This window comes from Heteronotia binoei, chromosome 9, assembly GCF_032191835.1.
Source record: "Heteronotia binoei isolate CCM8104 ecotype False Entrance Well chromosome 9, APGP_CSIRO_Hbin_v1, whole genome shotgun sequence".
In the NCBI taxonomy this organism is placed as follows: Eukaryota; Metazoa; Chordata; class Lepidosauria; order Squamata; family Gekkonidae; genus Heteronotia; species Heteronotia binoei.
Genome location: NC_083231.1, coordinates 81,334,675 through 81,478,853, shown reverse-complemented (window position 1 = coordinate 81,478,853; position 144,179 = coordinate 81,334,675). Strand labels below are relative to the sequence as shown.

General features: G+C 40.4%; 1 protein-coding gene across 1 annotated transcript; it reads left to right on the top strand.

The window, feature by feature from the left end:
- The first annotated feature begins 29,148 nt into the window (after positions 1 to 29,148).
- On the top strand, positions 29,149 to 137,555 carry LOC132577246 (bifunctional heparan sulfate N-deacetylase/N-sulfotransferase 3). Its single transcript, XM_060246865.1, has 14 exons — positions 29,149 to 29,259; positions 48,065 to 49,190; positions 86,354 to 86,441; positions 92,094 to 92,248; positions 97,512 to 97,697; positions 99,301 to 99,429; positions 126,143 to 126,325; positions 127,434 to 127,530; positions 128,548 to 128,671; positions 130,874 to 131,048; positions 131,925 to 132,095; positions 132,888 to 132,997; positions 135,198 to 135,300; positions 136,728 to 137,555. The coding sequence occupies exons 2-14, from the start codon at positions 48,195 to 48,197 to the stop codon at positions 136,845 to 136,847; spliced, it is 2,637 nt and encodes an 878-aa protein (XP_060102848.1). The 5' UTR covers positions 29,149 to 29,259; positions 48,065 to 48,194; the 3' UTR covers positions 136,848 to 137,555.
- Positions 137,556 to 144,179: the final 6,624 nt, after the last annotated feature.

Genomic DNA, 144,179 nt, shown 5'->3' with positions numbered 1-144,179 from the left:
ATATAGCATCTGCTACATGTGTATTTTATACCTGCTTTGCTGTGATTGTTCCTAAATTTTAGATCTAAAGGAATGCCTTGTCTTGAATATGAAGCTTAGATGAAGCTTTCAGCAAAAATGAGGTCCTGATATTCCAGAAATGTTCATTTAGCTGTGTGTCTTGGAATTTAACAGCTGTGTGTTTGAGAACTGAATTTGGATTTGTGTCCTCAAGTAGAATCCTATTTTTCAGTCGCTGAAACAGAAGATGTCTGCCTGGGAAAAGAAAAGTGTGATTGGATCACATTTTGAACTTTACCAGTTGGATCTTTTGGTTAGCCTGTCTATCCATGCTGTATTTGTTCTGTGTATTATTATTGTATTTTGTATGATTCTTGAATAAGAATTTTTACATTCTATTTGCAGCGCTGTTTAGTCAATATAAGACAGTCTTTGGACATATTTGCATGGAGGCACTGCCTTTTTCTCTTAACTTCCAGATGTGGCCTGGAGATCTCACACTTTTACAACAGATCTCCAGCTGGAAGAGGTCAGCTCCCCTGGAGAAAATGGCTGCTTTGAAGGGTGGACTCTATGAAGGGTGGACTCTATGGCATTGTGCCATGCTGAGGCCCCTCCCGTCCCCAAACCCTGCCCTGTCTCAGATCCAACCCCCAAAATCTCCAGGTGTTCTCCAACACAGACCTGGAAACCCTAGATATAGTATATTGTTGGACATACATAATTATATCCTCAATAGTTGTACTATTTATCTGTGCTGTTATATTTTGGTGGATCAGCTTGTTAGTACAGGAGATGCACTGCTAAGAACTTCTGTAAAGAACTTTTTAACTTGCTCATTAATGATCTGGAGTTGGGAGTAAGCAGTAAAGTGGCTAAGTTTACAGAAGACACCAGAGTGGTGAAAACCAGAGTGGATTGTGAGGCACTCCAAAGGGATCTGTAGAGGCTGGGTGAGTGGGCGTCAACATGGCAGATGAGGTTCAGTGTGGACAAGTGCAAAGTAATGCACATTGGGGCCAAAAATCCTAGCTATAAATACAAGTTGATAGGGTGTGAACTGGCAGAGACTGACCAAGACTGATCTTGGGGTCGTGGTAGATAACTCATTGAAAATGTCAAGACAGTGTGCAATTGCAATAAAAAAGGCCAACACATGCTGGGGATTTTTAGAAAGAGAATTGAAAACAAATCAGCCAGTATCATAATGCCCCTGTATAAATTGATGGTGCGGCCTAATTTGGAGTACTGCATACAGTTCTGGTCACCACACATAAAATATATATATATAGCATTGGAGAAAGTGCAGAAAAGGGCAGCTAGAATGATTAAAAGGTTGGAACACTTTCCCTATGAAGAAAGGTTAAAACGCTTAGGGCTCTTTAGCTTGGAGAAATGTCGACTGCGGGTGACATGATAGAGGTTTACAAGATTATTCATGGGATAGAGAAGGCAGAGAAAGAAGTACTTTTCTCCCTTTCTCACAATACAAGAACTCTTGGGTATTCAATAAAATTGCTGAGCAGTAGGGTTAGAACAGGTAAAAGGAAGTACTTCTTCACCCAAAGGGTGATTAATATGTGGAATTTACAGCCACAGGAGGTGGTGGTGGCTACAAGCATAGACAGCTTCAAGAGGGGAATGGATAAGCATATGGAGCAGAGGTCCATCAGTGGCTATTAGCCACAGCTTATTGTTGGAACTCACTGTCTGGGGCAGTGATGCTCTGGTGCTTGCGGGGGGGGGGGATACAGTGGAAGGGATTCTAGCCCCACTGGTGGACCTCTTGATAGCACTTGGGGTTTTTGGCCACTGTGTGACACAGAGTGTTGGACTGGATGGGCCATTGGCCTGATCCAACATGTCTTCTCTTATGTTCTCTTAAAGCTTCCTAAGGTACTTGATCTTAATTGAAGGGGCAAGTAGAACTCTTAAATTCAGTGAATTCAGATGTTGTAATATTGAATATTGAATTCAATTAATTCAGATGTTGTGATATTGGAAGTCAGGTTATAACTAGGCCTGAGATATATTTATCCGTACTTGAAAGTTTACATATTCATCATGAACTGAATGTGTGTTCTTTCATAGATCATCTGGAAAGAAAGCACGGTCTCCTTACAAAACAGTATCTGGATCATACAGAGTTAAAGCTGGTTATGCTGGTCAGGAAAATATGATTTAGGTGCAAGGCTGGAAACTACTGAAAATACTGCCACTCTTCTATTGGCTTTAATAAGATACTATTAGTTTATGAAGATTCTTTCCCAGGATTCTTATGCAGCATAAGTTTTATTGCCTAGCAGCTTTAATAAGACTTTATTGTCTTGTAAGAACACTTTTCTCATTTCTTTCATTGATAATACACATCTGCAAGTATGAGTCCACATTATTTTTCATGTCATTCACAATTAAAGTTAAAATCAGAAAAGAAGGATGGCAACTGAAAATGGGTTTGAATTTGGGATGATTTAAATATTGCATGAGAAATAATGGCAGTGTATTGTGGTGTTTTTATTCACATATAATTGAGAACGTTTAACAGCTAAGTGGGGGAGGGGACAAAGATACATGCCACCTGTGTATCAATTCATTTTGTACACTGGTAAAATGCTACCTGTTGAGAGTGTGAAGAAAAGAGAGATAAAGGATAAGGAATGCCAACAAACCCATAATCTGATTTAAGACGAAATTGTTTGAGAAAAACCACTAGGTCAGATTGCCAGCTGCTTATTAGCCACTCTCAGTTGAAAAATTTAGACCTTACAGTATAATGGGTTGAATGTAAAGAATAACAAAAGGAGTTTCACTTGTTGAATGGATCTCTTCCACCATTGTCTGAAGCCTCTGTGCCATTTGAAATACTGCTTCTCAGGACTGGAGAATTCTTAGGACCAGCATGGACTATAGCACACGAACTCTAGCTTGGGGACAATCTGCAAAAATCAAAGACCCCTTCCCTCTTTCCTCTTGCATAAGGGCATCTTTGAGTCCAGTACATGGTACAGTTGCAAAGAGGGCTCACTCTACTTCCCTGAGCAGCAGGAATTCACACTGATGGTCTTTTTACAGGGACATTTTTTTTTAAAAAAATAATGAGAGATACACTGTTAGGTCTTACAGTGTCCTGGTAGTATCTATTTAAATGCAAAACATTGAAAACACTTAGAATTGGATCCAATCAGCTCTTTGTCTGGCTACACTAAGGAACATGGAACCTGCATAAACAAAAGCCTTTTAGGAAGGGGGCTGTAGAAAGAAAGAGAATTGAGAGAGACTGAGCTTAAAAACTGGCTAGAGACAACCTTAGACTCCTAAAACAAGCAGCACAACTGTTAAGCTTCCAAAGAGCAAGTATACAAATTCTGACAGTCCTGTCCCCAGGGCTGCACCCTGTATTAGTTAAGTGCAGAAACATCCAGCTCTGAAGGTCTGAAAAAACCTTGAGAATCAACCCCTAAATGTAGGGAAAGCTCAGAACAACCTTTCACTTATTTGCCTGAATACTTGGGAATTCCTCATTAGATCTTGCATACTCTCCTAAAGATCTTGAATCCTATACTTTCGTTGTGAACTCTATAGATGGCCTTAATCCTAATGCAGGAAGCCTTTCTGGCAATCCCACTGAGCCATTATCAATTTTATTAGAAGTACCTAAGACTGTTGACCGCCTAAAACTGGAGTACACTTCTCCTTGTGTCTTGAGCACTTTATGTGCCAGCAATAATCCTAAACAAGTGTACTCAGAATCGTATGCAGTTCTACCACAGAGTTATACTACTACAGCATCCTACTCAATGAGGTTGACTCCAAGGGAAGTGTATGCTGTTAGACTAATCCTATCCTATCAGATGCACTGAGCATAACATCAGTTGGCAGATGTGCCAAGCATAACATCAGTTGGCATACACTGGCATAATTAGAGAAGTGAAGTTCAAAACTGGGGTTCAAAAGAATGAAAAAGGTTTAGTCTGTGACATTTCTATGCAATGTTCAACTGTATACAAAATAGTCATAATAATCCCTTTGGAATTAATTATATATGGTTTTATGTGTTGCATGTTTTAAATGGGGATCCCTACAGAATTCTATATGTCTTTGCTTATTACTTGCCAGACTGAGGTATATTAACAGCTCCTCTGCATTTCACAACAGGTTACAACTCCTACTTCATCAATGCTGAAAGTACATTCTAGTCTTATATACATTTGTTTTTATATGTATGTTGAAATATGTGATCAGAGCCACTAGTACAGATATTTTTAAGAAGAGGATTGTACAGATTCATGAAGAATAGCTCTATCAGCAATTATTGGCTTTGACAGCTAGAAAGAACCTCTATGTTTAGAGGTAGTATACCTCTGAATACCATAAAATGTAGTTTCTATGTTTTGCAGAAGCAGCTAGTTTCCCACAGTTGGAAACAGAATACTGGACTAGATGAGCATTTGGCCTGACACAGCAGGGCTCTACTTATCTTCTTATATTTAAGGACCCTTACAGCTGAAGGCATGCTGTGTGAACAAAGAAGCATTTACAAAGGGTAGGCTCGCCATGGTGCTACTCAACATCAATCAACAAAAGCTTGAGCTACCGGTGCAAGATCATTACCTAGACAGATACACCAGCAGGAATATTTGAGATGAAGGTGGTCCTTCTTACAAGTTTAATAATTTGTACCCCCGAATTAATGATAGAAATAATAAAGCGGCTGCAAGGCCATAGACTCAAAGTGTGGAAATTGTGACCCGCTGTTTTTAAGAGTTTTCTTTCATTTGCCTTAGATCTTTATAAATAATGTGAATAACAGAAATGGCTTTATAAATTGTTTTTCTGCCTTGATTTGATCTGACCAGCAGTAGATCTGCAATTCCACAGGGAGTAATGTCTCATTGTCCTTTGCTCCTTCCTAGACAAAGAAGTACGATGTTTTAATTCAATATGATCCTGCTGTGGATAGTTCAGTGGAAAAAGCTAATTTTCAGTTCCAAATTAACTGCTCCTATAAAGCTCTTATAAATATTATGCAGCTTTCATTTTAACACAGCCAGAGAACCAATCATAGTCTATTTCCAGTGAGAATAAAAGGAATGTATAAGTGTCACTTCATGTCACTGTTCAGATTCCTATGACAAACTCATTTCTCATAGCTGATTTATGTATTTTTCATCTGTATAATTAGTTATTTGGATACATGCATAATAACCCAAATAAGATGTGCAGTCTCAAAGAAATGAAAGCTGTGATGAAACTAATGGTTACATGGTCATGACACCTGAAATGAATACCAATGGAAATCTTCAGTTCCTACCATATTATGGTAAGGGGGAGGGGTTCATCTTGATGCACAAATAATGTAGGCTCATAATTTTGGTATGTAAAGGTTATGCCAGTGAAAACAAACTCTCATCAAGGAAAAAGGGGGTCCTACATGCAGCAGGGAGTGCCTCTTTTGTTGTTGTTGCTGAAATCCAGTGTTTGGATACCTGGTGGAAAACTCCATGTGTGACAAAGAATGTTGAGCAGAAAATATGTTCTGCTGGCTCAGCTGCACTTTACAGGTCTTTTTCATTGTGTGTGGGGTGGTTATTTTTGTTCTTCTATCTTTGTAAATATTATCTGCAAATTGCTAAGCATTGGGCCTTCGTTTTGACCATGGCCGTGTGGTTTCTCGCTGTGCCAACAGAGTGCATGGCCAGAATCCCACCCAACCCATAACAAAGGGGACTGACATGCCACTCCTGGTGCCCCTTGCTCCAGATCTGCTGCTGCTTGCTGCTCCTTACTGGGTGCTTTAAGGGCCAGCCTGAGATTGCAGCTCCACCCCCCAGCCCCGCCTCCCTTGAAACCCCACTTCACACTTCAGGCAAGACATCCAGTAACTGGACAGGATTTTAAATGATTAATTCCAAAAAAATACTTGAGTCCTCTAAGCAGAACATGTGGAGACAAAAAAGCCAAGTCATTAACATGTTGGAGAGCTGTTACTTTTGCCGTGTAATAACCTCTGTGTAAATAAACTGCAATAACATGCTTAATTTTAAAAATAAGCTTACAGTCCACATTTAGGAGGGCAAGTGCTGTTTCTAAAATTTCTACTCTCTCCAATGCTAAGTTTATGAAAGCTGCTTGTGGTTCTTCCGTTGTGACACTTCACCATCCTTTATTTATGTTGCATAACTCACTGTAATTTGATAGAAGCATATGACATGCCCACTGGTCACAAGGAAGAAAGTCTCTTTGCAGGGGAGGGGGGGAGAGACTACAGGCTTTGAGGATTAAAGTTCTTTCCAACCTCTAAAATATTTCAGTTTCAATGCAGTCTAAAAGTTACATACTAAGAATGCTGAACCAAGCAGAGCAGAACATTCCTATAAGAGCATCTACTGAGCCTCACAGAATTTGCTTGTGTATCAGATTGTGAGTCATTTCATAGTTATTTGAGGCCTGCCACCACACACTCCTCATAAAGCAAATCGAATTGTTAAATTCAAAAAATGCCAAGGTTGGCTAGCATCGTGGCTCAACACAAATAGCAACAAATCCAGATACATCTGGGAACTGTGTGGCTGGTAGTGCAGGCACTAGACTAAATGAAAAGCACTGAGTAAGGATAATGGCTTTCACTTTTTAAATCACGGGAACTGCTAGTTATCTGGGGACTTTTGAGAAAAGTAAAATGATAACATTGGATATTTCTGCAACCTAAAGTGTTGCCATGCCCAGGTAGACATAGTTAATATTTGCTATGATTATTTCTCCTGCCATTTTCAATGTCAGTATATTTTCAAACATGTTGAAATTGATGTATATTGAGACATAAAAAAGATGAATATTCAAAAACAGGTGCATTTCTTTCTTTTTTTAAAATTAATCAGATTTTTATTGACAGATTTTCAGTTTACAGTAAAGAACACTGTAAAATAGGTGCATTTCTTAAGCAATTCCACATCCTGCTTTCAATATAAAGTCCTCAAAGGAGCTTACATGCTTTAAAAATACATTTACAATATATTTGCCCTCCCCAATATTATTAGTCTCCTTTGCTCAGTGATTGGTTTCATCTCTACCATGTAGGTTAAGAGATCTGCATAATGGCAGACAGTGATTGGTTTCATCTCTACCATGTAGGTTAAGAGATCTTCATAATGGCAGACAGACTTAGGCAGACTTAACACCCTTCTTGGACTTTCAATGGACTGAGAAGGATGTAAATCTGCTTAGGGTAGGGTTGCCAAGTCCAATTCAAGAAATATCTGGGGACTTTGGAGGTGGAGCCAGGATACTTTGGGGGTGGAGCCACGATCAAGGCTGTGACAAGCATAATTGAACTCCAAAGGGAGTTCTGGCCTTCACATTTAAAGGGACGGCACACCTTTTCAATGCCTTTCTTCCATAGGAAATAATGAAGCATAGGGGCACCTTCTTTTGGGGCTCATAGAATTGGACTCCCTGGTCCAATCGTTTTGAAACTTGGGGGACATTTTGGGGAGAGGCACTAGATGCTGTACCAAAAATTTGGTGCCTCTACCTCAAAAAACAGCCTCACCCCCAAAGCCCCAGATACCCTCGGATCAAATCTCCATTATTTTCTATAGGAATAAATCTCCATAGGGAATAATAGAGTTCCCAGCAAACATTTCCCTCCTCTCCCCCCGCTTTCTGACGACCCTGAAGTGGGGGGAGGGCCTCCAAACTGGAGGATCCCCTGCCCCCACCTGGGGGTTGGCAACCCTAGCTTAGGGTGGTACTTATAGAATTTGAGAAAGAATGTAAATGCCCTTTATCCCAGTGTAGGAAGCCTTTTACACCATTCTGATGAGCTAAGATCAAATCGATCATAATTAATTAACTTTTGTCTGCCTTAAACAGAAGTACTTCCACCTATGCCTTCAGTGCATTGCAGACCAACAGATTTAAAGAGCAGTCCTAAGCAAATTGACTCACAATCCTATTTTCTTGGCAAACTATTTTTAGGAAGGCACTGTGAGTGTCCTGAGAGGCAAGCAGGGAGGAGCAGACACTGTCCTGCTGTAGATGTTGGAATGACATCTTAGAAGGTGCCCATTGTTATTTACAACCAAATCTCAACATTTACTGAGTGTGACAAAAAGCAAATGGTTTGATCTTTTTTTTAAAAAAACCCTGTTTTGCAATAAGCAAGTAGAAATTGTTGATGCCTTTTACAGTTTCTCAGTTGCATTTATAACTTCCAAATATTGTCTTCTTCTTACACAGGATATATGTCAAATTGCTGATCTTATTCACTTTTGTAGGCAACAAAATTTTACTATGAATGTGCTCTGAATTTTAAAAAATACCAATAGGAAAATACTGTACAAAGACAGCAAAGTTTTTAATATAGTCATAGCACATAATATATTCAATCATGGCACTGAAAATACAAAGAACCATCATTTATTTTAATCTATATAAATAATACAGTATATTGATTATTATTCTTTAATATTCAGTAGCACTAAATAAGGCCAAATTAAGAGTACTAAGCTTGTATTCTACACTTTTCTGTTTCAGTCCAATATCCTCCATAATGACTTAAACCCACTCCATTTATGGTAAGCGTTTCATAGATACAACTGGCTTGGCAAAACCACACATCCAACACTTATTAGTCCTTTGTTACATCCACACATACTGAAAGAATCCCAACCTTGCATGGATCACACTGATAACTCACCCTGGTAATTCACTGTTCTTTCTAAGCTGTGGAGTACTGTGAGCAAAAATTCTACTCTGTGAGCTATTAGCATTGAAGTTATGAGTGAACCTACATTTGACTCAGGAATTTCTGCTTCTAGTTTTGTGGTAGTGGTGATGGGAGTCATGTCGTAGCAACTGGGAAGCCTTCTAAAACCTGCATAGAGGAAAAATGACTTCATTTATGCTGGTTTAGTTGCCACTTGAATTGTAGAAGAAAAGTGCAAGAGTCCAGCAGCATCTAAAAGACTAACAAAATCTGTGGCAGAATATGAGTTTTTGTGAGTCAATGCTCACTTCTTCAGATATACAGTGACTCACAAAAGGTCAAACCCTGCCACAAATTTCGTTAGTCTTTAAGGTGCCACTTGCTCCTTTTTGCTGCTAGAGACAGATTTAACACAGCTACCCATCTTGATCTATCTCATTTGAATAGTACTTTTAAAGTAAAGAGGTGGCCTTTTTCTATTTAATTAAAAACTCAGAAGATGAATGGAGTTTTTGATCTGTTAGCAATATTGAGATGTGTACATGGAAGAGCAGGGGGTGTTAAACTTCTGATATAGTATTCAGGCCATAGGTGGGGAGCACTATTTTTAAAATGTGCCTATATGTGAAAGAAATACTCAATTTAATTTTAAAAAAAACAGTGCACCAATTTGGAAGATTCTAGGCCAGCCTGCTTCCTGATGAGCTAATTTTCTACTCAAAGAGCATTTTTGTTTGGAGAAGGAAGTTCTCCATATGTAGATCTGACAGACTCCTGCACCAGATAGAACCTTGAAGACTGTAGTTATTCCAGACTAATCTAAACTGGTTTTTATTTGGATGCAATTGACACCCTGCCTCCATTACTGTGAGAATGGCAAGGGATCTCACACTGGAGAAGTCGCATGTGTGCATGCAGCAAGGCTTTTGGGGGGGGGGTGTATTAAAATGATTGACACAAGCCAATCAAGGAACCATTGGTCTTCTTCCCAGTAGCTGAGAGTTTTCCAAATGGTCCTGACAGAAAATATTAAAGCAAGGAAGTGTGTGTCTCAGCAAAGCATTTCTACTCTGAGTAGCCGAATTGAGAAAGACTTGATTTGCTTCATTTTATACCCCTGCCCTGACCACCAGCTCTGGATAGGGAAAATACTGTAGAACAGTGTTTCTTCCTCCTCCACCAGGGCTGGTGGGTGACAGATGTGGATACAGGACATGCAAGGGAAGCCCTGGCACTAATCTCTTCCTCCGTCAAAGCCAGGACAGTGTTGACGTGAGATGACTCTGGCTTGAGGCAGCCCTGGCACAGTGGTGGCAGATCCCTCTTCCAGAGGCTGATAACAAAGTGGCAAAGGCAGAAGCTGAGAAGAAGTTTTGGAAGCTGAGGAGATGGTGGCAACCTTGGGGCATTTGGCCACATGAATGAAAGTCAAGTACAGTGAGTCTAAGTCCTTTTCTAAGCCCATCTTGGCGGAGCAGCTGTGGTATAAAGTGGACAGGAGGCAGTGGCAGCATTACCTACTCTGCATCTGGGGTAAAATGACAGAAGGCAAGGGAGGAGGCAGAGGAAGTGAGCTACAGAAGGTGGCGAGCGCCCACGTGTGATCAGCTGGCTGCTCAACTGACCAACCTGCTATGAGGTAACCCAGAGCCTTCACAATCTCCCTATTGTTGCCCTGCACTCAGCCTAAAAGCAGTGTGCTACGGGCTAAAAATTAATGCACTAACTCACACTAATGTAGCTTAGTGGAAACACTGGTCACCATGTACAACTCATGTACTTTGTATGTGCATACAACCATCATATATACAAACTGACTTTTTCAGGGTTATAGTCTGTGTATACTGAAGTTGTACATGCATGCAAAATATGTATATTGCCTTTGTTCAGAAAACATAGTGAGCCTGATTTCTTCATACAGGTAGATGTGACATCTGAAAAAGATTATCATAACAAGGGCATGCTTTTATTCTGTCACCTGACAGAAAATAACTGATGAGACTCCAGTATGCAGATGGAACGGTATCATGTCATAAAACATGACATCAAGAAGTTATTGATCATCAGGATCTTGGTCTGGGTAGCATTTGTTAAAAAATGGTAGTGCTCAAAGAAATACATTTAAGGTGCCGCAATTATGCAATATCTCATTGAAGGGAATTGTCAGATCTGTATAGTTTTAGGCATTGAGTTGAACACTGTTTTGTTCAATATTTTAAAACCTTGCTTCCAGGTTGACAAGTGCTGTTTGCTGTAGATTTGGGTGATCTTGTTTTCTATTTGTTATTGTTGTTGCTTTTGTATATATTGAACTGGTTTCAGATATGTCATTTAGTATTTGGTCTATACATTGCCTTGAGTCCCAAAGCAGATAAACAGTCAATAAAAATTAATTAAATAAATAAAGGCACTACTGATGGATCACATAGTTCAAAGAACTGAACTAAATATCAGCTGAAAAGTGGGGTCATTTTCAGAAAAGGTGAGAGTGAAATTGAGAACATGAGAACTAGTATTTTCTATATTTTTTGGCCTCTTGCCTTTTCTTTTTCTTTTTTTATAACAAAATAATACATAGCACTCTGTGAAGCTTGAGGGCTTAGAGAGGGAAAAGAAATTGGTCCAATAAAAGGTTGGGCTTTTAAAAAAATCAATGTTGAGAAAACAAGACAGGGAAACCAATATTTATTAGATTCCTAAAAATATGTATCAGCTTTATCTTCAAGTTCCCCCAAAGTATCTTGGGTATTCCGTTTCAAACCTTTTTGTGTGTGCGCAAAGTCACCCATCACTCATGAGTTGTCAAAAGCTCATTATTACTAAACAATCAGTTGTATCAAATACTGATTAGAGCAGTTATTATAACTTTGTGCCATCCTGAAGATATAACCACTGCCACGTTATCTGCCAAGTTCCAGGAATAAAAGCCACACTGCGTACTTAGAATGATCAGAATTCAACAACACCCCTTGTTACTTTTTATCTTGTTATTTCTACTTATCCTGTTAATCCTTTACACTACTTTCACTTTTCATGGAATTGTGACCAAACAATTTTTCTTTCAGTACTTTGGTCTTACATATATTCGTTATGTACTCCACCCTTCTCCTGACACAATCAGGACCCATGGTGGGTAACAATAATAAATATAACACAAAGACCCCCAAAATCTATCAAAATAACTAAAACACAAATCATTGAGGCAGAAAAGGAAAACAGATAAGCCACAGCCCACATCTGTAGACCTCAAGCTGTGTCTTATAAACCTTGTCAGTAGGGTTGTCAGGTCTGTGTTCAAAAATACCTGGAGACTTTGGTGGTAGATCTGGGAGAGGGCAGGGTTTTTGGTGGGTGGGAGAGCCTCAACATGCACAATGTCATAGAGTTCAAAGCAACCATTTTCTCCAGGGAAGCTGACTTCTGCCAGCTGGAGATTAGTTGTAAAACCAGGAGATCTCCAGGCCTCACCTCGAGGCTGGCAACCTTATTTGTCAGAAGGCCCAAGGTTTGCCTTATCTTTTCTGTGAAGCTGTTCTACAGAAGCAAGGCAGCAATTCAAAAGGCTTATGCCTGGGCCCTAATGCATATTCCTGAGAGGAAAGTGGCTGCACTTTTTTGCAGATTGCAGTTGCCTCACAGGTTCATACTGGGACAGAGGGTCCTTCAAGTATTTAGGATCTAGGTCATGAAAAGCTTTAAAGGTAAGCATAAAAACGTAAGAAAATATTAGCCCTGCTGAATCAGGCCAATAGTCCATCTAGTCCAGCATCCCATATCACACATGGGGAAAGGCACAACCCAGCACATAAGGTAAAGACTGTGACAAACTTCCCACAAAATTTAAAGCTGTTCATGGCAGTTCATGAATGGATGCATTTCCAGACAAGCTGACTCTGCTCAATCAAATTTTTTGCCAAACTTCAAAGCAACTGGGGGGGATTCTCCAGCTTTAACACCAATAAGTTCCCTATGCATTTGATGTATGTAGCTTGCAGTTTTGAACCTGTGCCTGAGGAAAGGAAAGAAAAGGTCCCCTGTGCAAGCACCAGCCGTTTCCAACTATGGGATGATGTCACATCACGACGTTTTCATGGCAGACTTTTTTACCGGGTGGTTTGCCATTGCCTCCCCCCCAGCAAGCTGGGTACTCATTTTACCGGCTTTGGAAGGATGGAAGGCTGAGTCAACCTCGAGCTGGCTACCTGAAAACCTAGCTTTCACTGGGGATTGAACTCAGATCATGAGCAGAGCTTAGGACTGCAGTACTGCAGCTTTAATACTTTGTGCCATGGGGCTCTTAAACCTGTGCCTGACATTTCCCAAAAAAACTCTTTCCTGGGGGCATCTTCTTGAGGGGGAGGGCATAACTTGGACTCCCAAAGTCCAATCTGCACAAAGCCTCTATACTGTAGAGGAGCATCAGGGGAAGATCCTCTGTGACTTGGAATGTCTCCAGCTTGCACAGGATCTATTCTATACACTTTTGAACCCTCTGAACCCATGCCTATCATTTCCCCAGAAAGCACTGTTGCCAAGAAGCAGTGATTCCAGCAACCCCCACACTTGACTTTGGACTTTAATGAACTGCACAGAGACTGGCACTTCTGCCAGATTAGCTTTTGGGCACGGCCTTCTTTGACTGTCTTGGTGTTGAGCCAAGCACAAGGCACCCTTCACTGGTACTATTATGCAGTGGGCCGCTTTGCCTACAGAAACTGTAAAGACTTCAGACCAGGCTGCACTCTTAGCTACCCAGCCCGTTGCAAACACCTGCAGCCCTGTCTTCATGGAAACAAGAGCAGCAGCAGACCTAGGGAGAGCCATGTTCCTGATATTTCAAAATGGCACACTATTTTCCTGCAGCAGCCATGAAGAAGCTGTATTTTCACCACATATGGCATTCCACAGTTCTTGCATCAGCTTTAATCATGCAGATGTCGGCTGCCCAGTCAGAGACAACAGAAATTATGTGAGACAACCTGCACACAAAGACATCTTCCTGCCTACATTAAAGATCATACCTGTGTCAATAAAGCATCATTGAATTAATCTCTTTGCCTTCCAGTGACCATCAGCCAGATCCTGATATCCATCAATACCCTTCCCAATTCCATTTGTTCCCACATATTCCCCAAGAGGTGTCACTATCACAAACCATTAGGCCCTAAATTGCCAATTCTAGTTTTCTTTATCTAGTGTATGCTTCTACTCAGAAGCACATTAATGACTCTCTGGGTACTATTGTTAAAATTCCTGGGAACCCACCATGGGGACTTGCCTCAGGTCACAAATCTCACTATTTAAGGCAGACCATTCTGCCATTGAGCGGCCCCATGGCATAGAGTGGTAAAGCAGCAGTACTGCAGTACTGTGGTCTGAACTCTCTACTCACAACCTGAGTTCGATTCCAGGGGAAGCTGGATTCAGGTAGCCAGCCCAAGGTTGACTCAGCCTTCCATCCTTCCAAGGTTTATTTATTTATTTATAATGGTTATAGACCAGCGAACAATTCAAGAGTCCTTCCAAGGCTGGTAAAATGAGTACCCAGCTTGCTGGGGGGGGGAGTGTAAAAGACTGGGGAAGGCAATGGCAAACTACCCCGTAAAAAGTCTGCCGTGAAAACGTTGTGAAAGCAACGTCACCCCAAAGTCGGAAACAACTGGTGCTTGCACAGGGGACCTTTCCTTTTCCTTTCCTTCTGCCATTCAGATGTGACTTTTTCCTGACAGAAGGCCTGCATGGTTAACAAACAAAGTAATGGAAGCTGTAAAAGGTAAGAAGGACTCCTTTAAGCGGTGGAAAGCTAGTCCAAGTGAGATTAATAAAAGGGAACACAGGCTGTGGCAAATCAAATGCAAGACTGTGATCAGGCAGGCAAAAAGGAACTATGAGGAGCATATTGCAAAAAAACATAAAGACCAACAATAAAAATTTCTTCAAATATATTAGAAGCAGGAAACCAGCCAGGGAGGCAGTGGGGCCCTTGGATGACCAAGGGGTAAAAGGATTACTGAAGGAGGATAGGGAAATGTCTGAGAAGCTGAATGCATTTTTTGCCTCTGTCTTCACTGTGGAAGATGAGAAGTGTTTGCCCGCTCCAGAACCACTAATTTTGGAAGGGGTGTTGAAAGACCTCAGATTGAGGTGACAAGAGAGGAGGTCCTACAACTGATTGATGAAGTAAAAATTAATAAGTCACCAGGTCTGGATGGCATACATCCAAGAGTTCTGAAAGAACTCAAAGTTGAACTTATGGATCTCCTGACAAAAATATGTAATCTTTCATTGAAATCTGCCTCCTGTTCCTGAGGACTGGAAGTAGCAAATGTCACCCCCATCTTTAAAAAGGATTCCAGAGGAGATCCGGGAAATTACAGGCCAGTCAGTCTGACTTCAATACCGGGAAAGTTGGTAGAAACCATTATCAAAGACAGAATGAGTAGGCACATTGATGAACACAAGTTATTGAGGAATACTCAGCATGGGTTCTGTAAGGGAAGATCTTGCCTCACTAACGTGTTACAGTTCTTTGAACAAACATGTGGACAAAGAGGACCCAATAGATGTTGTTTACCTTGACTTCCAGAAAGCTTTTGATAAAGTTCCTCATCAAAAGCTCCTTAGTAAGCTCGAGAGTCATGGAGTAAAAGGACAAGTCCTCTTGTGGATCAAAAACTGGCTAATTAATACGAAGCAGAGAGTGAGTGTAAATGGGCAGTCTTCGCAGTGGAAGACGGAAGGCAGTGGGGTGCTGCAAGGCTCAGTACTGGATCCCAGGCTATTTAACTTGTTCATTAATGATCTGGAGTTGGGAGTAAGCAGTGAAGTGGTCAAGTTTGCAGATGATACTAAATTGTTCAGGGTTGTGAGAACCAAAGAGGATTGTGAGGCACTCCAAAGGGATCTGTTGAGGTTGGGTGAGTGGGCGTCAACGTGGCAGATGAGGTTCAATGTGGACAAGTGCAAAGTAATGCACATTAGGGCCAAGAATCCCAGCTACAAATACAAGTTGATAGGGTGTGAACCGGCAGAGACTGACCAAGAGAGAGATCTTGGGGCCATGGTAGATAACTCACTGAAAATGTCAAGACAGTGTGCGATTGCAATAAAAAAGGCCAACGCCATGCTGGGAATTATTAGGAAGGGAACTGAAAACAAATCAGCCAGTATCATAATGCCCCTATATAAATCGATGGTGCAGTTTCATTTGGAGTACTATGTGCAATTCTGGTCACCGCACCTCAAAAAGGATATTATAGCATTGGAAAAAGTGCAGAAAAGGGCAACTAGAATGATTAAAAGTTTGGAACACTTTCCCTATGAAGAAAGGTTAAAATGCTTGGGTTCTTTAGCTTGGAGAAACGTCGACTGTGGGGTGACATGATAGAGGCTTACAAGATTATGCATGGGATGGAGAAAGTAGAGAAAGAAGTCCTTTTCTCCCTTTCTCACAATACAAGAACTCGTGAGCATTCAATGAAATTGCTGAGCAGTACAGTTAGAATGGATAAAAGGAAGTATTTCTTTATCCAAAGGGTGATTAACATGTGGAATTTACAGCCACAGGAAGTGGTGGAGGCTACAAGCATAGCCAGCTTCAAGAGGGTATTGGATAAAAATATGGAGCAGAGGTCCATCAGTGGCTATTAGCCACTGTGTGTGTGTATATATATTTATATTGGCCACTGTGTGATACAGAGTGTTGGACTGGATGGGCCATCGGCCTGATCCAACATGGTTTCTCTTATGTTCTTACTTTGTGGGAAGAAGTCATTTCCACTCCTGATTAGTTTGGGTCTTTGTCTATGTGATGCTGGTTATCTCACACACACACTCCTTCACCATTGCTGAACCTCTGCTTCTCATCTGGACAAGTAACATATTACCCACCAGCAATACTTCTGCTAATACAAATGTCCCTATCTTTTCCTAGCTATATTTTTTAGTTCTGAACTGTGTGATGAATGTATAATTTTCCTTCCTGCTTGAGTTTCCTTCAATAAAAAATAATTTACTTTATAAGCAATATCTCTTCATTGACACAAGGGCTTCTGGGAAATACCAACTCTGGTATACATAGGTTATTGACCCCATGCTGATTTTTGCCATCTTGCCTAATTGACTAAAAAAACCCAAATTAACTTTAAAAAGGCATTTTGGCTAATAGCACTTTCCTGGGAACACCTTCTTTGAGGGTGTTGTAGCTTGGACCCTATAAATCCAACCCTCACCAAACTTGGAGGGCTGATAGAGGAAGGTCAGCTGCAGGTCCTCTTTAAATTTGGTGTCTCTAGCATACCTGGGAGTCATTCTACCACATCACAAACCTCATGAATCAAATAGGTTCATTTCACAGCTGAAAGTTCATGACAGTTCATGGTTTGCAAACTGGACATGCCACAAATCATGAACCAAACTGAACTACATTTTTCCAGTTCATGCCTATGCCTACTCATACAGTGGCCAACCAGTTCCTCTGGATAGCCAAAAACAGGACATAGAGGCTGAGGCCTTTGCTTAATGTTGCTTCCTGGCTCTGCAATTCAGAAGTCAAGTGCCTCTGAATGTCGAATTTCCCCTCAGTCAGCATGCTGCAGCCCCAATCAGGATAACCCCCTCTCCTGCAGCTTTTGTAAACATACTGTCATGTTTAGGTGGCTTTGAACCCTTCAATGAAAGCTGCACTCCAGTAATAATGGGGAGTGCTAAGCTATGTAGTGCAGACATCATACTAACTAGCAATACCTCTGTCTTCTCTGAATTATAGTTCTGCATTTCTGAAAGAGTTGTTGTATACCTATATGCGCTGAATTAGAGAAGCAACCCCCCCCCCCCCCAATTTATACAAATAGATACAAGAGAACTACTACTGATGGTTATGACAAAGGAAATGGGAACAAGAAATGTTGTCCAGCTCTGGAAGTGACACTGTTCAGGCAATGCTCTAAAAGTTCTCCAAAATCTCTACAGAGAGTTGACCAGAAGTGTTGTTAATTCGGGGAGCTGGATACAGACCTGCCCCCCAAATTTCCCAGGGGTTCCAGGTACAGGCCTGGTTAACCTACTGATCACAGTTATGTGGATCCACACCTAGAATCATGTTCCTTTCCTAAAGAACTGGTTGGAGGGATTTGGGATTAGGATAAATTAGCTCTTGGCAAGGCAGCCTTTAGCTTCCATCATCACCACTATAAACTTCTTTCCTTTACAGTTTAACATTGTGGTTCTAAAACATTTGCTGTGGGCTGAAATCTGGCATAAAAAACCTTTCCGGAAAGCTAATTTATTTGTTTCTCTGCTGAAAACAAAGTGAGCGTAAGAAGTCTTTTAAATACCCTTTTCATTAATTTCAATTCCTTTCTTAATCATGCTATAACTGAACAAATGGCTTTGGTTTAACAGATTGTTAGCACATGTAAGAGTTCTTTATTTCTGTTCTTTAAATGTGTTTTCTGCTACTCAAGCAGGAAGACATTAACAGTGCAGTCCTAAACACAGCTATACCATTTTAAAGCTCACTGGCTTCAATGAATCTAGAAGGATTTTACATGGTTTAGGATTTCTCTGTTAGTATATGGAAACCTGCTGTTGTCCTTTTGGTGACAAAAAAAAATGAAAAAAGCAAACACCCTTTCTCATTAAACATTTTTCTTCCAAGTTACCCACCTTTTAAGAATTCCCTGGTGCTAAAAACACAGACCAAGCAATGTGCTCCACTGGGCAAGAACTGGTGATTACACCAAGTGTTAATAAAGTCCTAATGGAACCAAATTAGCCCACAACATAACGAAATGGTTAGATCCTAGTAGCTTTTATCCAGGTACAAGTGAGAGGAGGAGCCCCTTTTTACCCCTAAATAGGGGATCATGGGACCCACATAAGACATAAATAAAACCATGTGGTTTGGGATTGCAATGAAGGAGTCAGCTGAGATTACCTCTTCTTTCTGCATGACTGAAAAAGCTGAAAGGGCTCAATGAGGTCTATTGTCACAGAAGCTGCTGCACAAAGTTAAGTACCTACACACCTTTTCTCCATATGGCATTGTTCTCCTAATAACATTTTGTTTTGAACAAATAAACATGGCACTTTTTCCCCCCTGTATAGTACAGTCTGGGTGAGACTTCAACTGGATTCAAACCAGGTTAAATTCACCAGATTTGGGATTTACAGGGCCAAAGGGGGTGTTTTCAGCACCCACAGATTATTTAGAAACTCAGACCCATTAAACATTTAGATTTATTGATTTACATGCCAATGTACATGAAAATGGATAAATATCAATTTCCACATTATTTCTAAGCCATGCCTGATTTCTAAGATGGGCAAGGTGGTTGTATATAAAATAATTGTATTCTGGTGATGGTGTGAGTGCCCTGACTTGGGCAGTCCAGGCTAGCCCAATCTTGTCAGCTCTTGGAAGCTAGATGGGCTCAGTCCCAATTAGTACTTGGTCTTCCATCCAAGGAAGTCTCAGGTTGCTATGCAGAGGCAGGCAATGGCAAACAAACTTTGAATGTCTCTTACTTAAAAAATCTATGGGGGCATCATAAGTTTGCTGTGGCTTGACAATAAAAAGAAAATTGGTATGAGTGTACTTTACACTATATGGCATTAAAATAATGTATTTTGGTCAGTTCTTAGAAGGGAAGAAGAGAACTTTGCAGTACACATCCTGATTGTGACATTCACAGTCATTTGTGACATACACTCAGATCTCCTTGAAGCTGTCCAACTGGACTAGCCCAACAATTTAGCAGCTGCACAGTAGTTGTGATGGTGGAGCTTTATTTCCTTCTGTTTTGTGGCCACTTTTGAACCTGCACAGAAAGTGAAATCGATTCTTCCATAGGAACTGACTGTCCTGGACAACTGAGTCAAATAATTCAATGACACAAGGAGGACTATGACTCCCAGAAGGCTGAGCAAAAATGTGAACATGTGGAAATAACATTCATAAAACATCCTTAGGTGGCTTCCACATGGGAAATGGAATTTGTGGTTTCCCTATTGCAGGTGTAGTTGCAAGAAAGCACAGCAGCAATAGAGCTTCCATGTGGCAAGTTTCCCTGTCCCAATCCTCCCGAAGAGACCACCATGCACCACCCCTTCCCCTAGATTTGAGAGAGAGAGAGAGAGAGAGAGAGAGAGAGAGAGAGAGAGAGAGAGACCATTGTAACTACATGTATAGCAGGTTCTTTCCTAGCTTAAATTAAAAAAAACACAAAAAACCTAAATCTGTAGCCCCTTCCCCTGCAAATATGTGCCTTTCCCTGTATATCTTCACAAGGGAAGGGCTGGAGACTTTTTAAAATGAAAGCTGAGAAACAAAACCTGCAATGATTACCTTTAGAATGATATATTGATATAACAATACTCTAGTGATGATTTTTTAAAGGCCTATGATGGTGTGGGGAGGAAAAGGCTGCTAAGGGAAAATGGCTGCCACACGGACTGGAAAATCCAAATTCTTTCAATCAGCAGCAGCTATCCAGACTTTTCTGAGATCTTTCTCAAAACTTTGGAACAAAAAAGGTTTGAGAAAAATCAGAGAAAAGTTGGGGAAATTCCCCAGATGTGCATGAATGCACCATAATGATGTTGAGCAGCAGGCAAAAAACCTGCTTCCCAAAAACATTGAACTCTGGGCAGAACAACATGAAGCAATGACAAGTCTGCGGGAAGCAGCTGGAATCTCCCATGGGTCTGTGTAAAAATGTGCATGCATTAAATGCTACTGATTACACTGTACTATGTCATTTGAACATCCAGAAACTAATCCTCTGAACAGTCTTGAGCTGAACATGAACAGCCATACTGCCCTATGAAACACTGGCACCCTACTTGCATCTGGCAAGTGCAATGTGATCTGAACCAGCGGTTGCTCAAGCATCTCAAATTCTGAGGACTCTGAAAGAGTCATATAATTATGAAAAATTTCACTTTAATTGTGTGTTATACTTCCTTGTTAATTAATGGCTAAAAGAATTTCTTTCTTTATAAGATGGAAAATCAAAACTTTATTTCCTTTGTGCTCATGAAAGCCACCTACCTGCCTGTAGTGTATCGGCAGCCATACGCGCCATGCGCAAAGGCGACTGGGCTGTCCCAGGCGCCTCCAGCGCGGGGCGCGAAAGCCCCCGCCAATCACCAGCTGTGGCGGGAAGTTTAACAGGTCGGGATTGGCCTGACCTGTCCAGTAGGCTGTACCGGGGATTGTACATAAGCGGGACCCGGCCCGCGTGTTCTCCCTCTTGCAACGTGCTCCCAATAAAGAATGTTGCCCTACTCGTGTCTCCAGACTGAGTACGTTACACTGCCAATCCAACCTCAGCATTTTAAATGGATTAAAATGGTCTCGTAGGGAGGAGAAAAGGAAAAGTGGAACTGAACATCATCCATATATTTTGACCAGTGTAAAATACATTGATGGTACCATTAAATATAAAACCTTGGCCTCATGCATAGTTTTCATACAGTATATTTTATCTCCCTTGTTGATTCATAAGGATTCAAGTTCTTTTAAAATGATTACATATGTATTTTTGTAGAACTACTTTGTAGGAAGATATTAACATGTTTGTACTGCTTATTGAGGCTGTAAGTATCTGATTTATGATAGCTGTAAACTGTTGAGGTGTTTTAAAGAAAAAAATAGGTGCCTTATGTATTCAGATTCATCAAGATAAAATCTCAAAGGTAACATCCCAAAGTAGTGAGTTTTGTAAGTAGATGGCCCAGATTCCTTAATAGAGTGCAGCAGGGACAGGATTTATGTTTTTATAAATTGGAATGTAAAGGTTGAAAATGGTTATAACAAAGAACTATTGCTTGCTTATAAGTCATGAATACTTAATGCAGAATATCAGGAATACCAGTATAAAAGAACAAGAACTTTACAAAACCTCTGTATGAAATAAGCTGGTCTACCTTATGGGAGGCCTTTTTGTGAGGACAGTGTGCAGGAAGAACTGTTCTCTTCAGCAGTTTATGCAAAGAAAACACATATCTGGAAGGTCTGTGAGAAATCTTTCCATTCTTGATGAGACCATAGAGGAGGAGGAGGAAGAAGAAGAAGAAGAAGAAGAAGAAGAAGAAGAAGAAGAAGAAGAAGAAGAAGAAGAAGAAGAAGAAGAAGAAGAAGAAGAAGAAGAAGAAGAAGAAGAAGATGATGATGATGATATTGGATTTATATCCCGCCCTCCACTCCGAAGAGTCTCAGAGCGGCTCACAATCTCCTTTACCTTCCTCCCCCACAACAAACACCCTGTGAGGTGGGTGGGGCTGGAGAGGGCTCTCACAGCAGCTGCCCTTTCAAGGACAACGTCTGCCAGAGCTATGGCTGACCCAAGGCCATGCTAGCAGGTGCAAGTGGAGGAATGGGGAATCAAACCCGGTTCTCCCAGATAAGAGTCTGCACACTTAACCACTACACCAAACTGGCTCTCCAAGAAGCAAACATAGGTAAAGGGACCAAGAAGCAAACATAGGTAAAGAAAAAAAAATTACTCAGAGCCACTTAGACAACAAAATGTCAGATTAACTGCTTTAAGAAATACAGTGGATGAGAAATAAGTAGAAAGAAAGATTTCATTATCTCTCTCCTAATTTGGGTATGTTCCAGTTAGTGCATTATGATGAGAACATGGTGAGAGATGAGGGACAGTTTCTTCAAGATCATGGTGACCTTGCCTTCCATCTGTTACCAAAGTAATTTTCTCATTATTTTGTTGGACTCAGATAGCAAAGCAAATCCTTCTGCTCTGATCCACTATTCTTTCATAGATTCACAGAGTTGGAAGGGAACTCCAGGGTCATCTAGTCCAACCCCCTGCACAGTGCAGGAACTTCACAAATACCCCCCACATCTCCAGTGACCCCCGCTTCAAGCACAGAAGATGGCCAAAACCTCCAGGATCCCTTACCATTTTATTCCCTTACCAAAGTGGTCTGGAGAAAATTGTTGACCAACCCCAAAGTGGCAATCAGCATTTCTCGGATGTATAAGAAAGGTCACAAGAACTAAACACTGATGCAACCCTTCCTGCCCTCCTTCTCATGATCTGCCTAATTCACAGAATCAGCATTGCTGGCAGATGACCATCTAGCCTCTGTTTCAGCCATTTTCTAGATAAAATTTCACTCTGTCTACCAGGGGTGGGGAACGTCAGGCCCAAAGGCCATTTACAGCCCCCGAAATCACTTGGTCTGGCCCTCAGGGATTGCTGGGCTGAGGCGAGCCATGTGGCGGCCTCCCTGAGGCCTAGCTGGCCAGTGAAGATCATGAGGCCCAGCTGCGCTGTGCAGCAGCCTCCCCAAGGCCCAGCTGGCTGGCAGGGGTCACAGGCCCAGCCATGCTTTGTGACAGCCTCCCTGAGGCTTGGCTGGCTGGCCAGGATCGCTGTCACAGTTCAGGTAACTTTCCCCCCTCATTTCTTTATTTCCCTTTCTTTCTATTTCTTCCCCCCATTTCCTTTTTCCTCTTAATTCCCTTTTCTTCATCCCTTTCATTATTTCCCTTTTTTCCCATTTCTTCACCCCATTTCTTTATTTCCCTTTCTTTCCATTTCATCCCCATACTTCTTTATTTCCCTTTATTCCCCCATTTCTTTCTTTCCCTTTCTTCCCCATATTTCTTTATTTCTCTTTCTTCCCCCCTTTCTTTCCCTTTTTCCCTCCATTTCTTTATTTCCCTTTCTCCCCCCTCCCTCTTTCTTTCTCTCTGTGGAGCCTGAGTGGTGGGCATTGTGAAGGACTGCTGCTGGCGTATGTGGATGGCTTTAAAGGTCTGCTGGGGGCAGCTGCAGTTTCTGCATGGAGGGAGGGAGGGCTGGCAGGGGTGGAGGTTGGAGCCAGCTACCACCAGTTCAATTTGCCCTTGATTTTCCCAGATGGTGTGGCCTAATATGCTAATGAGTGTGTGACCTAATATGCTAACATTAGGGGATGTGGTCTAATATGCTAATGAGTTCCTGCTGGGCTTTTTCTAAAAAAAAAAAAGCCCTGGACCTAGGCATTTCCCTAGGGTGGTGGGCTGGGTGTGAGTGTGGGTGTCAAATCAGACTCTCCCAACATGACTTCAAATGGAAAAACAATTATTTGTATTAATTTTGCTGGCCTGGCCCCAAAACCTTTCCCTTGGTGGAGGACTGTTTTTTAAGTTGATAATATGTATGGCCCACGAATGATGTTATAAATATCCAAATGTCCCTTGGAAGAAAAAAGGTTCCCCACCCCTGCCTTATACTAAATGGAAATTATGGCAATCTTACCCTTTTCCCTCCTGCCTTTACAGGATTTTTCATCGTCTTCCTTTCTTACTCAGCAGCACCTATATCTATTTTCTTATTAGTTGGCTGTCCCAACCTATCATGTTATTATATATTTTGATGCTGGGCAGCCCAGAGACTTGAGGGAAGAGACAAAATCACTTATTATATTCTACTCCTATAATGGCACATGAGGTTTCTGAAAGTTCAAATTAAAATATTTCATTTTATTTGGAGGGGAAAAGGTCTGGTGGAATCAGGGGTAGGATGTATGAGGTGAACGAATAATAAAAACTGAGGTAACTTTGTAATCACACTAAATCCAGATAATATGTTGTCAACAAGTAAGTGTTTTTAATAAGGTATTTAAAACTTTGAGAAGTTTTCCTTTTAGTTGCTGCTTTAACGTGCAAGGATAGGATTCTGAGTTTCACTGACATTTCATGTTTAGAAGGCAGAAAGTTACAACCAAGTTCCCAAAATCTTTTTTTATATTCAGACCAGGATCACTGCTCTTTTAAGAGTCATCTCCCTTTTCATTGGGCAGGGATTACTTCTCTTGACTAGAAGCTCTGTCCCTTTTTTTAGCTTGAATGGGAATCTTCGATGATCCTCTCACTCCTTCAACTGTCAGTTCTCAAATTCTGTTTGAACAGCCTGTCACTCAAATGTGAGATATAAACCCTATCCAGAAAATAGCTAAAGCTTGCTTGGGCTTTTGCAGACAGGCCAACAATGCCTAAAAAAAGCAGAATATATTTGTTCACAGGAAGAGGAACACACATGTCCACCAGCCCCTTTGAATTTAGTAGCTACAGTTCTGAGGGCTAGCAACTGTAAAAAGGCAGCTTTCAGTGTCACTATTTTATCAAAGGCCTTTGGAAAAGACATAAATAGTATCACCAACAAAAATAGCCTTGTGGAATAAGCTGGATTTTGATTGTGTGGGATATGGGGCAACAAAACAGAAGTGCTTGGACAGCTCTTTCAAATGTCCAGTGTTCAGGCAATGTTTTAAAGCAAAAATATGCATTAAAATTCCATTCCTTACAAATATATTTTACATTCATATATATATGTACATGCACACACACTTAATTAAATGCTGTTTCCTTAAGCATAACAAAGCTGCCTTACTCTGTTGACTGAGAATAGAATCTCCATTTCTCTTTAATCCTCTCTTCCTGTCATACAATGCATTCCTCCAACCAATTTCAATATTACCAGGGACCTTTCAATCACATTGACATATATTCAAAACAGCTAACTAAAATTAATAGATTCTGAATTTTTACATCACATATTAAATATTTATTAACTCAGAAAACTCCTAGAAACCTAGTGACTTAATATAATGGGAATGGGGGGGGATTTCTCTTTTTCAAAGAGGTTATTTTTTTTATGTAGTGGTCTCAAAGAATGACAGAAAATTCAGAGACTTGCCTACATATGATTATGATTGCTATCCAACTGAGACTTAACTGTTCTTAAGCCCCCTAAAATCAGTCTATTTGGTTGTGGCCATGCATCAGTTCATACGGCGTTTATTGTGAACATGATGCTTTAAGATCTAAAAGCAGAGCATATTCTCACTTTAGTTTTTGTGCTTGGGGCCATGCATCCAAGTTCAAAATAGCTGCCCAACCCATCAAATGTGAAGTGTGTGTACCTGCAGGATGAGGCACCTCTTTTTAAAACAAATAAGCCCAAATCCAGTAGTCATGGCAGGCTGCAGAACCAAGAAATAACTTACTACATTTTTGATGGCTCTAACTTCCAAAGTGAGCTCAATAGCTTTGTTTTTAAACAAAAGATATAAATTGTTTGCACCGCTGATCCTAACAAGACAAAACAAAGTTATACTGGAAGTGCTTACTCTGAGCAACATTTGTCTCTTGCCTTTCAGTGGGACTTAAGTATGAGACACTCAATATGGATTGAGCCCCCAAGGCAGGCAACATGTCTTTGCGCACAAGTATTCATCACCCAAAGCTCAAAGCAGGCTGTGGGAAAAGCAACAAATATTTTTGAAAATGAAGTGTTGAAAATGAAACAAAAACAAGCAAAGAGAAACAGCCAATGTATTTTCCATCTAAAGGCTCATAGATAAGAAAAACTATAAGAGGATGGATGGTCTCAGGCAGTGCTTGTAGGGAACATAACAAAACAAATCTTCAGATAATACAGATATGAAATGAAGTGTAGCGTAATAAAGTGGGGAAAACACAATGTTTAATTTAACAGGATTATACATCTTGACCCACTCTCTTCTCTTGGTCGCTTCTGAACCACCCCTAGAGAATGAACACTTCAGAATGCATTCGCCTCTTGGTTACACAAATGCTACTAAATCAAATTCAAGTGTTATCAGGGTAAACAAAAGAGAGAAAAGTGTTTAGTCCTCTATAATACACTTACTGACCTTAACTCCTATTCATTAGGTGTGGAAATAATGATTGTATGGTGTTGACTGTCCTTCTGATATTTTAGTCACGCTATATATTTTCTTAGGGCTTGAAAAGATTACCTTTTAGGCATGACACTGCTCTTATTCTCCTCTCGTGCAGCACTCTTTCATGTTTTATTCCTGTGACACTTCTGTCACTAATAAGCCAGCACTTTAGGAACAAACTAGCCATGATGGTACAAGATTTGTTAATAGACCTTATTTTTAAATTTAAATAACAGCCATGTGCAGCCTTGCTGTGAAGCTGAGAGGTTTACCTCTTTCCCTGCATGATTTTCTTGATCTGAATTGCTTGCCCCAGGGCTGTTTTCTGCCCTGCGGGGATAAAGAAGAAGAGGAGATTGGATTTATACCCCTGCCCTTCACTTGGAGTCTCAGAGTGGCCCTCCCCACAACAGACACCCTGTGAGAGAACTCTCTGAGAATTGCTCTTGAGAGGAACTGCTCTGAAAGAATTATCACTGACCCAAGGTCATACCAGCATGTGCAGGTGGAGGAGTGGGGAGGGGAATCAAACCCAGTTCACCCAGATTAGAGTTTGTGCACTTAACCACTACACCAAACCAGATCTCAAACTGTATAACCATACAGGTTAACCAAACTATATGACCATACAGGCCCAATGGGGAAATGACTGATGATGTGAAAGTACTGAGAAAGAATAAAACTCTTTTGCACACTATGCAAAGGATCTATTTATAGATCTTTGGTTATTGTGTCAAGGTTGGCCTACAGGAAATACTAGAAATCCTTTGGAGAGACCAGAGAAATCATGGAAGATTTATCAGTGGGCCAAGATACAGAAGTGGATTTTCTGCAGAGTTCTGAGTACCACATGCAAGGTACAAACAACAGGGGAATTCTTTCATGTTCATGTTCTTCTTTAGGAGCTTTTAGAAGCATCAACAGTTATGACACTTTAGGGGATTTTCAATCTTGGCACCTTCCATCTCGCATTTCAGATCTCTGTGTTGCTTGTTACTCTCCCTTCCTCCCCCCTTGCTTTGTTCACTCCTCTTGTTACTAAATTTTAGATTGTAAGGTTCTTGGGCAGACCTTATGATAGCTTGAATAGCACAATGTATATTGAAGTCATTGAAAAAAGGTATAATTAACTAGCTGCTCAAAAAGATGTTTACAGCTAGGCCGAATTCTATGTTTTATTAGGGACATTTACATGCAGGAATCATAATCACAGAAATAATCTATAATCCACATTGCATAGTACCTGGAATAATGTGTTTATACTTGAAATAGACACACAGCAAAATAATCTTCCTAAACCAGAGATGATAGCAACACTTGGGGCTGCCAACTCCAGCTTGGAAAATTCCTGAAGATTTGGTGGTGTTATTTGGGGAGGATGCCCCCCTAACCTGAATAGCCCAGGCTAGCCCAATCACATCACATCTCAGAACCCAAGCTGGGTTGGCCCTGGTTAGTATTTGGATGGAAGACCACCGATTAATACCAGGGTTCTTGCACAGAGGCAGCCAATGGCAAACCTCCTCTGAACGTCTCTATAAACACCTGGGGAGGACATACTTCGGGGAGAGACCTCTGAAATTATAATTTCCCCGTGGGGAGTTGATTTGTGCAGTCTGGAGATTAGATACAATTCGAGAAAACGTCAGGCTTCAGGTGGAAGTTGGCAACCCTGCCTCAGAACGCAGTAAAGTCAGGATTACTATAGAGGGTGCAGCTGGGTAACTTTTGCCCTTAGCCACTTCTAGTTCAGTTTGAGGAAGGAGTGCCGCCGGGCTTGGCAGGCACTCGAGTGGCCCTATCCCCAAACCGACGGTGCCAGCGCGCTGGAGAGCTGGCAGACAATCTGGGAGGTGATCGGCACAGATTTTCGCCTCAGAGTAACTCCAAGCAGCCACTTAAATTCAGAAACTACAGTGTTCTTGGGTAAAGAACCTCTTCAACTAAAACGCCTTTGCAAATGCAATCCAGCCCATCCTTCCCCGCATTTTTATCTTTTTTAAACAAGTATGGATCACCCACGTTTGGTTTCTCCTGCCGATATTTCCAGCCGGCTGCTGGCTCGCTCGTCTCGAGAACAAGCCTCGAAAACAACTCGGAACAAGCCTAATGCGAAATCGGTCCCGGGAGCCCAGCCTCCCGCCGCAGCTCCCATTAGAACACATGGGACGTGGAGCGGGGGAGTTGCTCGGCTGGGCTAGGAGACCGACTACCCACGGTCGGCCAGCCGACTGGCCATCCACCTCCGAGCTGCAGCTAGCCAGGATGGACTTTCCCCGGGCTGGCCCGCCTCCCTAGGAACGCGCTGATTGGCTAGACGAAAAGAAACCTCCGTCCAATGGAGACCCGGGCTTGGCTGGCGGAGCACTCCTCCCCTCCCGCCTCGCCTGTTCTCAAGTGGAAGCAGCGACAGCGGCATCCCGTTCATGCTTCTAGCGGGAATAGGCGAAGGGGCGGGCGGTGTGCGTGGCCTCGCGGTGTCAGCTCTGGGTTGCTTTTTGTCCCCCTCGGGCGGCGAGAGCGGCCGCTGCCAGGCAGAGCGTTTGCCCTCTCCTGCAAGTCACCTGCCGGCTGCCCTGGGGCAGGAAAGCGCGCGGAGCTGAGGCGGGGGAGCAGCTGCTGCCTCCCTCCCGAGAGGCTGTGGCTTGGGCCCCTGCCTGGGCGGGGAGAGCGGACGGCCCTCGCAGGCAGCCAGGGCAGCGGGCGGCAGCGCTCGAGTGGCGCGTGTGAGGGAGAGTGCATGAGGGAGAGTTGCGTGCATGTCTCGGGAGGAGCAGCGGAAGGTCACGGCCAAGTGGAGGAGGCACCATGATCCTGGAGTGCATCTTCAGGTAACTGAAGCCCTCAGGGTGGCTGGGCCGGAGGGTGGCGGGCGTCAGAGCCCCTTCGAGGGAGGAGCCTCAACTTCTGACCCCGGCTTTCCCTCGCCTCTCCCCCCACCCCCCAGTAAAGTTCTACGATGCGATGTTGACTCGGTCGCTTGAGCGACGTTCAATGCCATCTAGAGATCTTTCCGCAGCCTGTTCTTCGAAGTCTGCTCAGCTGTCCGGCAAGCTTGGCTCCCGGATCTCAATAGCTACTTTTTGAAGAGTTACACCCCAGCTGATGGGTTCTAAGGTCTCAGGATCAGTTTTCCGGCTTTAGTTCTTGCTGGTTTGCTGTGGCCTTTTAAAACAACACTCACCTCCCACAACAACCTCCCTGTTTTGTATTGTGTTTTGAAGCTTGTAATTTTTTTTTAAAAATTATTAGCTCAGTTAACATCTGTCTTCCTGGTGTGGTACCCAAGCCAGGCTGAGTCTTAATGACGTTTTCCGTGAGACGTTGTTGCCCTCTAGTGTTTTAAGGTGCAGAGAGCCGCTTTCTGGTTGTGCAGATCAAATAGAAAATGTAGTTAAAGCAGTTAATATTATCTGCATTTTTATTTGCTATGAACGTTTAAAAATTACTCTGAACCCAAGGAATCAGGTAGGCCGCTGCCAGTAAAAAAAAAAAATCTAATACAAGTTGTAAATTAGTGTTTGTTGAGAAGTTTTATGGTAAAAACACTGATAATAGGGAAATGAGAAAATATTCGAGCTTATAGAAATGTAAAATGTGCCAAGGTGATGGCAAACAAACAGATGTGATACTTTTCCACCTAGCATTTCAAAACTCAAATGTTAGCAGACACCCTTATGCTGGAATATATGAAAGATTGAAGAATGGATTCTCACATTTCAGTATCTGAGAATAAGTACTATTGATCTTATGATATTGTTGATGTCTGCATACTACTTTAGAATCATTGGGAACAAAAATGTTATTAAATACAGAACAAAACTAACATTTTTTGAACTAAATAATATGGAAGAAAAAATCACTTCTACATTCACGAAGAATTATATTTAGGTCACTAATAGATGAGGTTATATATAGAATAATGGTTGCAATGTAGTATATTGATGCCTTTCTAACAGCTTAGTTAAATCTTTGAATATAAGCTGGCTTCTTTGCATGCATACTTAAGAGTAAATCCTAAAGATCTTAGTGGTACTTACTTCTGAATAAACATACTTATGTCTGGGGATGCAGTACAAACCTAAGCAGAGTTACCTCCTTCAAACTCTGTTGGCTTAAGTGAATTTAGATTGGATTAACTCTGTTTAGGACTTCAAGGCTAATTTCTTTTCTTTAAGCAAGACCAAGGCCCATTCCTGCTAACTCAGTGTATAAATTCCTAGGATAGCTGGCATGTATGGATAGCTACCATATACAGTGCATCACAAACTGTGGAATTTATCTTCTTTTATCAGTTTTATCTTGGTATTGCATGTAGATAAATATTATCTTGGTATTACATGTACTTTAGTCATATATTCAGGATGGTTTATTAGTCTCCTTAATTCTTTGACAAGTTATAGGTTAGACTAAGGAGATGAGCTAAGATAACAACTGAAAGATACATGCCTGTGAATTAATAAAACATGAATTTTGTTTGGCTGAACATAGCACAGTCAACTAAATTGTTTCCAATCTGAATAGTTCTTGGTTCAGCAGCTACATAATGCGATATAGTTAGAAGACTGGATTAGCTTGATGATGGGCCTTGAGCAGGTTGTCACTACTCAGAAAAACCTGCCTTGCAGGATTGTTGTTTAAACAAACAAAAATATTAACAAACAAGGCATTCTCTCACTACGGTGAGAACTGCCCCAACCCAATAGATGTTCACATCAGCTTGAAAAGAATGTCACTGTGCACCCCAGGTTGCTGGGTATGAGAGGGTCCCTGCACAGCACCCATTTGAACAGGAGGATGTGTGCTGATCAGGTTAAATCATTGTATATTTCTATGCTAGATCAGGATAGATCATTGTATATTTATATGGGTGGTATGGTATAGAAATAATGTTATACTCCCAGGTAAACACTGTTGAGTTCTGTGAAAATTACCTGTTCAGATGTTTTGTAATTGTGGTTATACTTTTCTAAGTAGAAAAATCAAAATAAATAATAAATCTTTATTTTTTTTCAATATTTGTCAGATCATCTAGTGAATGAGTCTTGAATTAAATACATTTTCCATGTTCTTAAAAAGTAGGGCTATGATTTGATTTCTGTGACCAGGGTGGAAAAGTTAAATATATTTTTAAATCTCTCCTGTTGAAATCATCTGGTATTAAAAGTGCTGAGTTCTGCCTAAGTCATACCATTAATTTCTTTGGTATATTTTATCCTGCTGTGTCATTTTTTTAATTGGGAAAATTTTGTTATTACCCCACCACACACCCCAAGTAAATCAACAGTGTATTTTACTGGCTTGGTTTGTGGTGGTCTAACAGAAAGATGTCATCTTGCTTGACGTAATTAAATAATGTTGATTTCAGTGTCCATTAAGTATGAGTCATGACTATTTACTATTAAGTAAATAGTCATAGTATTCTGCATTTTATTCTCCATTTTGTAATTAACTAATTAATTCTATTGTGAAGGTGCACAATTTGCCAGAATGCTTACTATTTATTAGATAAGAAGAAATATGATTATTTCATAGATAACTGAAAAATCTTGTGTCTATAGTATTTTAATGCACAGAGAGTAAAGAGTGCACAGTTTAGGTTGTGACCATCAACAAGCAATGCTTGGTATCTCTGCTACAGAAAAGCTGCTCAATCTGGGCTCCTCCCTCTTTGCACTGGGACATTAAATATATCAGTGGTCCTATAGAAAAGGGAATACACAGTCTGGCAACTTGACCAATTTTCAGCAGTGATAGACAGGAGGAAAGGAAATGGAAGCAAGGCCCATCGTGTGTGGATGAGATGCCACCCCAGGATATTGCCACATCAAACGAGATAAAACCACCTCCAAATTAACTGCATTTTATCATTCCTGTGTGTTGCCTTAGGGATCCTTCTTTATCAAAAGGCAGTGTAGAAATCAAATAGGCTCCATCTAAAGGAAATCCAAGTTGATTAGACTCTACATATAGATACTATACTTGATCTTAGCCAAAAGAAAGGAAAAAATTATGCCCTCATTTTCATTTTAAGGTATCTACTATGTGTATGTGCAATGAATCTCATTGTAGAGATTGTTAAAATGTTCCAAACAGCCAATATAGTGCATAACTTTGCCATCACATTCTCAAACTTACCTCTATAACAGCAAGAGTTCCAAACTTAAAGACGGGACTCTTGGGAATGTAGACATAAGACATTTTTCTTAACTTTTGGTTGATTTGTCTTATAGTGTTATAAAGAAGTCCTCAGTCTTCAAAAAAGTTGAAATCAAACAGTCCTCCTGATTTTTGTAAAATGCTCAAACACACCCTTTAACCATAGTTAAGGGATTGAAAGCTAGCTGCAGGATCTTGTGCTGGATATCTCCAGAGCTTCTCTTTTCCCATGTGAATTCTCTCTTCTCTCATACTCTGTAACCATGACTAATGTTTATACTGGCACTTCTCTTTATGATTTACTATAAGCTGGGGACCTGCAAGGACTCATGAAAAGCATCTCATTTTCCCTTCCCCCACTATTTCCTTTTTCTCTTTCCCAAAATCCCCCATAGTCTCTCCCCCTTTCTTGCATTCATCCCACCTACCAGCCAACCTACCTTTATCTGCCACCGTGTATTCAGGTTTCCCTTCCCTGACATCTCCCAGGAAAAGTCTGGCTGAGTTGCATAGTGCTAGTCAGGAATTCATTTGCATATTAGGCCACACCCCTAACACATATTAGACTACACCCCCTAATGCTAAGCCAGCCAGAATTGTGTTTCTGCTCAAAAAGAGCCCTGGTGCTAGTTGCTGGACTGGGCCATGCCCAGTTGTATGGTAAAGAACCTGCACAGACTTGTGAGGGACACCTCACTTTCCCCTATATACCCTCCCTACACAATTTCCTCTTTTCTTCTTCCTGACAATCCCCATACACCTATCCATACTTTTTTCTCTCCTTCCCACCTATTAGACAACCTACCTTTTATTTGTCCCCTTGTCTTTGGATATATAGATATTTATTTACTTCTTTTATATCCTGCCTTTCTCCACTCTTGGGGCTCAAAACAGCTAACATCATTCTCCTCTCCTCAGCTGTATTCTCACAACAACCCTGTGATTAGGCTGATAACATGTGGCTGGCCTAAGGCCATTCAGTGGTCTTGCATTGCAGAGCAGGGATCTGAACCTGGTTCTCCTAGATCAGAGGTGCTCAAACTGTGGCTCGAGAGCCACACATGGTTCTTTCATACTTTTTGTGTGGCTCTCAAAGATCCCACTGCCCCGTTGGCTGGTGACTTGGAGAATGCATTTAAAGTTAAAGTTTCTTTCTTTCCACCTTTCTCTCCTATTTTCCTTCCTCCCTGTCTTGTGGCTCTCAAACATCTGTCATTTATTCTATGTGGCTCTTACATTAAGCAAGTTTGGCAACCACTGTCCTAGATCCTAGTCTGAAACTCTAACCATTATACCATTCTAGCTGTTGTGAGGTGGCTGCTGTTTAACAGTATCAAGCTCTCAGGCGATGGAGACTCAAGGCTGTATTCATTGAGACAATGTAATACTTTATTGGAAACTCATAGCTGGAAACAAAAGTTGAGGCTAATACCTGGGAATGGGTGTCTCTTAGTCTTATGGAATCTACATCAAAGCAATATCTAAACAAAGACACTATTCTCAAACAACAGGGAGTGAAGGTGCAAACTTTCACATGAGAGCTTCTGCTTATCTCTTTGCCTCTGGGAAGATGCTGGCCAGCGGTGGTATCTATTAACGGTCACATTTCTTTGCTCCTTTTACAACCTAAACAAAGTTAGCACTTCAAACGTCCCCCCTTTGATATGCATGCTAGTTACAATATAACAGTATAACAAAAGGCTGTGGGTTAGTATGGAGAGTCCATTTGGTTAGTATTCTATAATTTCAGTATGATAAAGTTACAGAGCCTGACACAAGCAGCTGCTAGTCCTGGGTCAGTCATACAAGTTGTGTGGTAGCAAGTTGCTTAGTCATTGCCTCTGGGCCTGGCTTGGTTATATCTTTCCACAAAGGTCAAAACAGCCCTAGAAAGGGCCCCTTCCCATCCTTCTGCCTTCCACTGACAGAAACTAAGACTTAAATGCTTACAATACTGTTGTTGTCTTGCAAATGCCAAAGAGGGCATTTGTTTCTTAAAGTTACTGGCATTGCTTTTATGATTGGGAGGGTTAACCCTCCCCCCAGTATTTTTAAATTTATTTTTAAATTTCATCTTTTTCTGCAACCCTGGAGGTTTTTCTCCCCAGGCTTGTAGAAAGATCTGTCATGTCTATTCATGGCTCCAGTCTCTGGATTTATGTATCCACAAATTTTAGCCATGTTGAGATTACATATATTGATTTATTACCAGAATTTGAAGCAGGGTCAATAACACATTTAGTAAGTGTCAGCCATGGTTAAGGCCAGTACCAGTGTGAGAACTAGTTTTTCCCTCGAGAAAAAGTATGGAATTTACAAACTGTTCATGATCACATGAAAATGACTCAAGGCCTGAGAACATTATATTCATTGGAAGGATTATAAATGTCAAGAGTGATTCTGATCTTGAACAATCTAATAAGAACATGCATTTCATTGAAATCATTAAGGCTTGTTGTTACGCAAATATTTTAGGAGTAGAGGTCCACTGGATTGATATAGATTTTATTTATCTTGTTTGTAGCCCACTTTCTCACAGACCCTAAATGGGTTTTAGAGTAAAAAAGAGAGGGGGCGGAATAGAGTTGCCAGCCTCCTGGTCCAGGCAGGGGTTCCCCCATTTTTGCAGGCTCCTTCCCTCTGCTGGCCAGCTGGCATGTCTCTCTCTCTCTCTCGGCTTGACTTCGCGAACGAAGATTTAAGAAGGGTGCAGTAGTCCATGTCTGCTGCAGGCTCACTGGTGGCTGACAAGACCAATGCGGGACAGGCAAGTCCGGCCACAGTGGCTGCAGGGAAAAGTCTGATTTGGGGTTGGTGCTGTACAGTACGATTCTTCCTCAATCTCCTTTTGTCCTCAAGACCAGCTATGCGTGCGTTCTCAAAGGAAGAGACAGCCTGGTGGATGGTGTGCCTTTGCGATCTGAGGCTAGGTCAGACCACTGGTGATGGTTAATGCAACAGGTACCAAGGGATTTCTTCAAGGAGTCCTTGTACCTCTTCTTTGGTGCCCCTCTATTTCGATGGCCGGTGGAAAGTTCGCCATACAGGGCAATCTTGGGAAGGCGGTGGTTTTCCATCCTGGAGATATGCCCTGCCCAGCGCAGCTGCGTCTTCAACAACAATGCCTCGATGCTTGTAACCTCCACCCGCTTGAGGACTTCAGTGTTGGTCACAAAGTCACTCCAGTGGATGTTGAGGATGGTGCGAAGGCAGCGCTGATGAAAGCACTCAAGGAGTCGCAGATGATGACGGTATAATACCCACGATTCGGAGCCGTAGATGAGGGTTGTCATCACAACCGCTTTGTAAACATTGATCTTTGTGCCTTTTTTTCAGATGCTTGTTGCTCCACACTCTTTTATGCAGTCGGCCAAATGCACAGTTTGCCTTTGCCAGTCTATTGTCAATCTCCTTGTCGATCTTGGCGTCTGAGGAGATGATGCACCCCAGGTAGCTGAACTGCTGGATTGTCTTCAAAACTGTTTCACCCACAGTGATGCAAGGAGGGTGATAATCTTCCTGGGGTGCAGGCTGGTGGAGAACTTCTGTCTTCTTCAGACTAACTTCTAGGCCAAATAGCTTGGCAGCCTCTGCAAAGCAGGACATCATATGCTGCAGACCTGATACCGAGTGGGAGACAAGTGCAGCAGCATCAGCAAACAGTAGCTCTCGGATAAGTTTTTCCATTGTCTTGGAGTGGGCCTTTAATCGCCTCAGGTTGAACAGGCTGCCATCGGTGCGATAGCGGATGTAGACTCCATCGTTGTCATCTGAATCTACTGCGGCTCTTTGAAGCATCATGCTAAAGAAGATCGTAAAGAGAGTTGGCGCGAAAACACAGCCTTGCTTTACACCTGTGCCTATTGGGAAGGGCTCCGAGATATTGTTGCAGTGTCTGACTTGCCCTCGCTGGTCTTCATGTAGCTGGATGACCATACTGAGGAACCTTGGGGAACATCCTAAACATTCCAAGATTTGCCACAGGCCGTTCCTGCTAACGGTATCAAAAGCTTTGGTAAGGTCGACAAAAGTCACATATAGACCCTTGTTCTGTTCCCTGCATTTCTCTTGGAGCTGCCTGAGAACAAATACCATGTCTGTGGTGCTCCTGTTAGCTCTGAAGCCACACTGGCTCTCTGGGAGGAGTTCTTCTGCAATGGTGGGCACCAGTCTGTTCAAGAGTATTCTAGCAAGGATTTTGCCTGCGATGGAGAGCAGGGTTATCCCCCAGTAGTTGGAGCAATCTGACTTTTCCCCTTTGTTCTTATGTAGAGTAATGATGATTGCATCGCGAAAGTCCTGTGGTAGTTTGCCTTGTTCCCAGCAGGTGACAAGTACTTTGTGAAGTGTGCTATGTAGTACTATGCCCCCATGCTTCCAGATCTCTGGTGGGATTCCATCAACTCCCGCTGCCTTGCCACTTTTCAGTTGCTTGATGGGTTTAACAGTCTCTTCTAGGGTGGGGATCTCATCCAACTCTGTTTTCACTGGTTGAAGTGGGGTGAGGTGGATTGCTGAATCTTGAACTACACGATTGGCACTGAAGAGAACCTGAAAATACTCCGACCACCAGTTCAGTATGGATGCCTTGTCTGTGAGGAGCACTTGGCCGTCTGCACTACGCAAGGGACTCTGAGCCTGATAAGATGGACCATATACTGCCTTCAGGGCTTCGTAGAACCCTCTTAAATCACCAGTGTCTGCACACCGCTGGGTTCTCTCTGCAAGCTTGGTCCACCACTCGTTCTGAATGTCTCAAAGCTTGCGCTGGAGGTTGCTACATATAGCGTGAAAAGTTGCTTTTTTCCTGGGACAGGAGGGCTGAGCAAGATGTGCTTGGTAGGCAGATCTCTTTTTCGCCAGTAATTCTTGGATCTCTTGATTGTTCTCGTCAAACCAGTCCTTGTTCTTCCTTGTGGAGAACCTGAGGACTTCTTCAGAGGTCAACAGGATGGTAGTTTTTAGGTGTTCCCAGAGTGCTTCTGGAGAAGGATCTGTGAGGCGACTGGGGTCCTCAATTCTTGACTGGAGTTTTGCCTGGAAGGCAGCTTTAACTTCGGCTGACTGAAGGCTGCCAACCTGAAACTTCCTCCGGGGGATACCGCCTCTCCTGGGTGTAGATTTAAAGGGAAGACGGAGATTGCAGCGTACAAGACGATGATCTGTATGACATTCTGCACTGGGCATTACTCGGCTGTGTAAGACATCTCAAAGGTCTCTCTGGTGCACAAGAATGTAGTCAATAAGGTGACAATGCTAGACCGTGGGTGCATCCAGGTTGTCTTCAGACTGTTCTGCTGGAAGATAGTGTTGGTGATGGTGAGCTGATGCTCCGTGCAGAATTCTAGCAGGAGGTGCCCGTTATCATTGCAGTTGCCAATGTCGTGTTTGACAAGTACTCCTTTCCAGGCTTCCGAGTCTTTACCTACTCTGGCACTGAAGTCGCCAAGGATGATCACCTTGTCCTCTGTAGGGGTCTTCCATACGAGGTTACGTACATCAGCATAGAACTTGTTCTTTTCTGCAGGATTTGCTTGAAGGGTTGGGGCATACACACTAAAGAGGGTTGCATGCTGCTTGTTTTGAAGTGGGAGGCGCATAGACATGATGCGATCTGAGTGACCTGTTGGCAGGTTTTCGAGTTTAGAGGCAATGGAGTTCCTGATCATGAAGCCAACGCCAGAAAGGCGGCTCTCAGCCTTTGACTTACCCGACCAGTAGAGGGTATAGCCAGCACCGTGTTCTTGAAGACTACCTTCCTCAGGGAAACGGACCTCACTGAGAGCTGCTATGTCGATATTCAACCTGAGAAGTTCATGGGCAACTAGAGCAGAGCATTGTTCAGGGCGACCACTGTCTACTGTGTCAAGCATGGTTCTGATGTTCCAACACGCAAGCTTTAGTCTTTGCACACTTTATGAGGCAGGTGCATGCCTTTTCTTTGTTGTTATTTTTTGACCACAAGTAAGGATGCCCGTTGACCGCGGCTAGCCAACTGGGGGGGAGGAGACGAGCTTTGTTTAGGCCACCTTTTCTAGGCCCCTCTCCATATGGAGCAAGCAGTGCTGTCCCTAAATAGGGCTGCTTGGTTGTTCAGGGTGCTGCCGAAAAATACTTTCGTCTCCGGGTCAGCATCAGGCGACCAATACCCTGAACCGCCTACATGCAGGATTGGGACTGCGGCTTCCAGTGGCATCTTCCACCTGCTGTTTCGCCCCTTGCCCATCGCTGCAGGACTTGGTATGTTGTGGGTTGTGGATGTGGATACCCTTCAGGCCTGTGCAGAGGAATTTTTAAGTGAACGCAGTGTGCGCAGTACTGGCTCCACCCTTTCACCATGGGGTCATCTGCCATGGCCCAGTAAGCCGGGACACTGGCAGCGAGTCCTCCAGGTGGTAGATGTTACATTAACAAGCTCTGTCTGCCCGGGCTTGATGTTAGAGTTTTCGTTCTCTTGGCTGGCAAGGTTGGTGAGCCCAACCTGCCCATCCGGTTATACCGCCGGACATTCAATCGCACCATGATGTGGCAAACTCTGTGAAAACGGGAGGGGGGGGAACAGCGAGAAGGTGTTGTCACGGATGCAGTAATGTAGGAGAGGCCATTGCAGTGACCATCTGCCAGGCATAGCCAGACAGTGACCACGCAGCATTCACTACACCGGGAAAGGAGAGGTGATGTATTGCGCATGCACTTTCCCTGGGGGGGCAGGATACCCAGAGGTAGCCCCCCCCCCCAAGCTGGCATGTACAGCATGTAGAAAGCCCCACCAACAAATATCCCAAACATGACATAATGACATTACCTGGAAGTGCCCCAAAACTAGAGCACCTGTGGTATGATGACATCACTTCTGGTTGTCATCATTGTACATGTGGAGAAAGCTCCCGGGAAGCCCTGAAGATCCTCCCTGCCCAGAAGCAGGGAGAACCTTACAAGACTAGGAGGAAAAAAGTACCCATTCTGTGTAAGACATCCAATGAGCAATGCAAAATTGAATTACAGTGCTAACAGCAAACTAACCACTGTATGAGCATTGGCTGACTCCCCTGCCCCCACCTACTGCAGGCCCAGGAATGTTGAACAAACTGTCAAAACAGTCTTGCCTCAGAGAGAGACACATCTCCAATGCTTCTCTCTGTCTTCTCTGTCAACCGACCTCAGAAAGGCCTGCTGCTCTATTGTGGCCTCACAAAAGGCATCACAGCCACCGCCAGAAACAGACCTCTATCATCCTATCAGTGGCCCACACAGTCAGTATCCCACACACAGCCTCCGAAGGCCACTGAAATAGCAAGACATTTCCTCAGAGGACATGGCTGTCCAACTTTTACTATCTTTCCTGTCACTCCTTCTTTCCCTCCTCCCCTCAGCCTTGCCCCAGGATAGTTGCCTGAGAAGGAAGATAGAGAAGCGTCACAGGGCTGATGTTCAGATCAAAGGGGGGGAGAGGAAAGAGGAGGAATTATGTAAGCTGCTTTGGTCCCCCCTCCATGTGAAGAAAGACTGTCATTTTCCTATGTAAAGGCTGCAGGGTTGCCAACTCCAGGTTAGGAAATTCCTGGAGATTTAAGTGGTGGGGCCTAGAGAGGGTGGGGTTTGAGGAGGGGTGGGACCTCAGACAGGTATAATGTGATTTCCTCCTGTGAAAACACTGTTGCCAATCTCCAAGTGAGGGCTGGAGATCACTCAGAATTACAACTGCTCTCCAGATAGAGATCAGTTCCCCTTGAGGTGAGGGGGGGGGGGAATGAATGCTTTCACTTGGGTTGGTGGGAAGACAAGGGGTGGGGGGCACTCACCCAGAGGCCTTTAGTGATACCTTTCCAGGTTGGTGGGAAGTAATATAATGGCATCAGCACAATGTCAAGAAGGTAGCTCCCAGCCCTTGCAATCCCCATCTGGGTGCCAGTGCTGGATTAGCAGAAGATACGGCAGAAGTTCAACAGCAATTTAACAGAGTTTTTAAATAGGTTTATGCAAGTTAGATATTCTTTAACTGACAAATTACATCCAGGAATATGGATATCTAGGGTTTAGTCATTTAGATTAGATTGAGTTTCAACTCGTGACCATCCTTAGTCTCTTAGCTCCCAGGTCAAAACTTTTCACCCAGGGGTTGATCTTTTAACATTTTTATTGTCTGGTTTTAGCTGGAAATTTGTTGATAAATTATTTTAAAGTTGTTCAATGTTTTATGCTGGTTTTATACTCCTGACTGGGTTTTTTAATTGTTGCAAACTTTACTGATTTTATTTTTAGCTTGTTTTATTTTGTAACATAGTAATTCTGGAGAGGCAACATCAAACTTCTCTAAACAAAAATAAATTAAGGATGTTGCTTCTCCACTGTGCGCTGGGACACTAACATAGTACCTAGAACCTAAACTTGTTATTTGAAGTTACAGGGCTTCATTTTAAATTGGATTTATTCCTTAAATATTTTTTTAAAAAGTTTTACAATCCTTGCATATACTGCTTCACACTTCCTGAGTAAGTTTGTTAACTAACTTCCCACTCTAGCCTGCAGTTTTGTACAGTTTCCTTACATAAAATGTACCTTTCATTTAGAGGACTTTTAATGTGTTCTGACATAAATGGAGGAGTATATGTTATATTACATTATTTATTTTTAGGCACATGATGCAGTTATCTAGAAATGATAGCATATATTGTATTCAAGCTTAGTCTAAAATCCAGTTAACATCCTCATAAAATCTATTTTTTGTTTGTAGAGGAAAGTGTCCATGAAACTCCCTATCACAACTTTATTTGTTATGCATGTAAAGCTATAAGATAGCATGCTTATTATTATTTTTATTATTTATTATATTTAATTAATTACCCCATCCCGAGTTGCACCAGGCTCTGGGTGATGTGCAACCTATATTTTAAAACAATATGCAGAATAAATACAGCATGTAGATTAATTAAAATTATAAAAGCTCAGATGGCGCCCAGTAGGTTATTTTTCCCAACATCCTGGACTACCAGGGCATCCTTCTGGGAGGTGCGGGGGGGGGGGGCGGGGGAGAGGAAGAAAACGTTCAAAGTATCTGCAAAGCAGTCAGTGTGATTCTGGGAACTGCTGGCAGATTGAGGAAATACAGAGGAAACAATAGTGTTGAACCTCAGTACAAATTCAATTCCGTGTCATAATTTGAGGGCATAAATTGGTGAACCTGGGTATTGATCGCTGTGTTTCCAATATTTGCAGCAAGCATGGTAAGTCCAATCTCTTTTGACAGCAGAACTTCCACCCGTAGTTGCCAGGAGAGCTGCTAACTCTTAAAAGGTACAAATCTGACAAAGGGTGTCCAGAGGCAAAGCTGTGGGTCAAAGGTGAAGTGAAAGTGCCATGGGATGCAGCCTTCTGAAAAGATTAACCATCTGAAATGAACAGCATTATTTGTCTGTTTTTATGCCCCCCTTCTCTCTAACTGAGGAGATACCAGGAGTGAAGCAAAAAAAAAAAAAGATAACTAAAAACATCTGAACTAGGGTTACCAAGCTGGCCTCTTTTTAGAGGACATGCAGTTATTTTGTGTGTGTGTCCATCTTCTTTTTGAGTCTTTTTTAAAAAAACCCTGATGAAATGAAAATGTCTCTTTTGGCTTAGAAAGTTAGGAATATTCCTGGAAAAGAGCAGGAGTCCTGCAATACTCCCGCAAAAATCTACTTTGTGAGCCACTAGCATTAAAGTTGTAAGTTACTGCATAAATTAGTTTGCTCTGGGGCCATTTTTCCTGAGCTAAGACAAAAAAATGTGTGAGCCAAAGACTGAAAAACTGAGTTAGCTCACACTAAATCAGCTTACAGGGAACACTGGAGTCCAGTAGCACCTTAAAGACTCACAAAATTTGTAGCAGGGTGTGAGTCTTAATGACTCCTTACTATAGATATCTGAAGAAGTGAGCAATGACTCAGAGAAATTCTGCATTGGCTCTGACACTCCTGCCCAGGCAGGCATTGTCTGTTCTCATCCCCACCAGTGTTTCCCAGTTTCCCATCTCTTCTTTGTAGCTGAACTGGCCGCCAGTATGTAGTAGGAAGAGATTACATGCTGTTTCAGTGGACAGTCACCATGGCCTTGCTGGCTTTTCCTGCTGCTTCCCGGTGAAGCCCCATCTTCCTTCCCCTCTGTTGCCACCTCCTGTGGGCTGGCGAGTGAGGAGGAGGAGAGGAGCCATGGAGAAGGAGAAGCCATGCCTTAAATGTGGTATTTAAAAGTTAAAGGGGTAGGTGGGGCACCCCTAATTCAAAAGGGGGTGCTGCCCTTTGTGCCCCCCTGTTTACCACTGGTTACAACCCTGCTTAAAGTTGAAATATAGCAAATTGCTTTGACTTAAAAGGCACTAACCAGGCATCTCCAATTTCTTTCATTATATTAAATATTTTAAAGCCTCTTTTCTAGTGGGGAGGAGCAGTCATCCTAGTGGAAAACTTGCCTGATGGTTACCAAAGTCATAGAAAGGGTACACCTATATGTATTGTTGGGTTAAGTATATTAGATAAGACTAGTTGTTCTTACCACATAGCAATTCTTTCTTCTTAGTACATGGGTTGGGGCAAAGGGTGGCAACTGGGGAAATGCTGTCTCAGAGACACCCATTTATTTGTGGGTGTGCCAGGGGGCAGTTCTTTCCCCAATGTTGTTTAATATCTATATGTGCCCCTTGCTTGGATGGTCAAGAGGTATGGGCTGGGTTGCCATCAGTATGCGGATGACACCCAGCTGTATCTATTGGTGGGTGGCTGGTTCGCCTGTGCCCTGGAGAATTTGGACCTGGCACTGCAAGCTGTGGTATCATGGCTCAGGCTGAGTCAGCTAAAGCGGAATCCAACAAAGACAGAGGTTCTCTATCTAAGTCACAGCGGCCTGGGAAGGGTGATTCCTCTGCCAGCCTTCGATGGAGCACCATTGACGCTAGCGTCGAGGGTTAAGAGCTTGGGAGTGCTCCTGGAGTCCTCCTTAACTAAGGAGGCCAAAGTAGCAGCCACTGCCAGAGCTGCTTTTTTTCTATCTTTGGCGAACACGGCAGTTGGTCCCCTACCTTGAGCACAGCGACTTAGCAATGGTGATCCATGCCTTGGTCACCTCAAGAATCTACTGTAATGCTCTCTACATGGGGCTGCCCTAGACTTAGATTTGGAAGCTGCAGCTGGTGCAGAACGCTACAGCCAAGCTACTAATGGGGCTTCCTCGTCAGGAGCACATTCAGCCTGTGCTGAGAGCGCTGCACTGGCTGCCTGTTTTGTACCGAATCCGTTTCAAGGTCTTGGTATTAACTTTCAAAGCCCTATATGGCCTAGGACCTACCTATCTGCGGGACCGCCTTGGCCCACATGTTCCCCAGAGAGCACTGCGATCAAGTTCTCAAAATCTTTTGGCTGTCCCTGGGCTAAAGGAATCTAGGCTCAACTCCAGCAGAGCAAGAGCCTTCTCAGTTGCGGCCCCAATACTTTGGAACACCCTTCCAGAAGACATCAGGGCCCTGCGGGATTTATTGCAGTTCCGCAGGGCCTGCAAGACAGAACTGTTTTGGATGGCATATAACATCTAATGGGAGAGGGCTGCCACCACATCTGGATCCATAGCGCTTTTATTACTAACTGCCCAGGATCTGTGAGCATGAGAAAGAATATATGATCTGCCTGAAGTAGCACTATTGTTATTTATCTAATTGTTTTATTGTTTTAATAGTTTTTGTTTGCTGTCTATTTTATGCTGTTAGCCGCCTTGAGTCTGTATGGAATGGGTGGGATATAAATATAATGTAAATAAATAAATAAATAAGAACATTTAATGTCTGTTCCACGCTACAAGCAGGGCTGGCTCACCCACTAGGCAAACTAGGCGGTTGCCTAGGACACCAGGAAGTAGGGGGCACCGAATTGGGCTCCCCCCCTCCTGGTGCCCATTGCAAACACCTAGTTTGCCTCCCTCCCCACCGCCACCGCCCTCCTTCCCTTTGCAGTGCTGCCAGACAGCGCCGCGCTCTGACGCCGCCCCCCCCCCCCATGCGCCACAGCAAGGCTGGTCCTTACTGGCTTTGATGCGGCTGGCGCAGCTTCTACTTCTTTGAATAACCCACAATTAGATAGGCGACTTCACCATCCCTCACTTCCGGTTTTTGGAAGGAGGGGGCGCGAAGTCTCCTCATCATGGACTGTTCAAAAAAGTAGAAGCTGCGCCAGCCGCATCAAAGCCAGTAAGGACCAGCCTTTGTCAACCTACCCCATCCCCCCTTCTACCTGTTCCTTTATATTTCAAGCTATTAATCTGTCAGTTTCTCTTTCTCCTCTCTCTTCCTTTACTGATCATGGCAGCTCAGGGTAGAAAGCTGCTCTGTGCCTGGACTGGCTCTCCTATAGCTGAGTTCCCCAGCCTCAAAGCTTTCCTCTTCCACACATACAAAAAATGGCCTTGAAGGTTGATAGCTGCATGGCTCTTGATCTCCAAGGCACCCCTCCCCTCTCTCTCACTCACACACAGACACAGACACAGACTTTGGAGGTCAAGAGCTGCATCACTGTCGATCTCCAAGCCTCCCCCTTCCCATCAATGGCCTTGGAGATTGGGAGCTGTGTAGCTCTTACAAGTTGTTACAAGTGGGGACCCACAAGAAACTTTTGGGCTACTCTTTTACACATACACAGATGCCTCAGAGATTTAGAACTACATAGCTCTTGATCTCTAATCCTCCCCCTCTCATCAGTAGCCTTGGACTTGCAATACTTGTGGGGGGGATGCCTCCCCCCATTGTTTCTGATTTTTCATGTCCTAACAGTTTTGAGATGGGTAACTTGTTGGGGGATCCCAAATCATGCCTAGCACAGTTCCAGCTCCCACACCAACTGTGGAGCCTGACATAGCTGGGTCTGAAGCAGCTGCTGGCTTTTTTTGTTGATGTAGCTGAGTTTGGTGTGGCTGCTGGCCTCCACCACCATTACAGCTGGGTCCAGTGTGGCTGACAGCCTCATCCATCATTCCTGGACTTGGTGTGGCTGCTGACATCTGCTGCTGGGCCTGGTTGGAGTGGCTTCTTCTGAGCTGGTAAGAACATTGTCTGCAGATGGACAGGCAACACTTTTTATTTTGGGGGGAATTTAAATCCCCAATGTATATTTTTTTAAGTTTTTAGATTTTTTCTACAAACCTTGGTAAGTGTGCTCCCTATTAGTGGATTTAGATATGGTTGGGAATTAGATATGTAGATGTTTCTGGCTAATGAGAGTTAAGCTATTCAGAGTTACTTAAAATCTTTATGCTAGAGCAGGGGTGGCCAAACGATTAATGTAAGAGCCATGTAGGATAAATGTCAGATGTTTGAGAGCCACAAGACATGAACGTGGGAGGGAGGGAGGGAGGAAGGAAGGAAGGAAGGAAGGAAGGAAGGAAGGAAAATGGGTGAGGAGAGAGAGAGAAGTGGGAAGAAGGTAGCTTTAACTTTAAATGCATTCTCCAAGCTAGCCAACATGGTGGTGGGGGTTTTGAGAGCCACACAATATGTGTGAAAGAGCCACATGTGGCTCCCAGGTTGCATTTTTGTCACCCCTGTGTTAGAAGCTTTTGTTCCAGTGCTTTCCAAACACTCCTGCACACTTTCTTTGAGTAGTCTCTGACTCTTTTGGTTTGCAGGAGTCTGCTGAACTCTTTTCAGTACCCAGATTCCTTCTCTTGAAACACCTACTCATCTTGAGTTTTAACTGACTCTTAAGGTCACTAAAGCCAGTTCTAAGTACAACGGACCAAGGATCTCTGCACTCTTCAGAGCTAACTCCCTGTTTGACTGTGCAGGGAAATTCATTAGGAGATCTATCCCCTTTCTTTGGCCCAAATGGAAGTCTCTGACTAACTACCCACTCATCCTTGCCAACTTTCCCCATTTCTCCTGATTGTATCAAATTGCTCTTGGTCAGGGCTGAATTCCAAAACTGTCAGTATTCAACTCTTCTCAGCTAGGGCTGAAATCAGATAGAATTTTTCTCAGCATTCAGTTCAGAAGTCTTTCTCTGTTCAGCTGATGCTAACCAATCAGATTTAATGGAGTAGCCTGTCATTTAAGGCTCCCTATTTCTGTGTAGAATTAACCTTTCACAGTCCTCTGCTTGCTTGCATAAGACTTCTAAGCTTTTCAAAGTGTGTTACAACTGTTAAGAGAATCAGTTAAGTTCTGCCTCCCAATCCTGCTGTCTAAGACTATTTTTTCAGAGGTGACACATGATGATGACTAGAGGCAGGGCACTTTTTGTGGTGGTGTCTTGCCTTTTAAATGCCTTCCTCCTTGAGTCTTACCTTACTGTCTTTAGGAGCCAGGCCAATACATTTCTTTTAGTCCAAGTGTTTTTTATTTGTAAAAAAATCTTTTAAACTATTTTATAGTCTGCTGTTGGTCTGTGGCCTTGTTTTAATGGCTGCTTTTGTTTCTATACTAGTAAGCCATAAGGATTTTATTTTTAAGCCACCTTTAAGAGTACTTTGGAGAAGCAACATCAAAATCTCTGAATTGGATAAATAGAATCCAGTGAGTTGGTTTAGGGTGGTTGCCTGAGTCTATGTAATATTTACTGGAGCTGTTTACTGTATTTTAGGTTTTTGATTTTGTTTTTCTGCTGCAGTTAACAAAGAATGTCCAATTTTTTCACAATGCTGGTTTGTTACATAGGTAGGTAGCTGGGTGCATTGTTACATAGGTAGGTAGCTGGGTGCATTCTTCCTTTTATATCCTTCTCCTTTCCTGGATCAGTCTGAACTGCTTAGAGCCAGCTTGACACATAATGCTAATAAATAATACATATTGTAATACCTTTAAAGCGATCAATATCCACAACAATATGAATTCCCCATTAATAATTCCAAAACAATCTCTTGTGATTCCTAAAAGAAGTAGTTTCACATTGTGAACTACTTCACCTTCCACTGTCAAGGGTGGGCATACTTAGCTTCTTTATGCTACTACTAATAAAACTGAGATTGCAGCATGGGTTATATTACAGTAAAATGTATGCTGTAAAGCTTCTCTTAAAACACATGTTCCATTCTATCAAGGGGAGAGCCTTTTGTGTGCATAATCAGTGTATATTTGGATGTACATCCCATGCAAATGATGGTGCTCATCTGGGAAGCAACTGAGACTCTGGAGAGCTGTTGCTAGTCAGACTCAGAATAGACAATACTGGCCTCAATGAACTGATGGTCTGATTTAGTATAAAGCAGCTTCCTTTGACTGATTGTGTCCTTTGATGAGCATAGTTCTTGCATGTAAGTAGTTGCTTATGGATTGGAATCCATTTTGCATTAATGTCAGCTTGGAATTATTATGTTTTAAAATGCCAAGTGTTGAAAAGGAGATTAAATCATAGTTCTGTAGTTGTATGGTTATGAGCTGATTTGGCCAAAAGCTGTTTGCTTGCCATAATTTGTATTAATTTTGACACACATTAAAATCTTTTAAATCTTTTTGTTTTCTTCCAGCATATATTTTCTATAAATTGTGATGAGGACAGATACGTGCGCTGCGATGGTGACATAAGCTACTAAACTGGACTGGAATTTGTAACCACCTTCCTCAACCTAAATGCTGCACTTGGAAACAATCTAAGGCATGACTTACACCATGACTTTTATTGTGAAACTTCATAGACATTTTCAACGAACAGTTATATTGCTGGCCACTTTTTGTATGGTGAGCATTGTCATTTCAGCATACTATTTGTACACTGGCTACAAACAGGATAACGAGCTTTCGGAGATGTCTTCAGAGGTAGAATGTGGAGATCTTCCAGTGCTGCCTCTCAACAAATTAGTGCAGTGGAAGACAGTTAAGTCCAGTGATCCTACTCGGACTGATCCTGTGGTGCTGGTGTTTGTGGAAAGCCAGTACTCAACACTTGGTCAAGATATAATAATGATTTTAGAGTCCAGCAGGTTCCAGTATCGTATTGAGATAGCTTCTGGAAAAGGCGACCTTCCTGTGCTTATAGATAAAAACAAAGGCAAATACATTCTTGTTATATATGAAAATATTTTTAAATATGTTAATATGGATTCCTGGAATCGAGGCCTTCTAGATAAATACTGTGGAGAATTTGGTGTAGGTGTGATTGGATTCCATAAGAATAGTGAGAACAGTTTGCAGACTTCTCAATTAAAAGGTTTTCCTTTCCATATCCATGGCAATGTGGGTATCAAGGATTGTTGCATCAACCCTCATTCTCCACTACTTCACGTGACTAAACCTTCTAAGTTTGATAAAGGTCCTTTACCTGGAAATGACTGGACAGTTTTTCAAATAAACCATTCAGCCTACCAACCTGTTATACTGGCAAAAGTAAAAGCTTCTGAAAATCTCTCTCCACCTATAGTTAAAGGTGCTCTCCATGCAACTGTAGTTCATGACTTGGGTATTCATGATGGAATTCAACGCATTCTTTTTGGCAATAATTTGAACTTCTGGCTGCACAAACTCATCTTTATAGATGCTGTTTGTTTCCTGTCTGGAAAGAGACTAACATTGTCCTTGGATAGATATATTCTTGTTGATATAGATGACATCTTTGTTGGAAAGGAGGGAACAAGGATGAAGGCCAACGATGTTCAGGTAAAGTATGTACAATAATGCTTGCTATGTTGATGATATTCATTCTCAAGTTCAAGATACAAACAACATTATAACTAAACTAAAAATGAGCATGGCTTTCTCATACCAAGTACATCTATTTGAAGCAGGTCAGTTCTCTCAGGCAGACCAACCAAAAAGCCATTTGAAGGTAAGAAATTGTACTAAAAAAATTAAATCCAAGCAATTTGGTTTAGCTTTGTAGTCAATCTATTATTACTTTCTTTTTTTGATTGAGAGTTACCAATTTCTCACCGGCATAGATGCGTCTGAGAAAATTTCAAATAAGTGGTTTTACTGAAGTTATTCCCTTGCATATCCATGTTCTAGTACATATAGTTATTTTTCCTTAGAACCAATTTTAATGATGCTTCCAACTTTAGTAGAAAAAGAAAGAAAAAATCCACATGTGAATAGACTGTCATGTGAATGGCATAATATGAAAGCTGAAAAGGAAAATATGAAGCTGTAGGGTTTTTTATGTTTCTATATCTGTGTTTTCAGTGTGAATTTGCATTGGTCTCAGTGCTTTTTTTTATTTAAAAAGTGCAAGTTTATATGTATACACACACGTACAAAGAGAGATTAAAACATACTAAGATTTATTCTCATGAATTTCCATTCACTTTCTATCCCACATGAAACTCTTTATCCAGAAGCCCACAGACACCTTTATCTCCCTTCCCGTGCCTTATGAACACATTCCTCAGGAATCTACCCCTTCATACTGATAATTTTAATCATGACTTTTTTTGAGCAGGAAAGCACAGGAATGCAGTTCCGGCTGACTTCGCACCAGGGGGGTGTGGCCTAATACTCAAATGAGTTCTTGCTGGGCTTTTTCTACAAAAAAGCCCTGTGTAAAACAATGGTGATGTCAGGTGTGTGTGGCCTAATATACAAATGAGTTCCTGCTGATTTTAATCACTCTGTGATCTTTTGGATGCCCTTTTCTGTACTTTTCCCTTCTTCTTCACTAGTCTTTTTTAAAATACAGCAACTAGAATTGTACACAGTATGTCAAATGAGACCATGCTATAGAGATGTGGGTTTCTCCCCGATATTAACAGTTCTATTCTCACCACCTTTCCTGATGATCCGTATCACAGCATTTGCCTCTACCCACCCCCACTCCTCATTGCTGCTGCAAACAGAGTGATTTTTTTTCTCTTTCTTGTGTCCTGACAGTTTTCTTCATGTGTGTGAAGGGGTCTCATAAGTTGGCATGCCAGACTTTGAAAGTGGAGAATGACAGAAGATAATAACACATCCTTTTAAGTTTCCAACACAAACAGCTTCAGTTAATTTTGAAGAACAGACTTGTTCTGATGCATTTACTCTTTCACTCACCCTAGGAGTCTTTACGGTAACCCCTGGACGCTTGTGTTGTTTTTTTCATGCAACTGAGAAGCAGTCATAGCCACAGCTTCCCTCTGCTCCATTTCTGTGCATCAGGCTGCCATCAAAATCACAGATAAATGCCAAGAGAGAAGGGAAAAGTACAGAATATGAAAATCCTACAACCTCTTGCCAGGAGACAGTCCCCCACACTCAAATCATGAGGGCTTTCTTGAATTCACTTTGGACTTTGGGATGCCATCCCCCCTTCTTCTTCCAAGTCTTTTTCTTACTCCGGATTAATCCTAAAGTGCTGCTCCACATTCATCCCCTGGAATCATGTTTATCCTGCCCTGGAGGGCAGCTGCTCTGCAGGCAGGCATGCTCAGTTGACAGGGAAAGTTGATGCTTTCTGGCAAAATGGAGAAAGTCCAGCAGATCAAAGCCATTAATGCAAAAAAGAGCCCTTTGCGAGTCATGGGATGAAATCACAGGCATTTGTGCCAGAAGATTAATTAACTGGTGTATTTAAGTCCAACAGAGCGTGCTTATCAAAATAGTTTCAGCTTGACATTTGGCCAATAAGATCCACTTCAGAGGGGAGCTCAGGGCAGAATCCGTCATCCCAAAGATGGGGCTGTAATCAGCCTGAATCGCAGGGCAGACTTTTCCTGAGAGGAACAGAGGGAAGCTACACCCAGTGCCAAGTTTCCTTTTGCCTAAATACCTGCTTGGTTTCTGGATGAGTGGGCAGACTTCCTGATAGCACCTGGGTTTTGGTCACTGAGTGACACAGAGTGTCAGACTAGATGGGCCGCTGGCCTGATCCAGCATGGCTTCTGTTATGTTTCCAGGTCCTAACTTAACACTTTTACCACTACCATATAGTATCTTTCAGCACAGACTGATCATTGGTTCAGTTTCTTGATCATGTTGGTGTGATGGAATACTATATATATAGTCTGTGTGTGATGCATTCCCATTGAAGTAAAGCATGGATTTGTATGAGTAGGCACGACCTTTGAAGAAAGGTATTTTTATTCTTTCCTGCTTTTCCTCCTCTTTTTTAAAAGAGGAATCTTGTGATACAACAGATGCCCAAAAAATACTTTATAAATCTGAAAAAATATTATACCAAAACTTAAGAATCTAACAGGAGTGTTTTACTTTAGTAATCATTGACAAGGATATAATAAAGTGTTTTTAAAATCTCAATACTGTTAAGATACAAAGAAGAAAAAAAATCTAATGTCACAACTGTGATTTCCAGAGTAGAATCCAGTTTTTTAAACTGCACTTAACGGTTAAAGATTTTATATGATTGCCACTAAATTTGCAACAAAAGTGTTTAACAGAGAGGTGTCAAATATATGGCCCAGGAGGCAGATGAGGCCCAGCTAAGGCTGTAATCTGCCCCACGAGCAACCTCCTTCATCCTTCTCCCTGCTGGTGCTCTGCTCCACAACCACTGAGCTCCCAGCTCTTTTCCTCCCCAACCCCAGTTCCTCTGCTTCTCTTTATTCTTCCCAGTTCAGTCACATCCCTCTCCTTCTTCCCCATCACTGGCTGCCTTTGCAGCTCAGCTTCTTACCTGAAGCACAGATGACCAGTTGGACAAAGGCTAAGAAGGACAGGGAGGCAGGTGGGACAGCCTGGCTAATCCCCACTAGAAGAAAGACACTGCTGAGCATGAGAGGAAGGGAGTGGATTCCCAGGTCTTTGCTCCTCTTTGCCCTGCTCCTCTCAGGGAAGCTCTTTGGATGCTGGGAGCTGCCACTTCGAGGGTGCCCCTGCTGCAGTAATGCCCATCAGTCTCCTCATAGAAAGCCAACCCATGTCCCAAAGAGCCATTCTTCCCAGCAACCCTCACACTTGACTTTGGACTCTAATGGGTTATACATAGACTGGCACTCATGCCAGACCAGCTTCTGAGCACTTGACCCTCTTGGACTATCATGGTGTTGAGCCAAGCCAGGCACGAGGGACTATTATGCTGTGGACCACTTTGTCTACAGAAACAGCAAAGACTTCAGACCATGCTTCATCTCTTAGATGCCCAGCCCCTGCTGCAGATGCCTGCAGCCCTGTCTTTCCAGAGACAAGACCAGCAGCAGACCTAGGGGAAGCTATGTTCCTGGAGATTTCAAAACAATACCTTATTTTCCTGTAGCAGCTATTAAGAGACTGCGTCTTCACTACATACTGCATTCCAGAGTCCTTGCAGCTTTAATAATGGAGATGTTGTCTGCTCAGCCAGGGAAAAAAGGAACTGATGTGAGGCAACCATAATGATTACCAGTGGACAAAGGAGTCTTCCTGCCTCCAATCCAAACAGTACCTCTGTCAATAGAACATCATTGAACTTATCTCATCATCTTAGAGTTATCATCTGCCAGATCCTGCTACCCATCTCCACTCTTCCTGATCCTTTTTGTTTCCCCCACATTCCTCAAGAGGTGTGACCACAACAACCCATTGGACCCAAAATTGTCCATCCCAGTTTTCTTTATTCGGTGTATGTTTTTACTCAGAGACATGTCAGTCACTCTGTGGGTACTATTGTTAAATTTTGTGAGAACCATTGACCTTCACTGGACCCTCCCCAGGTCCCAAAATTATCTATTTAAGGCAGACCCTTTTGCCATTCAGGATTGACTTTTTCCTGATAGCTACCTTGCTGAAAGAGTTACCCCCACTCCTGATTGGTTTGGGTCCTTTCTCTGTGAGGCACTAGTCATCTCATGTTCCCCCCTCCTCTCACTGCTGAATCTCTGCCTCTTGCCTGGACAAGTAATGTAGTACCCACCAACAATACTCCTGCTAATGCACAGGCACAGTGTGCAAAGTTGCTGCCATCTCTTTCGCAAGAGGGGACTTCACTACTTAAGCAATTTGATCCGGAATCAGATGCATAAGGAAAAAAACCTGCTGTTAAGGAGGAAAAAAGTACTAATATATGTATTCTGTATATGAAATGTTTATTGCTTTAAAAAAAGCTTTAAGTGGCATTCTCAAGACAGAGATTAATTCTGAAAAGCAATGATAGAGACAGCCACTTAAATAGTTGTTTTGTTACACAGTAGAATCTGAAAAAAATGTTCTCTAAGAACTGTAATCTATTTCTAAAGTTTATGCATCTATTAAACATGTGATTAGCACTGAATGCTGCAATGAAACTTCATTACTGTTAATACAGGAGTTACCTGCCAAAGCACAGTGGCACCATGAGTGAATGACGTTAAGTTAATGTATATAATTTGAAAATCTAGTATTCAGTGCTGTATTTATGTATAAGTTCTACCATACTGAATAGTATGCTTGCTCATATATTGCTCATTTCATATAAAATGAGCAGGTTGAATGAAGAAGGTGCACATATTTGGTATCTGTGACCAACAGCACAATCCTGCATAGAGTTACTGTAGTTCAGGCTGATTGGAATAAGGTTTTGCTGTTGGCCATTGCAGGATAGCATCTCAATATACTACTAAGAAATTTGTAGAAATTCTGAGATTGCCTTGTTAGAGTACCAGTCTAATTGTGGCACAAGAAAATATTTGCCCCATGTTTTCATAAAAGGAAAGGCAAAGGAGGATGGTCACAGTACAGCAGTTGCCACCGGAAGGAATTTATGCCATAGAATCAAAAGATTAGTAGGTACAGCAGAGCCTGGGGCCAAGCTCTTTGTTCAGCAAGCAGCAAGGGAAAGAAAAATACTAGAAGCTGAAGCCTGAATGGGCCACAGTTATTCTATAGTAGTCTGCTTTATCCTGTGTTTTGCATTCTAAAGTGTGTTTGAAGCAGAACTGGAATCCATATAATCAAAGAATACCTCTGAAGACTTACAGCTTGAGCATGTTAAAATATTTCACATGCTCCAGATCTTGTCTTTCATAATTCTCTAAGCTCTCAGGAGCTTGAACAAGCTAATTTTTTTATCTAGCTGATTTACAACTGTTTTTAGCCTTGAAGCATATCCAAGTATCATCAAGCTGGTCTTTTCACTTTTAGTTAGTTTACAAAGTCATGCATTTCCACATATCTGGGGATTTCCCCAAGTATGCAGGTTGGATGAGGAAGGTGTCACAGTGAGTCAGGATGCTCCTGATCCATCACAGTAGCTTCATATATATGGGGCCATGAAAAAAATGTAATTCTTTACTGGGGACTTGGAGATTTCCCCAAGTATGCCTTGTCTGTGAGTGCTGGTTTTGCTTTTTTGATGACCGGCATGAATAATCCAGTTTACTATTAGAAGAATTATATTAAATGAATCGTGGGTAGAACCATTTCCCTGTTTTCCGCAGCCGCCTGTACTCCCTGAAATGTCACTTCTGCAGCTGGGGGAGTGCTCCGGAACAATGCAGAGCCCAACATGGGAAGCTGCAGCTTGAAAGGGCAGTCCTCTGGAATCTCAGCTTCTACCTCTCCTTTTTGCACAAGCAAAATTCATCAAGTAGCCCTTGATGAATTTTCATTCATCAGAATTTGAATACAAACTCCCTGTTCACTGAGTTTTCTGGCACCAAAGGGCTGACGATTCTTCTAAAGTACATGGAACCTCTAACATGCATTTTCAACACAGAAGGCAATAAATGCTTTGTCTAACAGAATACATGGCCAGGCCCGTAGCCAGAAAATTCTGGTTGGGGGGGCCCATGGAAAAATTTTTTGGATGGAGGGCCCCCCCTCTGGCAACCCCCACTCTCTCTGCTGCCACTTTTCTCCCCGCGGCTCTGGCGACCCCGCCTCCTCTGCGCAGCACCTCTCTCTCCCACCCAGCCACCCACTCACCCACAGGGTGAAACTGTAAAGAGCGGACTCCAGGAACTCTTGCAAGGTGCCCCCCCACCGATCACATGATCGGCTGGAAAAGCTGCTCTGAAGCCAACTGTATCTACACCGGCTTTCTAGTGCAATCAGCAAGTTCAGCACTGGGGCGGCCAGCGCTGAACTTACTGATCGTGCGAGAAAGCAGGCATAGGAACCACCAGTTTTGGCATGGCTTTTCCAGCTGATCACATGATCGGCGGGGGCTGCCTTGCAAGAGCTCCAGGAGCCCGCTCTTTACAATTTCGCCCAGTGGGTAAGTGGGTGGCTGGGTGGGAGGGAGGGGGAGGTGCTGCACGGAGGGGGGCCGCCAGAGCTGCAGAGAGAAAAGTGGTGGTAAAGAGAGTGGGGGCTGGGGAAAGGAGGGGCCATAAAGGTCCAAGGGGGGGTTGGGTGGAGGGGCCGTGGCCCCCCCCCCCCATGGCTATGAGCCTGTACATGGCCCAGTTTCTCAGAAGCTATCTCATGTGTAATCCACTATCAAGGTAGTGCTTGCTTCCCTCATGTAACCATGTGATATCCTTTTCTCATTGGGTCATAGCAGTTTGTGGATGGAAACTTCTCTGCTTATGAAGAGTAGATTTATTTAGGAATCTCCTTTTGTCTTTCTTCTGCTAAGTGTTCAGGGTTCAAGAAGCCATTTTATTTCTCAGGAAAAATGTTAGCTCGTTTGAAATATGTGAATCCATCGCTCAGTTAAATTCAGACAGCTTGAAGCTAATTTTTGCCTTTCATCATATCTCTATATACTTTAATAAATTACATAACAAGAGACTTTGGTCTGATGGAAAAGCCACCTGTGAGCCTTGATGCTTGACAACAGCACCTGGTTTTGGGGTAGTTAACATTTTATTGGAGTTTTCCAATAAATTGCAAAGGAACAAGGATGTAAATAACATTGTAAATAACATCGCAGTGCAGTAAATAGTATTGACTATAGCTAAGTAAGAAGTATGTATAAACAAGCTGTAAACCATATTGGACAAGAACTTAACAGCCACATTATGTATAAAAAATAAAATAAAAAAATAAAACATAGCGAGTAGATTAGCATCAAGTTACGTAAGATGCCATAATCAATCATTTACAGAATTTAAAGAATATCAGTGCAAAGAGTAATGTATGCTAATACTATTATAAAGTATACCTTCTGCAACAGTAGTATGCACCTTGTGCAAGATGTAGACCATGACTTGCACAAACAAAAAAGGAAAGAAGATATTTCAAAGGGAGGGAATTAGAGATAGAGTAAATTGAGATATTCTGAATTGTATGGTTGGGGATCATGAATTGTTACATAATCTACAAATGAAGACCATTTTTCTATGAAACGTGAGTTTTTAGGGCAAACTTCAGAGTGTTGTATGTGAGCAATGATTTTTTTTCCATTATAATGATTTCGCAGATTTTGGCAAACCAGCTTGAGAGAGAAGGAGCCTGAGGCGATTTCCATGATGAAGCAATTGCAGTTCTGGCTGCTACTAGGAGACTCGAAATTAGATCTTGCTTATGACGAGGAATTTGTATTCCAGTCCAGAGGTTTAAGAAAAGTAATTGAGGTGAAAATGGAATTGCAAAACCTGTAATTAGATGAATATGAGTAAGGACTTCTTGCCAAAAAGTTTTAATGATGGGACACTGCCACCAGCAGTGGGCGAAAGTACCTACTTCTCCACATTTCCTCCAGCATAATGGTGAATGATTAGATGACATAGAAGATAATTTCTTGGGTGTGAGGTACCATCGTGTCAGAAGTTTATAGAATTGTAGTTTCTTGTGTATTAGAGGACTCCTCAATAGCCTAGAAGATCATATTTCTGACCAGTTTTCCTCAGTAAGTGTTACTCCACAATCCTGACTCCATTTGCCTTGGTAGGGAGAAGACTGTGTAGGCTGAATACGGATCAGAATGTTATAGATTTTGAAGATTAAATCCTTATTGGTAGATTCTGAGTATTTAAGGACACGTTCAAAATCAGAAAGTTGGGCTGTTATGATTTTAGTTAGTTTGAAAGTTGAGACCACATACTGAAGTTGCAAGTACAAAAACCATGAAATGGGACTATGAAGTTCAAGTTTCTGTTTTGATAAAAGGCCCTCAGCAGATGCAATGTCCTTCAAGCGTGTTAAGTTAGCAGCCCTCCAGCACTGTGCTATTTTAAGGTCATTACCAGTTTGGAAGCCAGTGTTGGAAAAGGAATGTGGAGTATCTAGATAAATTTGGGGAGCAGCTTGTCCCTGAGTGAGTCCCAAATATGAAGAGCAGATTTTAAAAATATATTGCACTGAAGTGTTTTAGTTTGCATATGAGGCTCAGCCCAGATTGTTTATGCAAGAGATCTAGGAAAGACAAGCGGAATTAGAGGTTTAGTCCAGTCTGCCTGTAAATTACACTGCAGCATTCGGACAATGTTTGACAGCAATGTTGATTTATAGTATGTGAGAAGATCAAGGTAGTTCAGACCTCCTTGTGTAGAATGCCGTTTTATTATGGAAAAACTGATCCTAGATTTTTTTGTTCTGCCACAGAAAAGAGTTTAGAGATCGCTACCATGATGCAATAAGTTTTGGAGGTAGACTAACTGGTATTGTGCAAAACAAGAATAACCATTTAGGAAACAAAAAGGTTTAAGCTATCAGCAAAGAAAAGAGACAATTTGTTCCATTTGTGCAAGGTCTGCTAATGTCCTGAACAGTAACAAGATGGTTAAGATTAATGTCTTTTAGAACACAAGGAATGCGGATGCCCAGTGGTATTTATAATTTTGTTGAATATAGCTTTCCAGAGTTGATTTGGATTGATTGATAGAGAGACCTGAAATGTTGCAAAAGTGCATAAGCAAAGAATCCAGCTTTGGAAGTGAGGAGACTGGGTTAGTTAAATAGATTAACATGTCATCCGCAAAGAGACTTATTTTGAAAGTATTAGAGCCAATGTTAATGCCAGAGGTTTCTTGATCAGATTATATGGCAGCAGCAAGAGGTTCAAGGGCAAGGGCAAATAGGGCTAATGACAGTGAGCAGCCTTGCCTAGTTCCCCTATGCAGCATAACAGGATCAGATGAAATACTGTTGATCTGTACACAGGCAGTTGGTGCTGAGTATATGGAGTTAATAGCCCTCAGGAACGATTCTCCAAACCGCATGTATTGCAGAAGACTTAGAAGATGTTTCGTTTCTAAAGAATCAAAGGCTTTTTCCACATCTAGGGAGATGAGAAGAACTTCTGATCTTGTTTGGTCACATGAATGAATTATGCGCAAAGTTTTTTGGATGCTATGAGATTTGGCCAGGGATAAATCCAGATTGATTTGGGTGAATATAATGGGTAATAAAGGAGTTTAATCTCTGTGCTAAAATGGCTGTGAACATCTTGTAATTTTGGTTTAAAAGTGAAATACGTCGATAGGATGCTGGGTTGGAGAGGTCTTTACCTTGTTTTGGAATCACCTTGATGGATGCTGAATTCCAAGAAGATGGGAAGTGCCTATAGATAAGATTTCATTGCAGGCTTTGGTTAAAGGTTGAAACAGAGTATGCACAATTTTTTTTGTAGAACTCTGGTGGGAACCCATCAGGTCCTGCAGATGTATTGTTTTTGAATCTCTTGATAACATTTATGACTTCCTGGGGTTCAATTGGTTGTTCCATTATTTGTTTGTGATGCTGTTCTATTTTCTTGATAAAAGCATTGGCATTGAGGTAATTATTGATGTCAGTATCAGCAGGGTTTTTAGAAGAATAAAGTTGTCAGTAGAAGGTTGCAAAGATTTAATTTGTTCTAGTAGAATTATGATGTAGTTTCCCCTAATTATCATGAACAGCATGGACATATCTTGAAGACTGTTTGTCTTTGACTCTCCAAGAGAGAAGTTTTAAAGATATGGAGGAGTTAACCCAGTAACTTTAAGAAAAATCAGATGTTTCCGAATATGAGAGCTTTCTATTGTTTCTAGGGCTTTCCTTTCAGAAGTTTCCTGTAAATACATTTGCCACCCTTTTCTTTGTGCAGGTCAAAGAAAGTCATTAATTCTCTGCTTTATTTCCAAAGTGAATGCTTCCTTGATTTTCTTCTGATGTGATGTCATAGATATAAGTTGGCCTCCGAGGACTACCTTGAGAGCATCCCAAGTGATCACTGCCTGGTTTTAAAAGAGAGAGAAAAGTGAGCTCACCCAGCAAATGGGTTCTGCCTTCCTTTGAAAGTTCCTCATTGGAAAGATGGGGGAAAGGAATAAATGAAGTGACTGTGGTAAATTGCAGTCTAAAGGTGGCTGGACAGTGCTGAGCTTGAGTCAGAATGGTCCTGATCCATCATAGTAGCTTCATAATATATGGAGCCATGAGAAAAATGTATTTCTTTACTGTGACATAGTTAGTAGCTGCATTGTACAGAACCAATAGTTACTTATTCCATTGATTTATTTTTGCATTGTATTCATCATTCCTACCAGTTGTCTCCTACTTTGCAAATGTACTTTAGCAATCATTTTCAATAAATTGTTATTTTATTTGCCTAATAAATATGATAACAAACTATTAACCTGTGTCAATTTTATGCTCCACTTGCTTTACAGATTTTAATGCCATAAAAATCTGTACATTTTGATATACAAAATTTAAAGTTACAGACTTTGATTGCTAATGTTAGCAATGTATAATTTTAAGAACTAGTGAAATACCTGTTGTTAGGCATTATATATGAAGGAAAAGCTTAAGTTCTGTGGAAACCCTCTAGATGAACTAGGCATCATTCTGTGTGCCCCCTGATTGTCCATGCAACCCCAGTCACCTAGTGTCAGAGGCAGGTGGTAATTTTCTTCCAACGTTGTACATTTTCTATGCATACTTTCCACTAAAGGATTGAATAGCTATTCCCTTTATATTGGAGAAAATAAATGGATGTACCTGGAATTGTTTCTAGGATGTAGACTAAGCTATTCCTTCTGCCCTGAGGATGCAGGCAAGTGTTGGTTCTTCAGATGACTTGCCAATTAAAGCAATAGATAATCAGCAATAGAACTTACTGAGTATTGGTGAGAACTGAACTGATGGAGATGCTATCTGCTATTTTAAATATATATGGTATACCTCAAATTATGAGATTTTTCTAGGAAAGGCTGAAAAATTCAAATAAAAACTGAAAGAAGGCATTTACTTATCACGCTAGAGATTTTGGGTTGGAGGACAGCAAGAAGTTACTTTCTGCTTTAATTTTCCACCTGCTTTCTTATGAAAATATCTTTTACCTTACTGTTACAGGTAGATCAGTATTTAATACTGAAATCTAGAACATTACTTTGTGATACAGGACTGGTGCAGGAAAAGAAACAGCTTAAATGTTCTTTGTTGACTTTCCATTCAACCAAGTTTACCAATTGATGAACTTTATTCCAGTGGTTTTCAAACTTTATATTATGAGGTTTCATTGGATTCTTTTACGACCTTAATGAGAAGCCATCTGTTATCATGCCATCATGACTAAAGTATCTCTTCCTGCTATTCAGTCTGATCTTTAAGCCATGGTTGCTGTATCATTATGTGTTATACAGTTTTGGGAGGAAAATAGTAGCAGCTATTATAGGGCTGCCAATCCCCAGGTGGTGGCAGGTTGGCTCTCCCCCCACTTCAGGGTCATCAGAAAGAAGGGGGGGAGGGAAATGTCTGCTGGGCACTCCATTATTCCCTATGGAGACCGATTCCCATAGGCAGGGGTGGCCAGCGGTAGCTCTCCAGATGTTTTTTGCCTACAACTCCCATCAGCCACAGCCATTGGCCATGCTGGCTGGGGCTAATGGGAGCTACAGGTTAAAAATATCTGGAGAGCTACCATTGGCCACCCATCCAATAGGGAATAATGGAGAATTGATCCACGGGTATCTGAGGCTCTGTGGGGGATTTCTGAGGTAGGAGCATCACATTTTCAGCATAGCATCCAGTGCCTCTCCCTAAAATCCCCTTCAGGTTTCAAAAGCATTGGATCAGGGAGTCCAATTCTATGAGCTCCAAAAGAAGGTGCCCCTATCCCTCATTATTTCAAATGGTGGGAAGTCATTTAAAAGGTGTGTGGTCCCTTTAAATGTGATGGCCAGAACTCCCTTTGGAGTTCAGTTCTGCTTCTTACAATTTTGCTCCTGGCTCCACCTCCAAAGTCCCCAGATATTTCTTGAATTGGACTTGGCAACCCTAAGCTATTCTGTTACTCTCAGATTGGAAAGATCCAAGTGGGCAGCCGTGTTGGTCTGAAGCAGTAGAACAAAGCAGAAATCAAGTGCACCTTTAAGACCAACCAATTTTTATTCAGAACGTAAGCTTTCATGCGCTCTCTTAAGCACACTTCATCAGATGAGGGGATCAATCTCCAATTGGGTAATATAGCAAAAAGCTTTTTGTTTTAACTGCCTGCTTGAAATCTGACACAGAATTTGCCCTAATGGTGGAGAAAAATTCACATTTTCTCCAGTATTTTTGTTAGTACTATTGATAGGGTGTTGAACATGAGAGATTATGTTCTGTATTTAATTAGGTACCCTGTATTGATTTGGCATTGTTCCTCTACATTTTTGGAGTGAGAAGTAGACATTTATTTTGTATATGTCTTGGAAAAGAAATGCCAGGAAAATACACCAAATGCCTGATTTAAGAATGCACCATATAGTTGACCAACACCTTTCAAAGTATATGTTTCTATAAAGTCTTCCATTAGTGTGTATTGTAAAAATGATTTGATTGATGTAATCACTTTTTAACACTAAAATGAGTGATAACTGAGCAAAACTGTCTATGAAACATTAGCAAAACAGATGATATATGAATTGTATCTTGTAAATTATAATAATAATTGATTACTATTATATCACCATTAATATACAAAGTGCAGTTATTTTATGCTTGCATTACTTCAAGAATGAAAATAGAGAACTACAGCAACCAATTTTCTCTTAGTTGACTTTCCATTCTACCAAGCGAATGCTGTTTGCACGAGAAATTAGCTTAAATTGAATGTGGCCAGATTTAAGATACTTGCTGCAGGTGAAACTTTTTGACTAATATGAATAAAATATGCAACCTGATGCAGAAAACCAGTCTTCATGAGCTGCAAGAATCACATATAATCTATGTTTGAGCCCTGAGAGGCATAATCATCTTTGTTAATGAGTACACATTTTACAGCCTCATGCTTTAATTGAGCTTTGAAATTTGTCTCCGCACAGCAACTCTAAGGTCAGAGATGGAGTATCCAACAAAACTGAAAATGATATCCCAGTGATTCTTTATGATCTGTTTTTAATGTCTGAGATGTCTATTCATTATCTTACATTGTGAATTTGCCATATGGCATGATGAACTGCTAAAGGTCATTTGCTATTGGTGGCATATATGGCCATGCAAGTGAATGAGCCAAGGAGACTCTGCAGTAGTGTTTCCAGTAGTGTTAGGTGATCTGATGGTGATAAGTAACTGCTTAATTTACATGGTCTCATGGATATATGCCCAGGAGTATAAGGAAACAATAACTTGATCTTGCTGGAGTTGACTAAAAAGATCATGAAGGATGCTTCTACTCACCAGAGATAGCTGGTATAGCCTTTCAGTTAAACATGAAAAAAGGAGTTTAGAGACTCAAAATAGAATAGTATTGGAGAAATGCAAGAAACAAAGTAACACACTTATATGGCCTTTTATCATAAGTTTCACATATATATGAACATATTTTGGCCTTCAACCAATACACCCCATCTGGACACTATTGCTATTCTCAGATACTTTTGCATCTAGACCTCAACACATAATGTCTATTGATATAGAAACCATCTAATCTATATCAATAGACATTATTTGTTGAGGTCTAGGTGCAGAAGTATCTGAGAATAGCAATAGTGTCCAGATGGGGTGTATTGGTTGTGAAGGCCAAAATATGTTCATATATATGTGAAACTTATGATCACTTTTTGTAAACAGACTTTGTTAAGATAAAAAGTAGCAAGTATAGTAACTTTATATGATATCTGAAGTTATTTGATAATTAGTTAGCTAAGAATGTGTGCTGTTATCAAGGGGGTAGCTAGCCATTATTAGGAGATGCTTATAAAAACCTTTAAGGGAAATTGAATTGATTGGGAGCTTCTTCTTACAAAAGGTTTTTTCCTTGTGATTTGGGTAAGATACTTGTGACTGGGTAAGATACTTTGATGAACTAATTCAATTTTTCTCCTTTAATTATCTATGTAACTGTAATGGATAATATAAAAAGGTAAAGGTAGTCCCCTGTGCAAGCACCAGTCGTTTCTGACTCTAGAGTGACATTTCATCATGACATTTTCACAGCAGACTTTTTAACGGGGTGGTTTGCCATTGCCTTCCCCAGTCATCTACACTTTACCCCCAGCAAGCTGGGTACTCGTTTTACTGACCTCAGAAAGATGGAAGGCTGAGTCAACCTTGAGACAACTACCTGAACCCAGCTTCCACCAGGATCGAACTCAGAGCTTGGACTGCAATACTGCAGCTTACCACTCTGTGCTATAGGATAATATACTTTTCTATTAAGTCAGACAATGTTAAAGATTCAAAATAGGTATGCCTGTTTTGGAACAAAAAAATCATTCCTAACTCCCCCTGTGTTGGAGAGCTTCCGGTCAGTTTCCCATCTTCCATTCTTGAGCAAGGTGCTTACTTCTCAGCTCCAGGGGCTCCTGGAAGAGATTGATTTTCTGAACCCATTGTAATTTAAATCAGAGACTACATTGGCTGTCTTGGTTGATTACCTGTACTGAGAACTAGACAGAGAAAATGTGATCCTGCTAGTTCTGCTAGATCTCTCAGTGGCCTTTTATACTAGCAGGCATGGTATTATACTGAGCCAGCTCTCAGCACTGGTTCTGGGAGGTGCTGTATTATGGTGGTTTGAGGGGGGGTGGGTTTCAGAAGAGATTATTTCTTCATGGCCATTGGCCTGGGTGTTTCACAGGGTTTGATCTTATCTCCCATGCTATTAAATATCTATGTAAAGCTTGTAGAAGAGGCCATCAGGAGGTTTGGGCTACAATGTTAACAAGATGTGGATGATACCCAACTCTTACCTTTCTTTCCCACTTAATTCCAAGGATGCTGTTGATGTTTTGAACTGGTACTCAGAGTCAGCAATAGGCTGAATGAGGGTGAACAAGCTGAAGCTTAATCCTGACAAAGATAGAGATTTTCTGGGTTAGTAAAAAGGCAGACCAGAGACTTGAAACATCTCTTGTCTACAGTGGGGTTATATACCTCTTGAAAAGCCAGGTTTGTAGCTATGGATTGCTACACAACCTTAGAAAGCCAGGTGGCTACAGTGGTTTGGAGTGCTTTTGCCCAGTTTTGGCTAGTATAACAGCTGTGTCCATGCCTAGGTCAGTCATATCTAGCCACAGTAATCCATGCCTTAGTTATAGCTATACTGAACCATTGCAATGTGCTCTACTTGGGGCCACCTTTGAAAAGTGCTTGGAGGCTACAGCTAGTGCAGAACACTGCAGCTAGATTGCTGGTTGACGCCAGCTATTGGGAGCATGTGACTCTGATATTATAGCAATTACATCAGTTACCAAACCAGTGTCCAGACCAACTTAACATGTTGGTTTTGATAGACCATCTTTTTCCATATGTTCCTGCCCAGGAATTATTGTTACAGGGAGAGACCTTCCTGACTGACCCATCAAAGCATGTTGTTTGGTGGGTACACAAAACAGAGCCCTTTCAGTGGCAGCCCCATAATTATGGGATAGTCCAGGAAGGTGCACCTTGCCTTCTCACTTTTGTACTTAAAAGAGGCAGTGAAGACAGTTTTATTTAGAAGTGCATTTGGTTAAATTACCTGCCCTTAGTTGTGATTTTAAATTGTGTGTTTTTAATGTATTTTATATGTTTTACCTACGATGTCTGCAAGGAAGAAAGGTGGCTAATGAATGTTTTAAATGTATAAAACAGTTATGTTTTGATAAAATATTAAAATAGAAGCAAAGATTCTTTGATAGTATCATTCATATACAATGAACCTAAAACATTATTGAGGGGTACTTCTTGCCGGGAATTAATTGATCTGATATAGGAAAGCTAAGTAGATGTGTAGAGTTTCTTAAGCGCATGCCTATATCTGATTCAGGCCTGACCACAATCATGCAGAATAACCGAAAGATTTTCCTTTTAATTAGAGTCTGAATATATGGGATGGTATGCATCATGATAGATAAGACAGAGTAGAGGCATTTGAAATTTATAACTTGACATTAAATTTGTATTCAACAAACTTTGTGTACTGCTACCACAATAGATCTATATGTGTTATCACTGTTAAATACACATAAAGAAAAAAAAATTATAAAATCAGCTGTTTTAAATTTGTCATAGGACTTGTTTTACCTTCCCAGTTTGGGGGAAGTTTTGAAAAGTTTTTGCAAAAGTATTTTATATTGTAATATCTTCCTATGATTGAGACCTCATTAGGTTGTGGGCATTTACACTATGTACGAAAGTGTACATGCACAAAAGATCTATGTGATTTTAAGCCTGAATACTTTAATACAGTGCTTTAGTGCAAATATTACTGTGTGAAGTTGCAAGCCCAAGTTACTTGTTTTCTGAGCACAGAGTTACTAGTGGGACAATATCCAACAGTAAGAAACCCCAGCAGAAAATTTCTGTCTCTGTAACTCTCATGCCAGTTTTAATAATATTCAGTACTGTGCCCATGTCCATTGGAAGCTTATTTTTACTAGCCTTTTATCAAGTTACAGCACCATGTTGGCCTTTCTTTGTTTTAAAAGAAAAAAGAAAAATATATATTCTTAATTCTTCCTAATGTCATTTTAGAATTTGGCATCCATAACATGAACTTGTATCCTGCTGTGCATTTTTATGTGATAGAGTTGTATGATTTAAGCATTGTAAGCATAGGTGATAACACAACGGGGCAAGAGTAGGCAAATGTCCACCTTCCCTATCCTTTGCCAGGCAGTATCCTTACCAACTGCAATTCCCTGTCATGCTGTTTGTCCTGACTCCTGTCTAGAATTCAGAACCTGAGCACATTTACTTAATGACAAGAGATTTGCTGATTCCCTTTGGTGATAACTAGTTGGTACCTTCTGTATCAGTTCCAGTCATCATCATTAGATTATAATGATAATACCTGCCATTATAAAGTGCTTGGAGTATTCAAAGCACTTCACATTCATTATCTTGTAAACCTTTCAGCCTCTCCATAAAGCAGATAATATTAGTATCCCCATATTGCAGATAAAGGGCTGAAGAAGAGGCTGAAGCTTGCCTAATCTACCTAAGTGAATTAATGATAGAGATCAATCTAACCAGGGAATTTCAGTTTCTAAATCATACAGTCAAATAGGATATGGGGTCATCCCTCTTTTTAAAAAGTTATCTAGGAGACTCACATGGTTACTTTGAAGATCAGGGAAGGATCACTGGAGAAAGGGATGTTTAATTCATTATTTAAATCCCCCTCCCCAAAGCTTTCCATTAGTTCCACAAAGGAGGGAGGCGTGAGAAGAAAGAAAACAAGTACAGAAAAAGGCATGGATAGTAAATTTTGGGAACATGTGGGAGAATCATAATTATAGATCTCTTTTGTCATGTATCATTGTTCTTTAGCACTATGCTGCACTTCAGTACTATCCTGTTCAGAGTTACTCCACTCTAAGCCCATCTAATACAATGGGACTAGACTGATGTGCCTAGGAGTGATGTGTTATTAAAGAGATCAAGTCACTTCCTCATAGACATCTATGTTCTGCCCTGTGAAACAGGCACAGGGTTGAGTTTGAAGAATAGGAGATAAACAGGTCTGGATTTTTCTGCATTCTCATTTTTCTCACTTGTTAACTTCCTGTTTCTTCATATATATATATATATATATATACACACACACACATATATATTTGTTCCACACCTGTTTTGCCCTCTATATGGTCAATTCGATGTTACAACAGTTTATATTAGGCATATCTTCCTGCAGATTTAAATTGGAGGGTTTTATGCCACGTATAATGCATTGTAATATCAAATTGACTACTAGAGGGAGCAAAACACATGCAGAACACACACATACACTCAGGAAAAACAGGAACAAGCAAGGTAAATGAGTGCAGGAAAGCCCACAGAGGGAAAAGGCCTTACTGTAGCCAAGGAAGTTGTAATACCTGTGAACGGAGCCAGATGTGACAAAGAAAATCTGTGATTGGCGCTCCCGAAATCTTAAATTTTCCCCAAAGGAAATTGCTGCCATTGTTTTACACTCTGGGATTTTAGCAGGTGTATGCTGTGTGCTGTTGGTATGTTTTCGGATCACTGACTGACTTTTAAAAACTGATCGTGTTTTATTTATTCTGTTTACTGCTGTTTTTATATTAGTGTATGATGACTTATTGTGTTTGGTTTGTTATGGTTTGTCCTGTTGTGAGCTATCCTGTAGATATCTGTTTAGAGAGATGGAGTATATGTATTTTAAATAACAAAATGCTAACTAAACAGGAAAAAGACTATATATATGTGGTTGGTCAGTGTTTAACTGTGTGAGGATTGAGGTCACTGGAGGGGGTTGCAGCTCCCCTTGAAGGACAGGCTTACAGTTTAGGCATGCTAATGGATCTCAAACAACTGTTGGATGCTCAGGATTCTTCCAAGTAATGTTCCATCTTAAACTTCAGTGGCTACACCAGATATCGCCATTCCTCAGATAGTGTTATCTGGCCACAGTAACCCATGCGTCTGATAGCATACAGATTACTGTAGTGCACTTAATTTGGGACTCCCTTTGAAAACTGTCTGGAAATTTCAGTTGGTTCAAAATGTGGCAGCCAGGTTTTTTGAGGGGCTGTGTACAGGGATCATATCACCTCTGTACTGAAAACTGCACCATCTGCCTGTATTTCTGGTCACAAAGTGCTGATGTTTCTTTTTACCTTTTAACTTCATGTTACTATTAATGAGTGTAGCTCGGGGACTTCAACCCTGGCCAAGAGCTCTGTCCATCATATCTGTATCCAAAAATCCATCATGTAATAAACTGTTACCTAAACCATAATAGAGCCAGTTTGGTGTAGTGGTTAAGTGTGTGGACTCTTATCTGGGAGAACCAGGTTTGATTCCCCACTCCTCCACTTGCACCTGCTGGAATGGTCTTAGGTTAGTCATACTCTCGCAGGACTTGTCCTTGAAAAGGCAGCTGCTGTGAGAGCCCTCTCAGCACCACCCACCTCATAGGGTGTCTGTTGTGGGGGGAGAAGACATAGGAGATTGTAAGCCGCTCTGAATCTCTGATTCAGGGAGAAGGGCGGGGTATAAATCTGCAATTCTTCTTCTAATAGCAGGAGTAATGTAAGTCGAGATTTTGTTCTTGCCTTCAGTCTGGTTTATTTAGTCAGTGTCCTGACTTCTTTTGTGTATTGCCTATAAATCCACTGGAAAGGTGAGAATAAGAGAATATTCCTAATTCCTTAGAATAGTATTGCTTATCTAAGCAGCGCCTTCTGCAGGGCAAAATCAACAACTGCTCATATTTGTGGTTTCTCTTCTATAGCCCATTTTCTGGAACAGTCTGCAAGGGGTGGTCAGGAAGGCCTCCACTCTCCTGGTATTCCACAAACTATGTAAAATTGAATTGTTAAAGAGAGATTTTCTATACAGGCAATAGGGTAGCATTGTACAAAATGATTCCCAAAGTTAGTTGAACAAAGTATTAGGGACTGTAGTCTATACAAGGAGGAGGAGATTGGATTTATACCCGCCCTTCACTCAGAGTCTCAGAGTGGCTTACTTATATCAGACACCCTGTGAGGTAGGTGGGGCTGAGAGAGAGCTCAGAGAATTGCTCTTGAGAGAACAGCTCTGAGAGAACTGTGACTGACCCAAGGTCACCCAGCAGGTACATGTGGAGATGTGGGGAATCAAACCTGGTTTTCCCAGATTAGAGTCTGCACAGAACCACTACATCAAACTGGCTGGTATAGTTTGCTGTAAACTGGATCTTATTGTGTAATTCTACATCTGTTAATGCGCCATGTTAACATTTATGCTTTACTTCAGTTTTGTTTTTTAGATTTCTGGCTGGTTCTACAACCCAAATCCTATTTCATTGTTTATTGAATGTCCCATCCTGTTGATTGCATTGATTCACTCTGTGTAATCCATCTTGTCCAGTGAGAAAGGCAGACTATAAATCACGTAAATAAATTAATTAAACTATGCTTGAGATTGTGCATTAGCCAGGTCAGCTGTTACTGTTTTTTTTCTTGTCTTTATTTGCACAGCTTTGTCTAGCTGCTGGTATTAATAGCTTCAGTCAGAAGTGGACTGAGAGAAACTGGACCTTTTTGTTAACCTACAAATAGGGATACAGGCTCTTTGCCAGAAGCCACCTGATTTTTGCTTTTCTAGGTTTCCTGCTTTTTTCAGTGGCAGGGCTGGACTAATGGAAATCAATCAGTGAGCATACTATAAATGTTTCCATGTTTAGGAAGTAAGAAGCTAATATAGACCTTTTATAAATCAGATAAGATCCAAAATAACCAGGTGAAGGCTGGTACATTTGATGCAGCTGCCTTCCCCTAATAGAAATTCATATAAAATGTTCTTTCATTTTAATAGATCAGCCTCGACCACACATCCCCTCCCCCTGTAAATACATGATTTATTCTTAAATATCATTTTTTAAAAGTGAGCTCAAAAAGAAACTGTAGTATTGGCAATCCATGTCCAATCACTCTCAGGGTTTCAAATAAAAGTGCCTAGTCCTTGTTTTAAGTTGCTTGTCCTCAGAATACTTCAAAAGGGCTGGTGTTTGTTTTGGCTTTGTTTTGTTTCCCTGTCCTTTGTTCTGTTCTTTTTCTTTAGAGATAACATTAAAACCCATTAAAATCCCATTAAAACCAAATGTGCAGCACAAACAGTAGTTCGTGATATTTTAGAAAAGTAGCTCATATTCTCAAAAGCGCTAGAGTTTTAACAAGAGCTGATTTAAAGATGGTAAAAGTCGTGCAGAAGCTTCTGAAATACAAGCCAGCATTTACCATGGCTGGGGAAACATTTAAAAGGCACACAAGCTATATGAAAATCATGCATAGTGGATGTGCACATGTATGAGCCAATATGTTGCCTTAATAGTCTTATAAACATTGCCCATGTTATTTGGAACACCAACATAGCCTCTTCAGCCTCCATGACTATTTTTAAATAAGCTGAATCATCAGTCTTGAGAACAAAGAGGTGCTTTGATCTAGCAGAACTCTTTTACAGGACTAGGTGTACGGTCTAATTTTTAGATTTTATATATTTTAAGCTGGGCTTTTATTGTTTTTACTGTTGACTGTTTTTATGATGTAACCTGCCCTGAGCCTGTTCTACGGGAAGGGCTGGCTAAAAATCGAATAAAATAAAATAATTAAATAAATGGTCTCCTTCATTTTTTTTTAAAGAAATGACAGAAAATTTAGCTCTTTTAAGATCATGGGGTGACAGACTGCACTTTTTAAAAGCCTAGAAGTGCTAAACAAACAGCTGAAGAACTGTGAAGGATTGATTGTTTCACAGAAACAGAGGACCTTGAATGACAGGCTGCTCCATGCAATCTTATTGGTTAGCATCAGCTGAACAGAGAAAGTCTTGAGAGAGCTGCATGCTGAGGAGAGATTCAGGTTAATTCCGCACTAACCTTGCTCCATGCCAGGCTTCTGTTTCCCTCTGAGCAAGTTGGTGATTTTGCACCAGTTGCTCCATGCTACCATTTTGCTTGGGAAAAACAGGTTTATGCTGCGGCGTGGCAAATTGCAGGTTTTCCCCATTTAAAATGGTGGCATGCAGAGCAACTGGTGTGAAATCATCAGCTTGCTCCAGAGAAAAACAGAAGCCTGGCACACAGGATTGGTTCACCCACTAGGCAAACTAGGCGGTTTCCTAGGGCGCCAGGAGGTAGTGAGTGCCGAATTGGGCTCCCCCCATGGCAAACACCTAGTTTGCCTCCCTTCCCACTGCTGCAAGCCCCCCTGCCGCCACCCTCTTTCCCTTCAGTGCTGCACTCCGGCGGCCCCCCCCCCCGCCACACACCACACCGCACTGAGGCTGGTCCTTACTGGCTTTGATGCAACTGGCATGGCTTCTACTTCTCTGAACAGCCTGCGATGCAAGAGGAGACTTCACTTCCCCTCACTTCTGGTTTCAGGAAGGAGGGGGAGTGAAGTCTCCTTTTGTGTCACAGGCTGTTCAAAGAAGTAGAAGCCGTGCCAGCTGCATCAAAGCCAGTAAGGACTAGCCTCGATGCAGTGTGGCATGGCAGGGGAAGCGGTGAAGGGGCGCAGTGCTGCCTGGACTCAAGGCAAGTACTGATTTGGGTACCAGCCTTCTGCTAACCAAGAGTCAGAGAATATTCAAAGAAAGTTTGCAGGAGTGTTTGTGGGGGGGGGGGGGAGACTGGGAGAAAGATCTCTTAACATAAACAAAATAAAATAAAGATTTAAGTCACTATGAAAAGCTTAAGAAACTCTCATTAGCCTGAAACATAACAACTGCAGTCTCTGTATGTACTGTTTTTACCTCGGAAAGTTCAACCTCTGATTTCACCTGACCTTTCTCCTCTATGTTAAATAAAATAGTTTGATATTTTTTGAATTTCAAAACACCTTGAGTACCATTTAAGTTGTTTAAGTTAAAGTGGACTCCTGAGCCTTACCTTGGGTTCCTGGGCTGAGCCAACAGCAAAAGTATCGTGCTGTGACAGGATGGGACAGCCAGAGTTCTTCAGCAAAGAAGAAAACACATTACTAGGGTGGCTCAGTCAGTAAAGGGAAAGAAAAATGGAGGGAAAATCTTGACCCTGGGGGAGGGGAGTGGATAGAGCTGTCATACATGACTTTTACTTTAGATGGAATGGTCATGAACCGTGAAAATTGAGTTTTGTCCCAGTTCATGGTTCATTAGTTCCCATGAACCACAAACCGGGATGAACCTCTCCTGCATTGTGAACCAGTTCAGGTTCATAGGGTTCATGGATCTTCCATGATCAGGTAGCGACAGCTCCCCAATGCCAGAAGAATGGAAGTGGGGGGAGATCTTCTAAAAGCCATTTAAAGGTAAAGTTCCCTTTAAATGGCTTTTGCAAGCAGGCACCATGTGGGAATGGCGTCCAAACAGCAAATTCACCATTTCCAGGTAAATCCACCACTTAGACTCCACCACCGATTGGTGCCTGCTTGCAATTGCAGGCAAATTCGCTGCTTGGACTCTACTTCCATGCAGCGCTTACTTGCAATACCTTTTTAAAGGACACTGCACAGGAGTGGAATCAAAGTGATTAATTCACCCAAAAGTGCAATTTCACACAGCTTTAAATGGGTTTTGTAAGCTGTGCCAGCAGTACTGCAGTGGCACAACTCGCAAGTGAACTGGGAAGGCATTTAAATGCCTTCTCAGTTGACTTGCTGGGTCATTGTGCTGCTGCAGAACAACTCACAAGTGAACTGAAAAGACATTTAAATGCCTTCTCTGTTCACTTTGTGAGTCATGACGGCACACACAGCTTTAAAAAAAACCATTTAAAGGGATCATGGATGGCACAAATTGAGGTTTGCAAAACTAGGCCCAGTTTGGATGAATTTCAGTTAATAATTTGGTTTTTGCCCACTCCTAGTTACTACTCTCATGGCTTCAGGGAATAGGATACTGACATGTATCCTAAAAGATACCAGCAAGTATCTAAAGAATGCCTTAAATAACTTTCTCAAATCTTCTGTCTATAAGTATCATAAAGAAAAGGGGCAGAGGGAATAAAAGCTTCTCATGAAAAGATCCCAGTTTCAGTTACTAGTGCTTCCAGCTAAAAGGATCTCAAGAGCAGATGCTGGAAAAGAACTCATCTGGTAGTTGGTGTATGGCTTTGCTGAGATTGCCTGGTTAGCCCTGACCATTTCACTGTAGTAATTTAGTAGTCTGTAGTTAACTGCAGTTGCCTTAAGTTCTTATCCATAGGAGCCTACAAAGTGAACTCCAGTCACATTTATTTCCCCTTGCAAGTCTTACATAGCACTATAGCCTGAGGAAAGGGGGATGTTAGGAGTGACTTGTGCAACTTTATCAATTTCATTGCCTCTTGTCAGCATTGGGGAAATGAATTTTTTAAGATTCTGTTGGTTTTTTACAGAGGCAATATCCACTTTGGAGAGGTGGGAATGCTTGGCCTTCAGAAACTTTCAAAAAAAAGTGATATATAGGGATTGGTGGCCTGTTTGTTTGGAATCAAGAAAAATAAGACAAAAACTGTTGTAGTAGTTTATGGCCAGTTTTTCACTTAAATTGTTTCCTTTTCCCCCCTAAGCTAAATTATACCTTGTTATACCTTAGAAAATAAATTTTAATTTCTTAAGTTGCCAAGTAATGGACTTTTCTGCTGTGGTAGCTGTGGCTGTTTTTCTAACAATATCCCTTAACTATAAAAAGAAATTGAAATTGTAAGTGCTTGAAATATTTTATCATTTGGATAGCAAATGAACCAAATATATCAGTTTTAAGACTCTGCATTTTCTTTCCCTGCCTCTCTTTCAAATGTAACGCAGGCAAAAATCTATAAGCCACAATGTATTATAAACCCTGGGCAACAGAAGGATCTTCTTGTCTGTGAGATTCTAATGTATTTGCTCCAGTGGCGAAGCATAATATTGTAAGGAAACAACCAGTCAACTGAACTGATCTCTGTCACCTGGAGATTACTTGTAATAGGGGGAGAGCTTCAGTTACCATCTGTAGGTTGGCAACCCTATGACATGGTATTTGGGTTTTAGTAAAACATGAAGAATTGATTGCATTGAAGAAAAACAGTCAGGAAATAGTCAGTAATCTAGATGGACAAAAAAGTAGACTGTCCAAGTGGCCAGTGAACTAACCAGATGTATTGCATGGTTCATCTGAATCTGAGGGCCAACAGAAATACAACTAAAATTTAAGTGTTTGGGGAGATGGACTAAGGATAGTGTTACCAGGTCTTCTCACCGGTGGGGGTATTTGGGGGGGCATTCCTAAATTGGGTAGGGACATCATATAACATCCCTGACTCAATGATGGGAGTATTTGGGGGGCATTCCTGGAGGGGTTGGGGAAACTGTTGGGGTTTAGATATACAATTAGCAGAGTAACGTGGAGAGAACCACGAATAACAGCCAGGCACACGGTTTAGCTTAAGAAACAAAGTAGTTTACTAATGAGGAAAAGGTATGAATGGGATTTCTAGAAAACAAAGAAGGATTCAATATCTTATCTAGCTTCTAGGCTACAACTCGACTCTCTCGAGTCCTAACTTCAACTGCATGAAGATCTAAGGGCTTAACACAAAGGGCAATAAAACTGACCAAATGGTTTCCCTTAGACCACCACCAAAATATATGGATTAGCTTATTAGGGCTCTCCCTCAATGGTCACTATGCATATTGACACCTAGCCTTGGCGGAAAGTACGTTTAAACATTCTCATTGGCTCTACCTACTCACTGGCTAAACATCAGCATGCATATACAAACACTTAATTAACTCATGACAACAGGAAGTGAAATTGCATCAGAAACCCAACAGAAACCCCATCCCAAACAGCCACATCACACAGGATGCCCCCAATGCAATGATATCAATGCAGTGATATCACATGGAGGTGACATCATCATGGAGACGTCACTCAATTACACTCTGGCTTTTGGGCAAACCTCAGATCACAGAGTTTTGCCCAAAAGCCAGAGCATCATTGTGTGACACTCCCTTGATGATGTCACTTCCATGAGATGTAGTTGGATACATCCCATGCAATGCAGCTGTTTGGAGGGGGGTTTCCCCTGCCTGCCAGCTGGCCAGCAGCACGAAGGAGCATTGGAAAGTAGAGGATCCCCTCGGGGATGGAGAACCATAGCTATGGAGTGAAAAATGAAGATAAAAAAATTGGTATACCTCATCTATATATCCTTCTTCCTATGTATATATAACACCCTTTCTTATTCAAGTTTTAAACCACATTTAAATGTCTCTAATATGATCTGTGACTGGTTGGTTACTACAACAGGATGGACAAATTCGTACCATCTGTATCATGTACATGGTGAGAAGGAGCCATGCAGTACAACATGCAGTACAGAATGCTCTCCACATTGAGATGGAAAAGGACTACAAATTTGTACTGCTTGGAAGTCTTTCAGGGGATTAAATAAATAAGGGAAAATGGCACGGTTGGAACCTTGGCCTTAGCCATGCAGCTTGGCTCTGGCAGTTAGTTAATGTCTAAATTGTACTTATTTTATTAGCCTATTACTTAAGGCAATTATGAACAAAATTAATGTGGGAGTAGATTGGGGCTTCATGACCTAAGTTCGATCCCAGCGGAAGCTGGGTTCAGGTAGCCAGCTCAAGGTTGACTCAGCCTTCCATCCTTCCGAGTTCAGTAAAATGAGTACCTAACTTGTTGGGGGGAAAGTGTAGATGACTGGGGAAGGCAATGGCAAACCACCCTGTAAAAAGTCTGCCATGAAAACATCGTGATGCGACATCATTCCAGAGTTGGAAATGACTGGTGCTTGCACAGGGATGCTTGCACCTTTACCTTTTTAGATTGGGGCTTAACTCTTGCATGTAGAAGAGTTTGTGGATGGCTGTTCGTAATGCATCCATGTGAGTGATGTTTCAGTGTTGGTAGCTCTGTATGCATTTCAAATGAATATAACCTCCCTACCATAGCCTCTATTTGGGGAAAGCTATTAAGAGAGCCAGTGTGGTGTAGTGATTGCAAGTGGCAGACTCTAATCTGGAGAACCAGGTTTGATTCTCACCTCTTCCATATGGAGCCTGCTGAGTGATCTTGGGCCAGTCACAGTTCTTCAGAACTCTCTCCGCCCCACCTATCTCACAAGGTGCATGTTGTGGGGAGAGGAAGGAAAGGTGATCGTAAGCCACTGAGGCGCCAAAAAGTAGGGTTTAAAAACCAATTCTTCTTTCTTTTCTTCTTTTTCCTCCTCCTTCTCCAAAACTGCAAGGAGCTCTGCTCTCATAGAGTTAATGAACAGCTGCTGCATGCAGGTTGCTGCCTGTGTGAATCTAGCCTCTGTAGTGATATCATTTTAAAGCAGAATGCTAATTTAACCCAATGTCTCAGGCCACTTACACTCACAAACAGCTGTTAAAACATTTGTAACAGTTTATTTGGAAGTAGTTAATCCATTGTTGGAAATAAAAAGCCATTTAAAAAGCAGTTAACATGCATATAAAAAGTAGGTCTTCTTAATAGCTTTAAAAAGCATTTTTAAAGTGAGAATAAAAATTGTAGTCCTAAACTTACTTACTGGAGTGTAATTTCTTTTGAAATAAATGAGCCTTACTTTTGAGTCTGTAGGAGTTTTAAAACTGATTACAGCCAACATGTGACTGAAATTAGAGAATGGTTAAAGTAATGGGGTGGAGGGAATTTAGTCAATATTCATACAATTTTACCCAAATGTAGAATTATCCTGCATCTTCAAAAAAAAATTAAGTTTTTGAAGATAGCCTGATAGTGATGGTGCTGTGTGAGCAAGAAATTGATTGATTTCCAATTTATATCAATCAAAAGAACCACATGACTACTACCGTATATGCCGTGCACCTCACTAAACACACAATCAAGATATATAATTTAATTACCAGACTACTTCTGAACATAGTGTTGTCATTACACATCTCTGTTGAACTTTCACCAGCTCTTTGTATCTGGAATGAAGGGAAGGATGTCACGTTAGAGGGCATTACGTTAGAATTATGATGCAAAACAGTGTGCAGGTTTTCTCTGCAGCACGTTATTCAGCTGGATGTTTGTTTTTTTAATGCTTTTTTTGGTTAAAAGTTTCCTTGAAGTAGTTTTGCCAAAGGGGGTGGTTAGAAGGTTACTCCCTGCTAAGTTTTCTGCTTGCAATTAGTTTTATTTTAAGGGGTAACATTCAACAATGGTATGTTGCCTTTTCCAGAGCCAGGTCAAAGAGGTGTGGTACAGCTCAATGATGCTTTATATGTGCCCCCACTGTTGTGCATGTCCCTACATGGGCATGCTTATACTCACCACTCCCTTTTGTGGATAGGCTTGCCAGTCCCCAGGTCCAGATGGGATCCCCCGGCTTTGCAGGCTCCTCTATGCTGCCAGCCAACTGGCTGGTGGTGGGAAGCTCCACCCCCAACAGCCACAATGTGCCTTTCGATCTAAGGCAGGGTTAGAAACTTGCAAAATCCTTATATTTTGGAAGGTGTGTATGTGCTTTTAAATCTCAGTGAGACTGAAGCTCATTGGGCAGGGCAAGCAGGCAGAGCCACCTGTATGAGAGAGGAAGAGAGAGAGCACAGTCCCTGTGTTTGTTTTGCATTCCTTTCAGAAGCTATTTGTATGGTGAAAGGGATAGCACAGAGTTAACTAGAACCTGATTATGGGATAGAGGAAAACTCCACCCCCTAGACCACTCTCTCCTTAAGTTGGTTAAAATACAGCCAATTGTGACATTCAACAACTCTGGTGAGTAAAGCCATCTATACCATTGCTCCAGGGAGATCACAAAAGTGTTAGCATGCAAACTGTTTATTTTGGCTGCTTTGTGAGTGTGTGTTCACTTTCATTTAGTGGAAGTACAGCTGCTGGGGAACAAAAAAGAGGATGAGGAAATGAAGACTGTATTCAGGGGAATTGCACTGCTGAATTTTTATTTATTTATTTTAGGAAATCTCCCAACTCCACCCCCAAAGTTTCTGGATATTTTCTGAGTTGGACCTGGTAACCCTATTTGTGGACCACTAACAACCCCTCCTTGCCTTCACCTTTTACACGGGAGGAAAATAAGCAGCATTTAGCTGCATATATTGACCCAATCCCATACCAAGAGATGCCCGGTCTCTCCTCAACTCTGAGATAATCATTATGGACAAGTTGTGTTGGGCCTTAAAAATAGGGTTGCTACTTGTACCTTGGGATCATGAGGAAATTATCTCAATTTCTAAAGAAATAGGCCTGTTACCTGATACACTAGATGGGTCCCATGGGGAACAGTGTTTGGAAGAGCCAGATAGTATGTCAGATATTGACATGTTGCTCCCAAGCTTCTAAGTGTGTAGCGTTGGGCTAATGCTGCTTTGTGTAGGAATTTTTCACAGAGACTTAATATGTCCAATTAAGTGAAACAGCAACATATTAAAGACCACTAAGCTGCATGCTTTTAGATTTTTTTTTAAAAAAAGAACTCAATTATTAAAATGTAATTTAGTAATTAAAATTTAGTACCAGTGGCTGGCACCTGGTGGGAGACTGGAGGGCAAGAATGGGGGGGGGGGGAATCAACTTGACAGTGATTTTTGTCTCATTTTTCCCCTGCCACCCTACAGAGGTCAGGGGCTGCTACTAAGAGATTTCATGCTTAGAATGGGATACCGGGCAGCCCTGGGTAGTCAGGCACTTTATATTGAGACCAAACTTGCAAACTTCAGACCCACTGTGGCAGTCTGCCAGATATATTGTGGTCTCAAAGAGTTGTGATAATTCTTCATCCATTTTTTACTTTTCAAAGCTGGAAAGAAAAACCAGATACTTATCAAGCACTTGATGAGTTCATGGGTTGCATTCAGCATGGCACTGAAGTTTTGTAGACCTGGACTTAGGCAGAAAATGCACTAATATAAACATATCTTCTTCCTAACTTAAATATTACATGTGCGGCTATCTAGGGTGGAGTGGGAAATGATGTGGTACAGTAGGGTGCTTATTAGTTCTCTTGTTTTGATTTGCCTAAGAATTTTTGACCTTTAATTAAAAGAAATTGATAGTTTGTTAACTCTGTTAGCAGCAGGATAATGAAATCATCTAAAGTGGTAGAGCAGTATCCAAGAACTAATAACAGGAAAGCAGATAAAATCCTGAATACGGCACTGTTAATTGCATTGCTTTATTAAATAAAATTGGTAAGAGATAAAAGCTTAAGCCTACCTTTCTATAATTAGGTGCTTCTCCCTAGTTGGTTGGTCATATTCCTCAAATCATTTGATTGTGCAAATGAATGAGGGGATGAAAGAGCATAATATCAAGGCAAATACTTAAATTATTCTATAATCAAAGGCACTAACTGAATAGATGGTAAGTGAGAATGGGCAAAGTCAGTACCATGACTTTCAAGTGATCTAAACATAAATATATAACTTTTCTGTTTTTCATGTATGGGTGGAATCTTACCTACTTTTCAGTTAAATTAGTAGGAAAGCTACTTAGTTTCTTGTACAATAGACTAGGTCAGAAGCATCAAACTCATTTTATGAGGGACAGATCTGACTTAAATGTTACTTCATTGCCCCTGTGTTCCATTAAAATGAAACATGAAGTATATAAACTTTATAAAGGTGATTTCAGATGTCAAATGACAATAGCAGGTGGATGACAATCACAGGCTTGCTTGGATTAGGTGTGATATGCAGAGGGGTAGTAGCTGTGGAGATACCAGTGTTGGTAATGAAACAGGAAACCTGGGTCTCAATTCCATCCAGGAGGATATAAAGAATAAATGGACATAAGTCTGACATTAGAAACTGCAACACTGCTGACCGAAGAGCAGCAGTGCTCTTACAGTGGAATTTCAAAGGGAGATTAGAGAGACTGCTGAGTCACAATTGATAAAGAAGCTGAAGACAATGCATGCTCCTGGACTGAATTGAGGGCTAGTTTCCCTGTCTCATTACCAATGTGTGCTATTATCATTTGGTTTGTGAAATGACTTCATTCTCCAAGATATAAGGACCAATTCAGGTGTTCATATTCCCAGAGTCTTTTTGAATGAAAATAAATGCAGATATGAACAGAGAAATCCATTTTTTAAAAAGTAACTTTGTTCAGAATAAGCCAAAATAATTTCCGTAGTGTACATAGTCTTGTCAGAAGAATCCATCCACCCACCCAGCCTCCCTCCCAAGTGTGCTTGCACACAAAAGATTATACCTGAAATAAAATGTTGTTAGTCTTGAAGCTGCCATCATGGGATCCAACTTTCTTTTTTTCTCTCTCTTTCCTCTCCCTCCCATCCTCCCCAAAAGAAGAAGAGCAGCTCCAGAGAAGGAAGCAGAAGCTCTGTGTGTTTATGTGTGAACACAAGAGAGAGAGAGACAGAGGCTTGTTTTCATATCTAGCCATGAAGCAGCCATGGAGCTATGTGTGTGTGTGTTTATGGGAGAGGTAGAGGAGAGGGAGAAAGCAAAGAGCCATCAGAGCTGGGGGAAAAGCAAGCTGCAGTGTGGTTGCAGCAGCAACCCTGGGGAAAAAAGCAAGAGAAGGAAGTTGCTTGGGTGGGGGGATGAATTTGAGCCCTGCATAGGCTGGATCTGTCCCACAGGCCACATATTTGGCACTCCTGGGCTAGGTGTTGACCATGGGCCAAAGGATTGGCTTTGGGTAGAGATCATTTGGCATAGGTGATAATAATCATTTAGTTCAAAATCACTTTGATCCCAGTAAATGAATATATGTTAGTTGTTTAGAATTAAATATGGCAGAATTGGCCTTTGATTATATACTAATGATTTTGTACACTGTATAATAAAAATTTTGCACACTGTGGGTTCAGAGGCCTCTATGCTCCTGCCCTCAGTAGCTCTCTTATCCATCACACCCTTAGGGCTTGCAAAGCCTTAGAACTATGGAGAGGGAGTGCTGCCCTGTAGAACCTGGAGAGAGAACCCAGCCACCTCCTCACTGGCCTTCTACACCCCTTATGAGGCCAGCACAGCCGGCTGTGCATGCTCTGTGAATTTCCCTTAAGCCTTGCTAGAACTAGGAGTCTCATGACGCGTCGGAGGAATTTTAGGCTTCACTGTTTCCTAAAGAGGCAGTCTTCTAATTAGTTAGGGGAATTAGCTTCAAGGTGACAGAGCGAGAAAGAGTAACTGGGATTCTCCACCTATGTATACTAGGATTTTTCCCTTAAGAGAACTCTCAAATAAACCAGGCATATGTTCAACTGGAAAAGTTTTTATTAAAAAGAAAATAGAAACAGAATAGCACATACACACAAAACACGTACAAGAGCTAAGAGAAAGTCAGGAAGGAGAGGAGGAAAGCAATTTCAGGGAAGTACAATAATTACCATTCTTGGAGAGGTCCATGGAAGCAGCAAAAGAAACAGTGTTTCGAGAGAGAAGAGAGCCGAACAAAATGGGGGTGTATGTAGAGGATCCAAGGCCACACACACTGCTGGGAAACAGAGCAAGTATGGGCATAATCCAGGAAAATGGCCCCCCTGCAGGCTAGAGATGCCAAACACACAGCAAGTCTCCAGCTGACTCTCCTGATTCTCCTCTTCTACCAAAAGGAGATCACCTCCCTTTTCCTTCTGACCCTACGATCCTTGACTTCCAGGCCTCATGGGGTCCCCATTTTGGCCTGGCCTCATCTGATGGCCTCCCTCTGACTACCCCATTAGCTGGTTTCTCAGAACTCCTACCAATTCTATCAAAAGGAGACTACCTTCCCATTTTATTTATTTATTGATTGCACTTATACCCCGCCTTATCCCAGGGCAGCTCACAACATAAATAAAATACAATAAATGTGGAATTAAAAACCAGTTAAAGGTGGCTCTTCCTTCTGACTCTGTGATAATCAACTTTTGGGCCTCCTAAGTCCCCCCTCCCTTTTGGCTTGGCCTCATGTGCTGGCCTCTGACTACCCCATGAGCCAGTTTCCTGGAATTCCTGCCACTTCTCTCAAAAGAATATCACTCTCCCTTTCCTTCTGACCCTGCAATCCTCAACTTCTGGACCTCATCTGCTGGCTGCCCTCTGACTGCTCGAAGGGTCAGATTCACAAAGTTCCTGCTGTTCTTTGAAAAGGATCATGATTTCTTCCTCAAGCCTCAGATCTTTGCCTCCTCTCTCTGCTGTGCCACTGCTGGCGTGCACCCCGCCTCTGCTTTTCTCTCATCTCCTTCCACTCGTAATTCAGGCTCTTTCATGCTTTCCTCCATCCCCCCAGACCCCACAAGGGCCACTTTTGTTTGGAGTTTGCAGGATTACTATTGATGTTTCCAGGGCTGAAGAAGGGCTATAGAAGTGCACTCCCAATTGTTTTGTTGGGTACCAATGTATCTGCTGCAGCACCTACCAATGCAAACCACACAAATCTCCATAGAAACCGTGAAGGTTCATGGGAGGTTTGTTGCAGGCATGATCACACAATCCTCAGCTCATGAACCACAAACTGAGTGATTTTAGCTTTGTGATGAGGTTCATGCTCATCCCTAAAGCTTCTGGCAGATATGACATAGAAAAACAATAACTTAATAAGGTTTTCTGAGGTGGATAATGATTGTAAGAGGTTTGATGAACCTAAAATACCTGGCAAAAAGAGATAATGGTTTAGGTGAATAGAATTAAGCGTTGCTTAATTAAGGTAATTGGGTGCAGGGAAGTGAGGCTGAGTGTTGATGGGATTAATTCAAGAGTGAGTCAATAGTTTTTTTGGGGAGACCCATTGTCCTAATTATGCATCTCTCCAGGGCATGGAGGGGGCAATAGACAATCAGCTGCTGCTCTAAACTACATGTCCAGTCTTGTTTCTGAGTGGCATCCATTTTGTGTCATTTTGGGACAGGCAGTGTCTTGCACATATGATTTTTTGAGGTGATATCTTGAGGGTGTTTATGGTTATTCTAGCTGCAAACTGTCCCTCAGTGAGAGGGGTCTGACTTCTAACGGCACCTGCAGCCACTTTCTGCCTCCCATTGCTCTGGCCAGGCTAAACTGAAGTTGGCCATTAAAAGGCCCATTCTGCTTGCAGCTTTAAATACAACCTCTGTATCCTTTGTAAATCAGCATGTGTTATTAAAAATAGAACCTTATTTTTTCAATAGAAAGCAGCTTTAGGAACTAATGGTTTCTTATGGTCTCTATGCAACGAGTAACTATTTTTAGTGCTCTAGTTTGTTGAACATATGAAGCTGCCTTATACTGAATCAGACCTTCGGTCCATCAATGTCAGTATTGTCTTCTCAGACTGGCAGCAGCTCTCCAGGGTCTCAATCTGAGGTTTCTCACACCTATTTGCCCGGACCCTTTTTTGGAGATGCCAGGGATTGAACCTGGGACCTTCTGCTTCCCAAGCAGATGCTCTACCACTGAGCCACCGTCCCTCCCTATGTGTAATTAGTTACACAAAGTAGTGTTAAGTCATCTCATTCTGTTAGCTTTGTATGATATCAGAAATAATAATGCACTGCTGTGTCAGTGTACCAGAGTTTTGTCACCTTATCTTCTTTAAAGTACTGTGCCATTATTTTGCTGACCACTCCCCCCAAAAAGAGTCAAATTGGTCCTTGCCTATGTTTTGTATAATTATATGCTAAGATGCTAGGGGGAAACCTGAAGCCAGTTTAGTTATTTTCCTTCTCTTGTAAATGTCCATTGATTGAAGAGGCAGTTTCTTGCTCTTACATTATTTTGACATTTTGGTATCTTACAAATATATTTAGATTTAAACAAGCAAGTTATAAAGTATAGTAGTCTGTCCCAGTGCATTTATATAGCCATATTCATATAAACTCATACTCAGTAGAGTAATTCATAAAAACAATTTTTAAAAGTGGAAAGAGCTCTCAACAGCTTACCTTGAGTATACAAAACAGCATTTAGAAATTAAAATTTAGACTCAACCCCCCACATGAAAGCATTTCTATATGCTTAAAGATAGTCACGCACTCTTAGAGTAATAGTTCCTGCCATCTGGTGCTGCAATCTTTTCACAAGTTTTAACATTTTGGTTTAGAACCTAAATGACGAGTAAAATGTCAAGTCACCCAGAAAATAATCAAAGGCGTGACAACCAAAATGTTACCTCTGCTTGTCTAGCTAGGAAACAGTTCATTGGAGAGCAGCAGCATCCTGCTTAGGAGGTCCAGAAGGCATGCTACTGTGTGCATTTTGCTGGTGAATTTTCAAAGAATCGTGCAGAATAGCAGCATGACTCTTATTGATGTTAATAAGAATCATGTGGCTCAAAGCCCATATAAACTAGCAAATGTTTCTGCACAGCAGAGTACAAATCTTTTGGGGAGCCTATTGAATGTTGTTGTAGCTGGAAAAAGCAGACAAGATCAGTAATATGTGTCTTTTGTCTGTGTCCTTGGAGAAAACTCAGTAATGGATGTCAGGTCCAGAGTGTTGGATTTCAAACTGGAAGACTGACAGACTTCCAGCTTTTCGAGTGTAAATATTGTTCTGCCTTTTTATTTTGTCTCAAGGTTAGTCCAGTAGCTAGAACTGAATTTTATATAACACTTTGCTTTACAAGCATATATATTGATCAGTGAGGTGCTTCCATCCATTTGATCATTGAAATGTTCAATAGTTAATTATGACCCTAGATCAGAAGACAAGATCAAAACATATGTAGTATTAAACATATACATTAGTTGTATGTATCACTATACTGAATATAAACAAATATTTGCTGGAATAAAATGTTCTTTTACCTGAAAAAACATGTCAAGGCAAAAAATCTTGCTATGTTAAAGGTAGTTTCAATACAACAATCAATTTAATCATTGAATACATCTGCCCTAACTGAAGCCACTTGGAAGATACAAAGCCCAAAATGCCTCCCCCCCCCCCCCCGCTTGAAGTTATTAATTACCTACTTTCTCCTAAAGAAATCTGGAGGTCAACAGGGAAAAAGTAAACATTATTTCAGTAATTTTTGATAGTATTATTTGAAATTATTGGAAGTTAGGAATTCCAGCCCTTGGCAGGCAGTTTCTCAGTGCAGAGCACTGGGGACAGACTTCTTGGAAGTCAGTTCTTGTTTCGAAATAGGAGTAGGGTTGCCAATCCCCAGGTTGGGAGGGCTTCACGGTTATCAGAAAGCAGGGGCAGGGATTAATGTCCACTGGGCACACCATTATGCCCCATGAAGACCGGTCCCCATAGGATATAAAGGAGAATCAATCTGTAGTTATCTGGGGCTTGGGGGTGGCTGTTTTTTGAGGTTAGAGGCACCAGATTTTCAGCCTAAATTACCTTGTGTGAGGCCTACAAGATGAAGGATGGAATCATGCAGTTTTCTTAGCCAGGGCAAATTCAGAGGGCCTGCATTTTTTAATACCTGCTGAACATATATTTGGCCATAGTTCTTGATAAATAGCAGAAGATCTACTTATCTTGTATCTACCGGCCTGACTCCTGTGTGAATGGAGAAATTCACACATCATTTGCAGCCACAGGGCTCTGAAGGGTTATAAGAACACTTGTATGTGTGGCAGATGTGGACATAGATAATGCGCATGGGGACTCAGTGCACTGACCTCACTGTCTATGTTGACTGAGCAGGCTGGCCATATTCTCTGCCTAAATGTGTTTGCCATAATGTGGGCCCTAAGCATATATAGATCATGATTTCACAGACATTAAGACAAGCCTATATGTGTCTAGTTTATTCCTGTGTAGGCTTAGCTCTGGCCTGGATAGCCCAGGCTAGCCCGACTTGTCTCGGAAGCTAAGTAAGGTTGGCCCTGGCCAGTGTTTGGATGAGAGATCTCCAAGGAATACATGGAGGCAGGCAATGGCAAATCACCTATGACTGTCTCTTATCTATGAGATTGCCATAAGTCAACTGTGACTTGACAGTGTCTTTCTACCACCAGACTTAGTACAGTTATCTGGTTACTGGGATAGAAACAGTGCTCTGTTGGCCAGGGGGCGGGGGGGGGCAGGGAATAATTGTACAGTTAGTTAAAAATCTTTATCTATCTAGTACTGCTTATACGGCTATTGCTTTAAGCAGAAGTTAGCATCAAAATTATTTTTAATTATTATTTCTCTTATATTTATGATACTTAAAAATAGGGCGGAGGTTATATCATACACCGATACTATATCATACACCGATACTATTACAAACTTGATGAATTTTTACTTTGTATATTTCAGGCTCTGCTTGATACTCAGAACCTTCTGAGAGCTCAGATAACAAATTTCACTTTCAACCTGGGCTTTTCAGGGAAATTTTACCACACAGGTAAGACTGAAAAACAGTAAAATCACTCTCAACCTGCTAGTATCCTTTTGGTGTATAAGAACTGAAATTGATTTTGGTGCTGTAGCTTTGTGCAATGAAACAAAATGAAATAAGAGTAAAGAGCTCTCAGAGCCTGAGGAAATAAGAAATCTTCCTTTAGGAGGATAAAACAAGAAAATCAATCAACTCTTCCTTATGTTGTGAATTTTACAACATGAAATATCCTGATACTCCAATACCAAACATTTATGATGTTGTATTTCCCTGAGGGGCTGATGTATTATTTGTCAGAATATCATGGTTATGCCATTCTGGTGGTGCCATTGTCTAGTGATCTTTCCTATAAGACACCTTCCATTTTTTGTTGAATCCCAGCAGTTCTTTGGAAACCAAAGCAGCATTCTTTGCAACTGCTGGTGGAAAATGTGTCTTTATTTTGAATACTGGCCTCATGTAAATTGTTGAAAAATACTTTACATCTGATACTGAACTTCTTCGGTTATAATGAGTGATGTAGTTCATGTGATATAGTAGAAGCTCTACTCGACTTTTTAAAAAGCTTTGATAAATAGATTTGCAATAGTTGCAGGAGCAGGTACAATACTACATTTCAGACTTAAATTCAGCAAAATTTTCTTCACCTCTTTAGACTAAACTAGATACATGTAGTCTACAGAATGATAGGCCAATCTGAGAGCAGCTTGCGTATTCATTACCACCACGTATGGTTCCATCTATATATTGGCATTTCCAGCATTTTCCTTTATAATTTTTGTCTACTTTCTCCAATATTTTTTGGAGTTATATACCATCTGAAGACTATTTTATACCAGTTTTTTCGTAATGCCTGGCTGGCTGTGAACATAATTTATTTTCCTCATAACCATTCCTATTGGTATCTTTGGAATTCTGCATCCATTTAATCATACATTTTTTTACTTGTCCATCTTATGTTTCTAACTGAAGTAATAACTTGTATATCCATCATAGTAAATGATCTTTTTGTTTTGTAATCAGTTGTTCAAACTCAGTCATATCTCTTAAAACTTCTGTGCTGATAATCTTCTTTAATATTGAAGCTGATTGGTGATATAACAACCACTGAATATTAATTCTTTCATCTTTAATATCTTGCCAGGATTTGAGTTTTCCCTGAGCATTTACCATGTTGCCATACATTAGAAAATCACCTTTATTTCTTGTAATTGTGATGAGCTTCTAGGGGGGACATAAGCAGAGAGTTTGGAGGGCTTAATAAATTCCAATATGTAAATTGGGTTGCCATATCTCCTTGTCCTTCTGGCAGGGCGGATTTAGGGGCATTCTTGGGGTGGGTGGGGACATTGTGTGAGGGATGTTCTGGTTTTTGGGCACACTCTGTGGTTAAACTGGGTTTAAATGATAGAGTTTGCTCAAAAAACACAGCATCACCAATGGGACATCAGGGATGTCACATCGCAATGCCCGCTTAGGGGAGTTGTTTCCCCTACCAGCCAGCTGGTTTGTGGTGGAGAGCAGCTTCCAAAACTGGGAGATCCCCCACTGAGACCTGGGAGCTGGCAACCCTGTATGTAAACCATATTTTCTTTTTCTTTTTTCAATTTAAATTTTATTGTATTTTTAAAACTTAACTGACATAACAAACATCACAAAAATAGGGAGTTTCATTCCAAGCATTACAATTAGTGTTTGAGATCAACATATGTATCCATAAACCAACATTCAAACAAAGTTACAAAGGAAGTTACATATTAGTATATTGATGACTCCATCTTTATCAAATTTACATTTTAGTTTTCCTGAATAGTTAATGGAAAGCTAATGATCCTTAATCTAATATCAGAGTTTAAAATACTGATAAGGGATAGAATAAATACATTTATGTAATACCAATAAGGAATAGAATAAACACATTTATGTAATCAACCATATATTTATAATCTGATCGATTTGGTAGAACATTATTGGATTCAAGATAAACAATAACTGGATCCCTATAGTGTTGCATATAGTTAGTTGTTGATAATAGAGTCTCCTAAAAAGAATACCTTTTGAGTAATTTGAGACATAATGGAAGTTTCCCAAATTCCATTGTACCATGTTTCAAGTGTAAGTTTAGTTGAATCTTTCCAGCAGGAGGCAATGGTATGTCTGGCAACTGCTTGTAGCTGGGAAGTAAAATCTCTCTTGGATTTTAGCACAAGATATCTGGCCAGTGATCTAAAAGAAAAAATTCAGGACTGAAAGGGATGTTCACCCCGTCCACTCTACAATTCGAATCCTGACTTTTGACCAAAAAGACGCCACCTCCTGGCACTCCCACCACAGATGAAAGTATGTTCCATAAACCATATTTTCTAAAGTCCATCTCTAATTACATGACTTCTTTGTTGTTTTATAATAGTTTTGGTTGGTTTTTTTATCCATAAATAATTGTGTAAGTGTTCATCTAGATCTGCTGATTCAAGTTTTACTATTCTTTGTCTTGGATTTGTAATCCAGTCTTTAATCCAACCCAAGCTTGCCATTTAGTATTATAATTTTACATTTGAAACTGCTACCCCTCCTTTTTCTCAACTTGTAGACTTATTCTTGGTTTTCTGCCATTCCAAATAAATTTATTTGTCTGTCTTTGCCACTCTATCAGTATTTTTTTCTTCTCTGTATATAGGTAGCATTTGGAATTTAAAAAATAATTTTGGCGTTATATTTATATTGATTGCTGAAACTCTATGAAGCCACAATATTTTATTTTATTCTTCATCTGGATAAATCTGATTGTATCAATTTCCAAGTCTTCATATAATTGTTTTTGAAAAGATTATAATTTTGTCCAGTCACATTTATCTCCAGATATTTAATTGAATCACTGGCTACCATGGTTTCTGTACTCTTTATAATATCTTCTTACATTAATAATTTCATTATCATTTTTGTCTTCCTGTCGTTATTTGTTCATACCAATTGATATTTGCCCCTCTTAAGTGCAGTACAAGCTTATAAACACATAAACTGTGAATGTGAACATGACAATGAAATTGAGACCTGGAGATTAGCAGTAGGATTTGTATGGACTGTGCCAACTCCTTGCACAGTTAGCAGCATTGAATTGTTTTTAAAAATCCAATTGAGATACTTCCCAGCTAATCATATTATCTCCTCCAGCAATAGGGTATAAAATGGCTAAGCTGAGAAGAACGAAAGGAGTAGCTAATTTACAGCATAGCTTCAGTGTGAACAAGACCTTCTCTGCTCTGGTGACTTGCAGAAAGCAGTACATCTACATAATTACCACGGAACTGATCTCTTTATGTTGGCTCACCCCTGAAATGACCATATTGTTCAATGACAAAGTCATTGGTTTTAATGAACTCCTAAAATCTAATGGTCCCAGCCAGGCTACTGCATCATTTCAGCTGCCTGAAATGATGTCTCCTTCTTAAAATCATTTGTTTTTTCCAGGCAGAGAGGGAAAACGATACCAAAAGAATAAACTGAAGGATGGCACCATAGCAGAGAGAAAAACTGTATGAGTAGAAAGCAATTGCATGTGTAAGATCACATTAGTAGAATATTCTTTGGATATGGAGCAAGGAGGAACATTCAGTTTGTTTGTTTTTTAAAAGGCTGCTTCCAGACAGCTTTTTTGTTCAATCTCACCCAGTTTCCCTCTTTACTACATACCTACTGTCCATGTAGGCCTTTTAATCCTCAGCATAGGATTTTTAGCAGCCCTACCTTTTTCATCTGAAGAATAGTTGACTGAATCAAACCCAGAATATGGCAAAACAGTCTCTTCATTTACTTGATTAAAGTACACAACTACTGGTGCAAAAAAAGAAGCCTAATGCCTACCAAGAAATTTGCTGACTAGAGTTTTGGAAAGTCTTTAGAGAAAGAGAGTCCTTTAAATGGGCAGGAGATACCAAAACTATGAGGAACACAGAGACAGTATTAATTGGGTGCTTGGTCTTTAGAAATGAATAGATATAGGAACAGAGGTGGCCTGAAAGAGCTGGAGATGTTAAGGACTTCACACATCAAAAACATTACCTCATCCTTTTCAGAAGGAAAAGGTCCATTTCTTTTATTGACTGGAGTTGATAAAACACATCCACCACCATAATAATAACATGCCCAAGCACACTTACACTCAAACATGAATAACATGTTCCTGCGGCCTGACCAGGGCTTAATCTGGGACCAGTTCCACCATTTTACAGGCTTAGATGTAGTGGAGGGGTGAAAAGGAGAGGGAAATTGTACCTTATCTCCTATTGCATTTGGCATCTAGCACTGCCTCCCCTAGCACCAGCCGTTCATACAGTGTCATCATTTATGAGTCTGGTAACCTACAACTCAGAGAGACTCTACACACATGGTTCATACCTTTTAAAAATGGAAATTAACTGCAGACGCAGAGAGTATACTTTGGATTTTGCCAAGTTTGTGTAACATCACCATGTGGACAATCTGAGGATACATTGTCTCCCAGAGACTGAGTATTGTCCAAACCAGCTATGTGATCCATGGCATCACTTTCTGCTGAAAGATCTAATAAAATCAACATGGTACAATTTTACACTGTTGTAGCATATATTTTTGAGCCATGGTGGCATTAGTTTGTTAAACACTAAATAATCAGCTACATCTTCAATATTCCAAAAAGTGCTTGTTTTGAGAATTTATTAGGCAAACTTAACTGTAATACTTTCTTTTTTAGCTAATTAATGGCCTTAAAAATTCTTTAATCAGTTGCAGTTTTCACTAGTACTCATTGTCTTTTCTGCTGTGCACCTATAATATGGATCAAAAGTCTGACCATTCTTTTGGCCTAAGTCTCTGCACAGCTATTTGCAGATCTGAGCTTCTTTAGGATTTATTTTCTACATAATTAGTTCCCTTGCTTCCCAAGCACAGAGTCTGACTTTTCAGGCTCCCTTGCCTTACCACGTTACCAGTCATTGACTGTGGCATTCTGTTATGGGCCTTGGAACTCTGAAGTTTACTCACAGCTGTGCTTCTCTGAGCTTAGCTCAGCCAAATGAAATGCAGTCCTGTTCCCTAAGGTATTTTCCAGTTTGCCAGACTTTAGCTTATGTTCTTTAGGGGCAATCAATGCAAACACGCATCCTCAAACTGGCAGATCCAGTTTTTTTTCTTTTAAACATATAGATTAATCATTGTTTGTTCTGTTTTGTTTTGGCCCATGACCAAATTAGATAAGACACTGCAAGATTCATGAATGGAACTGTCCAGCAGGTTTTTTTATAACTAAAATAAGCCCTAATTTGGATTGGTAAAGAAGGAACATATTTTTCCTTATTGGAGCTAACTTCTGTTTCCCTGAAGAACAAGAAAAAGGGGCATCTTTTCTTCAACTGTTCTTTTTTCCTGTCTAGGAAACAACCCCGGGGAGTTGGTTTAAATCAGGTATACCGTCCAGTTTTGCCAGTCTCCCATACCGTGGACCTGAGTGCTGCCCCCTACAGTTACATACTTTAAAAACTCTGAATGTCCTGGATGCCTTCTTTGATTGCTTGTTAGTTTATTTTACTGTTAGGTAGCTTTTTCACATTGTTGATTCTGCTTCTGCTGATTACTGTCATGTTAAATTGAAGAGTTATTAAATTAACTTCTTTCTTTCTGCAGGAACTGTAGAGGAGGATGAAGGTGATGATTTATTACTAGGATCTGTGGATGAATTCTGGTGGTTTCCTCATATGTGGAGTCACATGCAGCCACATCTTTTCCATAATGAGTCATCACTGGTGGAGCAAATGATTCTCAACAAAAAGTTTGCCTTAGTGAGTTCAATTCCTACACTGTGCATTTGGTGGAGGTGTTCTATATACTGATCTATAGCACACATTTTCTTTTCATCTTTTAAGGGTTTTTCTCTGCTAGAAATTCAGTGTATCTTATTTTTAGAGGCATAGATTGAAATGGCTCTGAGCAATTTATCTGTATTGTCAATTGAATTGTGCTTATATGATTCCATTGGATGAAGATTAATACAAATCATAATTATATTCTAACATGGGGAGGGGCTATGGCTTATTGATAGAGCATCTGCTTGGCATGCAGTAGATCCCATCTTCAATCCCCAGCATCTCCAGTTAAAGAATCTGGCAGTAGGTGATGTGAAAGACCTGTGCCTGAGACACTGGAGAGCATCTGCCAGTCTGAGTAGACAATACTGACTGTGACGGCCTAGTGGTCTGTTTCATGTGTTCGCTCCCCTACTTTAGATTCAGAGGAGCTGTTGTCTTTTTATCCACAAGCCTTGCAGTTAGTTCAGATAGATTTTTGGGCCCTGACCAATGTAAGCCAAAATGCCCTCAAAACGAGGATGGGAATTGTCAGGTGGGCACCTGGCTTAATCAGGATCTTTTTATCTATGTATATATGATTCCACGTCCAGAAATTAATGCTTAAATCTACCAAGGACTCTAATTAAGTAAAAACAATTAAAATTTATTCCAGAAAAATATAGGCTTACATACAAGACAAGTAATTTACAAAACACACATACAGTTCTAAGAAAAATAGAGAGAGATATAGAGACAACACATGGATAGACAAACAGGGTGATAATTACCGATCGTAGTCTTCAAGAAGGCTCCAATGGCGACGATAGAGGACAGGGGAAATGGGACCCTTAACTGTGGCCAGAATCGGGGATGGATCTAGACAGCGGAACTGGGGTACTGCTAGATGCACACATGAGTGTAGCTGGGTCAGAGGTTAAATAGACTACCTTGAAACCTCGGGATGGGAGGTATAGGGGTGGATGACAGGTGGTTAGCTGGTACATGACCTCAGAAAAGGGGAGGCTCTGCAGTGACCATAAGGGCTGGACTAGTGCAGTAGCCAATAGCCAGTTAGTTGGCAAGCCCTGATTGGACGCTCATAGCTAGCCAATGAGCGGACTTGGCCTTAGTTACCTGATTGGCTGTCCAGGTAACAATGGGCCAAGGGGGAGGCTCCAGGATGACTGTTGAGGAAAAGAATGGGGGAAGTTATTGGGTGAAGGTGTGCTTAAGACTATTAAACTTATCTATAAAGGTGACAATAGATGGCCAAATTGCTACCTAAGGTAACACCCGGTTTACACAAAGGAACTTGGCTCTGGCTGAAGATGGTCTTCCTCTTCTTCAGTCTTCTCTTGGCACCAGTCTTTGTCTTGAGTTCCGTTAGACAAAGGCTTAGGCGGTCTGGCAGGATCCATGCCTAAGAAAAGCTTGATTGCCTTATGCAGAAGTTGAAGCAGCTGTTGGATACGTGAGTTTCTTGCTTTGCTGTAATAGAGTCAGGAAAACAAGATGGATTCTGGTGGTGTTAGTCTTTGGTTCATGGAAACAGGCTGGAAACTGTTTGCCTGTACAGTTCATGGTGGCGTGGCTTCTTCCACTGCAGTGGCCAAGACTGAGCATGCAAGAAGCAGCTGGAAGCTCGTCTGTAGTTCTGGCTAACACCCATCCAGAGATGTAGAATGCTGCTGCAAAGCTAAGGCTTATAGTATCCACATAAGCCTTAGAAACCGTGGGCAAAGTCCACTTCTTAGAGCAGATGTCTGCGAGTCAAAACTCCAGGCACCCTGGCAACCATACTGGTGATCACAATGTCCATGTGTATGAAAAGTAGGGGGCATTTTCTTACATCAAAGGCAGATTTTCTGCACCCCTGGAATAAGTTGCCATCTGAGCCCCTGGGATAAGTTGCTACCATGAGCTCCCAATTCAGCTGGAAAAAGCAAATAAATGTCTGAGCCTTCGGAGTTGCAGCTTTGGAAAATGTATTTTAATCATTATCTACCTACTAGCTAAAACATATTGGAACATCGTAAGAGGCTAGTTTCCCTTTACATTTCAGTCCTTAAAATAAACATCTGTATTAAAAATACATGAAATGACAATATTTCACATGTTTCTTTATGTCTAGCATTTGTTATAACATATGGTTCATAATTGATACCTTTTCATAATCCGCCCCCCCAAATCACTACATAAGAAGTTGGAGTTTTAAAATATACATAATATGTAATATGTTTATGATTTGAAATGCTAAACTGTGCTGCCACCTATGAACAAGTGACAAGAGTGCAGCATAAATAAGTATCACACATTTGGAATTAAGCTAGAAAAACTCTAAGAAAAAAATTCTTGCAAATAACTTATTTTCTCTCACAGCCACATGTTCACTGTTGGTTGTGGAAAGGACTCTGAACGCTGTTATATTAAATACACAAAGAAATAATCACAATTGCAGCAATTACTGTAGTGCAAATGAAAAGTTGTCCTTTTTTTTAGGAATAATCAGAATCACAGAAATAAAAACTTCTTTCTGTTTCATTGTATACTCATATACTCACATATTAAAAGGAAAATGAAGGTACATAGATCATTGCTGTGTTTGTTTTTTGTTTTGATACCTAGTAAACACCTACCAGGACTCTCCTCCCCCAAACATTTGAAAGTCAAAGCACTGTACTTGGAATCTGCCTAGTTTGCAGTGTTATTATCAGTGGAGTTTTTTGTCTAAATGTTTTGTATCCTCTGCATTACAGAGATTCTAAACAAACATATCAAGTTGCCTATAACACATCAGTATTGCCTATTCTGAATTTGGTAGTAGTTTTCAGGGATCTCAGGTACACAAATATATTTCCCAACACCAGATACCTTTATCCGGAGATACAGATGATCTCGGGAGCCACATGTGACTCTTTTCACACATATTATGCAGCTCCCAGAGGTCGAGGAGGAATTTAATATAGGCTTACACTCAAGCAAGCATTCCTCTGAGTGCTAATGCATAGATAGATGACTATTTCTGCCATGTGTAAAGCGGGGAAGGAGGGGCAAATAGGCAGACTTCATGCTCTTCTCCTCTACCACAGAGGTCACCCAGAGAACTAAAGTGGGGAAAGAGAGTACAAGAGCTGAGAGAGAGATCTGGAAGGAAGGATGGAATTAAAGAGGGCTGTGCAAGGTTCCCTCTTTAGTTTCATAGCTCTTGTAGGAACTGTACTTACTAACCTTTCCCTATGCTGCTCTTATGGGGACTGTTATTCCCAGCTTTTGTTTTTTAAAAAAGTCTCCTTCTAGCATGGTTGTGTTCTAAAGTGCATGCATATGTATTTTATCTTTCTGTGCAAATAAAGTATTAAGAGTTTAATAAAGATTTGTGTGTAATATTTGTTCATGTCTTGTGGCTCTCAAATATCCAATGTTTATTCTTGGTGGCTCGCATGTTAAGCAAGTTTGGCCACCTATAGACCTGCCCTAACCAGAGATCCATTACAATTACTTTTGCACGTATATAATCATCACACAAGATTATCTGTTGTAATTTGAAATAGGAACCTCTTAGAGATTTGTAAGACTGGGTCCTTTTTATATACAGTAAGATTTGACTGCAATACAGGATTTTTCTTCTCTTTGAGATCTGACAGCTAGGTACTATGGTTACCTGCAGCTAGGCACCAGATAACTCATGTAATATTTTGTTTAAGACTGATAATCATAGGAGTTGGCAAAAGGAAGCACAGTTGTATTGACTATTGCAGTAGACACAGTATAGCTTGGGAAATCTGTTGCTTTCATTAATGAAGTATTTAATATAAATTGGTAGGCTGTCCAGAAAGAGTTTACAAATTTAACTTTAAAACAGAATTTAGAAATTGTTGATATGCACTCACAGGAATTATCAGAGAAGTCCAACATTGAATTTAGTGACATGGAGAAGAGCAGAGATTTAAAATCACAATTTTAAACCTTTAACTGTAAAGTTTAGGGGAAAAGATTAAGAATCTGAAGGAAACTCATTTGCCATTATTAAAGCAAATGAGTGTTTATCCAGGGGGTTTTTTCCCCAAACAAGCTATGTAGGTCTACTGAAATCGGCAAATTACACATGGAAAATCATTTGAATGTTAACAGATGGATATCCTTGATGAGAAGCAACACAAGAGCCACACAACAAAGGAAAAACATGGATCACATTATTATTGGATCAGATTAAGATTATTAGACCCAAAGAACGGAAAGCCCAAAGACCATAAAATATGATGTTTGAGTTTGCAAATGAAGTATCCTAGATGAAAAATTACACTATGTTAATCAGAAACAATGTGGGAGGCTATTTAATAATGTTGGCCCTACAAAGAGGGTATCTGAAAGAGTCAAGTGACAAGAACAGACCAAATTGCTTTTTGATTTTTTGAAACTCCTGATGCTGTTTTTCTATATATGTGAAAATTAGAAAAGGAAAGACTATCCATTGGAAGAATAATATTATCGGGGTCCACAGAAAGGCATCACAGTCTATCTCCATGTATAGAGATATAAATAAAATAGTTTTGCAAATTTTAACTTTTAGCAAGTTAAGACATTACATTTTCTGGAATTTTAGCATTTTTTTGTCATGCAGACTTGCCCAATAATCATACTTCACTGGTGCATAGAAGCTTTTCCCTCTGTGTACTCATCCACTGCAATGAGATGGGGCCTTTTCTGCCTCAGCTATGGAATTCCCTCACTGCTGCAGTTAGCTTGATGCCCACTTTTTAAAAGTTTCTGACATCAAGTCGGAACCTTGATCAGTTCCGCAGGGCCTGCAAGACCACCCTTTTTAAATTAGCTTATGAATAATTGAATTATACTCATAACGAAGAAAATCCGCCATCAGCATCAACTAGAAGAGCGTCAAGGATAGCGTTATAATATGTTTTAGTTAATTGTTTTAATCAGGTTTTTAAGGTCAATTAATGTTTAATGTTTCTAATGTAGCTGTTTTATTGTTGGTGCACCATTGGTCACCGTATTGTTAGCCGCCCTGAGCCTGCTTCGGCAGGGGAGGGCAGGGTACAAATAAAAATTTATTATTATTATTATTATTATTATTATTATTATTATTATTATCATCAAGTACAGGGCATTCTAGCTATCATTAACATTATCACTGAATATTATTAACGTACTTCATCTTTTCAATTGTATGCATGGTAGACCCAGTCACAGATTGGATTTGATTGATTTAGCTTTCTAGGCTCTTCTTTTTTTTCAGGAACATGGTATTCCAACTGATATGGGATATGCTGTGGCCCCTCACCATTCTGGTGTCTACCCTGTTCATGTTCAGCTTTATGATGCATGGAAGAAAGTCTGGAATATCAAAATCACCAGCACAGAAGAGTATCCACATTTGAAACCTGCCCGGTACAGAAGGGGCTTCATCCACAAAAGCATCATGGTAAGGGCGGGGGGGGAGCTCTTTCTTGTTTGTCTATATTCCCATTACTTTTCCAGTTTTTTGTGAGCAAATTCAAAACAGAACAAATGTTATATTAGCTCAGAGTACTGAAAGTTCACATTGTCTGTAGCGCATATGTCAGGCATAGTCATTATTTTTTACAGGCGGTGGCTAACAGAAGTCAGTATTTTAAGCTTTTTTTCTGTTCAGCATGACAGTGTTTGATTATGTAGCCTTCTGCTGGAACTGAACACAAACAGCAGACTTGTTTGGGAGGGGGGAGCAACTGGAAATAGGGATCACAGAATCCTTCCCTTCACCAATTCCACCAACAACCTTATATCTCCACCAGCATCATCCTATTTGTGCTTGCTTGTCTACAGTACACTGGCATTTTCTTATTGGACTATGGGATTGCCAGGTGCATTGGGCATCTTCATTCACTGCAGTATGTGACATCAAAGGAGCAAATGGCAACTAAGAATGAAACTATTCTAAGCTATACTATTTCAGGTAGAGATGCAATTCAGTATTTGGATGCTCTTCTGTATAAAAGTGTTCCCTACACATACAAAATGCTATATATACTACATGTTGGGAGTATTTTAGGTAGAAGTATACTTTAATACACATTCCACCTTTCCAATACAAATATAATAAAACTATCTTTGCACAAACTACCCCAAAAGAAAACAGTCAGCTTGTCTGTCTAAAACAGAGCCCTTATTTTTTAAAAAAAATAGTGAATCCAGAAGCATGTAGGTTTTGAATCGGTACTGAGGAGTACTATGAATATGCCTGTGAGCAACTAAAGCTTTCACATTGCCTTCAAGAGTAGCTTTAGATAAAATGTGTTCCAGCAATCCAGTCTAGAGATTTGTAAAGAACATATGAATCAGTACAGGCAAGTCAGCTGAATTAAGAGGCCATCAACAAGTTGCTCTTTATCCATTACAAGGTTGGATCCATGAGCATCCCCAAACTTTTCACTGATTAGTTAAAGACAGCCAAATCCACTGTGAAGTTGGCAAATCTCTCTCATCCACCTGACCAATATCACTTCTGCCATATCTGCTTGTTGACCCTCATCCACTCACCACACCATTGAGGTTCTTTTGCCTTGAAAAGGAGACCTGCTTCTGAACACTTATTTAATTATAGGTATAGCTGAATGTTATGTGCTCATGATGCCCAATTCCAAAGCTATGGATGATCCAGTTCAGGGGGTTGACATATATATTAAACAGCTTTGGCATAAACAGACATAAAACATTCAAATTAATGTTAGTTATTAACTTACAGATATAGTAAACAAATGTCAGTTAAAGGCATAATCAAAGACAAATTAGGAATCATTCCAGCAAAGCTGTGTTTTTCTGGGAATTCTTTGCACAGTGGTGCACTGGCATATAATGTTGTGCATGCATATAATAATGTGTATGCAGCTTCTCTTTATTTCCCAGTCCAGAAAGACACACATTTAAGTCCTACTGGTTGCACTGAGAGAGTTAAACACATGTTACATCTTTCCATTAAAAGCAATTGAACTCTGAAGTGCTTCATTTTAGCTAGATCATGCCCTGACTATCCTTTTTCTCTATAGGTTCTTCCTCGACAAACCTGTGGTCTCTTTACACATACTATTTTCTACAAGGAATACCCTGGAGGTCCAAAAGAACTAAACAAGAGTATACAGGGAGGGGAACTTTTTTTCACAGTTGTTCTCAACCCAGTAAGTGCCTATATTATTTTTAAATGCTTGATCAAAGGATAACCAGTGAACCATCTTACATGTAGTTGTGAAAAGAGTGCTAAGCTTTTTCAATTTTCAGAATACTTTTCTTTAGTGGGTCTGTTTGTGATCTGTTTAAGGTCATGCATTCTACTTGTATTGTAAAATTTAATAATCCTAGCTAGGCTTCATATTCCTCACTATTCATAAAATTGTGATTAAAAATCTGTACTTTTACTTAAGCCAGTAAAGCCAGAGTATTTAGTGTTTGAAAGCAGTAGAAATGCTTTTCATTGATACTATACAAAAATCTCAAAGGAAAACTCATAAGAACAGCCCTGTTGGATCAGACCAGTAGTCCTTCTTGTCCAGTATCTTGTCTCACGCATTGGCTTACTAGTTCCTCTGGATAGCTAATAACAGGGCCCTGTTGCCTCAGGGCTCTGGAATTAAGAGGCTTAGTGCCTCTGAATATGGAGGTTCCTCTCAATTAGGAGACTTTCCCATTCCCTAAAACAAACAAACAAAATGCAGCAGTGCTTTTCCTCTGAATACAGTTTTCATTTCCTCATCCCCAGCAGCTGGCTGTACTTCCACTAAATGAACGTAAACACGTCCACACACACTCACAAAGCAGCCAAAATAAATGCAGCTTGCAAGCACATACTTGTGTGATTTCACTGGGGCAATTTATTCATGAAAGTTGCTGAATATAAGCATCTGTTGTATTTCTGAGTTAGTCTGAGTTCTGCAGACTAACATGAAAACCAAAGGTTCTGGTTTACTCTTTACTATGCAAATGACCTGAAAGGGATGTAAAACAAATGGAGGGACAGGGCTTTCTTCCTTTCTCACTTCACAGACTCACTGGGAACACCCCATTCAGCCTTGCTCTAACTGAGATTTAAATGCACATACACTTTCCAAGTTTCCAATCTTCTTCTAAGCCTTCTAAGGTGGAAAGGCACATGATGGTTGTTGGGGTGGGGCTTCTACCTGCCAGCCAGCTGATTGGAAGCAAGGAGGAGCCTGCAAAACCCCAAGTCTCTCTCTGCTTCATAAAGCCTGCTGGGACCTGGGGATGGGCAAGCCTGTGAATCTATCTAATCCCATTTTAAAGCTATCTGTTCCTGTGGCCATCACTTCATCTTCTGGCAGTGAATTCCACATTTTAATCGCTCTCTGTGTAAAGTAGTATTACTGTGTAAAGTAGTATTACTTTTGCTCATCCTGAACCTACTGCCCTTAAGCTTCATTGGATGCCTTCAAGTTCTAGTATTTTGGGAGAGGGAGGGGAAAAAACTCATTGGCAAGACTTCCTTATTATAGTTTTGTCACCATGGATCTGAGTTTATTTAATCATTTCTAGATTTACAGCTCAAGTTTTGATAGTGCCTCCAAGTTGGAGTTGACTAAGGCCTTGTGGTAAAAGGGTTCCACTTCAGAAATGAGTATTCCAGACAGACATTCAGTCAAGAGGATCTGAAAAAGCTTACCGTGTGAAAGCATACTGGATAGATTTTCCCCTTTACCACATAACACAACCATCATGAATCAGTTAATGGTACCTATAAAATTGCCTTGGCTGTAAAGCCCCTTGTGTTCATAAAGCATGCAGAACATCTATTTTCTACCAAACACTGGAAATTCTTAAATGCGTGCCTACTTTAATAACAACAGTTGTAGGCTGCTGAAGAACAAGTGTGTGGCTGGAGTATTCTTTGTAGACAATGATTTAGTCCACCCATTCAGTGACAACAAAGCTAGTGTACACAGTATATTTTCCCACTTAATTAGGTTAGTAATGACAGAATGCCTTATCTGTACCTATTTGTTCTTTCAAGAGTCGTCCCATCACTTGAGGGAAACCCTCAGGACCAGTGTAGGCAGCAGGGGGAGTGATCTTTCTGCTTCATAAATCCCTAAATCTCTGAGGTTTTGTCGCATGTATCAGGAAAAGTAGACATCTTTTCTTCTATTATTTTTCAGCTGCTGGCTTTCTTGGTTGAAAAGTCTTCATCGTTTTACATTTCTCCAGAGTGAATGCAGTGTCATCTGTAGTCTTTTAATATTTCATGGTTTCATTTTCCTTCATATCTGTATGAACTGAATGTTTAAGTAAGGGTTTCATTTTGAGGTCTTTCTTTCTTTTTATTTTTCTTCCTGACATTGGTTATCTCTTGCCTTGCTTCAGAGCATAGGTTGTTTGAAGTATATATATTTTAAAAAGATTATACCTGCTTCAGTAAATTAATGCTATGCATTTCTTTTTTTATTTTAACATGACTCTGTTGGCACTTCAGGTGACAATTTACCTTTTTATTGCAGTATTCCCAGACATGCCTGATTGCCATGCTGATGTTTCTTCATTTTTAAGTCAGTGATACTATTGCCATTATTGATAGTAATACTACTAAAGGATTTCCATTTTGATGGCACTGTAATTTTTCTGTGTATGTTTGTTCATCCACAGGAAGAACTCCACTGCTTTTTAAACTTCTTTGCCTCATTCTCCCCAATTATTTATATAAATCCAAGTTTTAGAAGGATTTGCCAAATGACAAGGGTGTCTGCCTGCGTAATTCTTGCAAAGTTTTCTCTAAATATGGAACTGCTCCCCAAAAGGGAATACTTTAAAAATGTAGTCATGTTTTCACAGTTTGAATGTCAGTGTCAGCAAAGATTTCTTTTTTCAAGCAAGTATCTGAATTTGATTGCAACGATCCAATCTCCTGAGATACTGCATCCATCCAACTTTGTCAGCACAGTTAAATATATATTCTAGGTTAACAGAATCATGCTTCTGTTCACAGTTCCCAAAGATGAGATGCTCCCAGTCTCCTAAGGGCTTCTTGTGAATGATAAAGAAAAGAAACATTTAAGTTTTGAACTGGATATAAGCAGAAACAGAGTACTGCCTTGAAGTAGTATATTTGTTTTCTAAGACTTTCTAATAAAACATGACAGAAAGACATTATCAGTCTCTCTGAGCCCATAGAAGAGCAATTCTACCCAAGGGGCAAGTTGAGTTCAACATACAAACATATCTGATTATAAATCCAGGGAGTATTTTTGCTTCTTTCTGTTTCACAGTTTGTTTTTTGTCACAGATATATCATTCTAGCTTGGCTACTACAGATTCACATCCAGTCTTCCATCGTGTATAAGTTATAGCTACTGTTTGTACCTATTTATGCTAAACTCATGTGGAGATGTGACTCAGACTTCCATCTTTCCGAGGTCGGTAAAATGAGTACCCAGCTTGCTGGGGGGAAAGTGTAGGTGACTGGGGAAGGCAATGGCAAACCACCTCATAAAAAGTCTGCCGTGAAAATTTCGTGGTGCAACGTCATCCCAGAATTGGAAACAACTGGTGCTTGCACAGGGGACTACCTTTACCTTTTTGATGTGGTGAATATGTGACAGATGAATGAAGGAGAATAAATTTAAAGCCCCAGCTAGCTAGGCTATTCTCTAGGGTTGCCAGGTCTAACTCAAGAAATATCTGGGGACTTTGGGAATGAAGCCAGGAGCAATGTAACAATTAGAATTAAACTTTGAGGGGAATTCTGGCTGTTACAGTTAAAGGGACCACACACCATTTAAATGCTTTCTGTCCATTTGGAAATAATGAAAGATAGGGGCACCTTCTTTTGGGGCTCATAGAATTAGACCCACTGGGTCAATCATTCTGAAATGTGGGGATGTTTTGAGGAGAGGCACTGGATGATATGCTGATAATTTGGTGCTTCTGCTTCAAAAAACAGCCCCTGTAGAGCCCCAGATACCCACAGATCAATTCTCCATTATACCCTTTGAGAATCAGTCTCCATAGGGTATAATGGAGTGCTCAAGCAGACATTTCCCTCTCCCTGCCCCATTTTCTGCTAACCCTGAAGTGGAGGGAGGGCCTTCAAACCAGGGGATTCCCTGCTCCTACTTGGGGATTGGCAACCCTACTATCTCCATATAAAGCCTTCCAAATTCTTAGATAAGAGGTTTATAATGGCTTACTTTCAATTGCTTGTTTTTATATGTATTCATAGTTTATGCTATGGTGTTTTTATGATTTTGTGGTATAATTACTTTTAAGCTACCTTCTGCAGAACTCTAGAGAGGGAGAATATAAACGTCCTAAAAGAAGAAATAATTCAGAAGGGCTGCCCTTGAGGTTTCTGTCTACCTGCCCATCAAATAACATGAGGAGGCAACAAAATGACTTTCCCTGTAGTGTGTATAGCACCATGGTATACCTCTATGTAATAATTTCCCACGTCCCATTAAGTAACTTTTTCTTGGCTGAGCAGCCCCCTTTTCTTCTTTGTTTCTCTGTCTGTACCACCCACTTATTTAAATGTATATTGAAATATGCTGATCCAGCCTCAAGAACTGAGGGACCAATTAAAATCCTTCTTTTATCTTTGACTGATACTGGCACATGAAAGGCTGGTGGTAATTCAAAACGAAGAAACTGCTTTATTTCACTATTCAGGGGAAATGGTCTGGTAGGTATCAGGTTTAGGATTTAGAAGAAGAAACATAGTGGTATATTTAGGATTGCCAGGTCTGTGTTAGAAAATACCTGGAGAATTTGGTGGTGGAACTGGGAGAGGGTGGGGTTTGGGGTGGGGAGGGGCCTCAGCAAGGTACACTGCCATAAAGTCTATCCTTCAAAGTAGCCATTTTCTCCAGGGGAGCTGATTGCTGCCAGCTGGAGATATGTTGTAGAAGTGGAGGTTCTCCCGGCCCCACCTGGAGGCTTGGCAACCCTTCACTCTTCCAGAGTTTTCTATTTCAGCAAGTATTTCATTGAAGGTAATTGAAAACAAATCAGCCAGTATCATAATGCCCCTGTATAAATCAATGGTGCGGTCTCATTTGGAATACTGTGTACGATTCTGGTCACCGCACCTCAAAAAGGATTTTATAGCACTGGGAAAAGTCCAAAAAAGGGCAACTGGAGTAATTAAAGGTTTGAAACACTTTCCCTATGAAGAAAGGTTAAAATGCTTGGGGCTCTTTTGCTTGGAGAAACGTTGACTGCTGGGTGACATGATAGAGGTTTACAAGATTATGCATGGGATGGAGGAAGTAGAGAAAGAAGTACTTTTCTCCCTTTTTCACAATACAAGGACTCGTGGGCATTCAATGAAATTGTTGAGCAGTAGGGTTAGAACAGGTAAAAGGAAGTACTTCTTTACTCAAAGGGTGATTAACGTGTGGAATTCACTGCCACAGGAGGTGGTGGCGGCTACAAGCATAGCCAGCTTCAAGAGGCGTTTGGATAAAAATATGGAGCAGAGGCTCATTAGAGGTATTAGCCACAGCATATTATTGGAACTGACTGGGGCAGTGATGCTCTGTATTCTTGGTGCTTGGTGGGGGCAGGCAAAGCGGAAAGGCTTCTAGCCCCACTTTTGAACCTCCTTTCCTTTTTGGCCACTGTGTGACGCAGTGTTGGACTGGATGGGCCATTGGCCTGATCCAACATGGCTTCTCTTATGTTCTTATGATTGGATTCCTGATTTTACAAACTGTTTATGATAGAATTTTTAGTATGAAAAATATTCTCATTCTGTCTATGGTTGTAATTTTAATTCCTGCGAAAATTAAGTTAATAGTAAGAATAAAGTTAATAGTAAGAAATTTGGTTATTGTTAATAACATGCATTTTCACTGATGCTTCCCACTGTCTGTGTGAGTTTTCTGGAGCTTTCTGGACATGGCTGGTCTGGTGGTCTTAAAAAAATGGCAGAAACCCCAAATAAAAAAATATACTTGCCAGTTCATTTTCTCCAGCTGTGGCTGTCTCTGAACATCATATTGATTTCACACAAGTCCTAGCTGTAATTGTGCTTCATTAGGGTGTCACAGCTTAGGATACTATAGATGTACTGACCTTATAAGTTCTGCTATACATTCTAGGTAGAGACTGTGAACAAGGTGTCTGCATTTTAATCTGTAGCCTTGTAAAGCCAAGAGAAATAGATGTTACTGAAAAATTTGGGATTCTGTTCCACACACTGAATACAAAATGACATTGCTATTTATTATTTGACTTAAAACAGCAGTCCAGAGAAGACTTCCAACAATACTAAGCTAATGTTGCAAGACCTTTATTTCATTCCTGCTTAATCCAGGATAATATACCATAGGATAGTGTGGAGCCTGAGGCAGAAAATCAAAATCCCTCCCATCCCACTAATAATTAAATAACCAACTATTTTACATCTTGCTTTACTGGCACCTAAAATCTGTTGCCTAAGGCAATCATCTCATCTCTCACTGCAAGGCCAACTCATCCCAAGTCTCCCACCAAACTCCCTTAGGATCCTCCCTGGCATTCCTAACTCACAGGCACTGCTACATCAGTTGCTTTAGGCAGCTTTCAGATGACATCTTTGGAACTCTTATGGACCATCTGTTGTTAGGTTCTTTTATTGTTTTTTTTTTACAATAAAATCAAGGCCTGTTGTTATTCTGAAATCAAGGCCATACTGAAATTAACATCCAGTCCTGTTCTTTGACTAAACAAAAAAAGATTTCTGGCACTTGAAAGATCAACAAGCTTTCATAGGCTTGCTTCATCAGGTAATTTAATGGCATCCTCAGTTGACATGTATATAAACATATATGATATAGGTATCCTTATACCAGCTGACAAGAGGCACTACACGAATCTAACGAAGTGAGCTCTAGCCCATGAAAGCTTATGCTAGCACTTTTCTGTTAGTCTTTTTCAAGCCGCGGCCAGGCATCTGAGCTCCATCTTTTCTCAGAACTTAAGAGGACTGGGCAAGAAGTGATATAGTTCTAACATTTGGAGAGGGGGCTGATGCCTTGCCAGACTATAAAGCTGAGGGAAAGGAAACAGAAAGTGGAGGGAGCAGGAGGAGTAAGCCCAGCAGCAACACTCATCAGCCCCAGTGCTGCTGGACTGCCAGAAAGTATGGCAGTCTGATTCCCTCACAAGGGCAGGAAAATGAAATGAAATGAATCATAATGACCCCCTTGTAAGAACATAAGAGCAGCCATGCTGGATCAGGCCAATGGCCCATCCAGTCCAACACTCTGTGTCACACAGGGGCCAAAAAAAACCCCAGGTGCCATCAGGAGGTCCATCAGTGGGGCCAGGATGCTAGAAGCCCTCCCACTGTTACCCCTCCCAAGCAGCAAGAAAACAGAGCATCACTGCCCCAGACAGAGAGTTCCAACAAAACACTATGACTAATAACCACTGGACCTCTGCTCCATATGTTTATCCAATCCCCTCTTGAAGCTGGCTATGCTTCTAGCTGCCACCGCCTCCTGCGGCAGTGATCTTGGCACTGCATCCATAAGGGGAATAAAGAAGGGATCAGAATCTGGTGATGAATAAATAAACTGTCCAGAAAGGTAATCTGGCCACCCTTCATGCTACAGCTTAAGGGAGCACCCTACCCCAGATAAGTGTGACACCAGTTATACAGCACCACTCCACTCTAAGAATGCTGCTTGAGGCAGATCAAGACATTAAAAAATATAAACATAACACTAAACTTCAGGAGAAACATTTGAAACAGAAAATGATTTCATACAGAGTTTAAAGCTACAGCAAGAATTCAATTTATAAAGGCCTTCTGGGGTTCTTGGGTTGTGTTTTTTTAAAAAGGCCTTTAGCTGGCATTGGAAGGCTGTCATAAGGGAACTGACCATAAATCTTGGGGAGAACTTTCTACAGATCCCCATAAAACGTACTTCTATAAGATTTATGCAGCTGAGCTATCTTAGACAATCTCAAAATATGGAGAAGTATATATGGAGAAGGTGTTTGAGGCTCTTAGCCTTTAAGGCTTTAGTATCAAAATAGCCTTTTGTATTGAACAGTTAATGTAACAGTTCCAGGGTAGGTATTACATGGTTGTTGTGGTAAACTCTAGTTAACATTCTGGCTGCCTGATAATGAACAAGTTGAAGGTTCTATGTAATCCTATGTAGACCATGAAGAAGAAAAAGACCGTAGATTTATACCCAGAAGATGAAGAAGAAGATATTGGATTTATATCCCGCCCTCCACTCCGAAGAGTCTCAGAGCGGCTCACAATCTCCTTTACCTTCCTCCCCCACAACAGACACCCTGTGAGGTGGGTGGGGCTGGAGAGGGCTCTCACAGCAGCTGCCCTTTCAAGGACAACCTCTGCCAGAGCTATGGCTGACCCAAGGCCATGCTAGCAGGTGCAAGTGGAGGAGTGGGGAATCAAACCCGGTTCTCCCAGATAAGAGTCCTCACACTTAACCACTACACCAAACTGGCTCAGCCCTTCTCTCTGAATCAGTCTTAGAGTGGTTTACAATCTCCTTTATCTTCTTCCTCCACAACAGACACCTTGTGAGGTGGGTGGGGCTGAGAGCTCTCCCAGAAGGTGCCCTTTTCAAGGACAACTCTTGCGAGAGCTATGGCTAACCCAAGGCCATTCCAGCAGCTGCAAGTGGAGGAATGGGGAAGTCCAGCCTGGGTGTTACCAAGACATGTGTAAAGGTGGTTACAATCCAGAGAATTATGTATATGTGGGTGCTTCCAAGCACACATAGGTAGTAGTTTTTCTGTTGTGAAGTAACCCATTACAACACATCTCCCTCTATTGTTGTCTTCTGCCAGCTGGCGGACTTTTTTGTTTTATATGGTATATCGCCAGTAATTGTTATTGATCCTTATCCCTTGTGTTGCTGTTTTGTTGTTGCAGTGTTTTAAAGTTCACTGCCTCGGATGGAAAGGTTGAAGGAAAAAAAAGCAAACAACCTCTGTGCACAACAAAAAGCTCAGTGTTATTTATGAAATATTTCCATATAACAATTATGACATATATATATATATATATATATATATATATATATATATATATATATATATATATATATATATATATAATCAAAATTCACATATGTGGAACAAGTAACCCGAATTATAAATGAATGAATTTTACATGAAGGGAACCATTCCCATTTTTAACAGATATCCTCTGTTCTGACTCAACATGAAGATGCATGTCTCCAAAAATGTCAATTTCACAGTCCATTTTAAAGTTCACAAAATCCAGGCTCAGCTTATGAATTGTACTGGTCTCCAGTCTCATTTCACTGGTGCTTTATCACAAAAAAACATGACAGCTCCCATTCAGTATTTAGTCCATTTGGTGTTAAAGTATTCAACCAAAATATCCATCTTTTTTTTTCTTTTGGGGTGGTCCAAAGATTGTTTTGGGGTACAGGCAGGCCCGAATGTCTGCCTGTGTGCTCTAGGGGCACCACACATTGGAGCGCCTAGCACAAGAACTGCACTTTGGACCAGGAAACAGCACCTCTCTCCTAGAAGGCAAGAGTCCCCTGAATGTGGGGATGTATGACACATGATGGTCCAGACCTTCTTTTGGGGTTCAGAGGGCAAAGTTCCTTATTCAAATCTCCTTTGAAATACAAGCCTCTTGGTGATATGCCAAAAAGAAGCTTGTGGTGCCAGAAGCAGTGTTTGGACTGGGCACCACTGGGGACAGTCTCCCACATGTGGGGATGTATCGTTGGGGGTGGTTCAAAGATTGTTTTGGGATACAACAGGCCCCAGTGTCTGCCAGTATGTCTATTCTCAGGGAGCCACACTTCAGAGCCACTGGCACGAGAACCGTGTTTTGGCAGGAAATAGCAGTTGTCCCCTGAATATGGGGGTGTATGATACATGGTGGTCCAGATCTTATTTTGGGGATCAGAGCTTTCAGAGCCTCCTCATTATTTTTGGTTCAATAAATGAATAAGCCATGAATAAGGAATGAATAAGGAACTGGGAATAAGAAACCAAGTTCAGCCTCCTGAAAAGGGCCCTGCCCCATCACCCTGCCTTTTACTGGCAGACATCCAAGCTTCAAGTTTGAAGTACTGTTGTTGTTACCTAGCAACAGTCACAATGGCAACTGAGGGGATTTGTTTCTTAAAATTACAGACATTGCTTCTATTAGTTGGGAGGGAGATTAACATCCCTAATTATTATTATTATTATTATTATTATTATTATTATTATTATTATTATTATTATTATTATTATTATTTTATTTATTTATTTTAGCTTTCTCTGCAAATGTGGAGCTTCTTTCAGGCTTGTAGAAAGATCAGTCTGGTCTGTTCACAGTTCCAGTGTCCTGATCTAAATATCCACAGATGAGGCCATATTGAGAATTAGAGCTATTGGTGTAAACTGGGAGGCCACAGTTTATGCTGAAGGAAAAGTGTGAAGTTTCGGGATGCTTTCTGTTTCAAATGACTGAATACAGGGTTTTTAAAATACCCATTGAACTTAAAAAATGAATTTCTATTCACCAATTTAAGATAATATATTCAATACAGATAGAAACCTAATTCATTATTCTGTCACTTTGTGAGTCTAATGGAGCAAGAACAGCTGCTACCAAGTCTCAGAATACCTGAGAATGAATTCTTCCGAGTAATATGTAGACAGTATCAGGGACCTGCATGCATGGTGTACACAATGCAAAATTAATTGGAAAATAGATGGTCTGAAAGTTAAACATACTTTTGTGGCCTGTAAACATTTGTACTGCAACTAAAATAACAGCACTATATTAAACTAAAAGAGCTTTGCTTCCAGCATCCAATGGAAACATATTCATTAATCATCAATCTTTGTCATAGTTTTTACAAGCACTCAATTTACTGCACTGGCTTACATGATATTACTCCTGCTCTTATTATAAAATAACAAGAGAGAGATCTAATGGCAAAATTAGCCCCACAACCGAGAAAGAGAGAGAGAATGGAATAGATTAAACAGCCTGAAAATATGAGTTGGCTGGAATTGGTTGATCTGATTGACATCTTAGTATCTAGGCATGGGCCAGTCCATTTCCAATAATGAATGCAAGGGTGTATCTCCAACAGGGGGGTGGGATTTCTGCCAGTTTTCCTGTCTGCTAGATCCTCCTCACTTTGTCCCTTTGTTCTTCACAAATCCCCTGCACATCAGGAACAGAATATGGGAAATCTGGGCTTGTAACAGCAGCAGGGGGAAGCAGTAAAGTCCTACTCCATAATCTGCTGTCTATATGCATATAATACAAGCCAATGAGTCTGACAGGAAGGGCGTATTGACAGAAACATTAGACAAGGAGCTGAACAATCTTGGTTTGACAGAGGCGAAAATATATCTGGGAGTTTTACTGGAGCCTTCACTATCAATGGAGGCCCAGATTGCAGCCACTGCCAAGTCAGCCTTTTTTCACCTGAGGTGGGCAAAGCAGCTGGCTCCCTTCCTAGAGCGTCAAGATCTGGCAACGGTGATTCATGCAGCGGTCACCTCGAGACTAGACTACTGTAATGCCCTCTACATGGGGCTGCCTCTGTACCAAATCCGGAAGCTGCAGCTAGTGCAGAACGCGGCGGCTAGATTGCTGTTGGGGCTCCCAATGTGGGGTCACATACAACCTGGGCTGCGCGAACTGCACTGGCTGCCAGTTGTACACTGGATTCGTTACAAAGTGCTGGTTATTACCTTTAAAGCCCTATATGGTCGAGGACTTGCCTACCTTAGGGACCGTCTCTCCCCGTATGAACCCCAGAGAGCACTGAGGTCAGCTGGGAAAAACCTGCTGAACATTCCCGGGCCGAAAGAGGTGAAGTTGCAAAGCACCTGCAACCGAGCTTTCTCTACCATGGCTCCACGCCTGTGGAACCAACTTCCAGAGGAAATACGGGCCCTGCGGGACCTTGAACAGTTCCGCAGGGCCTGCAAGACTACCCTCTTCCGGTTGGCCTTCACCGATTAAGAGGGAAACTGCTAAAGAACTCACCATCATAAATGTAAACGTAATCATAGCACCAATATATATTTTATTTTATTAATTTTAGAATTTTAATTAGAATTTTAATTAAACTGTTAATGTAGTTTTACTGATTGTATGAATAATGTATGAAATAATGCTGTTAGCCACCCTGAGCCTGCTCCGGCGGGGAGGGCGGGATACAAATAAAAATTGTTCTTGTTGTTGAAGAGCTGTCTTCTCTCCTTCAGCCATAGGATTGGTTCTAGGCTTACCAGTCTCCAGGTCCAGGTGGGGATCCCCCATTTTTTCAGGCTCCTCCCCACCATCAGCCAGCTGGCCAGCAGGGGGAAGCCCCACCCCAACAGCCACCATGAGCCTTCAAACTTCCACAGGTTTAGAAGAACTTGCAACTGTTTGTGTTTCTGAATGTGTGTGTGCCTTTAAATCTCAGCAGGGGGAGGGTGAGCAGACAGAACCATATAGCTCTCAGTCCCTCTGTTTGAAGGAAAACTCTACCCAGTATGCTGTTATTTTCATTTTCCTATTAGTCTGAAGCAATTGAAATATAGCAGATGGTTATATTCAGCAATGAAAGTAAATTGCCCCAGTGAGATCACAAAAATGTGTGTTTACAAAAATGTGTGTTTATTTTGGCTGCTTTGTGAAAGTGTGTGTGTTCACTTTCATTTAGTGGAAGTTTAGCTTCTGGGGGACAAGGAAATGAATACTGTATTGCTGTATTTTGGTTTGCTTGTCTTGGGGAATCGGAAAGTCTCCTGCCTCTACCCTCAAAGTCCTCAGATATTTTCTGAGTTGGACCTGGCAACCCAACTTGGATCTTAAAATTCCATTTTGCTAATGGAACAACAGCTATGCAGAACTTCAGGGAGCTTAGTGGACTGTAAGTAGGAGGGAAGATATGAGACGATTCTGCTTTGTGTGGCTGACTCCACTGGAAGTATGCTGGATCCAGCCCAAAGTTTACAGAAAGCATCATCTTGAGAATGCTGCATCCTTTCTTAAACTGTTAACCAGCTACTTCTTGGTTCAAACAATATTGCCAGGGTGATTATTAGAGTTTCCCCCTTTTTCCCAGAAGGGCTGTATGACAAGCAAGAATTTAACATATAAAACTTACCATTTGTTTCTTCATCTGCACAGGAAAAATTCAGTTGCTAAATTCTTATTCTAAGGAAAAAGAGGGATCATGAACACAGTTCCAACTGGCTGTGACCATGGCAGGGTGGATGGTACCCTGTGTACAATGGGCTCACATAAAGTATTAAGAAAAAGCAAAATAGAGTACTGATGTTCAGAGTGCTCACCGCTCCTAATTGTGCAGTCCTGGGTGTGTTAAAACTATATACCTATTATATCTACTTTCCTTCTGTTGTGGTACTCAAAGCAGATTATATAGGTTCCCAGGATGTGGTTCAAGGCAAAAAGTAATACAAGTATGCAGTACATACTCAAAGTTCTGAATGGCAGCCAGTGTTCCCTCTAAACTGAGGTAGTGTGAGCTAGCTCACAGATTTTTAACCTCCAGCTCACACATTTTTGTCTTAGCTCAAGAAAAATGGTCCCAGAGCACAATAATTTATGCAGTAGCTCACAACTTTCATGCCAGTTGCTCACAACTTTAATACCAGTAGCTTACAAAGTAGAATTTTTGCTCACAAGACTCTTCAGCTTAGATGGAACATTGATTTGGCAGCATTCTTTAACATGCACTGTGCAGAATCACTGGAGTACTTTCATGGACCCCAGTTTGAGAAGTGCTGCTGCTGGCATCAGCTAGGAAAATATGTTGAAACAAACTGAAAGCTGAGTGAAGCTCCTGTTGCCTTGGGTTGTTTAGAACAAGCAAAGATCTAAAGGGAGACTTTTTGCCATTTTGCTTTTGAGGCTCAAGATAATAGGTGTGTTGGCAAGAAGTCAAAAGGAGACAGTTTACCCACAGAGTTCTGTGCAATAGGAAAACAGGTGCAATGGGGAAACACTCCGCTACTCTAAATATGATGAGAGTGAGAATTTAGCCCCTAGTTGTGGGCAAAGTGTATTTTAAATGATCATTCAGAATATTTTCTGCATTTGGTTTGCTTCCTTTATAAAGACTGTTGAATTCCAGAAAAAGACAAAGATAGGGTTGCCCAAGTCTGAGTTGGAAAATACCTGGGGACTTTGGGGGTAGATCCAGGAGATGGTGGGGCTTGGGGAGGGGAGGGGCCTCAGCATGGTACAATACCACAGAGTCCACACTCCAAAGCAATCATTTTCTCCTGGGGAGCTGATCAGTGTCAGCTGGAGATTAGTGGTAAAAGCAGGAGATCTCCAGGCCCTACCTGGAGGCTGGCAGCCCTAGAGGGTGTAGTTTAGGGGGGGGGGGAAAGGTGAAGGAGGGTGGCCTTATAGATCTTATAGATAATGAAATGCTCTTTTAAAAGGAGGCTGAATGTAATATAACAATGCAGGTTTTTGTCACTGGAAGTTGCAATTTGAAGGGAGGGCAGGAAGGTTAGTTGAATTCAGTCAGTTCTAAAAGGGAAAGGGGTGATAAAGGCTGTCAGTGCTGTGCTGAAGGACAACCATTTGCTTGAGACAGATTAGACCATGGAGACTTCCGGTTTTGAGTCATGGAGTGCTTCTCAGTAGAGCCTCTGTTCTGGGCAGAGAAGGCGATCCTAATGTCTGCTGCCTTCTTCTCCCAGGCAGGGAGAAGCTCAAGACATGCATGTTAAATTCTGAGGGGATTTACTTTGGCTGACGAGGAATTCCAGTGGAGTTCCTTTTTGGCTTTGAAGGGTCCCCAGAGAAGGATTGCATTCCAACGTCTACAGAGGATTTCTGAGGTCATTAAATTGACTTAAATTCACCAGGATTCAAAGCTTCTTTGGAACTGAATAACGTCTACTTTTGAAGAGAATGGTGTTTAAAAGGATCGCAATTTTAAAGGTAAAAGATCTTTATCACTCTGGAACTAAATTAAGACTTATTTGAAATAAAGATAAAGGTCTGGATCCAACTATATTATGTTAAAGTAAGGAAGATAAAGGAGGGGATAAATTTGGGACTAACGAACTTGGAGAAATAAGGTTAAAAGAAAGAAAACAACTGTTGTTTTGAATACCTGCGGTCGGGCTCGACAACCCCCTCTGAAAATGCATCTGCTGACTTGTGGGATGTCACAGGAAATGGCGATACAGAACTAACATGAGACTTCTCAACCATCAAGAACGAGACATCGTGGCAAGAAAGGAAGGAAGTGGCCATTAAGAGAAGGGAAAACTGCAAGCCTCCTAGCCCTCTCTGGGACTTTAAATCATAGAGAAGTATTGGCGGCCATTAAAAGAAGGTCAAAAGTTTTTTTTAATTTTTTTTTAAATAAACGGGATTTTAAAAAATAGTGGAGTCGGCAGATATCATCATTAAAAGGTGAGATCTATTGGACTATATGTTTTGATTCAATTTTGGAGCACTCAAGGAGAAAAAGGAAAACATTTTTAAAGGGGAACAGAAAAGCCACGGACGCCATTTTGAAGAAAATAAAACTTTAAAAAATTAATATCTCAACTTAGGAGCCTCTGAGAACAGCGATTTTAGGCTCATCTAAAAGGGCATGCCTTAATCTATAAGACTGTGATATTGAAAATTAATTTGATGAGATCAGCTTCTGAGCCTTTTTCAGCAATGGGCAGACAGTGATGTCTGTGAATAAATCAGGAGCAAAGCAGTTTCGTACAAGGGCTAGGACACTTGAAGAAGCAAAAATGTCTAAATGGCAGGAGGCAATAGAGGCCATGGAGGCAAGATTGGTAAAAGTAATAAAGGATTCACTAACAGTAAAAAGACATTGAATCCAGTGCAGAGGTGATAAAAAAAGAATTAAAAAAGAAATTGAAGATCTCAGAAAAGACTCCCAAGCAGCGTTAAAGAAAGTGCAAAAGGTTGAAGAAAAGGTGAAAGACCAAGACTCCAGAATTGACACAGTGGATTCCACTATAAAAAAAATGCAGGAGAAAGCAGTGCTACAAGACTGTAAACTAATGGAAAATCAGATTCATTTGAGAGGAGTGCCTGAATCTATTGAGACTGATTTAAGGACATACATAATAAAAATCATTGCTGAGTTTTTTGGGGGATGACCCTGATGAAATTAGTTATTTTTATGACTATATTTACAGGGTTAATTCAGAGTATGCCAGAAAAAACAAACTACTAAGAGATGTGGTTGTGAGATTTGTGACAAGAGATATGGTGGGAAAGATTCTAAGTAAACAATTTGAAAATGCATTGGAGGTGAATGGTAGTAGTGTAAGAATCATGAAAGAATTACCAAGGAAAGTTATAAATGACAGATTATACAAAAAACTGACTGAAAAGCTGAGAGAAAATGAATTGAGATACAGATGGATACTTCCAAAGGGTTTAAGTTTTGAACATAAAGGAAAGAGATTTACAATTACAAGCACCCAGGAAATGACAAAGTTTTTGGATGAACATAAGGAGTTTGGGGGTACAGACTAAAAATAGAAAATCATGATGGATTACAAATTAATATCTTGGAATGTAAATGGACTTAATTCACCACAAAAAAGAAAGGCAACGTTTCATTGGATTGGGAAACAAAAATGTAATATTTGCCTACAAGAAATGCACATTAAAAATGGATTATAAATTTTATGGAATAAACAACTGGGTGTGGAATTCTGTTCATTGGCTAAGGAGAAAAAAAGAGGAGTTGTTTTCTATGTTAAACAAGAATTGGACCCAAAATTGATTTTTAAGGATGATGATGGCAGATATTTTGCGGTGGGAGTGACATTGAACTATAAAAGAACTTTGTTATTGGGACTGTATGACCCAAATGGAGCAAAAGACTCTTTTTTTAAGGACATTATGCAACAATTAGACCAAGTGACATATGAGCAAATCATGCTAATGAGGGATTTTAATGGAACAGTTAAAAATATTCTGGACAGATCTGGGGGGGGGGGAATGAAGGGAAATTACCAAAGTCATTTTTTTTAGTTAGTAAAACAAGAAAGTCTGGAATATATATGGAGAAAATTTAACCCTAAAGAACGTGATTATACTTTTTTTTCAGCAAGGCATAATTCTTTCTGAAGAATTGATATGTTATGGAGTACAAAAAATCTTGGACTTATAACGAAGTAGTAGTAGTACTTTATTCACGGTCATCCGACCAGCTTAATACAAATAAAAACAAAATCATAAAAACAAACCCATCACCTCTTACACAAAATTCCTGATGCCAACTATTGCACATATTGTTAAAACTCATAACCAAGATTTACACTCTCAATTTCCCTCCTTTCCAACTGAGCAACATAACAGAAACGGGCAATCTTAGATGAAACATCAGAATGAGCGTCAGACAGGAGGAAGGCAATCTGCTCATCCTCCGGCCTGCCCGCCAAGGACCCGAGAATTGGAGAGATTAATCTTGCCCTCAAGTCATTGTAATTAGGGCACCGCAAAACGATGTGGAGAGTTGTTTCGACCTCATTGCAATTACAGGGGCACAATCTTTCCAGATATGGGTACCCAGCGTAACGTCCCAAAAGCACCGAAGAGAAAAGTGCGTTAAGTCGTGCCTTTGAGAAAGCTATCCGATATTTTGGGATAGTGATGTTGAAAAGATACCTGGCTGGGGACAGTACTTCGGCTTGCTTCCCTAAGAAAATGTGCGCAGAAAGACTAGCTCTAGCAGATCTCAGTTCAAGCTCAACCAACCTCAGGCGCAAAAGTTCTTTCGCATCCCTCAGTTCCATCATTGCTAGGGACTCAGGGGAGAGATCACAGAGTCTAAAATGATCTAGACACCTTTTCTCCCAAGTTCCCACAAAAGAGTCGAAAAAAATCAGATGGGGAAGGCCACCTGGCTTTGAGAGAACCCTCAAAAAGTAACAAAGGGTGTTTAACCACATAGACGTCTCGATGCTTGGGATGCCAGATTCCAACCTGATGGCAGTGTTTGGCACACAACTGGGAACAGACAGAAGCTTGCGCAAGAGTTTAGTTTGTACTATCTCCAACGGCTTGGTGGTTGAATAAGGGGCAATTTCAGCGCCATAGAGCAACTGGACCCTGGTCTTTGCAGTATGCAGCCTTAGTGCTGCAGGCAAGAATTTGGCCCCTTTGGAGATGTAAAAACGGTAGATGGCATCAGCTGTTCTTTGCGCAGATTGTGCAACATAGTTCTTATGTGCCAAACACTTTCCCTGATAATGAAAAATCACCCCCAGGTATTTAATAATTTTTACTTGCTCAATGGGTTTGCCATTTAGAAACCAGCAATGAGCCTTGAAACGTTTGGTGAAAACTAAAACCTTGGTTTTATCTAGATTAATTTCCAACTTTTCCTGCAGACTGGTCTGGGTTAGATGGCGAAGGGCCCTTCGCATACCAATCTGCGTCCTGGATAGTATAAGCACGTCGTCAGCATACGCTAGAACTGGAATATGCCGATCGGCGAGCTTGGGAGGATGTAAAGCCAAATCATTAAAGGAGGTTAGAAGTGAATTTATGTAGAAATTGAAAAGCAAGGGGGCGAGCACACAACCCTGTCTGACACCCTTGTTCACTAAAATTGGTTGGGTTAGATGGCCTTGAGATGAGCATCTTATCCTGATGCCCGAGTTACTATATACGAAAAAAATAGAGATTCTTCCTAAAGTAGGAGCAGACCACAATCCATCAATGTGGTCTACAAAACCTGTGAAAAAGACTTTAAGATGGCGGATAAATGAAGATTTGCTACAGAAAAAGGAAGTAGTGATGTCTCTGGAAAAGGAGACCAAGTCTTTCTTTCAAATAAATGAAATAGAAGACATTCAATTTCAAACAGTGTGGGATGCATATAAAGCGGTAATGAGGGTATTTTAATTATATTGAACAATAAAGATAAAAGAGCCAAAGAAAAGCTAATGGTGGATATTCAGAAAGAGATTGTAAAAAAGGAGAAGGAGCTTAAAAAGAGACCTGGGGAAAAAAAAATTATAAGGGAGATTACAATATTACAAAGTCAATTGAGACATTTGTTAAACAAAGAAGTGGAATGGAATTTAAAAAGACTTCAACAGAAATCTTTTGAATGAGCGAATAAACCTGAAAAATATTTGACCTGGCAAATGAAGAAAAAAAGGGAGAATAAAATTATTAACAAAATAGTATCAGGAGGTAAGGATATTGTTGACCAGGAAGGAATTAAAAGAGAATTTTATAAATATTACGCCAAGTTGTTTAAAGGTCAAAAGGTGGATAAAGGAAAAATTGAAGTATATTTACAGAAAATCAAAGTAAGCCCCTTAACAGAAAATATGGAGAAGGTATTAAATAAACCAATTGAAAGAGGAGAAGTAGAGGTGGCAATTAATTCAATGAAAGTAGGGAAAGCACCTTTATAAAAGCAATTTTATAAAGTGCTTATGGAGTCGCTATCAACAAAACTTCAGAAATTGATGAATATTATAAGAACAGATGGGAAAATACCTAACACATGGAAAGAAGCAGTAATTTCGTTGATACCGTAAGAAGACAGAGATGCCATGAACGTAACAAACGATAGACCAATCTCATTACTTATAATGACTATAAAATATATGCTAGAATTTTAGCAGAATGACTTAAACAGCATTTGAACAATGTTATTAAAGAAGAGCAAGCAGGATTTCTTCCCAGGAGGCAAATTAGAGACAATATCAGACCAGTGGTGGATATTATTGAATATTATGAGAAACACCCGGAAAAAGAAGTAGCATTATTTTATGTTTGCAGTGATGGAAAAAATGAGACTGGGAGAATATTTTATAAGAATGGTGAAGGCAATATATACTGAACAACAAGCAAGACTGTATAAATGCAGACTTGGCGGAAAAGATGACAATTAGTAAAGGAACAAGACAAGGTTGCCCTGTATCTCCATTGATATTTATAATGACTTTAGAGGTTTTGCTTATGCAAATTCAAGAAGATAAGGAGATAGAGGGTTTGAAACTGAGAGGTTTTTCTTATAATAATAGTAGAACACAGCACTTGAGCCCGAAAGATTCTACAAACCCTAATAATAATAATAATAATAAATTTTATTTATATCCCGCCCTCCCCGCCGAAGCAGGCTCAGGGCGGCTAACAACATGTCCATATAATTATACAAGGGTTTAAAATCACATTAATCTTAAAACATTCCAGTTTAAAACAAAAACACTTCAGGTGCTAATTCTGTTCATAAAAATAATGGTGGTAGAAGTCACCTAGCATCAGTCGCTCAGCCAGCAAAGGCCATCCTGAAAAGAGTGGTCTTGCAGGCCCTGCGGAACTGGTCAAGGCTCCGCAGGGCTCGCACTTCTTCCGGGAGCTGGTTCCATAGGCGTGGAGCTGCAATAGAGAAGGCCCGTGTGCGAGTATTTTGTAGTTTTGCCTCCTTTGGTCCGGGGATAGCCAGCTGGTTCTTTCCTGCTGACCTCAGTGCTGTCTGGGGTTCGTATGGGAAAAGAGGGTCCCTCAGGTAGGCAGGTCCTCAGCCATAAATACAGAACGTTTGCAGATGATGCAATGTTTATAAATTAAAATCCCACTCATGTAACACCATTGCTGCTTCGTAAGATACAAGAGTATGGAGAACTGGCAGGTTTTTACATAAAGAAAAATCGAAAATATTGTGTAAAAATATGTCAAAGAGTAAACAGAAAGAACTACAAAATCTAACAGAATGTGAAGTTACTTCTAAAGTAAAATATTTAGGTGTGGAAATCACAACAAAAATATTGATTTTTACAAAAATAATTATGAGAAGCTTTGGCATAAGATTGATGGAGATTCGATAAAATGGAACAAGTTGAATTTGTCTTTACTGGGCAGAATTTCCGCAATTAAAATGAATGTCTTACCAAAAATTATGTTCCTGTTTCAAACAATTCCAATAGTGAAGGATAATAAACAATTTAGCAGATGGCAAAAGAAAAATGCAGAGTTTGTATGGGCCGGGGAAAAAAAACAAGAATTAAAATGAAACTTTTGATTGATGCAAAAGAAAGGGGAAGTTTCCAACTTCCTGATTTAAGGCTGTATCATGATGCAGTATGCCTGGTGTGGATTAAGGAATGGATGACGTTATTAAACAGAAAGCTGCTAGTACTAGATGGTCATGGAAATGTTTTTGGTTGGCATGCATATATGTGTTATGCGAAAAGTAAGATGGATGGGTTTTTCACACATCACTATATAAGAAGTAATTTGTTAAATACATGGCTAAAATATAAAAGATATGGAGATGAAAGGAAACTGCTTTGCATTGTGCCAACAGAAGTAATAAAATTATATTCTGATATTAATGAAGAGAAATGGCTATCATACAAACAATTATTAAAAATACATGGAGGGAAGGTGGAATTAAAATCGGCTGAAGAATTACAACATAAATATAACTGGTTTCAGTTGCAACAGATTAAGAGTTTGCTTGAACAGGACATTAAAAATGATGGAATAAGACAAGAACAAACAGAACTGGAGAGAATGCTGTTTGGTGATAACGAAAAATTGATTTCAAGAATTTATAGATTATTGTTGAAATGGTCAACAGAAGATGAAGTAGTCAAATCTCAAATGCTAAAATGGGCGGTAAATATAAATAAGAAAATACAGATGGAGTCATGGGAGTACTTATGAATGAACTCTATGAAGATATCGACATGTTATAACATTAAAGAAAACTGTTTTAAAATGTTATATAGGTGGTATATGACACCTAAGAAACAGGCAAAAATGAATAATCAGGTGTGAGACAGATGTTGGAAATGTAAAAAACATGTAGGATCTTTCTACCATGTGTGGTGGACTTGTGAAAAGGCAAAACAATTTTGGCAAATGATTCAGCAAGAGATCTCAAAAATTTTGGGTTATAATATTAAGAAGGCACCAGACATCTTTTTGTTGGGATTACAAATGGAAAAATTTCCGAAACAAGATAGAACGATAATTTGGTACATGCTTTCAGCTGCAAGGACATTATATGCGCAGATGTGGAAGCAGGATAAAATACCAGAAAAGTGGGACTGGACTTTAAAAGTTATGCATTGGAGTGAAATGGACAAGCTTACAAGAATCTTAAAAGAAAATGATCTAGAGAAGTTTAAAAATGAATGGGGAAAATTTCAAATATATGTTGAAAAACAATGGAAGGTTAAAGGATACTTGGCGATTTTTGACAATAGTTGAACTTTGGAGGAAGTATACATGGACTATATTCAAAAAGTGGGAATATACTTTCTTTTGATAAGGTCTAAAAGATTATAATGAAGATGGATTATAATTATTACATTTGGTTTTTTCTTTCCTTTTTATCTTCTTGCTGTAAGATTTTTTTACGAAGATTCTTTATTTGGAAAAAATACCTTTTAGTTTTAGCAATTTACTTAAAATACATCATTGGAGGTCACAAAAAGGGGGGGGAGGAGAAACACATAATGTTTTTGTATGAACTTAGATGAGTGTTGTTGCAAAATAGATGATGAGTGTTATTGCAAAATATTACAGGATAATAAAAAAAAATTTTTTTTTTCAAAAAGGCAGATTAGACCATACAGATTCACTAGGAAATTGCTAAAGAGGACAAGATTGTATGTAGGGAACGTGTAACAGGACTATAACAACATCTACTATCACCCAAAAGCTTTCATTCTTAGAACTTATATTAAAATATTAAGTCTTGTAAAATGTTTCTTCTACATTTTGTCATGAAACTGAGGAAGTGAGCTCCAGTTCATAAAAAGAAAAGTCAGTATTTAAGTTTCTTGAAGAGTTTTTTTTCTAATTTATACTAGTAGAGATAAATATCTTGACCATGTGATGCACTTAATATTTTGTAGCAGTAGAAAAGAGTCCAGCAGCACCTTAAAAATGACTTTTCATGAGTCACTGCTCACAGTCACTACTTCAATGACTCAGAAAAACTCATACCCCACCACAAATTTTGTTAGTCTTTAAGGTGCTGCTGGACTCTTGTTTCTATTGGCCCTGTTGTAAAACAAAAGACATTACTAACTAGACTTGTTGATTTTAGGATCCTGTCCAGCTTTTAATAGTGCATTCTCTGTTGTATAAACATGAAACATTTCTTTAAAAAAATGAAAGAAAACTTACTTTCATACAACATGATCTGAAACCAACGTTTCTTGATGTCTCTGTACCACAAATCAATTTAAAAGGAGACAATAAAAAGGAGACAAAGAGGAAGCAAAACAGAATCTGAGGTCTGTGTGGACTTTCTTTCCCTGTCCTGATAGTGTATCTTACACTGAAGATGATGTATTATGATCTATTCAGTCCAGTTTTTTCAAACCTCGCTCTGTAACATTCTTAGTATTATAGTGATATTCCCTTCAGGGGAAAAATAATACATATTTTCCCCTGAACTGCTAACCTTTTCAAGTTCTCTCCCTCCCCACCCCCCTTAGTGCAGAGTTAAAGTTGTTGGCAGGCAAAGAATTGCCAGGAGGTGAACTGACATTATAAATGTCAGAGGTCAGCGCAGGTGTGTGGAAGGGAAGAAGCTGCTGAAAAAATCAAGCTTACATTTTTGTGGGGAAACTTTCCAATTATATCTTTGTTGAAAACAACTGTCCAGTTTCTGGACTGCTTATGGTTTCAGCACTGAAAATAATAAAGGAATTTTGAAAAGGTTATACATGAGGTAAAAATGCATTACTCCTTGCCTGAAGGGGAACACAGACATCTTTTGAAGGAACTTTTTTTTTTTTAATAATTCAAGCTTTAAGAGGGGCGATGATTGTGTCCTGTAATTTATAATTCTTTATATCCCTTTATCCTTTGAGGGTAAGAAAACTGAAGCCCCAGGCCTGCGTCACAAACCATGAAGAGTCACAAGGTGACACTCATTAAACAAATGCTCTGTGAAACTATGCTTGTTGCAAACGCTGCTCAGGAAGAAACACAAAAATAGAATGGCAGAGCTTTGGGAGTGAAAACATAGCTCATAGAACAGTATTTTAAAATGTGTATGACCTGAAACCTCAAATCCCAGACCCTAATAGCACAGGAAAGTAAAAACAAAGCAACTTTCTTTCCTTTACACCAAAAAAGCCTGTTTTAATTCCTGAGGTAGTCTCAGAATCATTTATAGAAATTCTTTTTTAAAAAGTTTTCACTTCTAGTGTAATACTGTCATAAACAGAATTACTTCATTTTATTGGATAGTCATGTTTAGAATGGAAAAGATGGCATCTTAGGGAGCAGTTAATAGGTCTACTCAGAAGGAAAGTGTTCTTATGATTGCAGCCTTCTCCTTGAACACATATGAAACTGCCTTATATTGATCAGACCCTTGATCCATCTAAGTCAGTATTGTCTACTCAGACTGGCAGCAGCTGTCCAGGGTCTCAGATGGATTGCTCATCGCTTACTGCTGAATCTTTTAACTGGAAATACCAGAGATTGAACCTGGGACCTTCTACATGCCAAGCAGATGCTCTACCACTGAGCCAAAGACCCCTTCAAGGTGATGGTGCAGGGTGTCTAGTTTTGAACAGTAAAATGAAATGGGGAATTATTGTTGTTATTATTAGTAATAGTAGTAGTTCTTGAACTGCACTGGGCTCTGGGTGATATACAACATGGATTAAAACAATATACAAGTTAGACAATTCTTAGATATCTCAAATGGTGCCCTATAGGTTTATTTTTACATTTGGGACTGCCAGGGCATTATGTGGGGTGGGGGGAGGAAACCATATGAAGTGCCTGGGGGGAATAGAAAAGGAAGGTGCCAGGCAAATAACAAATTAATCCTGCCCTCAAAAGGCCTGGCAGAACATTTCTGCCTTTCAGTCCCTGCGAAATTGCATAAAGTCCCGCAGGGCTCTGATGTCATCTAGCAGAGAATTCCATCAGGTCAGGGTCAGTAACCAAAAGGCCTTGGCCCTGGTTGAGAACAGCTAAAACTCTCTAGCCCTCATGTTAGAATTTCATGTTTCCACATTACAGTTTTACAAGGGTTTATTTCCTGTTTTATATGCTTCATTGAATTGTTAATCTGCTGCTTTAAAATTGCTGTTTATTGTTCTATTTATTTTATTATGAACTTTTTTAGTTTGATATTTTAATTTTTGTAAGCTTCCTTGAGTATCTTCTTAATGGACAATGCAGCCTATCAATAATCTAAATGAGTAAATAGATATTGCTTGGTGGAAGCACTGCTTGCTGGGAACATCGAGTGTTTTTTAAATGGGATGGTGCTTAAAGTTAAACTTCAGTCCACTCCAAACCTATTCATGCAAGCTCCTCCCAACTGCACGCCCGACTTCCCTCCACCAGAGAGAATATAAATGACAGTAGAAGTTAAATTGCTTCTCTGCAGGTTTTCTTCTGTGAAAGCATTCAAACTGTTCCAAAAACTACAAGCAAGAGAGTGAATCCATTAAGAGTAGTGGCCATACCAATTCTCAAGACTGCAGTGCCTCAGCCAGAGACTGACCTTTAGTGCAGATCAACAAATCTAAATAGTGCAGAAACCTTATAAGGAAAGGGAAAGTTGCAGAAAGCTCTTTGCAGAAGTAACCTGTAAGCATACTGTTTGCCCTTACAACACTTCTAAAATAAGTATGGCTCCGGTCCTTTTGTATTTCAGGACATATATGATTACTACTTAGGAGTACATTTATCTTTAGTTATGAGGTATAAAGAACCAAAACAAACATTTTCAAAATTAAGACATCAAGTCTTCTATTGACCAGGTTTCCAAATCTTGCTTTGCATCTGACATATTTATTAATTTGTCCCACTGAACCCTGACATGGTGCCCCAGAGCAGAGGTGGAGAAATAACCACTATATTACTCCAACAGAAATTGGAAACAGTGAAAACAGCTGATGTAAGCCACCCTGAGCCCTGCATGCAAGGAAGGGCAGCCTAGAAGTCAAATGAATGAATGAATAAGCTCCATGATCACAGTGGCTGCACTGAACCATCCCACCTTCTTTCTGCTTTTCCCAGTGAAAAAGCTTTCTGCTTTTCCCAGTGAAAAAGAAGTAAATAATAAAAGAAATGTACATTCAAAGATTACTGCTTTGCCACTCTTTAGCAGTTTCCTGAGCTGAGACAAAAATGTGTGAGCTGGAGGCTAAAAAATTGTGAACTAGCTCACACTAACTCAGTTTAGAGGGAACACTGGGTGGGAGTGTAACATTTGAAAAGGGATACTGGGAGATTTTATTTTTCCCTTGAAGGCAAACAGATTTTTAAAAAAGGTTTCACACACCTTAAGGATAAAACACAATAAAAACAAATCAAAATCGGTTTTGAAAAACCCAGATTAAGGCTTCATTAACCGTGAGAAGACAACATTTTATCCATAAAAGCTGTGAGAAGTGTTTGCTGTCAGAAGCCAAAGCAGGTTACATAGCCTGTATTAAAGGGACCGAAGTTTGCAATGCCTCTTAATCGCTGTTTCAAACTGGGGTGTTTCTTTCACAGCTTTTGATCCATGTGTAGCATTCCTTTGCATTTCATTGATTCTTCTGGGTGTATGACTCACATAATGCAATATACTCAATATCAAATATGAGCAGCATGAGCAACAAGAAGTCGCTCAGGTGACACCGGCACATAAATGGTAGTGGGAAATTTCTCTGAGGCATGTCTCTAGCAAGGATGCACAAAAACTATACAATTCAGAAACTGATAAATGAAAAGGCACTTGTCATCTCCAGTGCAAAATAACAAGATTTAAAAGTAATTAAGAATGTGGGTATCTTGCTTGCTGTAAACATCTTTATCAGTTTTAAAAGCAAAGAATGTAGAATAACATCTTCCCTGTTTCTTCACTGCCATCTAGTGATACAAAAAGAAAAAAACCTCTATCTTTTGTTTTAAAGATCAGTATCTTCATGACTCACTTGTCCAACTATGGGAATGATCGCTTGGGTTTGTACACATTTGTCAATCTGGCCAATTTTGTTCAGAGTTGGACCACCCTGAAGCTGCAAACTCTGCCTCCAGTTCAGCTGGCTCACAAGTACTTTGAGCTGTTCCCTGAACAAAGGGACCCTCTTTGGCAGGTAAGATTACTAAAGAGAAATACAGCAGGGAGCACTGCAGGAGGCAATTCACTTAACTTTCTGTGCCATCAAATCATGTTGTATACTGTATCCTCCTAAATCCAAGATACTTTGTTTTAGATTCTAATATTTTTAATGATGGATTATTTATCTCTGTTTGGTTAAATGCATACTTGAGTTGCTGATTAACTATTACAAATATAGTAGTGCTTTTTCTGTCCTTTAGTTTCCCCTTATTTTTCTATCTCTGTTTCTTAATAACGGAATAAGATATTTCAAACAATGTAGTGGGGTATATTAAAAAGATACAAAACTGTACATCCTTATAGATTTAAGACACTGAAGAGAAAAAAAAAGAATTTACCACAAAAAAAGGCAATGTTAAAAAAAGCTTGTAATTAATATGTCAGTTCTGTTGATAGTCAGGATATCGGGATTTTTCTGCCTTCGTCACAGCTGGCTTATGACAACCCTGTTGGTTTTTCAAAGAAAGAGACTAACAAAGGTGGTTTGTCATTGCCTGCCCTCTGCTTCAAGACCCTGGTATTCCGTGGAGGTCTCCCATCCAATACTAACTAGGGCTGACTCTGGTTAGCTTCTGATATCTGACAAGTTAGGCTAGCCAGAACGATGCAGGTCAGGGCTGATAGTGAGATACAATCTACAAATTCAGAGTAGTGCCTGCCCCCTCATTTTCTTTAAATAATATGTTGAGTTCTTAACATATTTTGGTGCAATAAGAACAGTAATGTTTTTCTTCAAAGCAAACTCATAAAACAAGTGATGTGAACAAGTTGTATCCACTTTGAATGATTAATCCCCTCAGTGTAAAAATCTTTATTGAATTTAAATGCTACATTTTAAATGGTCTATGTATGTAAGAAGCAGATAAATGTATATTAAGATTATGGTAAATAAAATATTATAATACATAACTATATTTATGTTCCCTGCATTGTTGAAATATCAATAGAAAGCTTTTTTGTTTGTGCTTTTTACTTTTCTTGCAACATGAATTCAGAACTAGACAATTTAGCTAAGGGTACACCAATAACTAACAAAAATAACTGCAGCATTGGTGGTTTTATTTTTTCCTTCTGCAATTTAGAATCCCTGTGATGACAAGCGGCACAGAGATATCTGGTCTAAAGAAAAAACTTGTGATCGTTTACCAAAATTCCTGGTTATTGGACCCCAGAAAACTGGTAAGAGTATACTGTATGTTAAAGAGCTTGGTAGAGAAAATATTATCTGGCAACAGCTGTGAATTAGGGTTTTTCTGTACTGTAACCTAAGCTTCCATCTAAGCTGTGGAGTCTTGTGAGCAAAAATTCTACTTTGTGAGCTACTGGCATTAAAGTTGTGAGCTACTGCATATTAATTTGCTCTAGGGCCCTTTTTCCTGAGCTGAAACAAAAATGTGTGAGCTGGAGGCTAAAAAATCATAAGCTAGCTCACACTAACTCAGTTTAGAGGGGGAAATGACTGTAACATCAGTTATACAGTATTGTCAGATAAATATGTGTGCAGGCCCAGGGCTTTTTTTAAGCAAGAACACAGTTCCAGCTGGCTTGGCATCAGGGGGTGGCCTAATATGCAAATGAAATCCTTTTGGCCTTTTTTTGTAGAAAACAGTGTGCAATGGTGATGTCAGGCGGTATGACTTAATATGCAAATGAATTCCTGCTGGGCTTTTTCTACAAAAAAGCCCTGGCAAGAACCCTTTCAGAACTACCAGAAATGTTGACTGACAAAGTCTTCTCTGGTAACAGAGCCAAGTGTGGAAGACAGAAAGGCTGAAAGCCAGAATGGGGATGGGAGCTGAAGGAAAGATAAGTTTAGCCAATACAACATAATCATGATAACAGATCACAAATTGGAACCCAATATTTTTGTGTCCGAAGGTTTTAGTGGAAACATTTGCCCTCCTTTAACCTTCTGGCAACACAAATGGGTGACTTTTTAGATATTTTCAGTGTAGACACTGCTGATCAGCTGCTGCTTAAATAAGTTTCAATTCAGTAGTGCCCTAAGAAAACTTAATTCAGACAATGCTTGTTTTTGTTCATTGAAGAGAGTTTTCTTTATATATGGTTCTGTGAGCTTTTTTAGTTCTCTGCTGGTATGAATTGGGTGATAATTTGAAGAGTTTGAAAACAAGAGGTTTACTTCTGAAATCAGGATGTATTGTTTCAACGTCTGGACTTTTGTTCTCTTTACAGGCACAACTGCTTTGTATTTGTTCCTGATTATGCATCCTTCCATCATTAGTAACTCCCCCAGCCCCAAAACCTTTGAGGAGGTACAGTTCTTTAATAGAAATAACTACCACAGGGGGATTGATTGGTAAGATGGGTTACTAGTATAAATCTAAAAATTTCTATGTTGTGCACCATAAAAAAAAATGGCATGACCATCCCTAATACGAGTGTATATATGCAAATTAAAATGGACTTTAATTGCTCTGCAAAACTCCAGGTGCATGAAAATGCAATAAATATCTGCTTGAGTGTTTTCCCCTCCTTTTGCTTATGGGAACTCTTCAACAGTAAAACATGACATATTGTGGAAGACAAAGTTGAACAAAGCAGGAGTCAAGTTGCACCTTTAAGACCAAACAAGTTTTATTCAGAGTGTAAGCTTTTGTGTGCTCTCTAAGCACACTTTGTCAGATGAGGGGATCAGGTCTATACCTGATCCCCTCGTCTGATGAAGTGTGCTTAGAGAGCACATGAAAGCTTACATTCTGAATAAAACTTGGTCTTAAAGATGTGAATTGACTCCTGCTTTGATCAGCTGCTTCAGACCAGCATGGCTGCCCACTTGGATCTATGTGCAAGAAGGAAAACGCTCATTAAAATTTCAATTAATGTACTTTGAAAGGAAATCAGCCACTTTCCAGACAGCTAAAGTTCTGTGTCTGTTTAAGCAATTTGACATTTCTTTAATAAGATATCAAACAGAAAAGAGACACTACTATATTTCTTTAATTTCCACAGAAGTTGGTGTTCTTTATAAAGAATATATGGCACTACAAGACCATTGGCCCACTTAGCTCATTATTGTCTACTTAGACTGGCAGCAGTTTTCAAGAGTCCTAGGCAGAGAAAGGTGCCCAGTGCCTACTCCTTGAGATCCTTCAGTTGGCAGTGCCCAGGAGCAAGGCTGAGACCTTCTGTACCCACTAAAGCATGGGCTCTACCACTGAACAACTACCACTGAACAACAGCTTTTCCCTTCACTTTATAGCATATAGTTAATTTTACAGCATATGGTTAAAAATCAGGAAGAACAAATGTGAGGGAACGTTGAAGAGTTTGGGACTTTTCAGTTTAGAAAAGAGGCAATTAAGGGGGGGCATGATAGAGATTTATAAAATGATGCGTGAAGTGGAGAGAATGGACAAAGAGAATTTTTTTCTTTCTCTCCCAAAATTCTAGAACCCAAGGGCATCAAATGAAGTTGATGGCAAAAGAAGCACTTCCTTTTGTGATTAAAATGTGGAGTTCGCTGCTAGAGGATGTAGTGATGGCCTCAGGATTAGATATATTCATGGAGGATAGGTCTATCAATAACTACTAGCCATGGTGACTGAGGGGGACCTCCATGTGTAGAGGCAGAATCCCAGTGCCAAAAGAGAACATCAGGGGAAGGTTTTGGCTTCTATGCTCTGCTGTTGGCCCTCCAGAGGAACCGGATGACCACTGTGTGAGACAGGATGCTGGACTAGATAGACCATTGGTCTGGTCCAGAGTGGCTCTTCTACATTTTTAAGTGAGAGTAACCACTTTACCAATACTTTACATGTCTCACCTGTATTACTCCTCAGCAGAACCAGAGGCAAATGAATACAGCTGCAAACATTTCTTGAGATGTTGCTAATTCATTTTATGTAAAGTTTGAAGTAGAATAGGGAAAATCAATAGAAGTCTCTGTTTCCACTCTCAGAAAGGGGACCTTGTAAGCAGTACACTGAGATTTCTCAGGTGTTCCTTTTAAGGACAAATCCAAACTGTCTACCATGGATTCTAACATTTAGCAAGTCTAATACTGGACAGGCTATAGCTCTGTCAGATCAATATGTCTACAGTGGTGAAAGCAGACATAGAAACTGAGTATGTATTGATTCCCAGGCAATGGCATACATTGTTCACCCTAACTAGGTTTGCTAGATGTCAGAGTTCATAACAGACAGTTGTTCTTTCCCACCAGTACAGCCTGAACCAAAGGCACCTTAACGCAAGCCTATATCTAATACAAGACAGCTCAGTCAAACAAAATTTTGCACTCTAAAGTCACTATCAAAGATAAGACCACATGAATAAAAGGAGAAGGTGCCTTTGTAAACTTCTTCGCTGTTTAGAAAATAAACTTAAATAAACTTTCAAACTGCCTGTTTGAAAATGGCATCAATGGTTTGAAGCATGTAAAAATGTAACAAGTATATTGTGTTTTCTAGAGGAAATATTTATTATATTCAGCATCACTTCCTTTATGCACAGTGTTTATGACTTCAGAACAGTTCTAATGAATATATTCTTTTTGTAGGTACATGGAATTCTTTCCTTTGCCATCTAATGTCACTACTGACTTTCTCTTTGAGAAGAGTGCCAACTATTTCCATTCTGAGGAAGCCCCAAAGCGAGCAGTTTCTTTGATTCCCAAGGCAAAAATCATTACCATTCTCATTGACCCATCAGATCGAGCCTACTCGTGGTATCAGGTAAAATATTTAAATCATACAGATTTTACATTAATATGCAATGAATGATTTGGCCCTGACCTACATAGCCCAGGATATCCCAGTCTTATCAGATCTCAGAAGCTAAGCAGGGTTGGCTCTAGTTAGTATTTGGATGGGAGACCACCAAGAAATTCACTTCACAGAAGCAGACAGTGGCAAACCACCTCTGAATGTCTCTTGCCTTGAAAACCCTGAGTTCACCATGTTAGCTGCAACTTGATGGCACTTTCCACCATGACCTCCAAATGATTGGATTTGCTTTCTTAACTCTATGTCAAGTTTAATTCTATGTAAAGTTACTCCAGTCCAAATTCACTGAAATCAATAGGCATAGATTTGAGTAACTCTGCATAGGATTGCTTAGTTAATACATGTATACTGTATATCCTAATTACAGTTTGAAGTATGAAACTTCAAATTTAACCTTTGCTGGTAAGTCATTTAAAATCAAAAGTTTGGAAGAGACTAACAGTCCATGAGGACTTGGTAATTCTTTTTATTTTTTAGAACAGATGTGCTGTTTAATATACTTACATATAATGGAAAGATACCATCTTGGTTCCTAGTGACAAGTTCTGTGCACGCTAGACAACCTCTACGTCTGCTTGCACAAGGGCTCACTTAAAAGCATTGACCTTGAGCAAACAAATGCTAGATGAAGAGAAACTGTGCTATGTAGCAGGGGATTCTAGCATGCATAGAAAAACTTTGACATGGGATCCAGGCCAATGTTCTCTGTGGTTTAGTTCAATATTTTTTTCTTGGGGAAGACATTTAAAAGTAAATATATTTTAAGACTGTGAGCTGGCCATCCTGCATAACAGTCTTTGTTTCTTCAACGTATTATTTTTCCAGCATCAACGGTCACACAAAGACCCTGCTGCTCTAAAGTTTACCTTCTATCAAGTGATCACTGCTGGGCATCATGCTTCAGCAGAGCTTAAGGCTCTCCAGAAGAAATGTCTAATACCAGGATGGTATGCCACCCATATTGAAAGATGGCTAACTTACTTTCCGCCTTATCAAGTAAGTAACAGTGATCTCTGAAGTATATCTCATAGCTATTTGAATGGGTATTGTTTGTTTTGATTTCTTCTTTGCTATGGAATGTAGCACTTTATGAAATCATTTTTCAGTTGGGATCCCAGCAACAGTGAACTGCTTTGTAAGATTTTATGTGAGGAGTCATTAGCAGTCTCCGCTTTGCTGCTGTTCTTTAATGTTCATCTAAGATAGTGTCCAATACAAAATTTAAGTGATTCACTGTCAGTCAACGTCAACTGATATGAAGCTTGGTTTCTTGGCTCTGAGTTCTGCAGTCCAGTGGATTCTCCTGAGAGTTGTTCACCTGTGATGATCACAAAGGATAAAAAGCAATTAAACAATGGCTCATGCTGAGAAAAACTGTTTTGCTTTTGACATTAGTTGTCACCAAACTGAAGGGGGAAAATATATGTTTCATAGTTTACTTTTTTCCCCCAAGTTGCATTTGATTGCATTCTTCAGAGCAAATCACATTCAATATCCTACTGTTAAATCTAATTTCTCTAGGTCCTTTAGCTTTATTTCTCTGTCATCACTGGTATCCCAAGCAGCTTCCAATTTAATAGCATTTCAGATTTAATTAGTGAGCCATTTACCTCTCTCCTAGATCATTAAATATGGTGATAAATATGAATGGACTTATTACCAATCCCTGGGGCTCCTCTCTTCTCTCTTAAAAACTGAGTTTCAGATACATGGGGAAAATGAGTCTGAAGTTTGACATATAATGAATTTTAAACACATTATTCATGGCTGACTTTTTTTCCCTTTTAGTTACTAATTATTGATGGACAGCAACTGAGAAATGACCCGGCTATCGTTATGGATGAAGTGCAGAAGTTTTTGGGAGTTACTCCTCATTATAATTACTCAGAAGCCCTAACGTGAGTTAATTCAATGATTTATTTAACACAGTACACATAATGGAATAATATAAAAAGAAGCAATTTGAAGACCATTTCTAATGGGGGGGATCAAATGTGTAATTTAAAAAGGCTTTATCCTTCTATTTATTTTTGTGGGAAAAGGTCTATTTGCACATTAAGTGAGATATCATCAGGCTGATAAGAGGCAGCCAACTAATCCATAACACTGTGAGCTGTACACAGCCTCTGGGAAGAAATATTATTTCTGTGACTCAGGTTTTCAACATGTTTATGGTGAACTCCTCTGGAATAGACACCAGGCAGACAAAGCAAAGGCTGCCTTCTGGAAATTGGTTCTGCCTTTTGTATGGACAGAAAGAGTGGAATGCCTTTCCACTTCCTTGCTCAGCAGCAAAAGATTCACCATCTTGAAGCAGGAAGGACAAGAGCTGCTGTTCTTTTAAACTTGATAGAAAGCCACAACAATGGCCAGTGTCAGGGAAACAGCGCCCACTGTGTATTTCATAAATAGTCATGTACACAAAACCATTTGGATTCAAACATTTATTCACTTGCCCTTAAAATGAGATTGATAACCTTAGCCTGCTCCTTTGTGTGAGATCCCCATTGCCTGTTTTCATCAGATGGTCTCAAAAAAAATGGTGTTCATTCCCAGACAGTCCTGTGTTTAATGCCTCTCAGTCAATTGTGCTGTTCTTTTTTTGTAGACTGCGTGGCAAAACTGACTTTATCTTCCGTGAGATAAAGTCAAGTGCATTGTAAAGACACAATGGATCAAATTCATCCCTAGAGTCATTCTATTGAGCTTGAAAACTTCTTTTACATCATAGCCCTTGACCTGGAAGCTGTGAATTATTCCCATTTGCATCTAATTTCAGACTGTGCTTTTCTTTCCTGCCTACCTTAGGCTGTAGTGAATGATTTGTTAAAAGATTACTGTTCAGAGTAAGCCATTTTTCTGAGCTCTCTGATATGACTCTAACAAAATTATACTTTGAATTAAACTAGCCTCATGTGTCTTTTGTTTTTGTTTTGGTAATTCAGTTATACGAGATACCACATAGCATAGTTTTTGCTTAACCTAATGGTTGGCAAACTTTTTGGCCACTCTTGGTGTGTTTTGTCCCTTGTCTACAAAGCCTGGGAACTACCGTAATTAGAAGCACAGCCTGGGAGAGGCAAGCAGGGATATAGGCCACCCGTGCCACAATGAGGGCCTCGCCTACTCCTGTCAATAAGTGCCTGTTAATGCCTGCTGCTGCTTGTACCACCCATGATACAAGTTGGCTGCCTGCAGCTTTAAGCTACAATATATTATTCAGTAACATTATGTTAATGAATCTCAGTTAACCTCTAAACTTGATTTCTTAAAAAACAGGACACTTATTTCTTTAGACACAGAATTCATTAATTCTATGTATGATGTTTTCAAAGTATACAGGAAATGTTTTATTCATATAAACCACTACAAACCACTTTATAGCAACACATCAAGATTTAGCGTTCTTACTGATACAAATCAATCAAAACACATTCTACATGCACAGATATACACACAGGGGCTTTATGCCATATGGAAATGGCTAACAGTAATAGAGTTTCAAGCCCCATGAAAGGGTCCATGGGGAAGCCAGCTCCTTTCCCATGCAAGGACCATTATTCACAGAAACTAGAACCACATTCTTGGTGGTAGGAACTGCCTCATGGGCTCCTTCTACAGGTCATGACGTTTCTTAAGTTATCTTCATGGTTCAGAGAATGTCCTTGGAGAGGTTCCAGTGCCACAAAGATAATGAAAAAGGAATGCCAGTCTCCCAATATTCATGTTTCTCTGAGCTGGGTCGTGTGTTAGTCTCTTAATGAGGTATTGTGCATTAAAGCCTTTGTACAGCTATAGAGGCCAGTGACTCAGAGAGTGTGTGTTATGTGCCCTCAAGTTGCTTCCATCTTATGGCAACCCTATGAATTAATGACCTCCAAAACACCCTATCAAAAACAGCCTTGCTCAAGACTTCCAAACTGAAGGCTATGACTGCATGAAGCGCAATAAGGAGGTTAATATGTGAATTAGTGAATGTTGATGTGGCAATAATGAGATAAGACTTCTATTTCACACACACACACACACACACACACACCTTTATTTGCTAAATGAAAGCATTTCCAGAATTGTCTCTAAAGGTACAATATGTTTCAGGTTTGACTCACACAAAGGATTCTGGTGTCAGCTTCTGGAAGAAGGAAAAACAAAATGTCTTGGGAAAAGCAAAGGCAGAAAATACCCTCCAATGGATTCTGAGGTAAATCCTTATTCTTCAGATAAGAAATGGATAAGATACAAGCCAAAATGAACTGCTTCAAAATCCCATTGATTTCAACTGGAGAAAATTCTAAGCCATGTTTGGGGGGGGGGGTTTCTCATTGAAATCTAAAGACTTAAAAGTTATTTATTTTGCTTGCTCATACCCCATGAGTTTGAAGCAACCAGTTTTGACAACCAAAAAGGCTACTCTGAAAATCATGGGGCCTGCACTTTAAAAAGCCATGTATGTATTACTGACAGTCTTTATGTAAGATTGAATCCACCCCCATGTGATCATATATGCATGGTGTTCAAAAACAAGTATGGTGAAAGTTGGACACTGTCACTTAGTGGTTGTTACAAATACTAGGTAACAGTAGCCAACTTATTCTTTACCTAAATATACCAGCTTTGCTTGTATAAGGATTACGTGTTTTTTACTTTGGTTCTTTTCATTACCAGTGATTACATTTTCAACAGGAGAGCAGTCATTATGTCTCTCAGTACATTTTCTTTTCAGGTGTTCTTTCACATTTTTGTTTTGAGGATGAGAGAGGATAGGAGCCTCCACAAGACATTCATGACTGGTCACATGGACTTAAAAAAGACTGTGATGTATGCCAGTGAAGGAAAAGGGGGAGGGTTTGGGATCCAGGAAAAATGAGAATGGAAATTGTTGGATTTATAAACTTTGAGAACCATCAATTTGGTGCATTTTTATCCTGTCCTTTCTGTTATTTTATCCTAACAGCTATGTGAAGTAGATCAGATTAATGGAGAGCGAGTTGTTTAAGATCACCCAACATGTTTCATGTCTTAGTGGGGTTGGGCTGGCAGCTTCATATATTCTTATTTATAAAGATGTGCTGACTTTTTGGGGTACATAAGAAATACCACAGTGGTTGTTCTGTAGTGCACAAATCTTAAGTTGCTTATATCATCTCCCCCACTCTGATATGAAGCAGGGTCTAAACTAATTAAAAGTCTACACAACATCTCATTTATTCCATCTTAAAAACTGTTTCATTCTTAAGCCTGGCCTTAACACACTGGGGCATGCATAGTATACCTGTGGCCCTTTCAAAAGACAAAATTCCATTGATCAGCTGTTTGCAGTGAAGTTAATCCTTTCCCCCTGCTACCTCTATTGTTCAGCAGAATATAATCTTTTTTTAAAGGGGTTCATCTTCCCAGCTGCTGGACTGGAAAGGACTTGGTTGCTCATGCAAACCTAATGAAGTTTGGAATAAACGCAGAAAGTCTGCTTTCATGTGCATATGTGATTCCTCGTTGACCAATATTCAGTTCTATGTGCGCTGAGAGAGATTTGAGACCTAGCTAAAGTAAATAGAAAGACAAAAGCACTATAGAAATGGCACTGAAGCATTTTACCAAATAACAATATCAGCTTTTGTATCCCATCAGTGCAGGGCTTTTCTGTCAAGCTACTACAGAGATCACAATGTGGAACTGTCAAAGCTCCTACACAAATTGGGACAACCCCTGCCATCATGGTTGAGACAGGAACTGCAGAAAGTGAGATAGCACTGAAAGAAAGCTTGTCAAGAAAGCATCTCTTCACTTCCTACGTCATCAGACCTAAAGTCTCCAGTAGCTACTAGAAAGCTGTTGGGAAATATATCTCCTCAAAAGAGAACAAAAGAATTCGGTTTCTGCCATATCTTGGCAAGCGAAATGTGTGTGCTTGAGCGTCACAGATCTGGAGGCCCACCGTGTTTCCTAACAATTTTTTTGCATTTCTGGAAGCAGAGCTATGGCACAATCTACCAGGGAGCAGTGGTCTTGCTTTACTCCTATTCATTTCCAAGGGGCTAGCATAGGAAAACTTTGAGTGGACTGAGACTGCTGTTCATACACAGGGAGAGTTAATACCAATTGGTCTAGACTTCAAAAGAAAAGCTACTCAACTGTCCAAAATCACAGTAAAATTTACAATTTTATATATTATATACATATCAGTTGAAGAATATTGTGACATATGTTGATTTTGTAGCCCACTGCTTGCCTGTTCAGTTTTCAGATTGAGTACCATGATGTGTCTTATGTTTTTTTTAAAAAAAGGAAAATATGAAAAAATATGTAGCACAAAACACCCAAGAAATGCTCAGTTTACAATCTGATTCAAAATATGGAACTAGACATTTGAAGAAGTCATATAGTCACAAAAAGAATCACAGGCTATTTCAGAGTACACAACTACTGAGAAAATGTACCATGAGCTATATCAGTAAGCGCTGCAGAGAAAAAATTGCATTATGGATCTAATTAGTGTTTCATTGTGAGCTGTCTGAGGATGGTTGTAGCACTGTATCTTCTGCTTAACAGATGACTGTTGGAAGAAAAAAAGTGTTGTCATTGTTGATTCCCCTCTACCTTCATGAATTCAGTATACGCCATTCTCTTGTGCTCGAGGATCAGGGCTAGAACTTTGCATACAATGAAAGATGCTAGATACAGAAGACTTCCTTTAAGCACAGTTTCTCTCCTTCATTCCATTTACCCTCTGTTGGATCAAGGCCTTTAACTGCTGAAAAATCCAGGCAGGAACAAGATTTTATATTTGCATTTGCATACAGCAAACAAGAACATGTGCAAAGGAACCAAAGAGGGCAGGGGTTATGGCTTAGATCTTGTGAACAAGTCTTGTGTGTGCTTAACAGACCCTGCCCTAGAGCAAACTTCTTCTTGGGCTAGCACTTTCATTTCCACAAGGTCAATGGTTTTCATTGAGCAAACACACAGTACCTAATGCATATGGAACTTGCTCAACCCACTGTCTTTATGAGGGAGGTACAATCCAAATAGTAAAAGTATCATACTTGTGGGATTATGAAAGCATCTATCAGTACAATAGCTGTGACATCTGTAGCTATTAGACGGGTTTTACAAGCATTCTGGCTTTTTTCAGTCATTTGAATTGGGAAAAGATTCCACAGCCATAAGATGGTGATAAAATATTAGACTCAAATATGAACTGCCTTATTTATTCCATTACTTGTTCTCCCTGCCTGAATCTGTGCTGCTGATTGCTAAGACACCATCAAATCAGATTTGTTTTATGATCTTTAATATGTGTGAAAATGTTCACCAGACTAGGAAATACATTATATAGTAAATGTTTTAAAGCCATATAAAAATTAATATAAGGAAAAAATTGAGAAGCTGCCAGCAAAAATTTTGAAAATGTTTCAAATTGATTGAAGCGATATCTTGAAGAACTAGAGCAATTAAACTTGTAGGAAATGCTATTATTTATCAAATACTATACGAAGGGCTTTTTTTGCAACAAAAACTCCTTTGCATATTAGGCCACACACCCCTGATGTAGCCAATCCTCTTGGAGCTTACAGTAGGCCATGTAATAAGAGCCCCGTAAGCTCTTGGAGGATTGGCTACATCAGGGGTGTGTGGCCTAATATGCAAAGGAGTTCCTGCAACAACAAAAAAGCTCTGACTATACTGATATTTGAGTCAGAATTATATGGCTAGATTACTAACTGATAAACCAAGGTAATAGAATTAATGAAATATTTACTAACCTTTTAAGTACAGTTTTCTGTGCCACACCCTTTTCAGTTAGGGTTGCCAGGTCCGACTCAAGAAATATCTGGGGATTTTGGGGGTGGAGCCAGGAGCAAGGGTGTGATGAGCATGACTAAAGAGAATTCTGGCAGTCACATTTAAAGGGACCGCATGCCTTTTAAATGCCTTCCTTCCATTTGGAAATAATGGACAGGGGCACCTTCTTTGGAGGCTCATAGAACTGAACTGCCTAGTCCAATCTTTTTGAAACTTGGGGATTGTTTGGAGGAGAGGCATCAGATGCTATACTGAAAATTTGGTGCCTCTTCCTCAAAAAACAGCCCCCCAGAGCCCCAGATACCTACAGACCAATTCACCATTATACCCTATGGGAATCGGTCTCTATAGGGAATAATGAAGTGCCCAGCAGACATTTATCTCCCCTCCTCCCAACTTTCTGATAACCCTGAAGCAGGGGAAGGGCCTCCAAACCAGAGGACCCCCTGTTCCCAACTGGGGATTGGCAACCCTATTTTCAGTTCCTATTTTTCCACTGGAAAAAGTATCTCCCAATGAATTCAGCACACAGGATTGGCTAAATTGTGCCCTATTTAGAAAGTACTACATGGATGAGGAAGCTTCTTTAAGCCATTAACACATCCTTCTGTTTTCATAAACGACACAAATTTGTGAATGCTAGCGCTTCCTCCAAGAAAACCAGTTTGGAAAAAGACATTTTCCAAGAATTTCTATCATATCCCTGACGTTGCTTTATTACAAATGTAAAATTGGATATTACATACACTGTATTTTTTTTCATCTATGAAAAAGGGTTCCCTGCAGCAATATGGTCACTATGTCCAATATCCTGCCACACAGAGCTGTAAGTGCCTCCTTTGAATGAATGGCTTACAAACTGTGCTCCAGAGAAACCTGCATTCCTCATTGAGAAAACAGTGCTTTCTTGAAAGGCATCAAAACATACTGTGGATGTTCCCTTGAAAAGGGTAAATGCATAGAAGTACTGGCTGTCTTCTAAGCCAAGATACTCAATCTATGTGGCCAGTGTTGAGATTCAACAGGCCTGGGCCTCTGCCCACATAAACTGAGTTTAAACAGGACCATGACTGAAGGATGAAGTACATACAGGTCCCAAGTTCAATTCTTGGCAGCTGGCACTTCTAGTTGAAGTCTTCCAGGTGCCAAACCTTTCTGTGCCCGGGACCTCTGCCAGCCAAGAACAGATAACACTAAGCTAGGCAACCCAATGTTCTCACTCACTGCAAGGCAGCTTCATATGAGTGTACCTTAGAATATGCCCCTGGATCCTTTGCAATGCACATGGGTTCTATGACAAACTCAGAGGTTCTTCAGTAGACAAGCTAATGTGAGAAACATTCATTCCCTAAAGGTAGGAAGACAATACCTCAAAAGCATCCAGATCTTCACATGGACATTAAGTACATCAGCTGCTCAGACAACAACACAAAGAGTTCCATCAAACTGTTCCTTTACATCTCTAACATATTTCTTGTGAACACTCAGGAGTACAATTTTGAACGCAGGTTGCCCCAAATAACTGTTAAAGTAAAAATCAATGATGTGATTGTTTGGAGAATTAAACATTAAAAGGGAATACATATTAAATGGAGACAAACAATTGAAAGTCACTCAATCAACCTGAACAAATATATGTGCTTCTGCTGCAGCATTTGCCCACATCATATGGAATTAAACTAATTTCCAGACTATATTGTACAGATTATACTTTATTATTGCTTTAAAATGTGAAGCTTCCTCAGGAAGAACAAAATAGATATTTCAGTGTTTATAGATGTAATATTATTCTCATTCACATTGAATGAAAATTGCTGGAAATGTTTTTTTTCTGAAATTTTTTAAATAAAACTAGACATTCTGATAGTGGCATGATTTCTGCTGTGCAACAATAAACTGATAAGAAAACACCTTTGCCACTTGGTAGTGACTTTATTCTATTGCAGATTCTTTCACTGTTCTTTTCCAGCATTTATGGAATCTTGACATCAAGATAATGCTCTACAGAAACAACTGCCTAGAGGTTTGTGTTTTTTGTGTGGGCTTTCTTTAAGATGCCTGCTGTTTCCATGTGAATCATATTATTCTGTGTAGCTGCTTCTTTTATAGCTTTGTCATTTACCTTTTTATCTTGGATGCCAGCATTTTTCATGTGTGCTGCAGTAACACTTCCATAACTGTTGCGATAAAGGGAAGCAGCAGTGAAATTTACAAAAATTACTTTGAACAGTCATACACTATACAGAAAAAGTCTAGCGCTTTACGCTGTCAGAAGTAAGAGATATAACAACCTTGTGCTGCCTGAACTGACACTGTTTAGACAGCACCATATGGGTATGAGCCATAGTTCAGTAGTAGTAGACATCGTTCTTTTCATACAGCAGGCCCCATTTCTAGTCATAACTAGCAGTTGCAAACAAGGGCTTTTGTTTCACCAAAACAACTACCACCAATAGCCATGCAGCTTCTCCTCTTTCCCTTTCAATAACATCTAACAAAACAGAGAGACATGACATGATGGGGGGAAGGGCCGCATCTCAGTGGTAAAGTATCTGCATGGAATGCAGCAGGTCCTAGATTCAATCTCTGGCCTCTCCAGTAATAAGGATGAGGTAATTGGTGGTGTGGAAGACCTTTACTTGAGAGCCACTGACAATCTGAGCAGACAATATGGAACTGGATGGATCAATGGTCTGATTCAGTATAAGGCAGCTTAATGTACCCGTGGGCTGTTTTTCTTTCCTGTTCATTGGCAGGTGTAGCAGTGGCTGTCATGTATTGCACATTCTGTTGCAACATGTTAATGAGGGAGTCAGGAGGAGGAATTGTGAGGCTATTCTTTCCAGGATATTTTCTCTAACTTCTAGTTCTGACTGCATATCAAAGCAGATTGTTCAAAAGGAGACTGCAGACCTACAAAGCAATATGCACAACTCCTATCACTGAGTAAACCACCTGAATTCCAGGTCCAGACCATTTCTTTTTTGTATTACTAATATTCATTCAAGGAAAAAAGAATTCTGTTCCTGAGCTTCATTGTTTGGCTCTTCCATTAAAACTATTGTACCTTTTGTGTATCAAGGAGATTACACAATGTCCATCTTCTGGACCACCACTATACCTTGTACTTTTTATTGTTATTGTTTGTTTGGTCTTATCAAAGTGAGCAGTTCAGCTGGTTTGTAGGTGTCTGCACCAGTGTTGTGGTTCAAGCTATTCAAAACCGAAAATACAGTAGAACAAAATCCTTAGTTGTTGGAAAATCAGAAAACATCACATCCTGCTACCAGTTCAATGGCTTTTTTTCATTTCATTGGAAACAGAAATATTATCTAATGTAACATCTTTCAAAATAAACTCTTGATACATTCTGGACTATTTCCTTGCTCAAGATTTTCCCCCATATACTTGACACTTTAAATACACAATCTAGCACAACAAATAAATTTGAAGTATCCCTTTTTTTCTTGTCATGCTCCTTATTTGTACCTAATTGTTATCCTTAGCAGTCACTGTACTGTCACATGGAATTTGCACTGGCATGGAGTCAGATGTATTGGGAGCCTGCTTCAGCGGGGAAGGGCGGGATATAAATCAAACAAAACAAAATAAATAAATAAACTGATGGTCTTCCTATTACATTCTTAAAGACTTCTGACACGCACATTCTATATTCTCATTAATATAATCCTGGTGCTTTCCAATGAGTACATATTGTACCTAGGGCTCCATCTGTTCTTTAGCACTATTTCCTGTGCAAAGGGAAATGAAGCAACAGAGTAACAGGGTGTGGGTAAAAAGCAATTCTGAATAGTCCCCAAAGGCAGTTAAAGATCTGTGTATCAAGAAGGGATGCTACTTTGCATGGTGGTAGAGAAGGGACTCCTTATGGAAGACAACAGTCTAGAGATAGGTGATAGACAAATCTTTTCCAGTAGCTCTTGACAACCATTTTCATATATGACACTTAAATTATTTTTGAGACTTCTGGCCAATATAGGCTTCATTGCAGTAGCTCAAACCACTACCACTTTAAGCATGTTTCATGTATACTGAGCCTTAAAGGAACAGAATTTCTTTCTTTCTCATTTTAATGTAAGTCTGTAAACTGTATTGGTGACTGGAGGAAATATCACTAAGGATCAAGCTGTGTCCAACACTAAGCTAAAGTTAAAGACCAGAACTATTCCACATGGGTAATTCAAGAGTATGAACCACTAGAGACAGAGATGCCAATATATTACCTGTCATTCCAAATTCCAAGTTGAAAGCTCATTGCATCTCTAGCCTTCACTTCTGCTGCAGAGGCTTTAGAATGTTTCAATGGATCTCCATAGTGGCCTATCAAGACCTAATGGAATTACCACGTTTCAGATAATTGTTTGATACATGGATTGTACATTAAATACAAATCTGAAGACACATAGCAACCTTACCAAAGCTTAGCAGTTTGGTGCAGTGGTTAAGTACATGGACTCTAATCTGGGAGAACCACATTTGATTCCCCATTCCTCCACATGCACCTACCAAGTGACTTTGGGTCAGTGACAGTTCTTGAAAGAGCTCTATCAGTCCCACCTACCTCACAGGGCGTCTGCTGGAGGGAAAGGAGACTGTAAACTACTCTAAGATTCCAAGTGGAGGGAAGGGTATAAGTCCAATCTGTTCTCTTCTTCTTCAGTGCCAGGTCTGGTTAGTGCTTGAAAGAGGTCCTCTAGGTGTTCCATGATGTCTCCAATTCTACATTAACAATTCTCCAATTTATTTCATTAACATCCAGCCTGCTCCCTCAATATAAACCTTACACTGTTCTTATGTTATCCCCCCCCCATATGTTTATTTCCAGAAATTATAGTTGCAGGTCTAAATATGACTGCAGTTGAGAACCTAAACCCTTCAAAATGCTTCCAGAGCTAAAATGCAGAGCATGAAGAATTAGCTGTAAGGGAAGTTCAAATTGTCTTTCTTCCTCATTAATTTTTCAGACAACCTCTGAGTATTTCTGTAATAAAAGAGCCTTGCCACAGTCCTGCAAATGACCTTTCCTCATGTGTAAAGTTCAGGATGGGAGGAGAATGTCATATAGATTTAGATTAATCTATACCCAGTTTGCTGGGGATAAAGTGTAGATGACTGGGGAAGGCAAACCATCCTGTAAAATCTTCCAAGAAAACATCATGATGTGATGTCACCTCACGGGTTGGTAACGACTACCTTTACCTTTTTTACACACCAATTTAAGTGTTTTCTCTGCCTGGCAGTAGTCACATGCTGTGG

Excerpts from the sequence above, each read along its gene's own strand:
- LOC132577246 (XM_060246865.1), top strand. The coding sequence starts at position 48,195 with ATGACTTACACCATGACTTTTATTGTGAAACTTCATAGACATTTTCAA. Across the intron at positions 86,442-92,093 it reads AGGGAAATTTTACCACACAG|GAACTGTAGAGGAGGATGAA; the intron begins GTAAGACTGAAA and ends TTCTTTCTGCAG. Across the intron at positions 132,096-132,887 it reads CTTACTTTCCGCCTTATCAA|TTACTAATTATTGATGGACA; the intron begins GTAAGTAACAGT and ends TTTCCCTTTTAG.